The sequence below is a fragment of the Pituophis catenifer genome, unplaced genomic scaffold, assembly GCF_029215685.1.
Source record: "Pituophis catenifer annectens isolate HBS135680 unplaced genomic scaffold, rPitCat1.0.hap2 SCAF_3, whole genome shotgun sequence".
In the NCBI taxonomy this organism is placed as follows: domain Eukaryota; kingdom Metazoa; phylum Chordata; class Lepidosauria; order Squamata; family Colubridae; genus Pituophis; species Pituophis catenifer.
In genome coordinates this window covers 170,420,734-170,564,912 of record NW_027256883.1, presented here as the reverse complement: position 1 = coordinate 170,564,912, position 144,179 = coordinate 170,420,734, and the positions used below count along the sequence as shown (strand labels likewise).

Below are 144,179 nucleotides of genomic sequence, written 5' to 3'. Positions count from 1 at the left end.
TAAGGCTGTAAAGTCTTCAAGATAATTACAACATTCATAGTAGGCTAATGCCCTTATTGATCAATTCAAGGTCACCAAGGAGTGTAGGACCTTTCTAATTCCCTACCACCTTTAATATGGCAAAATGATAATCAAAGGGGAGGAAAGGAGAAGGGGTTAACAGAGTTTGAAGCCATGGGTTTGCTTTGATCTCCGCTATTCAAATTAGACAGCCTAGCTCTTATTTGGATCCATATTCACTTTAGAGCAATGCATACAGGTGGACAGGAGAAGGAGACTGTTTCTATTATTAAATAAAATAGAAGCTAATTTTAGATTATGAACAAGATACAAAAAGGTCAATAAAATCAATTTGACACAGTGACTGGAAATGATTTATTCTCAGAGAATGAATATGACTTCATGAGTTAAGATAGAGATCCATCAGACTAAGAATATTTCTGACAGCACTGCTCCCTCAATTTTATTTCCTTTTAAATAAATAGTAAAAGAAATAAACTTTTAAATAACTGAAATGCTGCTTTTTATTACTTGTTTTGAAAATATGGCTTCCGAAATTTAAGTTATTTCTTTCTGCTCTTCTCTGAAAGTAATGTTTTAAGATGACAGTAAAAAATAATCCGTAAATAAATAAAAGATCAGTAAATAAATAAACTTTAAGATTATTTGAGATATGGACTGCTGCTGCTACAGTAAACTGATGTGATGTTTTATGGGGAGCAAAAAGTAGAAAAGAGCATGAAACAATTCAGGAAAATTTGTTGGAATGACAATAGGAGGATAGATCAAATCTAAGAAGCAAGAGCAGTGAATAAAGACCAAAAGAGATTTGAAGTGAAAGAAATAAGGAAGAGACTGTTTGTTTAGAATGACAGGAGAATATAGAATGTGATGCAGCCACATGCAGCACAATAGAAAGAGTTTAATTGACTCAGGAGTGTCTGCACGGTATGGTCCAAAAAGTCAAGATGGCCAAGCACAAAAAAACTTGTTTTTCCCCCTTCCTTTTGCCTTCCTGTGTTTAGCCTGGACATGAAACTGAATGAGAGCCATGAGAAAAGAGAAAGAAATTTTTGAATATCAGTTCAGCTTGGGAGATTTAACTGAAATGCTTTCAAATCCAAGCTCTTTGTAAATTCCTAATGTAAATAATGAAGTATATAGCTAAGCTAACGATGAAGAATTAGCTATTTCAAATTCCAGAAAAAACTACCAAAAACCAAACAAACCCACAACTCATGGAGAAAAGAGGGAAAAAAGAAAGAATTATAAGATTAATCTCCTTTTCAAGACCTCTGTTGATCACCACACTTAAACAGATGGCTCTGTTGATATCGCTCTTTCTTTACAGTCATATTGATAGGGACACTATTGAGAACATTATCCACATATGTTATCTCCATAGTCTCAAATACATACCATTGAAAATTATTTGATAATATTTTCAATAATAAATATTTTTTAATAATTTGGGAGTTGCTACTAAGAATAATGCTTCCCTCCTGGATAATTCAACAATATAATGCAGTCCCCTGTGTTTCTACTATATGACCACTTTATGGCTTTCCCTGATATAATTTCCTGCCATACAGTGTCACATTTTGAGAAAAGGAAGACCAAAATGACATACACAAAGTCAATCCTTCTGGGAAAGGATTTGGGCTTGAAGAGCAAAATACTGTAAGTAATGGACAGTGCCATGCTTATTGTTGGTTCACAGTGAGGCAAAGATTCTCCTAGAATCCCTTTTCAAAGGAACTGTCCACTCTCGCTAACTAAACTTCAGCACATAAGTTAATAATGCTTTGACATTTGGTTTAGGCAGCTATTCCTGCCTTTTGGATCATCAGAAACTCTTTTATGGTAAGAGTTTTCCCCAAACCTGGTCTCCAAGTCTGAACACACAAGCAAGCAAGGCTTGAAATATACTTAAAATGCATGTGTTTATGAATTGCATGATCTTACTAGACAGAGGTTTTACCGAAGTGCAACCATGTTTTGACTTTGACATTCTGAAGGGAAAAAATAATTGCTATACCATGAAATACAGAATCCTTCTTGTTAAAGGACTCAATAGTATTTCTATCTCCCTTAAAATCTCTCTAACTTAGGCTATTTTCTGTTAAACAAATATAATGCTGCTTAAAAATAACCCGGGTGCATCCCTATCCAACCAGAAAAGAAAGCTGTGATTTTCACAACAAGCACAAAGCAGATGGGATCATTTGGTTCCATAAAAAGTATAGCTTCTGGCAATTTCAAGAAAAAAGAAGGGCAGTCAGATAGGGTTGCTACAGAAAATAACATGTTTTTATACTCCACAAACAATCACAGATACTGTTGATTGCTTAGACTAACTTTTCTAAACTGATACCTTTTTACATTTGCTGGATCATCTCTCACATACTCTCCAACTAACAAATCCCAAATCATTGTGTCAGCAAATTAAAAATTAGGATCACAAGAGATGCAGGACAAGTTAAAATAATAATTTTCAAGTTTGGTATAAACTATAGGATTAAGTAACATCAAGGAAAGGAATATTAAGATAAAAAATACTTTCAGATTTTCAATCCTGTTAAGTGCTATTTTTTTAAATAGAGCAAATTGACTATATATGGCAGGACCCCGCCTTCCTGACAGAATTACATTCAGGGCATGATTTTTTGTCATTAGGTCTTCATGCTGGGAAACGCTGCTCCTACTGAGTCACAAGCTTTTTAAAAAAGATATAGCAGTCATACTAATACATAATTTTCCAGTCCTAAATAGCCCTTGCATCATATGCATATCTCTGTAGTAGATGAGGAATGGGTAGAAATAAACAAAAAGGTGGACCACTTTAAAATTTCTCCTGTATTTTGAGTTGCCTGAAATCCCAACAAATCATCACTGGCTATACCAATAAAATGTAGATATCAATATCTAGGATTCAGGTCTCCGGTATAGTAGAACTTCCCTAACTAGCCCATCAGGTAATACATTTTTCATCAAGCAGTTGCATTCAGCTCACATTAATTCATGTTTCAGGCTGTTTACTGGATATTTCTAGTAATCTCAGTTCTTGCTACACATTCTTAGCAGGATTTTTAGTAGCTGCGTGTACATTAATAAAGGAAAAGAGCCGAGTGGTTTTACTTGTAGCAAGGCAAAAAAATTATACTTAGAGGAATGTGACATAGTGAAAACCCAAGACCACTTCATTCTGTCATCCAGATAACAACTGTAGATCAAACTTAATGTTTAAATAAGCAGAGCATGGCTTGGAAGATGAGGATGTCATAATAAAGCCTGCTCTTTCAGTGTGTGGTGGATGATATACAGTATGATGAGTTCTAAACGGTCTGGAGATTTTGGAATTTGCTTTTTTATAATGCTTTATAAGCAAGCAATATTTATCCAATTGCTGATATTTGCTAGATTAAAAGCTTATACATTGCCATTTTCAAATTAGAATATATAAAACTGAAATTGGACCTAAGGAAAATGTAAAGTATATCATGCATAGAACTAGTTTGGTCTAGTGGTTAAGGCACAAGGCTAGAAACCAGGAGACTGTGAGTTCTAGTCCTGTCTCAGGCATGAAAGCTGGCTGGGTGGATTTGGAGGAAGAGGAAGAAGAAATATAAGGTATGTTTGGCACCTTGAGTTATAAATCAATCAATCAATAAACCAGAATCCATTATTGTGAAGCATTAGAGCCCCAGGCTTTTGCTTAAGCAAATGTCTTTAGCTGGTTTATCCACAAAATGGATGAACCTTCATACCTCCAAGTTTTTCTTAGCCCGTTTAAAATAAGTAAGAGTTCTATGGCACCTTAAATGATGAGATAAATTTCTACATTTATTATTAGAAGGTAGGATTTTACAGAGGAAGAAATTTTGTCAATCCCCACTGATACAGAGAAGCTCAATCAGCAGGGAAATACCATTATAACACACGGTATATGAAGTTTATAATAGTGAAAAGCTACAGATGGGTTTCCTAGCATGATGCTTTTCTAGATCCAAACATGCTTCGCTTACGAGAAAGACCCAATCAAAGTCCTCTTTCCAGCTAAGGAAAATTCCCTCCTACTGTAATCAACAAGGAAAGGAAAAGATGGGATCCTATTATACCAAGGGGAAGGGAATCTCTTCCATTTAACCAGCTTTTAAGTTTTATAGACAAATCTCAGTTTTGGAAGCTTGTTGTCTTATCACCAGGCACTAGGATATATTACATATATGGCACATATGTACAGTAGATTTATCAAGAGATAAATTGAAAAAAATATTTTGTAAAAAACAGTGCTCCAAAGACATTAAATGTAAAGAGGTAAAAATATCTTATTCTTGAAATGAAGTGATAACAGATGTGTGAACATCATGGTAGATAAATTATTTTCAGAACACAAGAGCTTTCAGGGCAGCAGAACAAAATGAGTGGAGAGTGACTCTTTCTAATTTTAATCTGGACATTTTAATCTTCAAAACCGACAAATGATCTGTACAGTTTATGACCTACCATGCCAAAGTGACCAAAGATTGTTCCCTTTCTCTTTCTAGACTTAACCATCACCCCTTCCCTCTAATGCTTAGAAGTTCCGGACACCAAACCCAGAAGTTTTTCCTAGCTTTTGCTTGACTTCCTTCAAAACCTGATGGAGTCTTCAACTTGGCAGATCACAAGAAGTGCAAGTCTGGTTTCAGAAGGACCAAAATAAACACGCAATCGAAGGATGAAAGGCTATTTGGCACTAGAGCCCTTTCCTCCACTCTGCTACACAAAGGCCGCCTCATCACAAAAATGCCTCTTCCCGCAAACCCCCTTCCACAGCCTCTGCCTACATTTCCACTTGCCCTCTGCAGGAGGGCTTAACAAGGAACCCCCCCCCCCCAAAAAGGCAACATCCGCACATCTCAGAAACCTGCGCCCCCCTGGCTTTGCAACCTTAGTGAGGAGAGGAAAACAGACTCTGCCTGTCTCCTGAGGGCGTCCTTGGGTTCTCCCCAGGTGCAAAAGGGGTTCTCTTAGGTTCCCCCTCAACATGTGCAAGCACCCAAAGCAGAGTCCTCCTCACTTTGTCTCCCGTCCCACCACCGCTTCTCGCAGAAGAAATACTTTTTACGGGACCCTTCCCTTCCTCTCCGCCCTGGTCTCCTGGCTTCTCCCTCCTTTCGCCACCGCCCCTCTCTCGGGTTCCAGGACGCCCCGCCACAGGATTTCGGCACAGCAGGGGGCTCTTGAGCCCGCCCCGGCCAGCTCTTCCTGCGTGGGATGCTCCGCTGATGTCATGCTCTCGCTCGGCTGCCTGCACACCCGCCCGGCCTCCCTCCCTCTCTCTCTCTCTCTCTCTCTCTCCCTCCCTCCCCCCTCCCTCTCTCTCTCTCCCTCCCTCCCTCCCTCTCTCTCCCTCCCTCCATCCCTCTCTCTCTCTCCCTCTCTCTCTCCCTCCCTCTCTCTCTCTCTCTCTCTCTCCCTCCATCCCTCTCTCTCTCTCTCCCTCCCTCTCTCTCTCTCTCCCTCCCTCCTTCTCTCTCCCTCTCTCTCTCCCTCTCTCTCTCTCCCTCCATCCCTCTCTCTCTCTCTCTCTCTCTCTCTCTCTCTCTCTCTCTCTCCCTCTCTCTCTCTCGAATGGGCTCCGCCAAAAGGGGGCTTGAAAGTTAGCCATGGCTTCCGGGAAGCAAAAGTCTGGAGAATAAACAAGCCGCCCGCCCTCTTACCTCGGGCACAGAGTGGCTGGATCGACACGTGTTTGTGCGTGGCGCGCCGGGGCAAGGAACGCCTCAGAAGCTCCGGCGCAGCAGCAAACGCCTCACGCTCTGCTTGCCGGTCTCTCTTTTGCAGGTGAGCCTTTCCCTGTTTCTCCTCCTCTTCCTCCTCCTCCTCCTCCTGCTGTTGCAACTGTCGCCGCTGCTGCCCGCTTGCCCGTGTTGTGTGTGCGCGCCCTGAGCCACTGCAGCATCTCTGCATTAGGATGTGCTCCTCCCTTCCCCTCCCTCTTCCCTACGCGCGTCCGCCCTCCAGCAGCGTTCAAGGGGCTTAAAGAGGGGATCCCCCCCCTTCCTCCCTTTCCATTCTGCCTTTCCCTCGTTTGCCAGCACCAAGCAGCGCTGGAGGGAAGAGTGACTTGCAGCTCCATCTATAATTCACGGGCTTCAGCTGCGCGGCTGCCACCCGTCTCTTTTGGCGCCCTTCTCGCTTCAGGGAGACCGTCTCCCTTTAACACTTCTCTGAACGACGGGTGTTTGGGTCCCTCCTGGTCTCTAGGCCTTGGGGGAAAACCAAACGGTTTAGTAGTTAGCGTTATGAAGCCGCTTTCTGCCCCCAATCCTGTCTCAAGCAAAGAAATTCCGGCTTCGAACCTGTCCCTGGCCGGGCGAATGTTTGATTTCGAAATGCCGTCCACAAGCAAGGTCTTGCTGAAGGACTTTGACCAGCATCTTCCTTTTTTTTTTTCCCCCCAAATGTTGTTGCTCCTAATTGTCAGGATTCATGGCAAAATGGATAATCCCTCGTTACATGTTCTTGGCTGGAATATGTTAAAAGCTGCAACGAAAGCACTCTGTCTGAAAACATCTTAATTTGAGGTGTTAATGTTGCTCTTCCCCTTATAACTGTAGCTGCATGCTTCTTTTTTTTAATAACAGTTTTATTTAGGATTAAATTTATATTACACAGATAAAAGTAATACAGACTACGAAAGATAAAGTATGTAAAAATTAGAAAAATAAAAATGTGCAGAAGTGAAGAAGAAAAAAAATGATATAGTTGCTCATCTCCAGCAAATATAGTTAGCATTAACAGTTTATTAGCGTCTCTTAAAATACAACCAACCAGCATCTCTTCATCCCATAGCTTTCCTCATTCAAAGATTTAAGCAAAGCTTCAAAGCTGCTTTACTCCATCCTACATGTTCATTAAGGGTTAGAAGATGCAACAATTATATTTAATACACCCACTTTGAATCTTTCCTTTTACATTTCTATTTTATTTTTGTATTTAATCAAATCCCCTTAATCTGACCAACAAAACCTTTAAAACACTGTCATCTGGTCCTAATTAGTATACATCTATAAACATTAATAGAAGTAGCAACCAATTTATTTTAGCCTTGATCAAATATATCAACTTCATATTCCTTTCCCATTCTCACAATTTTAGTGTCCTCATATAATGTCCAAGCATCTGTTTCCTTTTCATGCTCTATTTGCGTCTTCTCACAAAATCATTGGCAACTTTAACAAGTTCCTTTTGTACATCAAATGTGAAGAGATTATCCACATCACTTTTCATATTTTCAGTCTCAAGAAATCATTCACAACTTTAACACTTTCTTTTTATAAATCCAATATAAAAAGGTCATCCACATCACTATTCTGCTTTAGTAGTTATATGTCATTTTGATCATTAAAAATCATCCAGTGTCATCTGTATACCCAGCAATTAATCTTTTTGTGTATCCTCTATTCAATTTTTTCCACCTCCGTATAAGCTATTGTTGTAAAATCCACATTTAAATCAATTTCAGCTTTATTTGGTGGAGATTATTCCTCTTCCATGATACCATCTAGTCTATCAATAATCCAGATACCTTTAAAATTATTTTTCTGAACCCAATATAGGTAGTCCTTAACTTACTACCACTATTGAGCCCCAAATTTCCTTTGCTAAGCAAGATAGTTGTTAAGTGAATTTTGCCCCATTTTATGACCTTTCTTGCCATAATTATTAAATGAATCACTGCAGTTGCTAAATTAGTAACACAGTTGTTAAGTGAATCTGGCTGCCCCATTGACTTTGCTTGTCAGAAGGTCACAAAAAAGTGATTAGATGACCCCAGGATACTGTAACCATCTTAAATACATGTCAATTGCTAAGCATCCAAATTTTGGTCACATGACGATGGGAATGCTGCAAATGGTCATAAGTGTGAAAAAAGGTCCTAAATCACTTTTTTCACTGCCATTGTAACTTAGAATGGTCACTAAATGAATGGTTGTAAAATGAGGACTACCTGTAGTCACAGGTTTCTCTCAATAGATACATTGATATATTCATTTCCCTCTGGTGCCCTCTAGTGATCAACCTTCAAAGTCATCTTAATTTTTCGAGATGTAAACATACAAACTTTCCCATGGGAAGGATTCTTATAATTAATTTCAAAATCTTAATACAAGTTCATTTAGAACTTTAATCTAGTTAAAAATGTAAATATTAGAGATGTATATGATCACCCTTTATTGTATAGTCACAATTTTTTCCAAAACCTTAAACTCATAATTAAAATTTATTAAACAATTGAAGAAAACCTCATACAATGAATGTGATAAGCTTGCTGTTCTGAAGAATTTTCAAAAAGCAATTTAAAAAAAGGAAAATCCAAAATTATTTAGAAGTGAGGTTTGGTTGAATCTTGAGTTCATAAAGGCTACATTGATAGCAGTGAGTTCCGTGTAATTCCAAGTCTCCCAGCAAGCTGCTGTGAAAACCTCAGTTCCTGCCATCTGTTCATAAAAAACAGTTATCCAGAGTACATATTGGCAATCTCGAGATCTTTCCTTTGTTTGGAGAGAGTTTGGCAGTCAAGATCCAATATCCAGATGCCATTTGCATTGTTTCCTGTGCCTCCAGGATGTCAGTTTGTCATTTCCCCACCAGAAGTCTCTTCTTGTATGTTTCTTTTCTAATGCCAGTATTCATATGCCTGTAGATGTACGCAGATCACTGTTCCTCACTGCTAAAATATCACAACCTAAGTCAGGATAGGTGATCCTAGGGAAGAGAATTATAATAGATTGTATTGACTGCTGAGGATAAGTGCAAAAGGAGCACATAATCTGCTTGATACACTACTCCATGGGTATTAAACTTGCGGCCCACGGGCCAGATGTGTTACATGCTTGCCACGCCCACACCTGGTTTAGCAAAGGGAAAAAAAGTCCCAATACGTCATGTGACGCTGCCGTAATGACGCGAGTTTGACACCCCTGCACTATGCTATAAAATCACAGGCTAAAAAGGGATACATGATCTGGTTCCACATGATACACTAAACTATAAACTCACAAGCTACATTTATTTTTTTTTAATAAAAAAGTTTTTATTTTCTGATCAAACAAGTATACAATATAAACAATCATTCATACTATCATCAGAAAAAAAGAAAAAAAAATCAATTTGGTAAACTCAATCTTCAACCCCTCCTCACCACCCCCCACCCCCGACTTCCCAGAACAAAAACAGGGCATAGATTTCACCAAACATTCGCTAAAATAAACTAGCTAACTGCAAGATTTAATAACTCCCAAGACCCCTTAACTCCCCTTTTACAATTTCATCAACCTCCCTTTATATAAACACAAAGTAACATGTAATCCAATAACTCTAAGAATTTTAAAACCATTAACAAATCTTAAACATTCAAACCTAAAAACATTTTTCCCCCTCCTACTTTTCTCAAAGTTCATATATTTTGAAATCTCATAACAAAAAATAAACCTTAGATATTCACTAATTAAATTTCTACATTTTTATAATTAACCATTAGTACATTAACTAGAAAACCAAAAAAGATTAATCAACCATTAATACATCATATTTAAAAATCAATATTCAACTTTATACTTTTTCCCCCTCAGTAGTTATAACACCTAAAACATAATCAATTTAAACCATGAATAGAACAACTGCAAAGCCAAAAAAAAAAAATTAATCTTCCATTCTTGGTTTCTTATTTTGAAATCTCATAACAAAAAATAAACCTTAGATATTCACTAATTAAATTTCTACATTTTTTAAGTTTCTAAATTTCCCCCCTTCATTATTCCTCCCTCCAATTTTTAAAATTTAAAAGATAATCAACAACATAATTAACCATTAATACATAAACTAAAAAACCAAAAAGGATTAATCAACCATTAGTACATCATATTTAAAAATCAATATTTAACTTTATACTTTTTCCCCCCTCAGTAGTTATAATACCTACAACATAATCATTTTTAACCATGAGTAGAACAACTACAAAGCCAAAAGAAAAGGTTAATCTTCCATTCTTGCTTTCTTTTTATATTTTTTCCAATCTTTCTGCATCCCTCCTACTTCTATTTTGAGGAGGTTTTTCATTTTAATTTGAGGTTGATATAACTGCAAAAATTGTCCCCTTTTTAAAAAAGTTTCCTCTGATTTAGAGCCCCCAAATCGCCTCTTCATGCTTATATAAATCAGTTCATTCCTTCGTCTGTAAAACCAAAGTTTGTCAAGAGTTTGTGAAGAAAAGTTCAATTGTTTCTTTTCTATTAAATGTATAGATGCCACTGACAAGTCTCCTTCATCTTCTGAAACTTCGAAAGTCTGGTCATTTACTACTTTTTTCCAAACCAAGTCATAATTTTGAAGGATTCTATCAATTTTTCCGAAAAGAGCAGAGAGTAAGCTCGAAAATTCTTGAGAAAATTCTTCCACCCTCTCTGCTGCAATATCTCCTGAGTTGTCATCATGCTCCGTAGTTGTTTTGATTTCCTCAGTCATTTCTGTTGTTATCCCTTTAAGAATTGCTATTTGGTTACTTATAACTGCAGTATGATTATTCATGGCTTCTTTTATAAATTCTGTAAGTTCTGCATCAAAATCCTTACAACTCTGTAAATCAGACAACTGTTTCGTTTCTGACACCTCCAAATAGCATCCAGCACTTTCAAGATCTCCTTTCTTAGAAGCCATTTTATTTTAAAGAAATTTTCTTTCTTCCCACAACCATAAAATCATAAAGTCAGAGCCATCCTTTTGAGCAGCATTCAGCAATTTCTTTATAAACAATCTTTTCCCAAACAGCTCTTCAAAATCTATTCCAGCAACTTAAAGCCAGTCTCTGAGCACGAGTCTATTAGCAAAAACTTTTTCTAACTTTCCCTTTTAAAATCGCAACAAAGAAACGCCATCTTAACTTCCAGCTCAGAAAATCCAATTAGAAACATTGTATCCCCGGAGTTAAGTGTTATACTTGCAAAAAGCTTGTCCTCCTGCTTCTGTTCCGCCTGCTTTTTTGAAATCATTTAATCTTCTGTTTGACAGCAGAAATTGGACGCAACACCTAGCTCTGTAAAAAAAAACAGAGTCCCCCCGGATCCGGTCAAGCTACATTTATTTTGATGTGTTGTGGGAATTTTGCCTGATTAGTTAATGACTTAGTTTATCATATGAAGCTAGGCAATTTGATTAACTAATTAAACCATGGTTTAGTTAAGTAGAAATTATCACGACAGCTATAATGTTCATTATATGAATGGAACACCTATGAACAAAACAAGAGATTTTGTATTAGTGCTTTGCTACAGAAGAGTAAACAGTCTTGGCACTCTTATCTTTTTGCAGTGATCTTCTTGGCTATTTCTTTTAAAGGATGATGCAGAAGCAATGATTTGGCTAAAAATGGGAAATGGTTTAGAAGAGAAGGCATCAGATAGCTGGAGGAGACAGGAGACATCCAAATGCAGAGATATACACTGAGAACAAGTTTAAATATTTAGATACACTGCTCCAGGAAAAAAAAAAGAATGCCAAAAATCAAGTTGATTTTTGATTGATTATGGTTCAGAGTGCTCTTAAAAAGCTATTCAAAATGTAATGAACTAAAAAAAATTCTGAACATCTGGATCTTTTCCTTAAAATATGGGCTAGTCTTGGATGGGTGTTCTGAATTTAATTGGGGCTTTATTTTGTCTTCCCAAACTTTAAACACTAACTTTTGCCATTCGGTAATCCAATGTATGCATATAATATATGCAATCAACTGTCAAGTTGTAAACTACAATCTAGTTAGAGGAGGAATTGCATACATCAAATCTTCATTTAGCAACTGCCTCCAACAGCGACTGCATTTTTGACAGTGGTGAAAAAGTGAGTTATTTCCAGAAAACTTTCTTGTCATTTGGACTCGCCCAGCTATGTGGGATCGTACCTTTCTGATGCTGTAAAGCAAAGGAAAACTGAAGACTTGCAGTTACATAATTTCTCTGCTTTGCTTAATGACCAAGTTTCTGGTCCCAATTGTGACTGCTAAAAAGGACAACCTGTACACCTCTGCCTTTCCAATGATGGAGGAAATCTTTTCAGTGATTTTCATTGTCCTGCCTTTCTACTTGGTCATTGACAGAGAATATTCTCTCTTAATTTATACCTTCCCCCAATGTGATGTCCTTCATATAACATCTCCTGTCATTCACATCCAGCCCTGTCATGATGAAAATTCTAGTACAGTATATGAGGAAGACAATAGATGGATTAAAGCAAAAGTTTTCATTTATATCAGGCTTTCTATAAAACTTTATTAAAGATGCATGGTGGTAGATTTGGAAGAGAATTTCTCCTTTCTTATTATTTTTTAAAAACTAACTTTAGGAAAGAATGGGGTGGGATACCTTCAGTTCAAAACACAAACCACAATTAGAGACTGATAAGACTAGTGCCAAAATGCCTGGCTTGACAGGACATGCTGTTTTATTGCCTAGAAAATTTAGTGTTCAAAAGATACTTGTCAACTCCCAATGGATAAATGATCCAAGGATGTCATTTGTGATTAGCTTTTTTGTGATTCATATTATTGTAATAACACATACTGTATTTTTCCGTGTATAAGATGATACTTTTTTAAAAAAATATTTACCTAAAAATGGAGGGGCTTCTTATAACACGGGGGTCAAGAGGAGAACTGCGGTTGCAAAACTGCTGATACCTTATCTCTGCAAACTAGCCTCACGAGTGAAACCTCCAACTGCTTAAAATATTGATTTCTGAATTTTGGGTAAGAAAAGTTGTGGGGGACGTCCTATAAATGGGGGTGTCTTATAGATGGAAAAATACGGTATATTAATAGGAGGTTTTCTTAATATTCTATTCACATGTTTCAGGGTGAAAGAAGTTTGTGAACTCTAAAACTTTCCATAATCCTGTGGGACCTTGCCACCTACATGTGGTATGAGATGTATCTAAGTCCTGTATACAAAATCAAGAGATATGGATTAAAGAAGCAACAAAATAATGTATGTGTTGTGGTATGTCCTTATTGAACACATTAAGCCAGCATTCATTTTCTCTGTTGGGAAAAAAATGCATGAAGTTTAAGACTTAGTAATCAATAGTGTCTTCTTAAGCAGTGGTGAATTCAACCAAAGATTTCCTGTACCTGCAGGTCAGTTCTATCCATTGGTTATGTGGTATTTTGGCTCATTCCAATTTACAAACTTGTTTCAACTCACTGATATTTTGGAGCCAAACTGATTTTTCTAGGTTGGGTTACAAGATTTCAGATGGATTGAAGTTTAGGATTTGATTTTTGACTCAGTCATTCCAAAATATGGCAATGTTTTCTGTTTTAGCATTCTATTGGAGATTTAGTTGCATGTTTAGAAGTGTTGGCACACTTCTAAACAGCTTTTGCTAACAGCTTTTGTTATATTCTGTGAAAAATTGTTCATTGACTGCTCCCATTTTGAGACTTGCATTTAAGTTTTATATTGTATAACTGATGTCAATTATGCCTTAGCTTAGCCCATGCAGGTTGAACATCAACAATTGTGTGGAGAATATTTTCCACATAAATTATCCAGAAAATTGTCTTAATTTAAAAAACAAAATATCATGTTCATTAGAAATGTAAAAACCAAAATGCAGAAGACACAATGGACATTTATTGCACACCATTTCCAAACAATTTAAAAGAGAAGCTATGCCATATCTCTTAAAAAAAAGAAAGAAAAGAAGAAAAGAAAAAGGATTGAATTTCTTCAGCGCAAGACTGTCCAAAGAGATGCTAAAGTGATAAATCAGTTCTGGAATCAGAGAAATAAAAATACTCAAGCAACTTTTATTTCTGAATGTTTTATTAAAATGTGAATTTATTCCATTTTTAAAAAAATTCTAGAAGTCATAAACCACAGATGTTTAAGAAAAATCCTATAAAATTTTTAATTTAGTACCTTATTACTAAACTATGAATATTTGTTTTAGGTAGCTATTAAAATACTTCTATGAACCTGTAATTATGTCAATTTTACATACAAAATTTCATTTTTGTGGAAATTCAGTGAAAGTATGATATGGTCTGTCTTGAATTTAGTAATCCCTAGGGTTTCTTTGGGAAATGGGCCGCTTCATAAATTTGTTAAGAAACAAATACTGTTTTCCTACAGCCCAGTTGTGGCAGAAAGTTCCCAGCAAGAAAGGAAAGCAGAGGATTAACATACATTCATCACCTGATGATGGAAATAATACATCAACACCAAGACTAGCAGCCTGTCTTATTCTTCATTAACTTGTCTGGACCCAAATTAAAGCCGCCAAACTTGGTGGCCATCGTCACGTATAGCTATGGCTTTCATAAACTGGTTGTGCACAGTGAGCTACATCCTTCTATCTGGCCTGAATATCTTCCAAACTATACATAGAGATGTTGCATTGATTCCTCAATCATTTTGGATGCTTTTGTTAAAAAAAAAAAAAACCTGCATGTTTCCAAGCTTTAGAATTTCCTCTTTGATGTCTGAGAGCCAGGATGATAAAATCCGTATGCCAAGTGGGATTGCCCCTGTAGACAGCGTTCTACCGCAAGGTCCCTGACCTTTGGGAGCCATTAGGCACTTTTAGAACTTGAGAGCCTGTTACAGTATCTCACAAAATGGATATAATGGTGTGTGGGCTGTCACAAAACACCCATATGCCAGAAGGCAAGCCAAATAGTGGGCAGCTGCCATCTGCCATTTTATTTTCTAAGATTGCTCCTGATAGGGTATTTTTGGAAATTCAGGTTATGCTTGAGGCTGGTGCTTTGCTTTGCAACATATTAATTGCCCATACATTTTTTTAAAAGCTAAAAATCTGAAAGAAAAAAAAAAGGGTTAGCACATAAGAGAATATATATCAGTGAGCAAATTGTTGCCCCTGTGGTGGGTCACATTGGGGATTCGGTTTGTACATTATAGTACAATCAGGATTTATTTTATTATTTTTTTATATAATTCTGAATATTTCCAGGTGGGTATCTCCTATGCTACCAAAGCCTTTCATCAGGCTGGCACAAAGCCTATTTTGGCCTCATTTTCCTCTCTGCCCCAATGAGGATGTACATTTCAAAGGTTGCGGATCACCCATAGATGGGAGAGAGAAAAAGGGAGATGCTGTCCCATAAAACTCATTGGGATTTATTTCTGAATAAACTTTATGGAGCTTTGTGCTGCTAAAGATATGTTGGTTTTTGCCTTTTAACAGGTAATCTATGGAAAAATATTTTTGTAACTTTGGATATATATATATATATATATATATATATATATATATATATATATATATGTATATATGTATGTATGTATGATATGTATGTATGTATGTATGTATGTATGTATGTAAGTATTTATTTGTATACATCAATGGAATTCTCTTATTGGATTTCTCTATTTTGATTTGAATATTCATCATCATATTAAAGTATAGATTTCTCTCAAGGCTATTTTACCCCTTTCATGAGTCGGAAGCTTTTATTTAAAGTCCATGTACACTTTAATTCTGTTTATTTCACTTTAGTACACATCTACTTTGTTAGCTCCTTTCAGTGCTTTGCATCTCATCTTATTCTACTACAAGAGTCTGGAGCATGCACCCCTCCAAATTGCATTTGAGTCTGCTTCTCAAAACCAATAATAAACCGGGACAATAAATGATCAAAACTAAATGCAACGACATCTGGAAGATGGTTATGTTACCCTCCATCTTTTGCAGAAGCAGCATTGTCCCTAAGGATGTTCACTTCATCTTTATTGTCATCTTGCCTATTTTCCCCCTCCTCGGCAATTATTGAAATTTAGACAGAAGTAATCAGTAGTGAAATGAGTGCTTTTGTTATTAAATTTTATTTTCATCGGTGAAGAGTTTCAGGTATAATGAAGGAGCTAAGGGAGTAGAAGCAAAAATCTGTAAACTACAATATTGAAAAGGCGATCAAGTAACTTAAAATGCCGACTGTTATCTACCTCCCATAATTTCACTGTACATAAAAGGAGAAAATTTGTCCATATGTTCATTGTGCCTATACAGGTTGTCTTTGGATCACAACCATTTGTTTAGTGACCATTCAAAGTTACAACGGTACTGAATGAGGGGAACTTATGACTGGTCAGGTTGTTGCAGCATCCCCATGGTTATGCAATTTCAATCTTGGTATTTGGCATCCAACTCATGATCAACATCAGAGTAAGTTGTAGTTATTTGATCATGATTTCCAATGTTCCCTGCTGGCTTCCCACAAGCAAAGTAAATGGGAAAGCTAGCAGGAAACTGGAAGTCACTTCTGCAAGTTGCTCCCACTCCCATCACTTTTTCAGCCACCCACCTGCAGGTCCCAGCATCCACTGGCAGTGCCCTCTGTCTGTTTGCCTGGAACTTCCCATGTTATGGTCATGTGAATTCTTGCTTAACAACTTATGTGAGATAGCTAGGATTGCCATTGCTAAGTGATGAGGCCATTTGATGTCAGCTCTTTACAACTGCATTGCTTAGCAGTGGAAATTTCAGTCTCAGTTGCTGTTATAACCCAAGGACTATATAGCCTTCATATCTTATTAAAGAATCCTATGAACTACATGCTAAATATAGGCATATGGGTATATAACTACAGCTAGAATGATACAGTGGTTATAACAATTTCCACAAATTCCACTAATGTGTTGGACTGCACCTGCTACCATTCACAATCATCAGAGGAACAATACTTGTTATGGAGAATGGATATTATTCGTATCTATTGGATAATGACAGAGGAGTCACAAATTCAAATCCATGGGAATCTCCTTGGGTGAGTCTGCCATTCTCTTTCTGCTAACTTTTTTATGAAGTTATGTAGTATGGATAAAAATGGTAGCAGAGAAAAAAAAAACTAGAGAATTGTAAAAGAAAAGTGAAATATAAATATAGTGAAATATGAAAACAGGCTCTGGAAAGCAGTGTCTAGTTTGTGAAATCTGTCCTCTTTTCCACATTCTTGATTTCATTTAATTGCTACAAGGATCCTTCAGAAATGTGGTACTCAGCTTTTCTGTCAGCACTGATGTGATACGGAGGGGAACATCTGTCACAAGTAGCTGGCAGGTCTGATTTGTATGGTATTTTTCCTGCTGCAGCTTCTTCCTAGAGTCAGTCACAAATTTCTGCTGCTCTGAGCCATGCCATCTAACCTAGCTTCCTTCATTTACTCCCTTCTCCTAATGATCCTGTCACAGCAAATGGTCCCCAAAGCAGTGAAACTTAATGCTGCTCCCAGATGGGGTTTTTCTCTTTCCATGAACACAACAGCCTTCAGGGTGAACTGCAAAAAGGTGGATGGTCCAATGTGTTCCCTGTCAGAGAGCTTCCACCAATATCCAGTCATACAAGCAGTAAATCTGAGATGTCTTCCCTTATTTGTGAGAATTAACTGGATTAGGCAATAGGAAGAAAGCTGTAAAAGACACCACTCATCATTTGCCATCCATTGCATCTGACCCAACCTCACAGCACCATTGACAGGCTATTAATAATGTAGAGGGATCAGTGGGGACATTTAGATACTCTAAGAGATTAGTCGGTATGGAAAGTAGTGTAATTAATATATTGGTTTCATATAATCCTATTAGCCCTGTATTGATTGTAAAGACAGGATTCTTTTACTACCAGAGGGTGATCTTAAGTATATGAAAGTCATTTTGCCAAAGGATAATTATTTGCTGTAGTTAATTTCCTATTTGCCTTCCTCTGCCTGTCATTATCATGGCATTGTTTACTGCCTTTGATGGATAGAAATTTGCTGCATTGTTTCACATACATCACTTTTTCTGCTCTCCTTTCCTAAGTATCTAATTATCTTTTCTTCAGTCTTTCCTTCTTCTTTTTTGCTCAATCTTCTTTTTTAAAAAAAATTATTCAATTTCCTATTAAGCTCTGCTTGGGTGGACACGATCTAATCAGGCAGGTTGGAATTATCCTGGATATATAAAATACCCACGTTGTTGTGTGTAAATGTAACACTCTCTATCAACCAAAATGGGCTGAACTAAATGTGTGCTACTGTTTTAAAATGGCTTCCTCAATCTAGTTTCCTCCAAATTTGTTGAAACTTAAGGATCTATAATTCTAAAACTTGAAATTATGGGAGTTTGACGTTCAACTCACCTGAAAAGTGCCAGTTGGAGAAATCTAGCTTGAAAGAATATACTGTCAATCTTGAATGTTCATTTGCCGAATGAATGCTGAGCTGATAGCACCTATGTCAAATCTAGTTTTAGATACTATATTGCTTTATACGAAGACAGCATGAACGAGAAAGAAGGTGACTTTTCAGATCACATTAATATCTTGATATTCTGATTAATAAATGAAATGTTGAATACAAAGAAGAGTTTGTAATGGCATTCAACTTATAGGATTTTTAAAAAACATGTAAACTTATTTAAATTCCATCCTGAATGTACAAATAGTTCTTTGTTAACGATTGCTCATTCAGTGACTGAAGTAGTGATGGGGCTGAATGAGTAGTGCTTACAGCCAGCTCTTGAATTTCTGGCCACTGCAACATTTCCATGGTTTTTGCAGTCATTGTTAAATGGACTGTATGATGCACTGAGAAGTATGAATCTTAAAAGAATTGTACTTGACAAAGAAAATGGACTGAATAATTGCATGCTATATATAAAAGATAAAAAACTACAGCAACTAAGTGACTTGGTGTATTTAAATAGAATTGGGTAAATAGATGGAAAAATATTAATCAGTGTAAATGTGTAGAAAAGTTGAGTGGTATCTACTTAGCTATATAGAAATGAGAGTAGATAGGTTAAGAGAAGCAAAGGTTGAATATGTTTGGCATGCATGTGATATAACAAGAAGATGCTGAATTTATGTAGATTAAACATCCTGTTCCCAGCTCGTACAAAAAAGATACACTGGAGTTGGTTGATTTATAGAAAATGAATGAAGATTGAATTGTGGAACAAATATATAAAGACATGCAAATAAAGTGAGAGGAAATAGATTAAGAGTGCGGTTAGAAGGAGTTGATCAGATCTTCAGAGAAAAAAAGATGTGAACTTTAAAAAGCAATCAATGAACGAAACTGAATATGGACATGGTGAAAGCAAGGAATGGTTTCCAATGATAAAGATAAAGAGAAGTGAATAGTGTTGGTATACTCTGGAATTAGTGATGTTTCTTTTGTTCTGTTATTTCTTACTTTCTGCATTTCCACATTGCTTACTTTGAAAAGGAATAGCACGTTGGGTATGTATGTATGAATGCCTATGGATATGAATTGCATTTATATTAAATTTTGATTAGATATTTTTGTCAACTCATTGCAAATTCATTTCTTTAATGATAAAAGCCTTTAACAAGAGAGCTAAAATGACTGAGTTGTAGATCACAACACTTAAGACAAAGGTGTGCTTTCCAAAGAAGAAATAAAATTGCAGGAAAAGTAGCATTTTTCCCAGGGCTTGGTCTGTTCCTTTTCTTGGATTGTGAAAAAAATTGACTTCATTGATTGGGTTTACAGCCAGAATCAATTCAAGGGCAAATGCATCTCTTCTGTTTACAAAGAAATCAGTACAGGTAGTCCTCGCCTTACGAGTACAATTGAGCCCAACATTTATATTGTTAAGTGAGACATTTGTTAAGTGAATTTTGCTCCATTTTACAACGTTTATTGCCACAGTTGTTAAATGAATCACTGCAGTTGTTAAATTCATAACCTGGTTGTTAAGTGAATCTGGCTTCCTCACTGACTTTGCTTGTCAGAAGGTTGCAAAAGGGGATTGCATGACCCTGGGACACTGCAACGAACGGTCATAAATAGGAATCAGTTGCCAAGCATCTGAATTTTGATCATGTGACCATGAGGATGCTGAAAAGGTCGTAACTGTGAAAAATGGTCATAAGTCACTTTTTTCAGTGCCGTTGTAACTTTGAATGGTCACTAAATGAACTGTTGTAAGTCGAGGACTATCTGTAGTTAAGGTGACCTGCCACAAGGGGAACATTGCAAAGCAATTAAAGGCAGTTCAGGATTGCCATGGACATAACTGCTGAATAGACTAATGGGTTATTTTTAAAAAGGGCAGGGTCATTTGCAGGAAAAAGAAGGATAGCTTCTGGATGAATCTTACTAATATGTATGACATATAGTAGAATTTTATTGGACAATACTGTGAATAGCTAAGAAAACAGACCAATGGATCACCAGACAAATCAACCCAGAGTTCTTATTCAAGGCAGAAATGATCAGCCTCAAATTATCCTACTTCGGACACCTTATGAGAAAACCTAGCTCTCTGAAAAAGTCTCTAATGCTGGGAAACATGGAAAGAAAGAGAAGAGGAAGGTAACCCACAGCAAGTTGGATGGACTCAGTTACAGCAGCAATTAGTGCATCATTGAGAGACCTGAAAGACCAGGTTAGGGACAGATTGTTCTGGGGAAAATCTATTTGTGTGGTTGCTAAGAGGCAACAAGAACTTGATGGCATATAATCAATCCATCATAGCAGTAGACGTTTACCTACAGCCTATTATGGCCAGTTGTTCATGGGGAACATTTAGTTCTGTATGGAACGGTCTTTTTATTTCTGATTTCAGCTGGTTGCAGAAAACATGTATCTCTGCTGTTTAAAGTCCCTACTGTGAATATCCGCCATCTTTCATCTAGCTGAAATTGGCAGTACTGCCGGTCGGAGAAAGCCACTTGTGGTGACATATGCAGTTGGCAGTGTTCGGCAGGCATTACTTTCCTGTACAGAAAAATGAAACAAACTATGATCACTGCATCAATCACCACAAAGACTCAGGCCATTAAGCAGCCATCATGAAGAATGAACAGAGCCTGGCCTTGCATTATTCCAGTGGTTTTCAACATGTGTTTGGCCATCCTGGCAATAGAAGCAAAAGCAAATGCACTTACTGACAAGTAAACTTCTTCACTGCCATCACTTTTTCCCCTCAGTGCAGGAAATACTACTGCAAACAGTTGGGTGCATTTTAGTATGCATTTTTTACACCTTTTTTTTTTTTTTTAATTTGATTTATATGCCGCCCTTCTCCGGAGACTCAGGGCGGCTTACAATGCGTTAAGCAATAGCCTTCATACTTTTGTATATTTTATACAAAATCAGCTTATTGCCCCCACAATCTGGGTCCTCATTTCACCTACCTTAGAAAGGATGGAAGGCTGAGTCAACCTTGAGCCTAGTAAGATTCGAACCTGCAGTAATTGCAGGCAGCTGTGTTAATAACTGGGTGCTTTAGACCACTGTACTACCTTTTACGGAGGTGGGAGAATGGGAGTGGAAACAAAAGACCCACAGCTGTTTCAAATCAAGAGATGGGGACATGAAGGAGGTCATTGACATCTGGCTTTATATCAAAACACATTCAGTGGTAAATTCTTTGTGTTGTGAAATTGTAATGCAGGTAATTATTTTAGGTTCTAGAATCAGAATGCTAGGGCGCCCCTTCCTTCAGACTATACTTCTTTAACCTAAAGACTAATAGAAAATTCTAGGGCTGTAAATCAGATTGAAATTTTTAAAAAGTATCCTGGGAAAAGCCAGTAGAAAACCATTTCCACATTGTTGCCAAAAACAACAAAAATATTAGACCTGATCCAGGGGTGGGTTCTAATTTTTTTTACTACTGGTTCTGTGGACTTGGCTTATTTTGTGGGAGTGGCTTGATGGTCATGTGACAATTCTTTAGGATTTAGCAGAGGTACTGGTCTACCAGGCTTTTAACTGCTTGCAGAGCTGTACTGATCTACCCATTTATTTTTGCAGGCATCGATCTACTCATGTATTTTTGCAGGCACCAGTCTACTCATGTATTTTTGCAGGCACTGGTCTATCCATTTATTTTTGCAGGCACTGGTCTACTCATTTGTTTTCTTTTAACTCTGATCAGCTGTAGGGCGGCCCTTTGAAGCCCCGCAGCAAGAGTTTAAAACAGTTTTTTTCCCTCTAGCCATCAGCTGGGACTCAGGAGGCAGCAATAGATTGGGGGTGGGGCCAAATAAAAGGTAAGAAATTTTTACTACCGGTTGTGTGGGCCTGACTTGGTGGGCATGGCATGACTTGGTGGGCGTGGCTTGGTGGGCATGGCAGGGGAAGGATACTGTAAAATCTCCATTCCCTCCCCACTCCAGGGAAAGGTTACTGCAAAATCCCCATTTCCTGCCGATCAGCTGGGACTCGGGAGGCAGAGAATAGATGGGAGTGGGGCCAGTCAGAGGTGGTATTTACCAGTTCTCCGAACTACTCAAAATTTCTGCTATCGGTTCTCCAGAACTGGTCAGAACCTGTTGAATACCACCTCTGTTTCAGAGCTCCTGGAGCATCGAGGAACTATTAGATGGGTTCCTTCAGTTGAACAATGCCATCCATCCAGACCTCCTCTGTTGCAGCACCTGCTCTCTGGAATGAGGTTCCCCGTGGAATCTACTGGTGTTTCATAGGGCCTTGAAGACCTGGCTCTTTGCCTGGGTCCTTGATTGAAGTGGTTGAAGCCACTTCAGAATAAGATCTGTCCTTGCCTGGATTGGGCTATCTTTTGTTTCTTCTATTTACTGTTGCATTGTTTTGTTTTATTGCTATATTTACTTTGTGAATTTCCTGGAGTTACTGCATGGTATATAAATTAATGAAACAAACAAAAATAATACGGTCTTGCTGTAGGTCAGAGTAAAATATGTGTTGCTTCATCTCCAGAATGAGCAAAGAGACCACAGTATCTAAGGTTTAATTCAAGGCTTTTCTTCCACAAAAACTTTTCTACCAGGATCAGATGGGCTAGGAATTTATTACAGAAAGTATACTTTAACCAAAATCTGAAATGATACGGTGGAGAAATTATGGACCTCAAGGGAGATAAACCCCATAGTTTAGGTACAAATCGAAGTTGGAGACAATTCAGAGGTAGCACTGGCTTTTTAAAAATGAGATTGTAATTCTTTTAAGGATCTTAAATCTTGTAGTAATAAATCCATGAGCTGTAAAGCAAGAGGCAAATTACCTTTATTATAAAGATGCTTACAACAGCAGAAACCATTGTTATTCTGTTGCTGGCAAAACAATGAATTGCATTGGTAGTACTACAACCGCATGTCCGATTGGTAGCAACTTTAACCTGTTCATTCTGGACTGTAGATTATTGACTCCTAAACATTTGCCTTGAAATGATCTGTATGGCTATCAGCAGTAATTACAATTTACATGCCTTTTAATTAATTTTGTGTTTGGCTTAACTGATGACTAGTTTTTCCACCTTACAATGTAAAACAAGGCTTAAAGTTTTCTTAAACCTATTACTATTGTAGAAAATAATACTACACCATCATCACGAAGAAGAACCAAAATAGATTCAATGAAGCCCCCTTTGGGGGAAGATTTATTTATTTATTGGTTCGATTTATATGCTGCCCTTCTCCGGAGACTCAGGGCGGCTTACAATGCGTTAAGCAATAGCCCTTATACTTTTGTATATACCTGCTTAGTAGGTTTTTGCCCCCCCCAAGCGGTGTTCTTTTTTATACAAAGTTAGCTTATTGCCTCCACAATCCTGGTCCTCATTTTACCTACCTCGAAAGGATGGAAGGCTGTCAACCTTGAGCCTGGTGAGATTTGAACTTGCAGTAATTGCAGGCAGCTGGTGCTAGTTAACAGCACTTTAGTCTGCTGTGCCACCAAGGATTAGAATTAAAAATGTAAAAATTCTGGAAAAGGGATTTCGACTCTAACTTACTTTACTTCAGCAAGCCTAGGTCTGTAAAAACATTGAAACTTTGTCTTCCTGAAATAAAAAACAAAAAATTGTGCCAGAAATTCAGCAATTTTTTCCACCCATGGTGCTAAATTTGTGGTTTCTATCACTACCTCCACTCACAAGAGCAGCCACATCTGAATGAAAAGTAGGCATCATTGATAACAATATGTATCTCTGATAACAGAAAGTAATCAGTGTGATATTTTCAGGAAAGAAGGCTGAAATGGTGTGCCCTCTTCCCATATTGTTTCACTTCTCTCTCTTTTTAAAAATATTTCTCACTCACTTCTTTTTACTGAAGTCCATGGTATCTTTTCGGTGAAGTCTGAATAACACTGATCTCAAATTCTCATTACTGGAATTTTTCTGCCATTCTCTATAGACTTTAAAATGTAATGGAATGTGTCTCTAAGCAGCAGAGCACTCATACAATGCAATGCATGAGTGACTTGCAAGTAATGAACTAGGAACATGAATTATATTGCCATGCAATTGTATTATTATTATTATTATTATTATTATTATTATTATTATTATTATTATTATTATTATTATTATTATTATTATTATTATTATTGTAGGTTGGTCTTTATCTTCATTTTAAGTCATAAAATCAAGAAATATAACAAATGGCCATCCTGCATCCAACGTGGGCTTAGTAGGTTCTTTATTGATTCCTTAGGCTCCACAGCTATTTATCAAAAAGTGTGCAGTCTTACCTGTATATTTTTGTTCAAAGGTAATGAAACTTTTTGGATTAAGCAAAATAAAAATTTCTGTATATAACCTTTACCGCTTGGCTAATGCCACTTAATAAAATCATAACGGATGTGGAATTTGTACTAGAAACGTCCTGGCTCATAACTCAGTCTAATAGCTTTTTAAAAAATAAATCAGTTGCCCAGTTAAATCTGGGAGCTTATTCCACTTAATTCAGTTTTTATCATCAATCACTCTAACTGGTTGGTACTTGCCTGTTGGGAAAGGAAGTTACTCAGTCAGCAAGGAGTTACCCATAAAATATATCATCAATCAGAAAGGAAAACTAACATCCAGGATTGCCATTATTTTGGCATCTATATCAAGGCGATTTTCACTATATTTCTCCTTACGTTCCTCAATGTCATGGAAAAATGAAAAAAGTGCTGAACTCCAAGCTAAGTGACACTGTTTATGGCACAAGATGGTTGAAATAGATGAAATCCTCCTTGTATAAAGTAGGGCTGTTATTTGCCAACGGAGTTTGAGTTTTCCTACAATGGTATCATCCTCTGAATGCTTGTATGGAAATAAGAGGACAGCCTTGTCCATGTTTACTCAGAGGTAACACTCACCGCATTCAGTGGGACATATTCCCAGAGTGAGCAGGAGCAAGAGAAGGCCGGGATGGGGTGGTGGTGGTGGGAGATCAGTGCCCAATTGTTTTGTATCTGCTTGTTTAGTTTATGCTATTTTTGAAGCAGAGGCCAGATGGAATATGCCTAGATTGCCTTGGGAAAGAACATGGTTTATCTAAAACTATTATGGCAATATGATTCATTTTGAGTGGGCTCCCATCAGTTGTGATGGGATGGGAATAAGTGTGGGAAAGGAGATCTCTCTGTCAGTCAGATACAGTATTAGACAATAAAAGTCTGGACTTGTGTATTACTATCCTTGCCTCTATACTTGCTAGAGCAGTCTGACTTTTAAAAATAAATTTAAAAATCTTTTGGCAATCCAAGACCTTGATGATAGCAATGACAAGGTCTTTATTGCTTCCCATCTAATCATGCCCTGAGAATGATCTTTTGTCTCAGTGATGACAAGAGAAGATGCTTGATGGAAAGAAGGCTGTAGCTGCAAAGAAACCTATCTTGGTAGAGATAAATAAGCAATAGCCCCACCAACTATTTACCACAGCATCCGTGTGTGGGATGCTCCATCTGTGAATACAGTTTTTCAGAAAGCAACATTTAAATCAGATTGTCTATGGCACTGACACATTTATTACCTGCTAAGCTTGCTCGTCTCTCACTGGAAATATACCTGGACGTTTGCATGTGGATTATGGATGATTTCCCTTTGCAGTCATTTGTCATATAGCATATGCCATTTTGAAATGGCAGAAGGGCAGAGAGCATATTCAAATTGCAGAGCTAAACCTCTGTAAGGCAGCACTTGGAAAATTACTTCACCGTTTCAGTAGGTCTCTAGTTTTTCACTAAGCTCGGTTTTGATTTCTACGTGTAACGTATTCCTATTATCAAGGAAAGAATTGACATGGCATTCCCTTTAGCTTGATTATATGTGATAAATTATATCTTTCTATATCGGTTTTTCTATACCCTGGTAAAAATACTATAGAAATGCAAGATACTTTTGTGAAAGTACACAAGACAACTCTGTGTTTTTGTCAATTGCCCTTAGCAAACCAGATGCACAAATAAATCATTACATTACAAATCATTAGAATCCAGAACATACTGCATTGATGATGCAAACATATATCATTACAAGAAAGTTAATAGTACAAGTTCATCATCCAGTTTGGGCTGCTTAGCCCTGTTTGTTTCAACATTTTCAAAAATGGAGTAATACTGTTTAGGAGAATGGGTGAAGTGTAGCCATTAAAAAAAGTGTCTAAGTGGCAATCTAATCTGGTTCAATCATTTCATTTCTCCACTCTTCATTTAATATCCTTAAAACCACCTTTGGCAGATTTTCCCTAGTCTTTTTTTTTTAAAGCCTCCTTGGCAACTGTCAGCAGTGAAAGCATTAGCCTGCTTCTCAATAGCATTATTAAAAGCATTAGTGACAGGAGAAAAGGGAAAAGGAATTAGTCTAATCCTTCTAAGTTCCACCTACCATCTTAACTATGGGGCCATTTTTCCTCTTTTGTGTAGGAGAAAAATCAATGTCATGCTTAGCCTATCTTTTGAATAATGCTTTATTATAATTAGTGCTTCCTATATAAAACAAAGAAAATATTCTTTTTACAGTGATTAAAAACATTTATTTATGCTTGGGTCTTTTTCATATTGTTCATGCCATCTGAACATTAAACATGTCTTCAGAATTTGGAAAATAATCACTGTAAACCATTTTTTGCAGCCATAGTTATGTATTCATCTGGAAAGGGGATAAACATTTTTTAAAAAACCAAACCAAACAAACAGTTAAGAATGATGAGAATCAGGATTCAGACTATTAAAGAAAGGGTATAAGCATGACTGTATTCTCATTAATAAGTGAAAACCTAATCCAAGCCAGGTCCAACAAATAAACTTTCAATGTGCAAAGGAAGTTCTCCGAGTCTCTAAGTTCAGTATGAAGGATCTAAAAGTAACTTTTGACATCACAAAGTATAATAAGAGATGGGCATATCTGTGTTAAATGAAGAGCCAAAAACATACTGGATTTTCTACCACCAGAAAAAAAATTACCTCTTCAAATGAGCTACAATGAATTAGAGTTAAAACACATTTCATGTTTTATTACTATGCTGATGATGATTATTGCTGAGCTAAAGATTTTTGACAGCAGTCAAGAATTAAATTTGGTGCAAACCTTGATTCCTTTGTAGGTCAAAGTCATGAATCTGGTTACTCCCATCCCTCCAATTCTCTGCATGCCAGGAAGTGAGCATAACCTGCAGCTACAGCAGGAACGGGAAGAAAGACCACAGTAGGTCGTGGGATTCAGGTACAAGATGCAAACAAGAGGCTGAGTCCTAATGGAAATCAATATTATATATTGTAGCATCTCCCTTGGATATTTCTGAGAGGTAATTGGGGCATGGATTCTGGTTACTGCAGATAGATTGATAAGGCTAAATCAGGCTCTACTATTCTAGTGGAGCTGTGGGACACTTCCATAGGACTGAACTTGAGTTGAAGGAAATAAATGTTAGGAAGACTCTAGGCCATTTTTTTTCTGTTGGTTTCATCTCAGCATCAGTTGTGCATGGGTTCTGTTGAATGCGATTATCCAGTCATCCGTATCTGTAAAGAAAATGTGTCAACCTTAACCTCAGGAGCACATTAAATAAATCTGGCTCCTGCCCTTATGAAGGGAAACAGGTTCGTTTCTTTTCTAGTTCAAAATGCACAAAGCACGATAACATTTTCATTCCATCTGGCTTAGTTATATATGCTTGCTTATACTGCTCAGATAATAATCTCTGAATCTCACTATAGTTGATGGGAACTGCAGTCCAGCAGTGAATGGCATTAGCTTGAGAAATGTTATTTTAAAATATCAGCAATGTCAGATCTGTCATGCTAAAAACTGAACTTACCCCAAACTGTAAAATGTGCAGAAGAGCAATAATATCGTTTTAGAATTTAAGTCATAAAGAGTAAATTAAGCAAATTTGAATATCATTGCCAAATGCCACACTTGATACAGATCTATGGCCAGGGAAGAGATGGGCATAGATCTACACCTCTTTCATGCTATATTGACTTGGTGGACTTTCAATGCTTCTGAAAGCAACAGAACACCAGGAGCTTTATAGATGGACAGCAAACAATGAATAAGAGACACAATGCATGATGTAACAGTTATTGCCTTCTTGTCTTGTTCAGTGCTTAGGCTGGCCAAACCCCTTAAATTTAAATGACTAGAACAATTTAGTAATAAATTTCATTTTGATAGTCCTATGGAGAAGAGAAAATCATCCATCCTCCACAATGTGGTATCTTAGGTATAAAATTTTACCCAGAATTTTATCTAGCATCATGACCCATAGGCCTAATGTATTTTCTGCTATATCTGTGATCACACTAAGTTTGGAAATGGTTGGGGTATATGTTCAGATAAAGGATTTTTCATAGAACAATTTTCTGCCACCAAAATTATTAGTATCTTGCAGACTAAATTATTATCAGTTGTAATAGTAGAGGCTCCTTAGAGTGTTACAGGACTCAGATTAGATTTAAAAAATGTCTAAACCCTATAATTGTTCTTTTTGATTTAGAAAACTTCCAAATTGATTGTACAATCACTGAAGAGTACTTACTTGCAATTGAACACTTGAACCCAAACCTATAAAAAGCTTTTCAACCCTTCTCAGATCTTTAATATTAACCAGGTATTAAGAAGGTCAGATCTCATTGATCTTTCCAAATTAGGACATACTAGTTCCATTCACATGACCTTTCAAAGCTTTCCTAATATTTGCATTTATGGTTTTTTTTTTTTCATAGTGGGTTTAGATGTATTTATTGTAAAATATTTCTATTGTTGGAAACTATTTAAAATGTTGCAAGTGCACCATCTCCTATAATAAAATCTTATCAAGAGTCCTTGGTTTTTGTTTTTAATGGACCACATAGAGCTTTAATTGTGGGACATAACCCCCGCTTTTAAAGATACCTCTGTTCTCAAGGTTATTCTATTGAGAATAAAACATTTTTCATTGAAAGTAATTTCCTTTCTGTCATTAGAAAATAACTAGTAGGCAGACAAAAGTTTTGATAATACTGTTATATGGACAAACTGAAAATGAGATTCTTAAGAATGTACTGTAGATCTTTCAATATTTATTTTTAAATAGGCCTTCCTCAACATCTATAGAGCAGAGGTCCTCAACTTCCGGCCCACGGCCCACTACTGGGCCGTGAAGTGTTCAAAAACAGGCTGCAAAAGCAGTAGGTGAGCGCATGTTTACACACACATTCCAACTTGGCGTGAGCAGTGAACAAGCATGCCCGTATGCCTCCCGTGCACGCAAATGGAGTGTGCATGGACATGTGCTTGCCCACCAGTCATGCGGAACCATCCCCCCCCCGCTGGTCCACAAAGCCGGAAAGGTTGGGGAACTTTGCTCTAGAATCATGGAAAGTTAACCACATACTTTATTGTTTTCTTCAAATATATGGGCTTGTAAAGCAGATGCGCGCACACACATATTCATTCATTCAGAATCTGAATTTCAGATATTATGGACAGACGTTCCACATAGAAGTGATTAAGTGTATCTGTAATATTCTTGTTATCTGGTGAGCCTCAAATAAGCTGATTCTGTAAAATAGAATATTCCTTTAAATCTGCAGTCTCTCTATACATAGGATTACTGACAATTGTGGACAGGCTTAAAAACAGTGTGTGCATAGTTTAACGTTTATCGCTTTCTACTGAAAGCGAACATTTAAATTTATCTAGGATATGTCGAACATTTTGACACTGTGAATGTTTCAGTGTCCTGTCAGCAGTAGAACACACACTTTTCATGCAAATGATTTTTTTAAAAAAATCCCTGATAGATTTAGGTAGAGCTGTGAAAAGCTCTTTTTTGAAACCCTGGGGAATTACTGCTACTCTACTAAGTCTGACTTTCTTCCTATGTTTCATAAGGCAACAAGTTCAACACTGAACCCATGAAGATTAGAAGTTTCCTTTAATCCTAGATAATAGTTAGGGAGAGCAGAAAGAGCATGGTTTATGGAATTTCCCCCCATCTCTTAATACTAGTTCTGTTCTTGATGAAGTAACTGGGAAGGAACAATGAAAGAGAGTTAGAAAGGGATCAGCAACACTCCAAGCCACTGGCCACCTGTCTCTGCCATGGAGGATTTCTTCACAGCAACCGAGCCAGATCTAGACAATTTTTGAATTGCAATTTCTTTTGATAACTTCAATCCCCCTCTCAATCCAGCATTAAATTTAGTCAAGTTCTGTTCAGTTTTTCAGGAAATTATCTATTTGGACAGGTAGATCTTGATGGACAGGCCGGCAGCATCCTAAACTTCCTTATACAATTTCTTTCCATCATTTTCTATTGAGTCGGAAAGAATAAAATCACATTTACTACGAAACTATAGATACAAAGACTGCCAGTTGGTGTAGTGGTTAAGGTACCATGCTAGAAACTGGGGTGGGTGGGTCTTGCCTTAGGCACAAAGTCAGCTGTGTGACTTTGGGCAGGTCACCCTCTCTCAGCCTTGGAAAAAGGACTTCTAAACCATTTCCAAAATCTTACCCAGAAGACTGCAGAGCCTTGTCTAGGTAGCCTCCAAGAGTCAACACTGACTCAAAGACAAGAAAAGCAAAAACACAAACCTTAACTGGGAACCAGTTCTATCTACCATTCACACAGTTACAGGTAGTCCTTGACTTACAACAGTTCATTTAGTGACCGTTGAAAGTTACAACAGTACTGAATAATGTGACTTATGACCATTTTTCACAGTTACGACTTTTGCAGCATCCCCATGATCATGTGATCAAAATTCAGATGCTTGGCAACTAGTTTATGTCCATTGCTGTGTCCCAAGATCATGTGATAACTTTTTGCGACCTTCTCACAAAGTCATTGGGGAAACTAGATTCATTTAACAACCGGCTTACTAACTTATCAACTGCAGTGATTCACTTAACAATTGTGGCAAGAAAGGTCATAAAATGGGGCAGAACTCACTTAACAAATGTCTTGCTTAACAACAGAAATTTTGGGCTCAATTGCAGTCATAAGTCGAGGACCTGTATATCATATAGCCTGTCTATTCAAGGAGGTATAGTCAATTCAATGTTTGGAATTAATACTATTCTACGCCATTTTTGAAAGGTAGGAGCCTAACTTCACTCTCCAAAAAGAGTGGTTGCCTTTTCATTACACGATAGATTGGCTGCATTAAAATTTTCATTTAGTTGATTTTTTTAAATTTTAAAATATGGCAGTATTTTATGAAGTATGCTAAACTGCTTGGTTCTTGAGATTTATGCATGTTAGCAAAACTCCTTTTACAGTAAATCAACTGAAACATTTACCCATATTCGTGTTTCCATTTGAGGACAACTACTAGGCAGATCTTCAAAATTCTCCTAAATGCTATTTTCCAGCTATGCAACTGTTGTAGGAGCCGAATTGCTTCTTTTAAATACCTTTGGTTTGAAAAATGTAGGGCATAAAGAGAAGACACACTACACTACATTTTTGCTAAACACAGTATATTGTAAATCTCTAACTTCTACAGCTATCCATGCTACTTTCTTATTCTGCCAAGCTGTTAATAGTCTTGTTTAAAATGCATGGACAGATCACAGACCATCACACAAAGGGCTTAATCTATAGATAAATATTCATAGTTTATTAAGCTTCAGGGAACGCATGAAGCTGTTTAAGGCATATATGGAAGAATAATGTCACAATAGAATCTGCATCTGGGGAAAACAGGGTTATTGCAGGTTAGGAAATTAGCTTGACTTGGGTGTCTTTGATGTGCAACTAATAGAATGTGAGTTCCATGCTGCTGCTTGTTTAGCAATGGAAAGACTGCCTTTAGGCTGACAGAAGGGGCATGAGCAAGAAGATGTCCCAGTATGTATTGGAGACTGCTTTACCTTGAAAATGCAAAGTAGAGACAGATGGATTCATTTGGGATTTATTCTATGTGCATATGTACTTTTGCATCAAACATATACATCCAGGAAATCCCAGAATTTTTCATAGACTGTCTTGCAGGTTACTTTTTTTTTTTTTTAGTAGGGAACTGCTTTCCTTTTTTACTTAGCAGTAGGAAAGCCCAGACAGGCTAGTCTTCTCTGGTTACCTTTGCTCCCTTTTCCTGTTACATGCAGGATTTGGGGATGGCAATTAATACCATGTGCACGCATTGTGAGGAATGGCTGTTTTTAATAAAAATTAACAACAAATTTCCTCCAATAATTCTCTTCTGAAAAACAGCAATCCAATCCTGTTTTCCTATTCTTGCTTTTTTTTTTTTTTGACAGAGATACAACTTTTCCATTAAACTCTTTGATAGCATGGGTAGAGTACAACTTCATATTGTTGTTTCTATGGGAAGCAGAAATTGAAATACAGAGCTAAAAGTGAGATCTTCAGTCAATGCAACAATCCTGCCCTTTCCCATTTGATAGCTTCCACACTGAATGAAGCTTATTATGGAACCATTTTATCTCACAGGAAGAAGCAGCATATACCTTGCTTAGTGAAAAGCATAGGCTAGGGCCTGTCTACAATGATCTCCAATAGAAGTAAATGTTCAGAAAAGTTCCTGTTTATAAAACAGTTCATCATTTAAATCAATAACTGATTCTGCAATGTGGTTTCATGCTGTTTTAGCAAGGGGCGTGCCATAATGTGCTCAGCTTTTTTTTTAATCACCACTCCCTACTCCAGTTTCCCCCATATTCATATATTTCTTTTTCTGAGGACAACATCAAATCCTTAAAAAAAAGGATCCCCCTCCCCAAGTCAGTTGTATACATTATTAATGAAGGAAATTGCATTATCTCACAAATCAGACAAAGGGGGTATAGAGGGATGTTTATTTCAGTCCAAGTTCTGAAGCCTGGGGCACAGAATCTCTGCATTCTGCTCTTCAGCTGGTCTCTGGTGGGTTAGCTCAGATTTCAGCTGCAGTATGATCACTTCAGCAGTCAGTGCATCTATGCCGTTTGCTAAAGAGATGATGGCACTGGTTGGGTTTGTGTGTTTGGCCTTCGTTGCCCTACCCTGATTGCTTTCTCTTGTTGATGGTGACTCTGCTGACCCATACCAACTTATTTCTTTATTTAGCTGCTGTTGCTTCAATATATAGTGTTATGCCAGGGAATAGATAGCATTTACTGGTGATGTGGCTTCTGAGCTCTCATTGCCTTCTGTCTCTTCTTTGTCCTTCTTAACTGTGTACTGGCCAATAAAGGAGCCATCTTCATTGAACTGTCCTTCACCTCCTTCTCCATAGTCCACCAAACTGTCATCACTTTCTTGTTGCTTTATTGTGCCATCTAAGGAGGTCTGACTGCCTTGCAGTGGCTTGTTGTCTTCATCACTGCATTAAAAGGAAAAGGAGAGGCATCAGACATAAGAAAATATGGTTTAAAAGGAAAGCATCATATTAGAATTTGAAAGCAGTGTCCGAGTGATGATACACAAAAAGGCAACAACTGTGCATAAAGATCCAGGAAAATATGGTGACATCTTTGTAAATATGCCTGGAAAAAATTAGGGGCAAAAAGTAACATTTTTCAAATAAATTAGGAGAAGGAAGTCCCTCAGTGTTATGATAAGAAAAGTCATCCTGAAGAACCAAAAGCAAAAATTAGCAAGCCAAATAGGAGAATATCACAGTACTGAGCCTTCTAGTTTATATAAATCCCATTTCATCAAAGATACACTTTGTCCAAAGTGCACTCACTGACAATTTAAGTGAAAGTCTTTCAGCAGATCTAAAGAGGACAAAAATCTTTTTTAAGGTTCATTTTGGCTGTTTCATATGAAAGCAATTTTTTAAAAAAATGATGCAGGCCTGATTTAAAAAATAAAGAAAGAAGGAAAAAAAAGCAATGTCTTAAATCAAACCTTGTTAATTGTACACCAGGACACCACCAGAAAAGCTCAGGTCTGTAGGGGCTAAGTTGGAAACTTGGGGAAAAAATGGCAAAGAGAAATGATGACCATATTGGCACCAAGAAAATTGCATTAATATATAGCAAGCAAGCTCAACTTAAGGGAACATTTACCTTTAACTGACATATAATAACATTTCTCTTTGCCACCTTGAGAAAGCTTCTGCAAAATTTGTAAGATGAGTTAACTATTTTGAGTCTTTTTTGAAAAGACGAAAGAGACTCACAGGACTAAGTCTTGTTGATAGTTACGAGTCCTGAGGATAGTGAAGTTTGGATTTGATTGCCAAAATGCACTTTAAAGTACACAGAAGTGTGAACACAGCACTTCTCTGCAACACTTTAAAGCAGCTACATTTTCTTCAGGGTAGTATAGCTGTCCTCTGCAGGCACCACACAATCTCAGGAAAAGATATGGTTACTTTCGGAGCTGCAGACTGATGCCATATCCATGCAATTTCTCTTTTCCAGAGGCATGACCAACACCCCTGAACTCTAACACTTTTTATCTTTAAGTCTGAAGTGTTGAAAGGCTTTACTGGATACTCATGTCAGATGTATTCCTTTAATTGTTTGCAAGTTGTGCAAAAATTAATAGATATACTAATATCACAAATGACTTTTGGTTTCCAGTATTGCCATTTCATTTGCTTTTTCTCATCATATTATGTCCAATAGATAAGTTCTATAATATTGAAAGTTGCATCTTGCAAGCTCTGATGTGGTCTGAATTGCCAGCAGATAATCATTCTAGGTTACTTGCAGTCCCAGGTACAACGTTCTTTATTTGCAATGAGAAGAGGAATTTCTTTTCCTTCTGGAAGGAGCCAATGTTGAAAAGTGCATACATGCTACTTTTGAATATCTTAGACAACTGTAAATCTCATGTTTTGCAACCGGGAATTAACATGCTTGTAATGGCACAAGTTAATTTCATTATCAGGGTTTGGGCAAGTAATTGAACTTGAGGCAAGAGAAGCTTTGAGGCAGAATGGATTAGCATTATAAGAAGGCATAAAGACAAGAACAGCAAAAGCCACAGATGCTAGAGATATTTGTTTTCAAGTTAAAATAAGTATTTTAATAAAATGTAATTGCAATGAAAATTTGCCCCTTCCATATTTAATGGCAGTAAAATTTTCAAGGGATTTCCTATTTTGATCCCCCAAAGGCTGGATTCCAGAGAACCACACAGCAATGTATGCTGTATGAAGTGTTTTTTGTTTTTGTCTTCTTCCATAAAGTCATCCTGTTGTTGTTCTAGAGGACTGCTTTGAAAAGCAGATGTAAGAAATGCTGTTTGACATGCCGCAAATACTCTGATATTCTGCACACGGCTCTCTGGATTGCAAGCCAAACAAGTAACCGTACTGCCTTGTTAATATATTAGGAAAATAAATGAATTGAGCCTTTAACACACAAATACAATGTGCTTATTAGATAAATCTTGCAGCTTATTTAATATATTAAATACAGTCAACCACGCCACAAGTGAAATTGGTTTAGGAGCATCATGTTCAAGAGTTGCATTATGTTGGAAGGAATAATTTGTGAATGAAAGATCTTCAATCTGAACTTCTGAAACTATTGGAATCTTCTTGACCATGCTTCTTTCGTTTTAGGGCCCAGTAAGTGAAGTCAGTTATAATTGCTTTTAAAATATGATGGCCATATCATACCAGTAGCTTACCAGATAATATAGAGCTACTCAAAAGCCTGTAATCCAGTAGACCCTTTTTCATGACAGTAATCACTATTCAAGTGTGCAGATTTTCACTGCACATATAAATATTAGTCAAGAAAAAGGAATGAAGCTAGGGCCACTGCAATGTCATTGGATATGGTATTGGGTCTGAATCTACAGTCAGAATGCAACTCTATGGACACAGGACACCTGAATCTCCAGAATAAGAAAGAAATTTCTGTTTAACTTTGTTAGATGAAAAGTGCTGGAACAGAAACATGGAAGGGAGTTAGAAATTAGATATGCTTAGAAGTGCTGAAAGAAAGTGTGTGCAAGGGTTTGGGTCATTCCTACCTTTCAAGAGACCTTCATGGTCCATGTAGAAGGATAAGGTGAAAAGGACAAGAACAGATGAAAATAAAACAAGGAGAGAAGCAAAAAGAACCTGATCAGAGAGCAAAATAATATAGTCTTGAAGTTTAGGGATCAACGCTAAATAAATACTAGTAATCGTAATAGTTCTTCCTTTCTGGAAGGGCTAAGCATCTTAAAGTACCAAATGAAAGCCAATTTAAAACACAAACTTCTAATTGTGTGCAGTAACATAAAAAAGCAACTACTTGTTGATAAATGTTAATGATACTCCCCTCTCCCTTCCCAGGTGGGCACCCTCAAAGCTGAGCCATGGTGGCAAACTCTCATTGCCACTCCAGACATGCTCTCATTTTAGCGATTTTAGTCCAACTAAACAAGCCGGTATACGTCTGAAGGCTTTAATCAGTCACACTCTCTCAGAGATGTAAAACAAAGCATGGTCTTGCCAAAAAAAAAGGGTCTCCAAGAAAGCTCTCAGCCTTAGATGAAAATGCTCCAAAGAGGAAGGAGGAGGAAAAAGAATTATGTGCTGGAGTTTCCTACACAGAGAGAGTTTTAGATGAGGTGGGAAGTAGATATCATAGATCTAGAGGGAAAAGTCCACCTCTTTTGTATATTTATATAGAAATTTGTTCATATAGAAATAAAGTGGGAAACAGGAAAAAAGCACATTAGTTGTTTCTTAGAACATTTTCATTGAGTTCTAGACAGACTCTATCCTTGAAAGCAGGGGTCTCCAACCTTGGCAATTTTAAGACTTGTGGACTTCAACTCCCAGAATTCCTGGGAGTAGAAGCTTTGTTGGCTGAGGAATTCTGGGAGTTGAAGTCCACAAGTCTTAAAGTTGCCATGGTTGGAGACCCCTGCTTTAAAGAAAACAGTGTTGATTAGCATTATGAGGAAGGAGAGTCCTGAAAACTAAGCAGCAGATTTTATCAGAATATTTCCATCTTCAGAAAATCTGTAGGTGCCAGAAAGTAGTCACAAAAATCACTCGAGTGCAGAAATATACTATCTGAGTTCATATGAAATCACTAGCCAGCATTCAAGGAACCAAAGAGATTGGGTGAAAATAAGTCTTCTGGCTTTAAATAAGCATTGCTAATGTTCTGATTTCACTATCACCAGGCCTGCAACTGAAAATACCAGGATTAAGCTGATTTGGAGCCTGGCAGAGATAGACTGTATTAAAACATGAAGAGTGAAGGGAGAAGGAAGATTGAACAAATACAATTGGTATAAGGTTTTAGTTGTTCTCTTTCCTTTCTCTCTCTCTCTCTCTCTTTCTTAAGTCAGATGTTTAGTAGAATGAGCGCTATTAATGGCTAAAGACTTTATAGCTTATTCCTCTTGTAAGGAGACTATAAGTCTGGCAGCAGAGTAGAAAGAAATGACAGTATATCTCTTAATTATAGCCTGTGGCCATTGGCATGCTCTATGCATATGCTTTTACAGCTCTGAAGGACATGATCAGAGTGTGTCAGACATATTTCAGTGAATTAGGAAGAGAACAAATAAAGAAAACATGCCAGTTTATATCCTGTTCACTTTCAAAAGCTATCTGTCACATCTCAATGACTATGAATCTTAATTAGTCACATTTCTCTGTCAGCTAATCATTTTCTCTTCTATTCTGACTTCTTATGTGATTTGCCACTTCTTTAACATCCTGCATTAAGTTGTGCAGCCATGTTTTGGGGGAGAAAGCAACAAAAAGCCCTGTTTCTAGGGCTCCAGTGGAAGAAAGTATAATATTTTATATCATAGCTTTTTTCTCTTGCACAAATAAGAAACTGATATTTGTAAAATAAAATGATTCAGCCAGTTTACTGCTTCAGATGAATATTCAACTCAGCCCAGATTTTACTGTTAAAGATAGTTTCCTAATAATCAGGACAAACAAAAACAATCATAAGAATACTTTAGTAATCAATTAACACAGGCAGTTCTAAATGTTTGGAATTGGTTCTATGCCAGGGTCAACATTTTTGATGGCTGGTATCTTTACCCACTCTTCATCCATTTTGTGCTAATGTGTTCTTTGCGATAATGTAACATTATCTTTGCAACTTTAATTGCAAATGATAGTGTCAAGATAGTGTTTTTCAAGTTAACTAAAAATACTAGAGTACACGTCTGTCTTGATAAGTCATGAATGATATATGGTATTTCCCAAGAAACTCATTTATTCAATCTACTAAACGAACCCAAATTACTTTTTATTTTGCTTTGAGTAGCTTGAAGAATTCTTAATCATAATTAATATATTTTGGAATTGTGACCACATTGTTCAAAAACAACTCTGGAAGGGAACAAGCAGTTTAATTAATATGATTTGGCACTACAAGATTTACACATTGCTTTTTTTCAAAGTCCTGTAGTCAATTCTCCAAACAGCTTCATATAGCAATAGCACTTAGACTTATATATCGCTTCACAGTGCTTTACAGCCTCCTCTAAGTGGTTTACAGGGTCAGCATATTGCCCTCCAGCAATCTGGGTCCTCATTTTGCTGACCTCGGAAGGATGGAAGGCTGAGTCAACCTTGAGCCGGTCAGAATTAAACTCCTGGAGTGAGCAGTGAGTTAGCTTGCAGTACTACATTCGAACCATTCTGCAACCATGGCTCTTATATACATAATGCCAGACCTTGCACTACAATTTTAATAAAGCTTTTTTATCACTTTTATTCTTGTTAGCTTTAAAATAAAAGTATTGAATTTGGGAGGAGAGCAATTGTATTTTGAATAAATCATCCTACAGTTTTAGAATAGCTGGACATTTCTTTTTGTTTGCTTGTTTGTTTGTTTTAATAGCAAGCAAGGGACTGAAGCGCCAAGTTACACAGGCTCACAAAATATGGTTAATTTAGCAAGTGGTAGCAGTGTTTACCTGTTTCAGTTCCTTGGAAGTAAAGGTGAAACAAATGTAAACCTTGAATTCAGGACCCATCTGTGAACAGCCAAAGAACACACTTTTGCTTTGAAAAATCAAGAGAAAAAGTGGCTGTGGTCCTTAAAAAGATGTCTCTGATTTACATGAAGTAGTGATGGTATTGGAAGTTATAACACTGTAATTGTCAGAAAAATTTAGTAGACTCATAGAGGCTATCAAATATCCTTCAGTAAATCAGAAATATGAAGCTTCTCACTGGTTTTTAGAAATGTAGGCTTATTCTTCCTAAGAAATAACCTACTCGCTGTTTATTCTTCCAATTTCTGGGGTTGAACTAGCAGAAGGAGGCATATGTTTTTACTCATGTCTGTTTTTGCACTACAGACCAAAGAAGATTTTGGAAATTGCTAACTCTCCCACAGTGCCTACCTTTCTTATCTGATGTAATGATCCCCACTCAAGAGAGCTCATCATTCAACATTCAAAAGTGATTAAATTCTCACTAAGAATACTGTGTTATCCTTTCAGATTTCAAAAGGAATTAGAACCGATCTACTTGTATAGATAAATCAGACGATACAAAATTATTGGAACTGCACTATTGAGTCAGACAATGAAAGATTATATTTCATGTACGTTTGGATGACTCAGCCTAGAGGAATTCCATCCTTCATGAGGATGGTTCTGATGTGCAGAGATATGTCTCTATGTGTATGCATGTGTTTATATGTATGCCTACATATCTTTCACTCATAGACTTCAGTGGATGAATTTTAAAAATGCTGATTTCATTTTTATATATTTTAAATACATAGATTGGTGCTTCTTTTGGTAGATAGTTTAAGCAACACTGGAAGGATAAAGAGGAGTAAAATGTAAATTCATGAAAATGAAATTAGAAAGGAGTTACTTGTAATGGCAAGCAGATAGCAAATGCCTGATATATATATGTTGAGTGAGAAACATACCTGTAATCAAATGATCCATTATCTACCTTCTGATCATCAGGATCGAGGGGCACATCTTTATTTGCTCGCACTGGGAAGATATATGTAAACAATTAAAAACTCAAAAGCATTGATCCAATTTGCATATTTTCTATGCAAATCAATCCTGCGCACACCAAAAGGAAAGCTAAATCATCTGCCTTAGCCAGTTACAGTGGTACTTATATAGCTTTAAGTCATTTTCCTCAATAAATCAATGAGCAAGTATAATGTTTTTAATTTATTTGTTTAACTGGCTTCTCTTTATCTAGTGTTATGACTAAAGTCAAGAACAGATCATATTTTAGACTTATTTCTAGGGTATGTATATATATATATATATATATATATATATATATATATATATGTATATGTATATGTATATGTATATGTATATGTATATATATATATATGTTTTCTGAGGTTTTTGCGGGTGTTTGTATGTAGGTCTTTGGTTATTCGGGTCTTCTCCCGCCAAGACACTTCCAATTTTACACGGGAGAAGACCCGAATAACCAAAGACCTACATACACACACACACACACACACACACACACACACACACATACCGTGACTATATATATATACTGTATCATTACTATACTGTCTAGGGGCTGCTTTTGTTCCAGAATGATGCAACTCAAGCAGTTATGGGTGTATTTCAGTTCTTCCATGTAATAAATCTGTTGTGTAAGTTGCAATGATTTCAGGATACAAATCAAGATGCTGGTTGTGACCTATGAAGCCCTTCATGGTAAAGGAGTGGGCTATCTGACAGACCACCTATCTCTCATTGTTTTTGTCCAACGGTGGGACAAGTTCCAGGTTCCATCATTAAATCATCTGATGTAACCCCCCTCCGTTGCAGAGCCTATCCTGTCCAATAGTATCACCCTGGAAGTTTGCTAGTCCCAGCCCTTTTTAAAATGGGTACTGAAGATCTGTTTCTTTCCCTAGGTAATAGGTTAGGAGGATATGAATATATTGGCTACGTTCATTCCTATGTTTGTCTTGGTTATTGTATTGGATGTATTTTTAATTTATATGCCATCCAGAATTATTACGACTTGGTAAGCCTTAAAAATTGATTTCTAAATAAAACAAGAAATAAAACACAAGAAAGCTACCTACTTAAGGTGCTAAAGGTTGATACCAAATATAAAAGAATGAAAAGAGTAGTTAAAATGATTTAATTCAGCTCAAAGACAAAGATGAAAAGAAAGGATTCCTTTCCCAAAGGGAGAACATGATAATAATCCTTTTCCAGAAAATAAGCTAACAGTTTTATAACCATCATAAATTCAATCAAATCTTAATGTAAATAATGAAACAAAACATCCCTATCTAGCAAGAAATCCCTTTTACCCTGTTTTGATAACATTAATTCTTTTTTAGCGTCCCAGTTGTTCAATGGTTCTGGGAATAAATCTTTCTAGTGCTTTCAGATTAGAAAAATTAATTAGATTCTGAATTATATATTTCGAAATAAATCAAACGAAGAGCATTATATCAACGATAGCTATTTCTCTTACCTGGATATTTTCCTCCTCTGCTCCTCTTAATAAAGCAAACTATCAGCAAAATCAGGACCAGGAGAGCGATGGCACACATCAGTCCAATAAACCAGCCTTGAGTTGCAATGTCCCCTTGATTCTTAGTATAGGCTATTTTAAGGAGTTGAAAAAAGAAAAATTAATAGAATAGAACAATCCACACTATAGTGATGAATTACCAAGCCACAGTAATTTGATCCAGTCCCATTGATTCCCAATGTTCATATTTTGGGAGTGATGTCTTTGATAACCATGCTCCTCCAGTGTGCGTGATTGGCATGTGTATGTCTCTGTGCACAAAGTTTTATTTTGTATATAACTGTACCACAAGCTAATGTCTAGCAACCGTAGTCTAGATTCATTCCAACAGTGATGAAAAATTGGGGAAGAGAAATATGTGCAAACTTGGCCAACCAAGGAAGGATATATAAAGAGGAAGCAGGAAAAAAAAAAATAAACCTAAAACAGCCGGATAACAGAATTGATCTCTCTTTATAGTAAAGGAAAATGTCTTTGATACCTCAAAAGAGGGTATGAAGTTCCCCACAAGAAGGCTTAGCTTTATCCAGTACACAGATAAAATAAACAGATTTTCTTAATGAAAAAAAATCATTCCAACACATCATTCAGTTTCCTGAATATTGTAAGTGGGATCAGAATCAGAAGAAATTCCTTGTAGCACTTGAATAATCAGGTTGTGCTCTTTCATCTTGTAATTTTGATCAGTTTAATACCGAATCATTAAGATTCAATTGCCACCACAATGTTATAGAAATTAAAAAATATTGGTGAAACTCTAGAAAGATTTAACCCTGCAGAATAAGTCCTGACAGCAGTGGAAGATTCTACCTCTTTTTCTACTACTGTTCCATTTGCTCTGCCCACCCCATTCCAATATAGCGACTGCTATATTATTGGAAGAGAAAAATTAATGTTTTAAAAGAGGGCATTGAAACCATAGGGAATAGAAGCCTAAGATAAATCAATGTTCCCCTGTGAAGCAATTGCATGTGATTCATTTTTCTCTGAAGCTCTTATTGACTTCCCAGTCCCAATGTATCAATGTAATGGCTGGGGGTAAGCAATCTGTACATGACTGCCAATTCCCACTAGTACAGAAATGAGTGGCACCACTCCATTGGTATGAGAAAGCCGCCATGATAACAGGACTTGCCAGATGCACTACAGGATGCTGATCATCCACTGCTGAATTATTTCACTAATACTATTTTATATTACTATTCCATTTATATTAAAAGAGAATAAGCATAATACTGCATTATGGTTTGTCACCTTGAGAAATTACACAATTCTACAATCTTTACAATCAGTGGTAACAAATGAGGATGTTATTATAATGGGAATGCAGCATTTACATACTTGTGTCACACATACTCTGACATGAGCATGGAAATTGTGGTAGTTGCGTGACAATGTCATTGTGCACTTATTCTAATCTTCCCCCACCTGCAGTCACTTATTTTTACATTCATCTGAGCTTTTTGAGCTCAAAGTTAATATAACTTCCAAAGTATATTCATGCCTTTAATATAGCCATATGCTTTTAACATAGTCAGTATGTTGATGTACACCAGAATTAGTTACCATTTGTCTCATTATTCTTAAAGGAGCTACATTACAAGTTGCTCTGTATCCAACTCAAAATATTTTCCAAAATGCTACAAAGAGGAAAATCCTTTAATCAGAACTGAAATGGTAGAATTTAGTTAGATTATGATATGAATGAAGCAAAGATTCAGGAGAGGAATTTGGAGCAAAGTAGAGGTGCCTCTAGATAATAGCTTTGCATCATTTCAGAAACAACTATGGACTATGAAGACTGTGGTAAGTCTTCAAATTAGGACAATTAGTTCAGTAACCATTTAAAGTTGGACCAGTCCCCAAAATTGTGGCTGTGGCAGCACCCCCAGCAACCTGAAAACTAACTGAACAGGGCATGTGCTGAAAAAATGAGGGGGGCTATTTTTGTTTCTCTGAGTGGAGTATATATGTGAGGATTTTTATCCTTGCAGATTAGCTAAGGGGTCAAGGATTTGATCAGATGAATTGTTTGTACTTCCCTATAATCAGCTATTCTGTAGAATAGCTATTTTACTAGTCTATGATATTCCTTATAGATTTTCCCATATTTTCAGTGTAGTGCAAAGAAAGTTGATAGCAAGTAATTTGAGTTTATTTGTGAATTGTTTCACGTGAAAAATGAAGATATAAATTCACTTAATGAAATACTATCCACTTAATGAATTTTCTAAGTACTCTGTTAAATAGTAAATAACAGGAATGATTAAATGGACTCTTATATACTGTATGAACAGGATCTATCAATTCCTACTTTCTGTAGCACTTGATTTTCTTGGGCAAAGACAATGTGAAATTTCTAAAATAAAGAGCACTTTAAACAAAATAGTGCATTTTCAAGTTTCATGAAAAAAAACAACTCATCAAGATTGTATGAAAGCATTACCGCAGGGATGACTCACTTGGAACAAATTGTGAAAAGCCTTAATGGTTGAATTCATGACATGAAAATCAATGAGAATTTTTCTTCCTCATGAATTAAACTAGAATTGTGCTATTAGTCCAGAACCTAATGGCTTCATCAGAACACCAGTAGGAAGTAACACGTATAAGCAGCTTTCAAGATATCTACAATAAATTAGAAATATCACAAATAGCACTAATGGAAGATTATTGCAGCCATACAGAACTGAAGTCCTGCCAATATTATAATGAAGTCTACATAGATAGCTAGCAGGCCTTTTTACACGCTCTCTGGGCTTACTTACTTTAAGTGCTAACTTCTGTAATACTTGCTAGCAATAAGAATTTGATTACAGGAAGAATGCAAATATCCCAGAGGCCACTTGCTTTTAACTCAATCCACATATGCTGTGTACATGTTAGATGTGAATAAAACTTATTTGATTTCCTATCTTCACATAAAATCATCTTCAATGCTGGAAAACCACCACAATTATCATAACATTACTACATACTACTACTGGTACATAATAAATATATGTCCAGTCTCTGAAGTTTCAAACTAGAAAAATAGTGATTTTAATAACCTTTTAAACTAAACATGATATAATAGGTATTGTAGGGTTAACAGGTGACATCGTTCTCAAAAACATGATGGGTTTTCTTTGGTTTATATAGCAATAGAGACAGCGGAAGAAGGTAATGTTGCTTTTCGGTGAACCTGGTTGGACAGTTACGATTCTAGCAGCTGCTAAAGGATATTGCGAGTCAATCTTAACAGTCCTAGATCTCTCCAATTAGATGGCAATGAGACTTCTGGTTGGGCTAGGAATAAAAAGAATATGTGCACTTCTGGAAATCTAAAAAAACGCTCAAAATTATTGGAAAGATATACATAGTTCCATATAGAGACTTTTAGAAAGTAAATCTGAAATTAAATCAGTGTTTTAAGTAGGTATAATTTCAGAATATATTAGCAAGAAACATAATTTATTGAACTATATATTCACAGCCGCAAGAATAAACTTTACCCAATATTGGAAGACACAACACTAAATTATATTTAATTGGCATCTTCAACAGTATGAGCCAACGACAAAACAAACAGCATATATTTGCAACAGAAGTTTAACCAAATTCAGTCAAAAATGGTTTCCATATACACAATGAAGCAAGCAGCAAAGCAAATACAAACACTACCACTATGGATTCTAAGAGGGTCTAAATGTGTATAAATACTGCAAATCAGCTGGTGTATAAAGAAGGGGGAATCAAACCTCAAACACTTATCTACTGTCCAAGCGGCTTCTTTTTCCCTTTTCCCTTTTTAAACATTTATAAATAATAATAATTAACAGTACAGTGAAGACCTTAGTATTAAGCATTAGAAAATGGAAACCTTTTTTATATAATAAAATAATTTAATGCATTTTGCATTTGTCTGTGAATGCCATGCTTAGCTTCAATTGTACAATTCAAGCAACCTTAAGTTTCTTAATGTTCTAAAAATGTTTAACATTGATATTTTCCCCGCTATTTTTAAAGATTTAACTTACCTAAGCTATCATAATGTTAACAATGTCCAGTAGCATAATTACTACTGTACCCAGTGTGTGTGTGTGTGTGTGTGTGTGTGTGTGTGTGTGTGTGTGTGAGAGAGAGAGAGAGAGAGAGAGAGAGAATGTATTATTCTCATCTTATAATGAAATAAACATTACTTGAAAAAAAAAGACTACTGTATGTGTACTCCTGACCGGTCAGCAAAGTGGCTTCTCCTTGTTTCAGCTCATTATCTCCAGGTTTATCTGTTCAAGATATTCATCTTACAGACCTAGAAGGGCAGAATAAGTATCTAGTTCTAAGCTCTAGATCTGTCCATGGTTCCTTTATGGTTCCTGCCTTTATGATTGATCTCAGTCATTATCAAGCTCTCAATTACACAAAGGACCATTTTTACTATTTCACACTTCAAATGGGTAATGGGATATACCAGTATACATTTTGTACGGTTCCTATACTTTCTCCTGCCTCCTATTCCATAAGTTGGCTATGGATCTGTATACCATGTGCTTTGTTTTCAAAAGCCCTAAATTCCATTTCTGGCCACTGTGATTAAGAGACTGCTCAGTTGTGATAAGAGAGCTGCTGTGTGGATACAACATCTGAGTAGGTAGGATAAATTATTGCCTCATTTGATATAAAAGAAGAAACTTATATTCTGTTGTCAATGAAACAGGAATGAAAAAAAAATCTGCATCTACATTACTACAGGATGCTTTTCCAAAAATTTAATCAAATCAACCCCACAGAATGTCAGGGGCATCTCCTGGCCTTTAATTTTTTTCATTTTCAGTGGTTCTACTGGCAGTGAATATACTGTACAGAACCATTTCCTGTTAAAAGCTGTAACAATATGGGACAAAGGGAACTTTGAACTGATGCAATTCATCTAATGGAAGGAGTATGTTATTAATCGCCTGGATCTGAGACTTGCATTAGGCTAACTGAATCTACAGAATGGGGAGAAAGGGAATACAAAATCATTCTAAAGGTTTGGGAATCAAAGTTGATTTTGTTAATGATGCAAGTATAGAAAAGCTTTCAAGTGAAATAATTAATCTTAAGTGACTCAAGGTTAATAGTTCAGATAAGCTAAAGTGCCAGATAAAGCAAAAAAAAAAAAAAAAGTGCTGTTACAACAATGAAATATTTCCCTCAGCATATTCACAAAACCCTGCACTCAGGCAATGCTGAAATAGAAACAGCAATCATACAGTGCAGCTGTTCTATTTCACTAGGATTTATTGATTGACCAGCCTTGTAATTCTCACCAATCCTATCTTCAGAACAGCTTGCTTTAGCTGTTTTTGGGATGGAGATGAAGGAAAAAAAAATCTTCATTTTTAGAGTAATATTGTGATACAAATCAAAACAAAGCCACACACAGTGCAACATGGCCTGTATTTGTGGTACAATGGGAAGAAAGGATCAGTTAGATAGGACCAGTTAAAGAGAACAAATTCTTTATAATCAAATTATAGTAATTTATTCCTATCTGGAATGAATGAATATTATTTAAACAGTCCTAAAATCAGAGCAACCATTAATTCTTCTCTGAGATCTTAAGTAGTCCCAATGTAAGAGAGACATCCTACAAGTTAAGAAAAACACTGCTTGGTCGTCCTGTATAGTGAAGTAAGATTGACAACACTCCTATGGAGTAAACTTTAGAATGAGCTCTACCTAACTTCTCTTCAAAGCTAATTGACTGAAGGTCATGGCATGCATCCAGGTTATCTGAGGAACTGTGTCACCTCAGTGGGATTGACCCGTCCCACCAATGCCAATAATAAAAGGACCTGCAATGGACCACTTTGGTCAAGTGATTCTGGTTGGCAAGGTCCAGGAGAAGTGTGCCATGACTCCTACCTTCTGGAACATGATGAGGATCTCACCCTGAGGTGAGATCCTCACCCACCCTTTTGGCTTTCCGAAAAGTTTTGAAGACCTGGTCTGGGGCCCTAATGGGGGTGTGCTATTTTTCCTTGTGGGCATTTTGCCCCCTTGGTCCCCATTTTTGACTATTTTGAGTCAAATTTAATGTTACTATTTATTATTTTGAAGTTTTAATACCATGCTTCCCTGAAAATAAGATCCTGTCTTATATTTTTTTGAACCCTGAAATAAGTGCTTGGTCTTATTGCCATGTGCTCAAAAGCCTGATTGGGCTTATTATCAGGGGATCTTATTTTGGGGAAAACAGGGTATATTATATTAGTGTTTCAATGTTTGTAAGCTGCCTAGAGTCACTTTTAGGTGAGATGGCATATAAAATGAATGAATGAATGAATGAATGTTCTATACTACTATCAGAAAATTGTGCACAATATTAATACTGTTGACTTAATATCTATGTATTGCCATGATTGTATGTATTTTCAAAAACTGTTAACAAATAATAGCATGAACAAATAACAAATAGATGTTTAGGGGCCATGACCAGAATTATATTCTATCAGAGTAAAAATTAAGACTGACGGAAAAATTCCAAGCTCACTTTGCCTTCATCTGAGCAAACAAAACATTTTCATTTTTTTTTCTTTTCAAAAATATGATCAAAGCAATATCCTGGGCTCCAAATATACTGACAGGAAATTGCGCATTGGAAAACTATAAGTTTAAACAATTTTATTGTTTAATAACATTCAAGTCATTTTGGGCCACTGGAATTTACAATCCACTTTCCAATCCCTCCTGCATTTTTGAAAGCCTGAATCCAAAGCTAAATGTATAACAAATAATAGTCTGAGGTTAGATAGCAATAGATCAATGTATTGTATAAAACAGCAATGTATGATATAAGTCTGAAAATAGTATCATGCTAGTTCTGTAGGAATATAAATTGAAATATATTCTTCCTATTGCAACATAGATTTTAAAAGAAAAAAACATATGAAGCCAATACAGCAACACAATCAATCTGTACCATATATAATATAGGTTATTAAGACATTGTCAAAACCCTATGTCTTTTTATATCTTTATCATTATATTTATAAATCAGGGAAGGCTGTGTTATTTCCATATACAGCTATACTTCTGTAACACTGAGTTGTTCTACTCTAATTTATTTCTGATTCCAGTGCGTTGGTACTGCTAACAGAGAAAAGAGTGTACATTATGGATGAGATTTTAAAAAAGAAAAGAAAAATGAGCAGTGCTTTCTTGTCACAGGTGTGACTGTGAAAGATACATGACAAGGACGGGCTGTTCTCATATAAGATGCATTTTACCAGAAAGTGGGGAAAAAGACAGGAGGGCACTAAAACCAAATGATTCAGGGGTCATTTGCGAAACATCAGAGGATTAAATCCTGGACATTCATCACTGCATAATGAAGAATTCCAAGTCTTTTATTTTGTTTGGCAAGCTCAGATTTTTTTTTTAATGCAGATAGTATCCAAGTGGCACTATAAAAAAAGAATGGGCTAAATTCCAAAGTTTAAACTACCTCTTTATGACACTTAAAATGAATATTTGCCCTTTCCCCCTAAAAAGGAAGGGCAAGCAGGCGGGTAGGCAGAGATTTATCTGCAAGTGAGAGGTAGGTTTGTCTTTCCAAAATCTGGTTCTTGAAAGCAACACTGCAGCAGCTAGTATTTTGGCTTTTCACATTTATGCTAACAATTTATGTAAGCTATAATCCTTAGGAATTATGGAGTCTCCTTTCAAAGAAGTATTAGGTGATTACGTCAAATGTTAAGGGCACAAATTATCTACTCAATGTAGGACTTGTATGTTTGATTCTGTTCATATACCAGTTAAATATTTTGAGCAAGTTTCTTTCTATTATAGTTCTATATCATGATGAGATCTACAGTTCAAAATTCTACTAAGGAATTAATAAAAGTACAAAAACAATTCTTCACACTGTATTGGAGCTAATCAGGTAGAAGTCTTGTTTAAGCTTGTTTTAAACCCTATAATCAGCATGAGGTTGGATTCAACAGCAGAATGGATTCTTCCAACTGTATAATTCTACAATTTCTAATCCTTCTATATTTCAATTGCTTCTTGTATTTTTTTCTAAACAGAACAAATCTGTATAGGAAAGAAAGACTGGAAAACTGAAGCATAACTGTTGGTTGATAATGCTAGAGTCACTTCCAGAGAAGAAATGGTGAATGGATGTCCTTGAACAGAGGAAACAACATTATGGCTGAATTAGCATCTGGATGCTGGATCCAAGTTACTGAGATGTCTCTGGAGAAGGAGAGATTATAAAATTGCCCATATGTATTCTCAACAGCTGCAACTCATAAGTAGATGGCAGGATCCAATGTTTCTGGGGTTGCTTAGGTGTCATGCAACTGAAAGTCAAGGGATTTCAGGAGGCTCATAGGCATAATGTAGTGTCTAAGAACTTTACATCTGACCAATGCTCATCTCTTAATTCCTTTAGGAATTACTCCCCCTCCCCAGTTTTTAATATATTGAGAACCCTTGAAATTATGAGATTCACTGGGTGAGTCTCCCTCAATCTGTACTGAAAAGATTTATAAATACCAAGTTAAAGATTCAGAAAAAAAAAACCTTTTTGGATTAAACAGCAAAAGATTAGAGTGTTGGTTTTGGGAACATTTAAATGAACTAAGGGTCCAGACAGATGTAAAATAAGACTTTAAAATTAATTCTATGAATCCTTTCTGTGGAAAACTAATGTTGTAAAACTCTAAAAATAGAAGCATAACAAGATAAGACTTGAATGCTTAGACACTACAGGGATTCAGAAGGAACTAAAGATTGCATTTAAAGGAGAAACAAATTACTTGACAATAGTGGAGCAAAATATTTCAACACTAAATGCATTTAATGACATTTCGGAACAATGGACTCAGAAATTAATTTTTTAAATATCTGCTATCATTGATAAAAGTAATATAAATGATGTTGTGATATAATAGGACCTCTATTAGATACGCCTGAGACTGATTTAAATGTAGATTTGGATATACTGGATGTACAAAAGAGCCCTAATAAAACTTTGAAGGATTTGGTGACAAAAGACAAAGCAAAAAATGAAAAAAAAAAATCAAGCTTTAAGAAAGAGATCAGTTAAACATCTCAATTTTTTTTAAAGAAGAGACAAAGAAAATAAACAACAAATCAAGTTCTAGAACATTATTTGAAGTGACTAAAAACTAAAATTATAGAGTATATATACAAATATATATAAATATATAAATAAATATATATAATATATATAAATTTATATTTATAAATATGTATAAAATAAGGATAAGGAATACAAAGTTGGTTTATTTAATCAAGATAGAATATATGTCTTCTTATCTATGACTACTATTATTGAATTTTTACTGATTAGGACTGAATGACAATGTTTTAAGGTCTTGTTTCTAGAAGAGATGACATGGGAAAAAGAATATTTTAATTCTATTTGATTAATGTGTTTTTTGTTGGCCATCTTTAATGAATTTTGATTGATTATGATTTAATTATGAGGTTTGGGGAATTTTTTTTAATAGATAAAGGATGAGATGGAGAAAAAATATCATAAATTAGGTTCTGGGATTAAATTTAAAATAGTTGTGTTGTTATTTCTGGTATCCCTTAATGAACTTTTGTTGATTATGATACAATGACAAGGTTTTAAGAGTTGTTTATAAACAAAGAGATGAGATACGGGATGAAGGGATGTCTTATTTTTCAAGAGAAGATGAGTTGTCAAAACAAGCTTTTATACTTGGTGTGACAAGGGGAAAGTTATTTATATATTTTTTCTTTTCCCCCTGAACTTTATACCTTTTGTTCTTAACTTTTTGAAGTTTCTATTAGTTTTCATTGATACATTTGTACTCTTTAATAAAATTATTACTTAAAAAGATAGTGCTAGGAACCATCTACAGAAGAACTAAGTTTTGTTGATTGTAGCTGTATTATTCAAAAGCACAGTTTAAGTTTACCTCTTAATCAGCAAGCTTCTATTTCCCAAATACAGTTATAATTATTAATTTTCCTGCATTTTTGGTATAGTGAAATGCAAAGTAAAAACTTCGACTAACAGCAAAACAGATCAGAGAACCCACAAAACAATTCTGTCATCTCATACTGCATAGATAGCATTGCATTGTTAATCCCTTCCCGCCTTATACAATTCAGACAAGAACTGAAGAATATAAGGAAATAACACAAAATATGTTGTAATATGTCTATATACTCTCTATCAATGAGGAAACACATGACAATTTTAGAAGAAGGGAACAATGTGAAAGCAATCCTACAAAGAGTTTAGTGACATGAACAGGTGATACAAAGCAATATTCTGCAAATGTAAATTGCTACAGTTCTCAGATGACAATATATGACCATGTGTAAGTATGAACATGCAACAGCAATCTCCAATCCATCATTTTGTAATAGCCAACACAATCCTTTTTTAAAATAAATATTCTGGAACATAACTGCCAATAGTTGTATAAGCACATGCAAGATGACAATGAACAGTGCACGCTCATTCAAACATAAACATAAACAGGCCAGTAGCAATAGATACCTTGCTCTTTAGCAACAAAATTTATTCTTTAGGTCTAAATATTACAGGTCTCTGTCCTTGTTATAAGATTTCTTGGAAAATGAATTTGTTTCATTAAAAAAAAACCTATAAATAGTTTAAAAGCAAGCAGAAGATAATCTTAAGATTCTGGTTAAAAGTGATATATTCCGATAGTTGTATAATAAGGTCAGAGTGCTTGACATTGATGAAAGAATGGATATGTTTCTTCATGCATGCCTTCATCCTTCCATCTGAAGAAGCAGCACAGAAAAGCAGAAAGCTCGGAATGGGATGCATCCTCAAATGCAGGACATGGAGACTGAGATTCATCTCACCTGGACTTGTATGAAAGGTTTCACTTGAGAAGACAGACTCATTGCCTTTGAGAAAAACCCGCACTATATACTTCTCACCAGGAATCAGATCACTCAGCTCCAGAAAACCTTTAGCAGGGGAAGATTTCACTGTTTTGTTACCTGGGAAACAGAAATCTCATATCAAAGGTAGCTAAAAAGAAAAGAAGAGATTATTGTGTGGTCAAGCATCAAGTTGGGCTATGATGATAATTGCTTGCTGGCTAACATGTTTCAGCAAGATGAACATCTAGAGTTTGAGACCCCACCCAATTCAAAGTTCAAGAGTTTGTTTATAAGAGTTTTATAAACCAGCTTACACCACTGGCAGAATCGATTTTCTAGACACCATTTCACTAATCTAAGCACCAGCTTCAGCATCAATCAGATACCATCAGATGAAAGATTCTTACACAAATGATTCTGTGATTGCAACCAAATACAGAAAAATCATTTTGCTTCAAACCAAAATGAAACAAAAACAAAACCTCTATCTGGAAAAAGGAGCCTATTTTCACACAGATTCTGAGAAATTTCTAATTTGGATAGGAAGGAATTGTCATAATTGTCTGCCACTTCCAAGAATTAAATAATATTCACAAACCTTCCTCTGAGAATACTTTCATAGTGGCTTGATGTGTTGTTTTTAAATTTATCTACAGTTTTGGAAGGGGAAACGTAATGTACCTACTCTTATTAAAACCATACAGGGGAATTAGAATATGAAATCCATGTCCAAATAGTCAGACATGGGTCTGTAAGTACTTAAACCCATGGAAACCATGGGCTCATAAAGATTGGATTAGATGTGTATAAATGTAAATCATCATTATGACTGCAGTTCTTAAAGTGTTTCTGAGCAGCAAATTTCCATAAATATATTTATAATTGCAGTACAAATTAAAAAGTATTCCAGAGAAAGGAAGACAGCCTTTCCTTTGGCCCTGTAGAATGGTATGCACAGCGATATTTCAAACTGTGCACAAGACATTACACAAATCTCTTCAACATTACATCAAATATTTTATAGTCAGTCATATTAGGTGCAGTTATTAGGGTTATATATTCAATAAATTCTATGGATAACATTTTTTTTTGAACCACCACAATGTGGTTTGTTCCATGAGCCTAAAGTCATCAACAAATACAGAATCGTAAAAATTAATTGAAATAAAACTCTAAGAGAAAACAAGACCTACAGCGCATTAAGTACTCTGCAACATTCCCATGAGCCCAATGCTTACTGTTGCTATACTCAACCACAAATTCAGTGTCAGCATCAAATGTGTGGTTCCAGGTGATGTTTGCCCAGTTATTGTTAGATGAAATTTTTACATTCCAGATGGGCGGCAGCTTTCCAACACCAGCTGGTGAACAGGTTAGAACAGAAGTTAGTCAACTAGATAATGTAGAAACAATGTGTTCCAACTTAAGTGAAAGTTCTGGATTCATTAACAATTTCTCACATAGGTAACATGTGGGGAAAAAAAATTGTCTATCACTTCTTTGACCCTTAGTCTATTGGCTACAGACTAGTAGTTTGGAAATGGTGTTTCATTAAAGTAACATAGTCACTCTTTGCTTTGCTCTTTATGCATCATTACTAGTACAGAACACCAATAATAGGTCCTCTCGTCCTTACAGTGTAATGCAGACAATAATATTATTCACCCCTGCTTACCAGGGATCTTTCTAACTTTCATAGGAGGTTTGTGTTGTGCAATTCCATTTTCAATTTCATTTATATATCTGCTTCAGGTTTGCCTCTTTTTTTTTTTGTCTGCCCTGAGAATGCAATAAAACCAAATACTGTGCATGTCCCAATGACCCATATTTTAGGAATCCACTGTTTTTTTATTTACAGTAAGCTAAATTTGTGAGCTATTTTTGCTACCTTCTGCTGGCTCCTACAGCTACTCCAAAGTAGGACAGATGTGCTTATGTAATTAAGATCCCAAGATGAGGGTATTTATGGGGCATCTTTTTTCAGAAACAAAAGTCCTAGGGCTGGTTTTTTTTTGGGGGGGGGGGGGAGAGAGGGAAATATTCCCCTTTTTGAGAAGCACAGAACAGAAGTATGTGAGAAGCTACTATGCGAATGAGTCTTAATTTACTTAACTACTTAGGAAGGATATCAAACGATTTAGCAATTTAAGACTCATCACAAGAGACTGAGACTCTTAGTGCAGTTTTATTATTTTAAAAGCATTGTTTGCACTTGGGAACCTAAATGAAACTTTTGACAGTGAAGCACTAACTTCTAATGAAAGCTAACTTGTACACTGCATGCTAGAATTCTTTTCAAATAAATGGACTGCTGATGCTGAACACTTTAATGGCTTGGCAGTAGCAGTTCCTGATAGTGTGTTTAAGTAATATATTCTGCTTCAACACTGCATCAAACCAAAGAAAAGTTCAGTGTATTTTAAAATATATCAGCTCTCTGATTTAATGTCTATCAAATCTAGAGAGAAAACTTTTTTTGTTAGTATTCTGCACAGGACGCATTGATCATCCTTTGTCCTTTGTTGATTTTATGATAAGTTTAGCTGGCTTGGCAATTTTAGCTCAGAAACATAAGCTGTTGCTTTAGGCTGCTCTTCTATCAGTATTTACCTGGATTATGTTAATATAAATATGAATTCAGTTTGAATTACTTCTGGATAGATATGCATATGATTATAAGCTTTTTGTATAAAGTGAATTATTACAATCCCTCTTTTTAATAGCAGCACATTTTTAAACAGTAAATGCAGCCACTATGTAATGTGACTTAGAGCATTTTCCTGTCAACTATATTTTTTAATCTTCATGATAATATATTTCTGTTCCCAATAGAAGTTTTATTTTGAAATGTCTATATACTACTACCTTGTTCTAGTCATTATACTATAGAGTCCAGAGGTCTTCAAACTTGGCAGCTTTAAGACTTGTGTATTTCAACTCCCAGAATTCTCCAGCTACCTATGCTGGGAGTTGAAGTCCACAAGTCTTAAAGCTGCAAGTTTGAAGACCTCTGACAAAGTCATTCATATAATATATAGTTTTAAGCACCAACTAAGAACTCTTTATACTGATGAAAGCCAGGCATTATGTTGAGTAAACATGGCTTAGAATACACGTGAGTATTCCCATTTTTTTGTGATGGGACTCCAATCATTACAGCATTTAATCAGAATTATTAGGGTTTGCTTTAACTTTCATCAGGATTGTAAAATCACTGCTGGTCATGTCATGGCCAATTCTGCGTCAAATAATACCACCGGACTGAGACTGAGAACATTTTAATCAAGAATCTCAGGTATTTTTTTTTTTTTAGCAAAGATTGTCTGGATATGCTTAATTGTCCATGTCAGGAATGTGAACAGAGGCAGCATTCTTTGTTTAGAGCAATTCAATTAAATAGTTCTTTGCTTTGAAACTAATTGTGCACTGAATAATATTTTCCCTCCTTAAGAGCATGTCTGAATGGGAAAAATCTATCTACAAGAATATTCTTGCATAAAGTGGGAATGTCTTGTGATTAAACTTAGAGATTGCAGACTTTTTTCAGCTAAAATATTTTAATCTTTATTCCCAAACCAAGGGAATGTCAAGAAAAAATATGTAAAAAGTCCTGAGCCTGTCTTTGCCTGTCCAGCTATCAATAAGAATGGGAAAGCAAAACAAAACTGGTCCAAGTTTGCTATGGCAGAATAAATTGACAATAGACAAAGTTGTATTAAAATGGGCCAGGTTTAGCCAGGGGCTGTGGTGAAAAAAATCTTTCAATAAATTCTTATGAGAAAGGCAATTGGGCAACAGCTTGGAGTGCTACTGACTGCTTTACACTTAAGCCCACCTCTTCCATAGGGAGATCCAAAGCAAAGCTGCTGTTAATGAGTTTGAAAAACTTTAGAATGGAAGACTTTCTGTTACTTTGCTCAGTAGAGATAATGTGTTTTAAATTGGCATTAGAGCCGATTCTGGTTCTATTTCAATTTGTTATTGATTCTGGTGATAAGTGTTTTGATTCTCCAGATGGTAACAGATCAGAGCTAGAATCTTCAAGCTGTATATCTAAGCTTAGAAGATTTTGGAGTCCATCTTTTTTATAGAGGATCTCTATGCTTTCTAGTATGGACACTCTTTTGGAAGGTCCTGAAGATGTAATTCCGCCCATGGGCCTGGGGAAGCCAGAGTGGGATGGAGCCATTAAATGGCTGGTATGAGTATGTATTATTGGCCAGGGTGGCGGGATGGGGGTTATTATTTTATTATTTTTATCTCCTGTAAGATGCCTTGAGTTGCCTGAGTAGGTGGCATTATATTTTTTAAAAAATAAATAAATAGATGCCACTTCATAAATGAGGAACAGTAAAACAGTAATATAGTTGCACGGAGATCCACTCCAAACCATCCTGACTGAAGTTGCTTAATTATCAACTATTCCTTGAAGAGATGTCAATAATTGGGATATTTCAGTCCTAGATGATCCTTGGTATGCTATATTGTGAATAAAAAAATAATGCCACTTTAGTATTCTACCCATTGTAACTATGCATAATCTATTAGAATGCAAATGAACAGAGGCTGGCTTTGTGTGATGTCTATAAAGGACATCTTTGAAAAGGAGAATCCAGATTGTCTATGGCAGACTAAGAAGTAATGCTGGAGACACAAAGTTTTATAGAAATAGCTCCAAGACTGTTCTGGATAATCTTTTTAGCATTTGGAATCATTGTGAATCTTTAAAAATAATCCAATGATTAATATGCTGCCAAAAAAAAAAATGACTATGCTTAGAGGAAAATCCTGGTTCTGCTTGATTTAGAAATCATCTACGCTTTGATGTTAAGCTGGTATATTAGGCTCAAAGTATATGAAAGACCCTGAAAGGGCTTAGACAGGTAACATAAACAGAAGAGGAAAACACAGAAGCTGAGCTCGGTACTTGATACCTATTGTACTAGCAACAAGTGTGGTGATGATTGCTGGCTCTGTAGTGGTTGCAGCTTCTGTGGTGGTGGTTACAGCTTCTGTGGTGGCAGTGGTTATAACTTCTGTGGTGGTGGTTACAACTTCGGTAATGGTGGTTGGGACAGTAGTTTCTGAAATGGTGGTTGCGGCCACAGTTGGAACATCTGTAGTTTGGTGAATGGTTGGAGAGATTAAAACTAGGAGAGGGAAGTGCAAAAAACTGATTTTAAAAGATACTATGATTTCAATTTTCTGGCTTTGCCAATTATTTGTTGAAGGTAAACATGCAGGCATGTGAAGACAAAATGGATCAAGACACTCGTTCACACATACGTACTGCCAAATGTAAACAGCAAATAATTCTTCTAACTAAAGAATTCTTTTTTTCAAAAGAGGAACAAAGCTTGAATTTCATTCTTTCCTTGGCAGTCTTATAGTAAGATTTCTCTATCTCAGAAAGACAGGATGGTCAGTTATAGGAGATGCTTGGAGTGTCTCAGATGAAGGGGCATGCAGAAAATGCTGAGGACAAGCACAGGGCAAACATGCAAACCCCAAACAGATAGTTCTCATAAACAAGCTATTCGTTTTAAGTTTTCTAGTCATTGATTCAACAGATTGCTCTCTTCGTGGCCTTGAGAGTTTAACAGTACTCCAGACTCTGAAGGCAATTAATATAGGCGAATCTGGAATGGAAAGAAAGGAATCACAAGGACCGTTGAAGGATAAAGAAAATGAATTTGTCTTGAATTAATAAAGCAATATGAGTAAAGCCAATAACACTTTGATTAGCAAACTGAAATGGCAAGAAGCTCTAAGGAAACGAAACAATGCAGAACAAGACATTTTCAGTGATGAGAAATTCTAACTTTGTCTTATCATTTTAAGGAAATGAAGATATATGTTCAAATAAGAAAAGTAATATTGAATCTTTAACCCGTTCTGCTAAAATAATAATAAAAATATTCCATTTTGCAATAAAACAGCCAGTTACCACAAATTCTGAAGTAGTACTTTTCGAAACATTTATATTTTTATATTCTTTATTAATTAGGATGATTCTTTTAAAAATATGCTAGGGATGTTATTTGGATTGTTTTAAGCCTAACAGAAATATTTTGATATTAGTAATGAAACACAAAAGAATCCATACTATGATAATGGCAAAACATTTTTTTAAAAAAATATCATCTTATGTGTGGAAAGAGAAGTCATCTCTCTGTGTGTGATTAATGCATTACCCCATGAGACAAAATGCATTAACAGAAATGATGTAAAATAGATTTGCATAAAAATTGCATATGGCAATGCATATGTATAAATGTAAAATTTAAATAATTACCCTATTTATACAGAAATAGACTACTAGGCATAATGGATGAGAGAGCACAGTCTGCTTTAGGAATTGCTTACCTAAAGTTGATAAGCAATTCTAGATCCTTAATTTCCCTTCTTATATTTATTTTCTCTTCTTCTATTTCCCTCTGAAATTTAGATAGCTCTGTAATTAAGGGGTATAATTAAAGAACAACCTCTGATTGCCAATCAAAGAAAGGATTACATAAATAAACCCATGCTTAACTTGTTCTGGACTCTTGAGAAACTTATTCTTTATAATCTGTTTATAAACAAAGAATTTAGTTAGATCTTGTTGCCAACTGCTAAAAGCTGATTGCATAGCCACCTTAGAGGTTTCTGGAGAAGATATTTTTTAAAACTCTGCTGTAGAAATATCTGAAAAGCATATTCTTCAAGTGGACACTATGATGTAGAAAATTAAATGCGCGAGTTCATTTACTTCCTGTCTGGTGTTATTAAGAATGAGGTTGTCAAAGAGGCAGATCATAAAGGAAAGAGGAAAGATAATTCTGTCTATCAGTGCCAAGGATTTCCAGCAAGATTCAACATAGTCTATTATTCAGCCAAGTTTTATTATGGGTAGTAAAGCAAAATAACAATCAAATGTAGTTCCCTTAAAATATGACAATATGTCATTCTTTTCTATTGATGGAACAAAGAAAGAACAGCTCATAAAAAAACGGGAGCTTCAATATAAAGAGTTCCCCCAAACCACATACCTAAGCTTTGTAATACTATTTTTTTTTTAAATTTGATTTATATGCCGTCCTTCTCCGGAGACTCAGGGCGGTTTACAATGCATTAAGCAATAGCCTTCATACTTTTGTATATTTATACAAAGTCAGCTTATTGCCCCCACAAACTGGGTCCTCATTTAACCTACCTTAGAAAGGATGGAAGGCTGAGTCAACCTTGAGTCTGGTAAGATTCGAACCTGCAGAAATTGCAGGCAGCTGTGTTAATAACAGGGTGCATTAAACCACTGTACTACCAAGGCTCTAATACTATTAATAGAGGCATCAGTTAAGAATTTGTTTTTGTACTCATCCCCAATATACTTTTGGAGGCTAATGTGTATTGTTGCGGTCAAAGAAGACATACAATAGGACAGGTGAAAATAGTAAGGGAATTTGGAGAAATTGCCTTCTGTTTTATAGATGTGTTTATGAAGTTTTAGTAGAACTGGGTTTCAATTAGTAGCTATGCTTTATTCTTATACATGTGGAACATTAGTTTATGCTTCAAGGACTAAGAAGTTGTGAAGAAATGAAAAAAACATCACAATTCTGCTACAACTTTTTCAAAACCTCTGGGTGTTGCCATTTATTTTGCAGGAAGCATTTTGTGCTAAATGGCCCATTGGTAGGATAAATCTTAGTCTGTTAAAGTGGTAGAAATTGGCCCTCAGCAGCCAAGTCTCAATTAAATAGGCAATTGGATTTAGCAACTCTTAAGAAAACAGTGTTTGATCCAATTTGTTATGGACCAAGCACAGCAAAATTAAATTAACCCAAGGTACCTTGAACTGTGGAACTATAGAATTTTATAGTAGATAAGCTTAGTCCCAGCAGTGGGTTTGGAAAGGTAGGAAAAGGTGTTGTGAATCTTTTTCCTAAGTACTAGAGTAACAGGAAACTCGTAATACAGAAATTTTTCAGACTTAGCAAATTATCTCATGCTTCTAAATTATTTAGTTCATGAGAAATTTCCATGTCTTTTGCTTAAAAATAATTGATTTGAATTATTCCATTCCTGTATATAGTAATATGAAAAGTATCATACTTTTTACTATTATAAACACAAGAAAAGGCACAGCTTGCTTTAGATACAATTAAAATGTCAATATGAGAATTCCACACCATTATGTTAATGCTCTTTCCTTATGCATATTTAAGACTATGGCAACATGAACAAAGAATAGCATTTAAGGCTGGAGTTTTGCTCCTGGTCTACTCAAATGAGAAGCTCAATCCTGAAGGGTATGAATGAAGAGCAAAACTATGCTTTTGGCTAATAAGATTGTAAATAAGTCATTTTTAGTCAGCTACTGGTGAAAATAAATCAGCCTGAGCTAAATAAAATGCTAAGAGTACAATATAAAAACATGTACCCCTGGGTATGACTATTCTTGATAATTTGGCTCTACTGCTTTTTGAATACTGATAGAAGAGAATATTTGTAGCTGAGGGTTGAAATGTGGGGTCTTGGTGCTCTCTGAGCTTGGCTGTTTTCTTGCAGGCATTTCATTACCAAACTAGGGAACAACATCAGTGCTAGGATGGCCTTCTGAATAGAATGCCCATGGATATCTATGATTATTTGAAAACAATTGGGCTTCTTCCTCCCAATCTTCTTGGTTTTTTTTTTTTAAATGACATTTTAATACTTTAAGAAGCTTTCCTAACCTGATGCCTTTAGAAATTTTGGAGTTCAACAAAATCTCCAACTAATATGAGCATCTCTCACACTCCTGGAGAACACTGGAGTGAGGAAAGTTGACGTATTTAATTAATCCTCCTGGTGATCTATAGTAATGCGATATCATGGGATTCTGTTAGCTTATCCCAAAATCATACAATGGCAATTTTTTTTTTAAAAAAAAATGTGATTTATATGCCGCCCTTCTCCGGAGACTCAGGGCGGCTTACAATGTGTTAAGCAATACCCTTCATACTTTTGTATATTTATACAAAGTCAGCTTATTGCCCCCACAAACTGGGTCCTCATTTCACCTACCTTAAAAAGGATGGAAGGCTGAGTCAACCTTGAGCCTTGGAGAGATTCGAACCAGCAGTAAATTGCAGGCAGCTGTGTTAATAACAGGGTGCGTAGACCATTGTACTATCAAGGCTATTAAAATGTCAAACTTCAAAATAAAAACAAGAAACTCTGAAAAGTCTCAATGATTATTTGCCAACTTAAAACTTTACTCAATGTTGAAGAAATCCTGGTCTGATCAAGCAGACTCTGTCCTTGAACTAAATCTAATCGACTTTTTTCCTACCATTTTGTATCCAAAGATATACCCAAAGAATACTAAGGCAGTTACTTTCACTATATGAAAGGGAATAAATGCTAACATGCAAACTATTGGAAAGGTTCAGCTGAAATCAGTAACAGTGCACCTTTTGGACTTTTACAGACTGCTGTATAGCCTTGAGCTATTTTCCTTCCAGATTGTTGGTATTACAGGAACAATTTCATAAATTCAATTCCCACATTCAATTTAACAAAGAGAGAAATCCTCTCATTTTCAATCCTTTGGTATAATTTTAATTGTCAACTGAAGAACTTTTATGTAAGACAAGATATTCCATTCCTTCAGAGTTCAATACAGGTTTTATCTCAAATGTGAGTTGCAGATAATATAAACAATCAAATTTTAAGAAGATGTTCTTTTACAACAATTGTGATGTAATTAGTTAAGTTGTCCTCACAAGCTATATAAAGCTTATGTGTTTGTATTTAGCTTTTCCCCCCTGTATCTTATGTCAGCTAGCTTTTGATCTCTTCTGAGTCCACAAAAATCATTCTCACACAGAGAATGGGTGAGGAGAGCAGGAAGAGACACATAAAAAAAAAAATGGTTGCAGAATTAAATACACATTTTGTTCAGTTATTATAACAAATGAGGCTTTGGGTGACTTAATTAAAGGCATTTGACGTAATCCTAAAAGCCAATTGAACTGCAAATGGTTCCCTACCACTGAAGAACCAAAAAGTAGCCTATCCCCTCTGAAGTGAGCAAAAACAGGTTCACAAAAGTGAAGTTAGATGAAAGACCATAACAAAGATGAACATTTCATTATAGGTGAAAAAAAGGGGTAAAAACTGATGTGGATCTTAATTTAAAATTACAACAGGATGAAAATTTTCTCAGAACCTCCACCGATATATATTGGATTACTGTTCCAATAATCTCTAGCCTAGTGCAGGGGTGGGTTCTACTTACCTTTATTACAGGTTCACAATGGGGCCGCGTGCGCGCACTCGTTTTGCTTGCGTGGTGTGCGCTCTTCTGTGCATGCGCAGAAGCATTTTGGTGACATTGGGGTCGGGGGGTGGAGCCTCCCGCCGGTTTTACTACCGGTTCTATAGAACCGGTGCAAACTGGGGGCAACCCACCACTGGCCTAGCAGCCCCCAACCTTTTGAACACCAGGGACTAGTTCCATGGAGAGAGGTTTTTCCGTGGAGCGGAGGGGGCATGGTTTCATGTGCTGCCTGCATTCCGCAGATGGAGCTTTGCTTGTTTGTGCAGCCCAGTTTCTGGCATGCCACAGACCGGTGCTGGTCCATGGACGGGGTTGGGGACCTTTGCTCTAGCCAGTATATGATTTCAAATGGGAGTAGTAATCCAACACATCTAGAACGCGTATTAGAATGAGAAAGGGTGAGTTTTGTTTCTCTAATAAAATAAAATTTCAAGGGTGCAAATGCAACTATCAATTATGATATAATTTTGTGTCATTTATTGGACATAAAAGTGGCCACCAAAATGTGCATTTATTTGATGCACAAGAAGGGAGGTCTTAAGATTTTGGGAAGGCTCTTCACAGTTTCCATTACTCATGGATTACTTTGAGCCTTGCATTGGCATATGGTAACAATTAACCTTTTCAATGAAATGTTAATTCTTCAACAATTCTTTCAATGAACACTAACCTTTTCCTACATTTGTTTCATCTATTTTTGTTTCATTTATTACAGGGATGCTATTCATAATGTAGATAAACAATGTCACACAACTTTTAATTAAAATATATAAATATAACTATAAATAAAACAATGTATATAAGATCAGGTTTAATATATAAAACTTTTAGCAATAATTGAACAAAATAATCCTCATCTATTTTTAATAGTTCCTATTAAATAAATCCATGTTACCGGGATCAGATGGATAGAAAATGTAAGAACCTCAAGCAACATTAGGTAAATCCAGAGAAAATGCATTATGTGTCCTAAGAGTGCAATCTGAAGAACCCAAGTGCACATGCTTTATACAGCATGAGTGAAATTCAAGTAGAAGCATTTCAGATTCCTTTTTGACAGATGTGTAAGTGGTAAGAACTGGACTGCTTTAAAGCTAATTGGTTTCTGCCAAAATTTCACAAGGCAATAACCTATATTGTTAGATGTATTTTGGTTTTTGTACTGAAAGAGTCACCTACAATTCTCATTAGAAAATAATATGGTTCTATCCATCCATATGAGTAAGCATTCTGACCAGTGTTCAGAAGTAATTTAAAACATACTTGGAGCAAACAAGTCCAACTCTTATTCCATAAGATATATAAGATATAGCTAATTAAAGCATGCCTTCACAACATAGATTACTCAACAAAATAAGATTGCTATCATGGAATTATGTCTTCAAATAATAAATTGATATTAATCATTATGATTTAACTTAAACGTTAACTTAAATTAAACCAGAAACACTTTCCCCCAAAGCATTGATATAGGGATTGCCAAATTTCAATATTTGTTGGACACATTTAGAATGTTGATGAAGCTTCATGGACAGCATCACCAAACAACATTACAAAACATGACAACTTTTATATGTTACTTGAAGAAAATTATATAAAACCACATTGCAGATTTGACAGAAGGGAGAATTTTAGGCCTTGTGACAAAAGATTAGATTAGCAGAAGTGGCACATCCCCTACTGTGGAAAAAGCAAAGTAAAGAATAAGCTAAAGGTCCAGATGGAGATCTATGAAAATAAGAGAAGGGGATCATCACCCTGTGAGTTTGGGATTAATTTTTCCTCTACAGCTAAAGCTGAATTAAAAATATCCTATTGTTTGCATCTGCATAAATGTATGATAGAAGGAACTCAGCTGTTAAACACAAAAGAAAGAAGGGCCATATTTTCTGATTTGAAATATTTCCCCTTAATGAGGATGCACTCCAGGCTTAAAGATAAAGGGATTTTTTGATTAGATACAGAAAACTGTTGAATATGAGAGACAGACATACTGCAAAGAGTAATGGACACCCAGTAGCTTTTGAGTAGTGCTGACTCGCAGTGGCTGGTTCTAAAAGCAAAATCATATGACTCATAAGCCTCGTTAGGTCATAATAAACCTTTAAAAATAACATATGGCAGCAAAGTTTTAAAGAAAGGGAGAGAGCAGAGTTGTGAGACCCCATGGGCTACATCCACTCCAGTAGTCTTTTGTTCCCCTATTCTATTCTCTCTATAATTTTAGGCAATGTACCTTTCATCAAAGTCTAATAGTAGGAAGAAGTTCAAATTTATAGTTGAGAACCAAACAGTCTTAGCAACATGCAGACCCAAAAGAGCTGGATTTATTGCTTTCAGACACACTACAGGAGTATGTTTAATGGCTGTGGTATAAGAGTTCAGCTCAAATAGGCTGCCACACACAACAGATGTGCTGTTTCTAGTTCATTAGCTAAGAGTAAATGAAATCAAGGGACTCACGACTTTTCCCCAGAGTAAAGGGTTCCATTTAAGTTCTGTTATTTGAACCTCTATGTGCAAACACCATTTGCTTTTTCTAGCTGCAAAGAGCACAGAATATTGGTGCTTGCCTTATCTTAAAAGAACACAGCACAATGGGCCTATTTCACGAATATATAAAGAACAGGGAAGGTATTGATAAGTAGAAAGAAAACTAATACGAACTATAGATAGATCAATTTTGTTCATTTGTTATAAGTGCAAGAGAAAAAAACCGTATCTCCTCTACATAATTTTTAGGTGTTTGCGTTTGACTATGGCTTTTGGATGAGGTGCAAGGAGGTAGATAAGTGGAAGGGAAAATTAAGGAAGCTCGAGAGGACTTTAGGATAGAAAAAATTCAATGGTGTAGAAGCAAAAATACCACAAAACTGGCACTGATAATTGGAAGAACAAGGCATGTTATTTCTGAGATACTAAAGAGAAAAATTATGAATGTGAAAATAGGATAACAGATACTGAAATGAGATAGAGATATAATCATTTACCTATAATCTTTATTAATTTACAGAATTTGTTTAGCCATGTGGGAGATGGCCAATTCTTTTTTCTTCTTCTATAGTTTCTATATTAGTTACACTGTTTTTAAAAGATATTTCAAAGTATTCTACCGATTACATTGGAAATAGCCTTATGACCATTTTGGAGGATGAAAAATAATATAATAAACATTGTTATTAAAGCAAGTATATAATTTTAAGCCAACTTGTGTTTATAATGAAGTAAGAAATAATATGGTTTGCTTTTGCTTTGACTGAACTTCAGAAAACCTCATTAGTTCAGAAAAACAAAAGTAGCTAATATATACTTTTCATTTGTTTATATGGATACTTTTGTTTAACCAATATAATAGCTAGAAAGGCATAAAAGTTCATTCAACTCTTCATCATTTTCAAATCTTCTAAAATGTAATCATATACTTCTAAAAGTCCAGCAGTGCCATGAGCTAAATGAAACCTTACATACTCATACAATTATTTAATTATTCAAAGAAAATTCTAATGGACTGTTAGATCACAATAATGACTTTCCCAGAGCATGTATACAGAACATACTTTTGAATAGCTCATTTAATATTTTATGAACTCTGATGGGGAGCTAAACCTATTTCCAAGACAGTTTTTTTCCCATTTGGCAATGAGAGGAAATTGAAAAGGAAATAGACCACTAATTTGCTCTAAATCAAACAACTACAAAAAGATGTATACATGAAAAAATTCAGTAAGTGAGATAATAGTGCCAAACTGAATGAACCATAAATGTGAGGACTGAAATATAGTTCTGGCAAAGAACTAGCAACTTAATTTTCTCTCTCTCAATTTCTACTCTTTAATACATTTGATTTACCTCCCATTTCTCCATACAAAGTGAATAACTCTCTTTCTCTCTTTCAATGTGCATTATATCAGCCTTTTAAAAAGACTGATATAATGCAGACTGGAATTTATTTAGCAATATATAATATGTATTTTGCAATTCTACTTCACAGAATCAGCGGATACTACATTTTGGAGAAGGTTGCAGTCTTTTATGATAGCTAGAAGTTGACTTTTCCTCAGTATATAGAGTGACATCTCATGGCACTATCTAACAAACATTTCTACTTTCCTTTTCTTTTCTGGTGAAAGAGGCAGCAATGACAAGAATTGTGGAGTGGCTCTACTACTGTATGTATAAGAGCATTAGCAATTGAGTTCTATATATCTGGCAGGTAATCTCTTCCTTTGTAAGAACAGAATATGTGCCGAACAATAAACATGCACTTGTTGCTATAAGCCTTAATTCTGGCTTTCACAAGGGCACAGTATGGAAGAAGCATTTTTTTTTATTAGTGACAAAAGTATATATGGTCTGCTCAGCCTTGAGCCTGTCGAAAAAAATATACAGCCTGGGCTCCTGGGCTTCATGCAGTCCTCAGCCCCATTTCAAAACTCTGCAAGTTAACACTTTTTAGCTGTGATCATACCTACTGTTTGTTTCAATGTCCATTAAATGGGCTCCAGTAGATCACCCAAAAGGGAAATCAATTCTTGACAGGAGGAAAAAGCTTATTGAGGCCTAAACTGGGAGCTGCCATATATTTACCCATAAAAACAAAAAATCTGAATATAGTATTTCAGAGCTACAATTTTCTCTCCAAGCCACAAATGCTGAAATTAGGCAAAACTATTTTGACTATTCTTTCCAGTCTGGTATCCTAGATATGAAATAACTGACAATTCTGCGTCATAATCCCCCACACCTAGAAGAGATTGAATGGGATAACACTGCTTTAGATCACATCAATATTTACAAAGTGGTTCGTATATCACTGTAATTTTAATAATTTAAATATACAACCTTATTCTATGTAAAATATGTTGGCCTGAAGGACATATTTTACAGCTTTTTTAAAAACAGCATTTTAAAAGAACATTTATCTTGTTCTATCAATTCTGTGTCCCAGAACTGTCTGGAATTCTTAATACTTTCCAGTTTTTACTTAACATTATTAAATCTGACCCTCCTATTCTCTACCCTTTTATACAATCTAAATCAAAGTGTTATTTTCTGCAGAGTGTAAAGTCTCCCTTGAATGCAAAAATAAGCATATTTAAACTAATTTGCCTGCAAAGTATTTTTTAAATTTATATATATATGTGTGTGTGTGTGTGTGTGTGTGTGTGTGTTCCTCTAGCCAGATTTTTCCTATGTAACCAAGGTTTTTCTGCAGCCCTAGCTCAGTAGAATCACATCCACTCGATTCTGGGCTTTTTTCTTTTCTGGCAGCCAGCAAGTTCTAGCTAGAGGAAAAACACACATAAATCCTACGAAGAAGTAAGAAAATATATATATATATTATATGTGTTCTCGGCTTCCATTTGCTCCTGGAAGCACGAAGCCGAGAACACCAGCCTGAAGATGACGAATGAGACTTCGTCGAAACGTCGCCAAGACACTTCCAATTTTACGTGGGAGAAGACCCGAATAACCAAAGACCTACATATATATATATATATATATATATATATATATATATATATATATATATGTGTGTGTGTGTGTGTGTGTGTGTGTGTGTGTGTGTGTGTGTGTATTTGAGTTTATTCCTTTTTTCTGAAAAAAAGAATAAAGAAATAATGGTTCTCTTTCTACCAAGAGGCGGGAGAAGGGGACAATGCATTTCATGAAAGCAATAAAAATCATGAAGAAAGAAAGAGTCTGAAATAAAGGATAAGTAAACATTTTTTTACAGTTCAAGATTTTAAATGTTACTCAAGAGTTGCAGAGAAACTGTAGAAATGAATAAAGCTGGTATAAAATGGTGCTCACCATAGGAAGCAAAAAAACCCAATAATTTGAATACTAGAAATCTGGGTGCCCAGAGTTTGAAATTAGTACCAAGAGGAGTGTGAAGGTAAATGGGAAGAAAAGGAGAGAAGATGATGAGATAAAAGAGAGGGACATTAGGGGGCATTTTCTGAAGGAGGCTACCCGAAGAAGTGAGAAGAAAAACCAAAATTTAGAATAGGAAGAGATGTGAAAAGTGCAGAGTTGTGAAGACCTGGAGGTAAGAAAAACAGAAGTGTAGTTAGTATGTGTTCTAAATTTAAAAAAAGAGTGACAAAGAGATTACTTGTGAGGAAAAGGTAAAGGGAGAATGCACAAAGCTGTATTTCACTTCTATGTGTTCTTCTGATGTAGGTCGACTAGGTAGACTAGCTTAGCCTGTAAAGGGAATTATCCAATATGTCAGCTAGAGAGTGTACTGAACCTAAGAAAGCAAGGATAACCCAGTTAGGAAGGAGGCAGACTGGGACTGGTAATGCCAAGGAACTGACTGGATTTGGAGGAATTAGCAGTGCAATCCAAGAGAGCTCAAGTTGCCAGAAGTGAGATTTCTTGTAATCTGAAGAAATGTGAAGGAGATACTGAAGAAGCTTCAGGGCACCGAGATTACAATCCATTGAATTCAATAGTTACAATAAATCTGGTTGTTTTTTACATAGTTATTTTTAATGCAAGTAATAAAGTGGAATTGCTTGTTTTTAATTTTGGCTCCATGAAAATACCAAAGTGTATTTTTTGGTTCATAGCTACAAGTTGACCTTGAGTTTGATTCAGTCTTAGGGAAAGGAGGAGAGAAGTTGCTTAAAGCATACTTTAAGAGAGTTTAGGACAGTAGCAAGCTTGGATAAAGGGTTTGGGATATGTATGAGATAAAACACTGACAGGAACTTGACTCCTGGGAGTTTTCCTTGGGGACAAAACAAGGCTACCCAAAAAGAGCCAAAGTAACTTAGTTGCATACATAAAACTCTAACTGGGATAAAGCAAATCTAGTTAAGGGAAACATTAAATTAGTCAGAAACAGCAAAAGGTTGAATTCAAGAAATAGTGGGATTGTTCAATCATAAGATAGTTATCCAGCATAAGTGATATGAATTAGAAGCTCTGCTATTAAACATAACATTCTCCCAAGAAAAACACCTGCCAGGCAACACAGACTCAAAATTAGAACATCTACCTCCCTGTAGAAAGGTAAGAAGAAAGCAGGCCATGAGATAATAAGTTCCAAAACTCTATGATTGATTCAGCAGATGCAAACTAACTCTTTTCCAGTTGCAAACCTGAACTAAGTCTTAGGATAGACTTCCATAACATGTTGTCTGTATGAAGGTTTGGGTTACAGAAATAAAATTTCCATCCAGATCCAAGTTGGCTGTGCTGGCATAGAATTTGGGAGATTGTAGTCCAGCACATTTGTATATCAGGTTGGAAAAAGGTTCCTTAGATGGCAAGATGTTGCCTGAATTTATATACAAGGTAAGAGTATGGAGGCATTTCAGCAATTTTGTGGCCATAAAATCTTGGCTCCCCAGGATTTTATGGATGTTCTGAACTTCATCAGGTCTGCAAGATATATCCTAGAGTAAATAGGATGAAATTAACAGAAAAAATAAAAAAAAAGTTTAAATAAATACCAAAGTCAATAAAATGATTGAATGTTGTATTGCTTATTGGCATACAATAAAATAATATATATCTTTGGTGGTTATTTTTAATAGATTTAGTACCAATCTTGCCAAGTCCAACTAATAAAAGCAGACTCATGATAAACTTTCAATAGAAATAATACATTTTTCAATATTTTATGCCCAAGACAGATCAATCTGTTACCCTTGTATTTGAGACAGGAAAAAAAATCAATAAAGGGGAGAGGAGACTCTGAATTTAACAAAGTTAGATAGGCAAACTAATAGCAATTAAATCAATTGTTCCAAAAAAAAAAAAAATAGCCAAAAAAGCTTATATAAGAAGCTGGACAATTTCTGCAAATACAATTGAAACTATAGAAAAATGTAATTAATTATTTTCTGTTTGAATGAAGCAATATTGAAAGTTCAAAGGGAAATTAACTTTTATACTTTTATTTTTGCCCAAGTTATATTTAAATTGAAGGGCAGTTTAGTAGTTAAACCATCAGCCTTGATAGGAGATCAATGAGTTCTAGTCCTGCCTTTGTACTAGTTCTAGTACAAAGTCAGCTGGTGTCACCACCCAGTCACTGTATCTCAGCCTTAGGAAGAAAGGCAAACCACTTCTGAAAAACCTTGCCAAGAAAAGTTCAGGGGCTTGTCTAAGCAACCCTCAAGAATTGCACTTTCAATTGAATGGAAGAAAAAACAAGAACTTCAAAACCCATTTTCATTTTTTCCAATATTCTGCAGTGTAATTGACCCAGAAGAGAGTCCTCAGCCAAAACAAACTAATTATTTCTTTTTCTGAGAAAATTTCTATGTCAGAAATTATGGAATGAAAGCAGCAGATTTCAAAACATATGAAAAGGAAGCTGAGGAAGGGTGTATCAGTAAATATTTTATGTGGGCAATACTTATTTTCCTCTCTTAACTTTAAATGTAAGGAATGATTAACCCTAACCCTAACTTTAATCTTGCTCTATGAACAGATCTCTATGGAATTCCTAGTTTAAAATAAGGACAGAACAGACAAAAATCTCTCATTCCCTGATAGGAAATCAAGTATATGAATGCCCTACCAAGAAAAGCATCAATTTCTCTCTGACAATCTTTGAAAATTGATGCTAGTCTACAAAGGTGGGATTAGAAAAGCACAGCAGTTTGACTATATTTTATAATCAGAAGAACCAATGTTCATGAAAGAGAACCTTTCATAATATTGCTTGCAGAGCACAATGAATTTTTTTAAAAAAATACGCTAGGAGGGTACCTTTCCTTTTTAGAAAATTGTTTTCAAGTTTGTAACATGTCTAGAATAGAGATATACAAGTACATGTCCTGAACTCCATGCAGCTTCACAAAGTCCTTGACATGTTTAAAGTTGCATTTTTATGTTAAAAAAAAAAGGAAAACTATTAAACATATGGGCAGCAGTCACAAATCATTTAAAGTATGCTATATTTTAATTAAACATCAATTTATATTAAATTAAATACTATTTTTGTCCTTTCTGAAGTGTTCCTCAAAGCTGTGGATCAACTCTCCTATAGAAAACTCCTTGTTTTCTGAAGACTGGAACAAAGTGGCCTAGAGGCCTTATGTGATATATTCCTCCTTTATAGTGCTCTGAAGACTGAGAGCACACTGAGGACTCAGGATTTTTCATTTACCAGTCATCCATCCATTCTTCTTCCATTCTTCCCACCGTGCTGAACCAGATGTGACTTCTCTGCATTACTATGTTAAGCAGCAATAGCAGCAAAAATCAAATAGATCAGTAAAATGCATCAGCCAAAGCCTATCATGCATACATGCTCAGCAGCAACTGAAATTTAATGGTCAACCCTTTCAATGGTCTTCTAAGCCCAGAAAGAGGAGCTATTGGCTAACTCATCCGACGGTGCTTTTCTGATCTTATCCCTCATACCATTGAAAAGGTTAACATAGTGCATGCGTAGTGGTTCCAAGAGCCAAGCCTGAGTCACACGCCCCCATGCCTTTTTATGCTGCCAGTAGATACAATACCTGAGGTTGGAAGAACTTCAGAAGTGTAGCATCAAATACAAGGAAGGGAAACATGAGGAGAGAAAGGAAAGAGAGAACACAGAAATATATAAAACAGCTACATAAATACAATCTACAAACATGGCAGCCTGAGGCTGTAAGAAAAAGAAAATATTTTAGCCCATCATTTCCAATCAATAATACTGTAATGACCATTCAAGCCAGTACAAGAAGTTGTGGTAGATTCAATTCCTTTATTTTTTTTAATCTGGGGATTTGTTTATGGATTTAATTCAACAAGACTACATACTGTTGGCTTTGATTTATTTTTCTTGAGGGTTAGGAGAAATTCTACTCAAGTGCAATTTATTACAAGCTCATTACCATTTCTATGTTTATGATGGATGAGACACTATAGCTTGCAAATAACCACAAGTCAGTGTTTTTTCATTGTAATACCCTGGCTCAAATAACATATATGCAAAATGGAAGCCGTGGTTCTTTTATCATCCATCCACCCATCCATCCATCCACCCACCCATCCATTATCCCAACGTCTCTTAAATTTGTAGTAGAAAAAAAATGACAAGGTTTGTTTCATTTCAGACAACTCCAAATGCTTAGGGGGGGCTTTTTGTCAGGTTCGCCTGATACGCCAGTTGCGCCCCTTTCTGGACTGGGTCTCCCTACGCACGGTCACTCAAGCACTCGTCACTTCTCGTCTGGACTATTGTAACGCTCTCTACATGGGGCTCCCCTTGGGGTACACCCGGAGGCTCCAACTGGTGCAGAATGCGGCTATGCGGGGGATTATGGGAGTGACGGGGCGCTCCCATGTGACTCCTCTCCTGCGCGAGCTGCATTGGCTTCCGGTGGACTTCCGGGTGCGCTTCAAGGTGTTGGTGATCACCTTTAAAGCGCTCCATGGTTTAGGGCCAGGGTACTTACGGGACCGCCTTCTGCCACCAATAGCCTCCCACCGGCCGGTTCGCTCCCACAGAGAGGGCCTCCTCAGGGTGCCGTCGGCCAGACAATGCCGGCTGACGACCCCCACGAGGAGAGCCTTCTCTGTGGTGGCACCTACCCTATGGAACAATCTACCCCCAGAGATACGAGTGATCTCCGACCTTCGGATTTTTCGTCGGGCCCTAAAAACTCATTTTTTCCAGTTAGCCGGTCTGTCTTGATTTTAGGGTTAGTTTTAAAATTTTAATATTGATTTTAATTGACAAGTTTTAAATTATGGGCCAAATTTATAAATTATTTTAACTTTATTTTTTAACTGTGATGTTTTGTATAGATGTTTTTATCTTGGCTGTTCACCGCCCTGAGTCCGAAAGGAGAAGGGCGGTATAGAAATTTGAATAAATAAATATATTGGCCATGGTCTATAGAGATCATTCATTAATAATCTGAGGAATCTGCTTTTATTTAGACAGCCTGAAAAAAACCTCACTTGTGAGATTCCTTTGAAAGCCTATTAAGGCTCTCAATCCATAAAGTAATTGCAACAGTTATTGAATCCTTATTGAATTCCAATTGTAACACTCCACAGTTCTATATATACTCACAATGCATTCAACTGATAATGTAGTATGGCTTTTTGTTAGGTGTCTGCAGTACTCAGAAAGCAATATGAACAAATGCACAATGTTTTTTCTTTAGCATCAGCATGTACACTGTAACTATAGCACATAGTAGCTACATCATCACTGCAGATGAGTTTCAGGACAACATGTTGTTTATTTACACTACATTAGAAATTGCTGGAATGAAGAAAGCTACAAATCCAAGGCGAATGGCATACATCTGCCCATGCTTCTGATTTTTGGCAAACCATTTCTGTTTTTGACCACATGTAGCAAACAAGATATATTAAAGTCAAAATGTTGTATCAAAATAGGATCCTCAACTAGAATCACAATGGGTTTGAATCCAGATTCAGTTTTAAAATATAGTCAACGTAAATCATAACTGGTACACAATGTTTTCTTGGAAAATTTCCCTTTTATATACATGAAGACAAAGGAAGGTACAGTGTACATGAGACAGAGAAAATTGCTTCAGTTCCTTTTTGTACTGATAGACTGTGGTTTGTTATATTTAACTGCAGCTGCTATACTTATAATCTCAAACTATTTCAGACTCCAGAAATAATTACAAACACACTTGCAATGGTTGTATGTTATGGCTGACAGACATATTCAGATTACTGATGAAGTTCTCAATACAATAGCTATCAATGTCTAACAGATTCAAGATTAAAGCTTTTTTTTAAAAAAAAACAGATTAGTATTTTAATACTAATTCTAATACAGTAATGAAATTCTTGGATTTTTATCATCTCTCGATCTTTAATTTTTAAGAAAAATCCAAGTTTAGTGTATCAAATGACAGCATCAAATGTCTATTCAAAAGAACGATTTTTCCCACATTTTACAAGTGGGAAAATAAAAAGCAACAATTAATTATATAAAGCACAGGCCTGAACAGAAATTGAGATCTTCCTGGAAAAATGAAGAATGTTAAGAGCAAGCTTTGTTTTGTTTTCACTTTCCTGAGGGCTGTTGAACTTTCACTTAGTTTGACAATTTTTTCACAAAGAGTGTTTTATTCTGCCATGAATCTAGAAGTTGTGACTTTTTCCTCCTGAGGGTCATCTGTTGACTACAAGGGTGCTGAGAAAGGGCAATAATGCATTCTTAGTTTGTCTGTTATGGAGGGGTCTGTTATATATATATATGTATGTGTGTGTGTGTGTGTGTGTGTGTGAGAGAGAGAGAGAGAGAGAGAGAGAGAGAGAGAGAGAGAGAGGGAGGGAGGGAGGGAGGGAGAGAGAGATGCTTTTCCATTTTCCTGCATGATCATGTGCACCGGCCGGTTGAATGTTGCGTGAGCATGCACGCCAGAAACCCAGAAGGCTAGCTGGCCAGCCTGCATGTGGGTGCGCACATGCGCCCTGGGTAGCTCCTCTTCCAGGTTGCGGCCCAGATAAGCACACACATGCGCATTCCCTTTTTGGTGCCGAAAAGGTTTGTCATCACTGGGCTAGATGGTAATCCATTGGGAATATAATAGTAGTAGATTCTTGCACTGGGCAAGGATCACACTAGGTGATCTCCAAGATTCCTTTCAAATCAAATCTTAAAATATGATTCTAAGGGGGGGAAAGAATTTTATTATCAGATTTGTTGCATAAACTGTTTAGGTTGGATTGTCTTTCTCATAGCAACATATACAATCCAGATGCTTGCTTGTTATTACCGTCACAATATTATAAGGTTCAAAAACTCTGGATCTATTTCAGATGGAAGCAGAGCTTCTGGTGCCTTGCTTCTCTAACCAAGGATTTCATAAAGTAGAGTGGAGCAACTGTTGCCTGAATGAGTCTCCCTTGTTTTGTAGCTTCTAGTTCTCCCAAAGCCCTTCAGTCAGAAAATTCTGGCTAGACATTTTTTGCAGATATTCCTTCACTACCATGCACCATCATCTCAGATACTCTCCTCACCCTCCCCAACCCATTAGGTGTGAAGAGTAACTTACACTTTTAGCTTACAAAATGGATTTGCCACACAACACTGTAAACGTTACCAATCAAAGATGAAGACCACAGCTAATCACATCCAAAGCAAAGTATAAGAGGCAGAATACTAGGGACTGGTTAGATAACAATTATAAAATGAATCTCCATTTGAAAAATAGCAACATAGAATATTACCTAAAATATAAATGATGATGGTTATGACAAAAGAAAAATGATAAGTCTATCAAGCAATCCTCAAGGAAGAATACTTTCATCATATTGAAGGGATAACAAATTGCCATAAATGAAGACGTCTAGTAAAATGATATATATAATACCAAAAATATATATAGTGAAATGTTGGTATGTTTTAAAATGTATTAATATTTGATAGCATCATGTCATAAATGAATATTGAAAAAAATGAAGTCAGAAAATGAGTGATATTGTCTAAAATAAGGAGTACAACTCAAAACAACCTTTTAAGCGAATATTGTAGGATCACAATTGTCCATTTTTAAGAACCTCAAAGGATTATTTTATTATTTGAACTGCTTTCTTTTGCAACTCACTTATTTTGAGTATTAAAACAATACACCCTCCTTATGTATAAATGCAAAATTTAATATCAGTAAAACATAATAGACATGTCAATATGTTGGTCTATGTTTCTATATAAAAATTAGCTACGAACTATATTAACTTTGTTTAAACACAAGTGATGAAAAACAAAGGCTATTCAAATGTTACTCTCCTGGCCTTGCACTGGGAAAGAGTTAAAAGCTGAACATAGTATAAAACTGAAAGGATTTAGATAGAGACCCTTTAGGATTTATTGAGCTATTCTTTGGAAACTCAAGGTCACTTAAACCTATTTTACAAAAGCCTATTTTATTGCAGCAGGAAAGATGACTTCTGCCAATCATTTCACCAAGGAACAGTAGTAGGCAATCACTTGAAATCTTCAACTGTACATTGAGTCTTTTAAACTCAGAGAATAACAACAATACAGCGGCAAACAGAGTCTATGGAATATTATTAACTCTATTGTGAATTCCGTAACCAACATGTACTTTATTTCATAAAAGATTCAAATGCAAAAGAAACATCAAGCACTTGCATTTCCTGCCTCTTAACATCTCAGTCATGGCCATAACTATTGTAGACAGTAGTCAAAGTTCTATTTAGTCATTGTAAATCATATCAGTGAACAATGTATGGAGTTAGACCTGTTCTCTGCATTGTTGCATTTACTCCTTGTGTTAAGTGGGGGGAACTAATCAGCACAATCCTGGTCTCCTATTCCTTATCTTATTGGTTACATTATTTAAAATGCTCATTTAAGTCTCTTGAAAACTTCATAATTTGTTCTCTCAAGCATTTATTCAGTAACTTGCATTTATTTCAGAAACTAAGGAAATGGTTGGGCAAGATTTATGCCCACAACATACCAGGACCAAACTTCACATATCAATGTATCTATCAACTGCCACCTATATATTACAAAAAGCTTTCAACACCACTCACACCTCCAGCTCCACATCTCTCACACTGAAGAGCTGCATCTGCATTCATATTACTTACCTTCATTCAGTGGAATTGGAGATTCCCCTGTGGCAGGCTCACCTTCTCCAATCTGTGTCCTGCCACGCAGATTGAACCTGTAGCGTGAGATAGGATCCGTCCTCTGAAGTAAAAACTTTGTCTGATTAGGAGAGAAGACCTCTACCATTGTTCTGCCAGTTTTGGATCCGTTAACTGAAGAGAGAGGTAGGCTGTGTATGCTTCAGTCTTGTTTTCAGAAACATGCTCACCTACACATTTGACCAACTCATATCCTAAGATAGCTACCCAACAGAGGCCCTGACTTTTGTTAAGATAATGCAGATGAAAGTAATTTAAAATAATAATAATAAAAAACTACTGGAAAATGTGAAAAAAACTAAATAACTATTATGCCAGAAGCTTATATTAGATATATAAGAATCTTCAAGGGATTTGTTAATGTATAAAGAATTCTTTGGACAAATATGAAATTTGCTCCTAACAGGAGCAAGATGTTTTAGGAAGTCACATGTTTTGAAAGACAAATGAAACACATTTTTGAAGATATCTTTTAAGTAAGCAACTTTTAACAAGAATTGAAAATTGCAAGTTAAAAAACATTCCACAGAGAAATGTTTCCTCACAATGACTCCTACAGAATACTATTGCATTAGGATTCAACCCCGAAAGACTGATTAATAAAATGATAAAAGCAAAACAACAACCAGAAAAATGAGCATGGGACATACAGGCTTGGTATCTAAGAGTGTATCCAATAAGAATGCCATTGGGATGTTCAGGATGTTCCCATTCCAAGGTGACGGTTTCCAAGTTTGGCTGACGAATTCGGAAATATCTTGGGGCACTGGGTACTTTAGTGAAGTATAGTTTTGGAGAGAGAAGGGAGGAAAAAAATATATCAGGTAACAAAATCTAAAATGCAGGCGGTGCACATAGGAATATTTGATATAGATGGCATAAACGGAACTTATTAAAACCACATCAGAGTCTCCATGTGGTTTTAATGAATACAGTCTGGATATTCTGCAAAGGACAAGGCTATTGTTTTATTTTTGCATTCATGTATAACCATGCAGTGGATGTAATATCAGTGTATGATGTGCTAATGGCCTAAATAGTAATGAGGATGAAATTGTCAGCTATAAATTATGTTGAGCTCAAAAGCCAAAATTCTTATCTCCCATTAGTTGGGTATAAGCAGCTTTTATCACATCCGTCTATTTAAGCTGAAGATTTATCCTTTCTATAATGAGGCCAACTCTGTTTCTTAAGATGAACATAAAAACCTACCAAAATAGGAATTATGATGCTCAATACTGAGCAATAAAGGTCACTTTTTATTCATGACATGCCTGATGAACTCAAGCTAACCACTTTGAAAAGCCATTCATGATGATGCCAAAATGAAGCAACGGGACACGTTAGAAAGAGACTGCTGTCACTGAGCACAGCTGAAAAGACTTGGCAAGATTGATGTTAGCCCTCTGGGTAGGCCAAAGTAGGAAACAGATTCCACAGGAAGACTAGAACTATACACTGAGATAGATTATAATAACAGAATGTTGTAGGCTAATTGTGCTTTACTGTTCCCTTCCTATACTCCAAGGAATCAGAGAAGAACCTTCCTAAGTCTCTTCCATTATCATCTTATTTCCTAGGACTCTGCTTATATAATGATTTTTGTCTAATTCTCACAAGGTAATCTCTTTGATTCTCTACCAGGTCTCCCTTCAGTGAGATTGATCCTCGCTCTTAGTGTCGATCTTTTAAGTGATACAGGAGACATTCTGGGATAGATTGTCCATTAGTTTGTTTCATAACATAGCTCTCTATATAAGCATCATTCTCTTGTCCTGATTAGTTGTGTGATGGTCTTTTCTGAGCTTGCACAGCCTAGTAACTGATTTATTTAATGAGAAAGTCTATAGGTAAATTCCATATAAATCTGTCTCTGTTCACAGAGTAAGCTTCACCATATTCAGGAAGAAGCATTATTATTCAACAACCCTTTCATTTCTACAACCCATTTGCCTAAAGTTAGGCACAAATATTCAGCATAAAAATTGCTAAAGTTGCTGTACATTTTCCAAACTACTAATTTCTATTAAAATTGTACATTTAATTAGAAATCTGTGGTTGTCCTACAAATCCTACCCCTTTCAACTGAAAACTAATTAGAGCTGTTTATGTTTTTCTTTATGGGGGAAGTGTCCTTTTCCAATTTTCACTCCATATTGATCTGTGAGTCAGAATGGGCAGCTTCTGGAAAAATCCAACATGGGCTGAGCCACTTCTCGAATTTTGCAACAGTCCCCTGAACCAGATGGAGAATCTCTGCTGATCCCTAATGAAGAGTGTCACATCGTATCATAAGAATATACGACCATACAATAGCAGCTTAGTCTTCTAGCTGATGCATTAAATTGTTTATTACTGAACATAAACCAGGCTTCAGAGTAATGGATTACTTGTCTAGTAATCAAATTCAAAGAGCTCTGGAGAGGAACTGCTGTCCAAAGTCGCCTTATTGATAAAAGGGGTAACATATAAATTTAATAATAATTCTATCTGACATCAACTTCTTCTATTTTTCTTTGTTTCCAAGCTTACATTTTGTAGGCCTGAGAGGACAGTAAAGATGAGGCAGGATCTGTTCTGCAATAATGCTTATTCCACTGAAAAAAACAGATGTTATTTTATCCTAAGATTTCACTTTTCAAGAGATATAACCAGATGGATTTCTTGACTAAAAGTACCTATTACTTATTCCACTAACAAAATATTGGACTAGCAGAAATTCCTCCTTATCTTCATGTTTCACACACGAAAATGATAGATTCTTCAAAGCTGTGTAAATATTAGGGAGGAACCTACCTCCTTCAGGTGATGTGAATTCCAGAATTTCACTCCGAGGCCCATCTCCTCTCCCGTTGACTACAACCATTTCCAATTTGTAGTTGCTGTAAGGAAACAGCCGGGACACTATGCCCCGTGTCCGGTCTCCAATAAAACCCATAGACTGCTTTTTCTTAGAGACCCATAGATTCTTCAGCAAACTACTTTCTCTCCAGTAATAAGCCTTCAAGAAACAGGTAAGGCAAATAAAGCTTCTCTTGTTTTGGCGTTATTAAAAGTATACCTGTGCATTTTCAGCTTTCACACAAGAATTAGCTCAAGCGCAAAAGTCATTCCACAAGGAAGGAGACTGACAACATAAAGTCACGCTACAAGGTTAACAACAACCTCTTTCCCCTGCCCCTAAAACTAGACCAGGATTTCAGCCTTCACAATGTTCATTCTTCCTTCCTCTCACTGATGACTTCATAATTTGTTGTCTGTCCAAGTTCACTTGTGGCCAGTAAGAGTCCATTAATTTTGAGATATAAATGGTATTGGAAGAAAAAGATGCAAAAAGAATATCCTGTGAAAGAAAGTGTTCAGATTGGAAAATGTACGAGAATGGATTTCTCTCACCTGGTGTTTTAAGAAACTGGCTTTGATGTCTGGGAATTCTGGAAGCTAAACTCCCAAACCATCTGAGGAACCAGGGTAAGAGAAAGCTAGGTAAGACTATGCCGTTGCCACAGTTCCAACAGGGCTTTTAACATTGGTTTTTTATTTGTCATTGTTTTTTGTTAATTTGACAAAAGCTGATTTTTAAAAGGTTTTAAACAGAATCATCAGGATAAAATCCATTTGCTATTGTTTTGGGAGATCATTATTCAATTAGCACATTTATTAAATTCTGATTAGGCCAAAATAGAATGTTCACTTGTTGATTAATAAAACATGCCAAATGCACATGAGGGATGACACAAAAGTTGGGAAACCATCCGGGAAGCTGCTTTTCTTATTCACAACAACAAATTCAGGAAGTTCAGAATGAAGAAAGAAGCCAGTTCTATATTACCAGCTGAAGAAGTGTACAGCATAGCAGCTACTCTGAACTGCCCCTTTTTTCCAAACCAATCAATGATCAGATGGTTTAAACTACTGTTACATAGATGATACAGCATGGAGTATGGATATGTTTGGCTAAATTATGACGTTTTATACCATGTTTCATTAATTCTTTACTTTTTGAATGTATAATTTTGCCTTCAGATGGCAGAAAAAACATTTTGAAATACTACAGTAGTATTTGCATGAAAATAAGATTTAAAAAATGTAACATTTTATAAAGAAAAATTATACTAAACTTTGGAAAAAATGAGAGTATGAAGCTTTGAAGCAAAAAAACACCCAATCCTATAAGTCCAAAGCTGAATTAAAATGTATCATGCTGAATGAGGTAAGACTGCAAAAATTCACCAAAATATTAAAATGAGCACTGCTAAATCACCCCCGTCCTCTTCCTGACAAAGACTAAAATTAATTTGACTGTCAAGTCTTGAAACCTGTCTCTCCCTAACATTCAGCTCTGAGCCCAAGAAGAATATTGTTCTAATATACCATATTTGCAGTCAAAACTTACATCTGCCTTAAGTATAATTAGTGCATATGTACAGTACTCTTCTCCAACGTTTGGGGCTACAATTTCTGGATTTCTCAGCCAAAATAATTGTGAATTCTGAGAGGATTTTAAGAAGAGACTGGACAGTCACTCATCTGAAATAGTATAGGGTCTCCTCCTTGAGCAGGGGGTTGGGCTAGAAGACCTCCAAGGTCCCTTCCATCTCTGTTCTGATTGATTGATTGAATTACACTCCTGGACTATCTAGAAAACACTTGGTGGAAGGTAGTTGTAACTAAAAGATCCACTATTATTGGGTAATGATATTTCTCTGGAACTAAAAGAAGAAGAAAAATCTTTTGGATCTGAATTTGATATATGTTTTCTTTGCTGTAAATACTATCTTCTTACAAATGGTCTCCATGTCTTTCAGCAGTTTTTAGTTCATTTGTGTCATCTCCATTTTACTATGTGCAACAGATAATCTCATCAGTTATCATTAGTGACAAGGGTTAGCCATATTAATAGTACCAAAATTATTGGGATTTGGTTTTGCTCACTCTATATTCCTTGAGCTGTCCCTGGATGGTTTCTGGGTACACTTTACTCCATTGAAGGCTGATTGCTGTACTGTTTACAACTTTGAGCCTAATATCAGTAGGGGCAGCCTTAGGATCTAAGTGTAAGGAATAAAGTAAAGCAGAAATTAGCAACCCAACAATACTTGAAAGAATATTAAATATGAAAGAAAACTATTTTTTTTAAAGCTGCAGAAAGTTGTTCCTTATCACTGTCTTAGTATTTGTATTATCTTGTCAAACATACGATGCTGCCATCTCGTGGACATAGAAAGTAATTTCACATTCACAGTTGTATGGTGGCAGGACTAATCCTACCATCATTTTTTAAAATTCACTATTGACATCACATTATTATAGTACTTATAACAGGTTCACAAAATTAATGTTACTAGCAGAAACCCCAACCTTTAAAACCCCTTTATGGCATCACATGAACACACTCGGCCATCTAAAATTGTTATAAAGATGAACAGAACACCACCAATTTGTAAGGGAAGAAAGACATGGGGATGGGAACTTTTAAAAAGAGCATGGTTCACGCACACACACACACACACACACACACACACTCAATATGATAGCCTAAATGTGCATGTGTAGAATTACACTTATAAGGTAGAATTATCACCATATTTTAAATTTTGTCAGTTTTCAGTACTTCATTTTGCAATCTGCTATGAGATATTCATTACGTACTCAAGCTTACAAGAGCAACCTGAACACCATATTATATTATTTCCTATGCCATGCTCTACACATGTTACTTAGTAGGTAAAACAAGAAATAACACTGCTATTTATTCTACCGAACTGATCAGTTGCTGAATGCTTTTAACGAAAAGTGTGTGATGTCTTGCATCCAAGGGAAAGAATCTTCAGGAATAGTTTTCTCACTGGCTATTTTTTCCCTTGTTTTCTCTTATTTCTTATTTCTCTTATTTTTTCTTATTTCTTATTTGTAATTTTACCAACAGACTAACTCATAATCCCAAATTTTTCATAAATAAACATTAAATTGATTTGTTCATATTCCTGGATTTTACATCACAATTATAGATCATTATATTAATTGTAAAGATGCAACATATATATTTGAAACTGGAAAGGAAGGAAGGAAGGAAGGAAGGAAGGAAGGAAGGAAGGAAGGAAGGAAGGAAGGAAGGATGGATGGATGGATGGATCGATCTATTATGGAAAAAGAAACTTCATTGTAATCATGCAAACTGATAAAACTTTAAAAAATACTTTGCTTCTATGACTGTGCTGTCTATGGTCCTGAAACAACAGTGCTTATTCATATTGTCCCACATTTGATAATGGATGGTGATAATGGGTTCTATGAAACATGGAAGTGGAGCTTTACAGCAACAATTATTCCACCAACCTCCTCTTCTTCCTTGTATTTTTTTCTTTCCAAATGTGTACTAGAAAGAGCCATGGAGCACTCTCGGGACCCACTGAGAGACTCTGCCACTTGCAATAGTCACGATGGGCTAGAGTCAAGACAGTTGGCCCCCACAAGCTTCTTGTTCACAGGCTACAGTAACTAAAACTGATCTCATAAACTCAGACTGGTTGGTCTACCATAAGCTCAGCAAGCATCTTTGTATGTCAAAGTATTTAAGTATCTTATTGCAATAGGTCAGGGGTGAAATCTACTTACCTTCCCAACCGGTTTGGAAGTGCATGCGCTGCGCACGCGGGGACCCTCTGAGCATGCGCAAACCCTTCTGCGCATGTGCAGAGGGTAAAAAACAGATTACTTCCTGGTTAAAACTAGGAAGTAATGATGACTGGGCCTCGCACCGCCATCGCTACTGGTTCTCCAAATCACCGGCCGCCATCGCTACCGATTTGGAGCATTTCACCCCTGCAATAGGTACTCAATGACCAACTGATTTTATTCCAGAATTAGTCCTCTTTAATCCACATCTAGTTATGACACAGAGTATAAGGTTTTGGACAATGAACCTTCAGTTTCAAACAGTCCTTCCTTAGATAAGTGCTGATGGTAGAGAACCTTTAACTATCTAGATCTACCCAAGGTCAAGAAGCTGAGGTTTAGATTTAAAAAAAGAGAGAGAGATTATGGACAGGTGATTTTAGGCCTAAAATAAGAAGGAGCCTGACCTTGATGAACCATGCTCCCTCCAAAAATGCAGTATAGTGAATAAGATTTGGGTGGCCTTTGTGGGCAAGAGGGATTTCCCCCAGCTTTAGTTGGTGTGGAATTACATCTGTATCTAAAGAGAGATGTTGTAGCTTCAATAGTAATTCCTTGATAATTTCATAACTGGATTACTAGATCATACTCTAAGTAGGGCTAACTTTGAATGCAGCTGCCCAATTATTGTTTAGTTAACTGTTCTGATCATTTTTAGAAGGAAGAGAGTTAAGAGAAATTAGAAACAGGTATCACACCCACCTGCCCAACCCATTATCCATAATGTACGTAAACCGATACTTGCTTTTGCATGCCAGAAAGTTTATGACCATTTTAAAATATTATAGAGCCACTGTTTAGGACCTATTAAAGTGAATACATTCCTCCAAAACATTTAGGTGAAAATATAAATTATCCAAGACAAGAGACATAGTTGAATTAGTACTAAGTCCAAATCCTTACTATATGAATCCAACACTTTAGATACTACAGCATCTTATCTCTATTTACAAAATCATTCATTTATTATCACCTCTTTTATCTGTACCTATTATACTATTATTTTCCTGCCAATTTACCTTAGTTGTCCAAATTACATGTTATATGCCATGTTATGCAAATAGACTTCTGCTTGCATATTGAGATTTTCTTTTTTCCTTCTTTGTCCGAAAATCCTGTGATTTCTCTGAAGGATTCACTGAATTGCCAAAACAATTTTGGAAAATAGAAAATGAAGTACTTCTTTTATTGGCAGATGCCAAAGTTGGATACAAACCCAAAAGTACTTCAATTAATATTTGAGTTTCAGTTTCATTTCCATAGCCTGAATACTATTTAACCACACAATGTTGGGATAGCTTATTTTCTGAATTATTTATTGTAAGCATATTTCAGTCAGTTTATTATTATTATTTATTATTTAAATTTTTATACTGCCCTTCTCCCGAGGGACTCAGTTGCACTGAGTATATTTAAATGCAAAGAAAAGTTCTTAATGTTTGTAAAAATCAGATGTGTCAGAAAAAAGAATTTCCAAGAGCAGTGAATGCATGGGTATTGATGCCAGTGGTTTGTGAAAAGACAAGGCATTCAAGATATTTTGAACATTTTCATTTCATTCTGAGCAAAATAATGTCTATTGCTGCACTTGAATACCCATTTTGGCAAAATGTTGGTCATGACAGATCTAGTATTAAAAGGTTGCCAGTTATCACCAACAAGTAAGAAGTAAATGCAATCTGCCTTCTCTATTTCCAACTTTCTCGGACTATGAGAATACTCACAATCTTCCCCTGAGTAACCAATTACGGTCTCTGGCTCCATGGCAATCCCATAATCATTTAAAGCTTGTACTTTGATCTCATACGGTGTATAGATGGGTGTTGGTGCGACGGTATACTGACTGACATCACCCTTTACAGTTCGGTTGTTCCAACTCTCCCGTGTGTCCCTTCTTCTCCACTTCACGATGTATTTAAGATTGGGGCCATACACTTGAGTTGCATTTAATGGCTAGAGAACGAAAGAAAGAAGACAGTTATGACTTAGAATATCAGGAGTTAACCCTATATACTGTATCTCTTCTAAGGTGTTATCTACAAGAGATCTAAAAACAAACAGGTTCAATTGGAATGCAAAAGAAATTTGGCTGATTTGCCAAATTGGAATTCAGTGGACTACAGGCAGGAACACAACTGACATAACCTGCAAATCAGGAGTGAAATGCTCCCGATTTGGACCGGATCACCCGATCTGGTAGCAATGGAGGCGGGTGGTTCGGAGAACCGGTAGCAAAAATCCCTGCCCCCCCTCATTGCCCAGCTGAGCTGCGCAATCATCAGAGGCTTTTTTTTAATTTTTAGAAGCATTTTTTCTACAACCTCTTCGGCCGAAGAGGTTATAGAAAAAATGCTTTTAAAAGTAAAAACAAAGCCTCTGCCAATCAGACAAGTCAGCTGCAATTATCAGAGGCTTAAAAAAAAGAAAAGAAAAAGCCTTTGCCAATCAGACAAGTCAGCTGCGATCGTTAGAGGCTTTAAAAGCATTTTTTTAACAACTTCTTCAGCCGAAAAGGTTGTAGAAAAATGGTTTTAAAAGTAAAAAAAAAAAAAAGTTGGCCACGCCCACTCAGTCATATTACCCCTCCCACCAAGCCACGCCCTCAGAACCGGTAGTAACAAAATTTACATTACACCACTGCTGCAAATGTTTGTCTCAAAATATATGTTGGCTCAAATATTGGGTTAAAAGGGCTTCACATATAAAATGTTAGAAAGTTACATATAAAATAAAGTATTAAAAAGAGCATATTCAAAGAAGAATTGTTTCTTTATTAATTTAGATACAGATTAAGGCTTGTCTTTTATTTTTCCTTTCATGTTTTAGTAGTGATATGAATCTTTTATAATGCTTTAATATTCAATACCACACTGTTAGTTTTAAGATTATAAATCTGTTGGACATTATTTAGAGTCATTGTGGAAAGACAACAAATAGCAGCAGCAAATGAAGAATTCAATAGCCACATTAATGATCAATAGTCAGAATTTACAACAGGGCTATGGTGCTAGAAGAAGAAAAAAAATATCCAGCTGTTTCAGAATCTTTTCCAGCTGTGACTATTTTCACCTCCAGGAGTTAAGTCTATGTTGTAAAGCATATAAAGCCTAGAACAATATATTTTGATGCTCCTTTGTGCCATTATTTTTTGTAATATGTTCTAATGCCACACTTTGTAGAAAAAACCATGGACTGAGGATAACATACAGTACAAATGTATATGTTATAAACAAATAACTTCTCTCAGGATAACTCACCATCCATGATATAACCATATTATTTTTTGCTGTTCCTGATCCTTTAACTCCTGAAGGGTTAAATTCAGGGCCTGAAATAAAGGTAAATACTGAGCAATAATATTTGCCTCTATCTTTTTAAGCAATATCCCATTGTTTATAGTCAGAAAATCTGGAATACAATGCTGATAAATTTACGAGACCCACATATTTTTAATTACACATAAAATCCAGAAGCCAGTCAATTAGACATTATAAGTTGATTTCAATAAAAGAACGTTAGGCAACCATATCTGCTACTACAGTACTGATAGCCATTATCTCCAGGTATTTAATAATTTGAAAATGGAGTACAGTACAAAATAGGGTCAGTTTGACAAGGAAAATCTATCTCTATTATTTGAGAATTGGAATATTTTATTGTTTCAAATACTAAATCTCAAATTCCAAGTGTGCACTTGATGATATTATAATCTGAAAACTGATCAGCATGAAGATACTTGGTAGACTGCTGAATCTATCAGAACAATTTCATACATTAGTTTTCAGTTATACAACCAAAAGGTCTTCCATGTACATGTAAAAATGGAATAGGAGTATTTGCCACTTGCGGCATCTGTCCATGTTTGTGTCTGCATTGTCATTGCAGACTTTTTTCAAGCTTTCTTTTCATTTTAAAGGTATACATGAATTCAAGCCAGTTAGCACTTACGTGCTCCATTTGTATGGTATCGTTCAGAAGGCAGACTGGGATAACTGCTTCCCACATCATTCACAGCTATTACTCGGAACTGATAGTTGACATATGGTGCAAGGCGCAAGATGGCGGAGTTCACATTTCCTGGGTAACGGGAATGGTTATGCCAAGTTCCAGGTTGGAATTTATCTTCCTCAAATTCCACAATATAATCTAGAAGACAGAAATGTGGGATCCCTTAATTTGTGATGTAGTTACTGGTAAGTAGGCTTATCTTGAAATACAAACAATGAACAAAGCGTGAATGGTATCATTTCACACACCTGTGATTGGACTGTTATTGTCATCACCAGGAATCCAAGTTAACCGCACACTCCTTTCAGCCAGGTCTGTTAGTTCAAGGTCACGGGGACGTTCCGGACGTGCTACCAGCAAAACAATATACAAAATATAGGTTTTTCTAATGAGTAGTGAAGGTCCCAATCCTTTTAGGCTTTCCATTAAGGTTCACGTCTCTATGTTGTACATGGTAATAAGGTGAAGTCTAACTTGTCACAAAAAAGGATGGGAACTGGATATTAAAACAATGGTACTACTGATACTGAATTATTAAAGTATAGAATTCTCTCTCACACACAAAGTAGTCTGAGTAGACAATTCTCCAGGATATGCTACTTTCTTTTCTTTGCAGGGAGAATTTTATAGGGGAGTAGTGCAAAACGGCATCCACCTGGCAACCTTGAAATACTATAATCCATTCTTCGTTTCAAAATTTATATCATTCTGTGGCATGGATAAACGAGGCTGAAGGCTGTCTACCATCAGAGTAAGGATTTTAGAAACAATTGTTTAGAGAGAATTTTAGATTTTGGAAAAATAATAGGTAAGAATACTTAGGGATTGTTACTCTGATTCATGGAAGTACAGAAGAAAATTGTAAAAAACACTATACTATTCCAGCATCATTTGTGGTCTGCCCATATGGATGTGTTGCATTTCGCTTTATCAACTGTATAGGGATGTAGAAAACATTTTGAATTAAAACTGTTTCAAATTTAAAACATCCCCCTTTTTTTTCATCCCAAATGGGATGTTTTAAGCTCGTTGGAATTGTTTTTGAATTTGAAATACTTGGTGTTTTGAATCTGAGTAAGTGTGGCTCAAAATTTGAAACACTTTCAAAATGTGACATGTTCCAACTACAAAATAGTCTGAATTTGAAAATGTTTTGCAGTTTCTAAAAATGCCACTAATAGCCCTTTCTGAATCCAGCTCTAGCATGGAAAGCAGGCAAATTCTTCATGCTGGAACAATTGTGAGAAACATCCCCCCACACCTGCATTTGGCATTACAGTTCCACATTTGGGAAAGAAAGCTTTGGAGATCCAGCAAAATCTATGGATTGAAAAGGATGATAAATATTTGTCATCTCCATGCTACCAACAAGGAAACTTAAAGTAAATGCAAACATTCATGCAGGGAAGACAGGAAAATCATTGTCAATATCAGAATTGTGCATTCATCCTAGTAGCCTAAACTAAGCTGTAGTTTAATGACTCCTAGTAGTAGATTCATTTACTTTTACACTCTATGCAACAAGCTGTACAACAGAATTCAAGACCTCTTTCCATTTACGGCAGGTATGACTACTGCTGAGGGATGAATAGCCCAACCCAAGTTATACTTTCAGTTATTAAATTAAAGTTATTGCAATGACTAAGCAGCAACAAAAGAAAAATAATGCAAAGAGATTTATGGATTAGTACTGATTACCTGGGGGTGGGGTCATACGGTTAACAGAAGAAGGAGCTGCAAAGTAAGATATTAGCTGTTTAGAGAGTTAAGGTCAATAGTTAAACATACATAATTGAAGGGTTATAGTATAGGTTTTAAACTGTGGGTGAACAAGCTGCAATCAAAGTTCATTCATTTGGTTGACAGAAAACAGATGGCGGGTTTCCTGTGGCACAAAACCAAGCCACCTGGCCTCTAACCAGTAACAGATCATCTGGTCATCTGGCTGGTGGGAATAATATAGTTTACATCCTTCTGATAATGAGAGTGAGAACTTAGCAATATGCGCTGAATTGTTGAAAGGGATAAGGATGAGAGAGATGAAGTTTATGTATTCCTTTGGTATCAGTCAGTTTAGATAAAAGGGTACATGTCAAATAAATGTGCATGCACACCTCCAAACCCTTGTACAAAGACAAAGAGTTGTACAAAAAAAAACTGATACAAAGGGGAAAGGATGACTAACCCATATTTTAAATCAAGTTTTAAATCACAAACTAGTACTTTGAAGAGACTCCTAAACATACCGGTATTTAAATTATTTTTTGCATCTCTTCACTGTGACCTTACAGAGAAGACTGAAATATAAAGGAACTTCTGTGTTTGATCAGCTTTGAGAGACACATCTTTGTTTTTCACCATTAGGACTCATAATTATTGTGTACAAGCAGGATTATTTTAAAGCAGTAAATATTGAAAATAAGTCAGCCAGTTGAACATGGTTAATAGAATATTATATTTTTAAAGAATTAAGATTGTTTCTATTCCATCTTCTATAATCCAGAGAAAAAAGTCATAACTTTTGCCTAAATAAGTTCTCTATGATACTTAGAATGCACCAAGAAATTTGAAAGGAAGATTTACCAAGTACAGTGAGATGGGCTCTGGCAGTATCCTTGTCTAGTTCAGTGCTAGCCACACAGGTATAATATCCTTGATCTTTTTCTGATACTCCATGTATAGTCAAACCATCTTCTTCTTTCTTCATCCTTTCAGTGCAGAAGCATTACAAGTAAAAACACTATGGGAACACACCTCTCTTAGAAAAGCATGAATGAACAGCTACTGATGTGCCTATTACGGTATACTTTTGTAAAAGCGAAGTAGAAATTAAATCATATCCTATAACATATTACAAACTGGTTTCTTGAACCAAGAAAAGTATCAGAAAATTAGAAAAACAAAATAATTAACTTTAAATTATTTTATTTTCTTATCAGTCAAGGATGTGCATCTCAAGTTGATTTATATAAAAATATGGTTTGAACAAAATCCTTGAGGATCTCTAGTTTTGATTTCACTGGATGCCTATTAACTATTTGTTGAGAAGGTTTTAACAGTTGGCTGTAACTGTACTCCTATTTGAACTGATTGCAGAGAGCTAAACAATGGCACATACAAGGTGAAACACTGTATCTCCAAGTGAGAATTAGATTGTCTATTTTTCCCCCATTTGGGGATGTGAGCAAATAGATTTTTCTTTATTTTTATAACTATTTTAAAGCCAATGGGTTTTGTGCATTTTTAGCGCAAATGATGGAAAACCACACTTTATTTTGGAAACCTCATCTCTGAAATTTTACAGTGTAATTGGAGGTCTATGCATTGAAAGACATCAGTGATTTTGAAGTTGCAGGATGCAACTCCAGAGTCACTAATGGAATAACATTGTAAAAATCATCTTTGGGAGACATTTTGGCAGTCTCTGAGAAAAGGTTTAAAATTATGATTTATATGTATATATTCTTTTTTTAAAGTTTATAATTTAAAAGTTAGCATGTTTAACTCACAGGCACATATATGAGTGAATGTGCATGCACACACCCATACAATGGCTTTAATTCAATGATGCCCTTGCTGTGATGTCCCGTTGCCTGGAGGCCGTGCGGATCTGGATGGGGAGAAACAAGCTCAGACTCAACCCCTCCAAGACCGAGTGGCTGTGGCTTCCAGCGTCCCGGTATAGTCAGCTGGTACCATCACTGACAATAGGGGATGAGATCTTGCTCCCCACAGAGAGGGCCCGCAACTTGGGTGTCCTCCTGGATTCACGGCTATCTTTAGAAGATCATTTGACGGCCGTGGCCAGGGGTGCCTTTTATCAGGTTCGCCTGATCCGCCAATTGTGTCCCTTTCTGGATCGGGACGCCTTGCGCACGGTCACTCATGCCCTAGTTACCTCCCGTATGGACTACTGTAATGCTCTCTACATGGGGCTCCCCTTGAAAAGCACCTGGAGACTCCAACTGGTCCAGAATGTAGCCGTGCGGGTGATTATGGGCGCAGCTCGTTACGCCCATGTAACACCTCTCCTGCGCGAGCTGCACTGGCTCCCGGTGATCTTCTGGGTGCGATTCAAAGTGTTAGTTATCACCTTTAAAGTGCTCCATGGCTTAGGACCTGGGTACCTACGAGACCGTCTTTTGCCACCAATAGCCTCCCACCGACCAATTCGTTCTCACAGGGAGGGACTACTCAGGGTACCATCAGTCAAATTATGCCGACTGGCGACTCCCAGGAGGAGGGCCTTCTCTGTGAGGGCTCCAACCCTTTGGAATGAACTGCCCCCTGAGATACGAAATATCCCTGATCTCCGTGCTTTCTGCCGTGCCCTCAAGACCCTGATGTTCCAACAGGCGGGGCTAAACATATGAACATGTGAATGATTTTTTTAAAATGTTATCTAATTCTGGGTTTTATTTAATTGACCAAACTAAGTAATAATTTTAATTAGCAATTTTATGATGTTTGTGTATCTATATTTTTCTTGACTGTACACCGCCTTGAGTCCTACGGGAGAAAGGCAGTATAGAAATATAATAAATAAATAAATAAATTTAGTTTATTTTGGTGTTTTTGTAGACATTAATTTATAAACTGCTTTTTTGATCAATTTCCAAATGCTGCTATGCCTGGAATACTAAACAGAGACATACCTAATAGATCATTCTTCAAGGGAATCTGGCACACTTAATTAATTATGTTGGTATGTTTTCTGAGATTTTTTTTTTATTTGAAAACAGTATTAGCCTGATAAATAAAAGCTCATTAACTTTAATCAAGGAGACTGAACTTCTAAGAATTTAAAAAGGAAAGTGTTACTTAATTTTTTACCAAGTAGATAACTTTTTTTTATAAAAAAATGATTTAGTTTTAAAGTTACAAACCAACAAGCTCAGTCTAGAAAACATATTGTACTGTTTTGGAGGGAAATATATACTGGTAAATTCTCTATTTTAAATGACTAAGATAAAACTGAAGGCATCAAAAATGTAGTATTAAAAAAGAATTACATATATACATAAACATTGTTTTTTCAGAAGTGGTGTTTTTAAATGAGCAAGTAAAAAATCAGTAACTTCTGGTGAAAAAAACATCATTAATTTTAGAACATATTTTTTTAGAGATTATCAAACATTTTTTTCAGTTATTTATTGCTCCTTCTATTTCTGATTACAAAACCTGGCTTTTGCTATTACAATTTTTTCCCCATCATCAATTTACTCTTCTTCCAAATAGCAATAGAAGTAATTCTCACAATCAAAATGGGAAAATTCTATAATAATTACTTGTATCCTAGAGAAGCTGAATAGGCTAAAATTTTGAGAAATATATCATTTAATAAAAGAAAGATGAAACTGACCTGTTTCCAAAGTAGACAGGAATATCGTCTTTAAGCCAGGTAACTGTAAGCCGTAATGTGGCGTCATGTCTTGTCTGGCACACTAAGTGAATTGTGGAACCTTTCTTTGGTATAGCATCTTTGGGCCCCTCTATGATCCTTGTGGGATCTGCAAAGAGTTAGGTAGTAGCCTAGGATTATTAGTGAACTATTTAATTTATCTGAAGCCCTCAAACTAGTCTCTTCAAGATGTTTGAAGGGAATGGAGTTAGGGGAGGCTAATTTAAGCAGTAGGAAATAGAATCTAATAAAAGAATGTCACACTGACAGATTGTCTACTATTGCTTTATTCATCAAGGAATAAGTGATGATAAATCTGGAAACACCTCCATTTCTAGCATTAATTTTTACTGATATTTATCCATTCTTAGGCCCTGCAATCCTTCTTGTATTCACCAGACACATTTTAATGCACACCCTAGTACCTTGGAGGTGTAATTCAGCTCAAGAGATTCAGCCCCACAGATGGCAATAGGTTTCACCCCAAATTGGTATGACAAGGACACAACCAATATATAACCAATCTTTCAGATAAATCAGCAAGAATTCTTTGTTATTGCTGTTGCATAATCCTTCTCTGCAGTTCACAGCATCTGCTCGGAAAAATGCTTTAACAGTAACAGAGTTGGAAGGGACCTTGAAGGTCATCTAGTCCAACCCCATGCTCAGTGTTTGAACCACTCTCTCATCTTTCTTTATATTTTCCTGCTGCTTCTCCTTCCTTTTCTGAATTCCTTTTATTCTCTCATGGGCATCCATGAACTGGATAATGAAACAAGATTGAATGACAGGTTCCTCTTTGAGTTGAAGCTTCTGGCATTTCTATCTCTGTTGTCAAGCTCAAGAAACCCTTCATAATGTTTAGATAAATAGAATGGAAATTGTATTAGCTTTCAGGGTATTAGGTCATCTTTTATAAATTTGAGGGTCTTTGGTCTAATGTTGAACACGTAGCAAAGGTTTAAGAACTTACGATTGAAGAAGTCAATTTAACTGTAATTTAATGTGCATTATTCCTATTCTTTCCAATTGCCAAATTATGGTAAGATTCACTAAAACATCACACCTTCTTTATGAATAGGATATATGCTATTGATGGAAACCACATCTCTCCCCACTATTTGGAAAAAAACCTGTAGTTTACTGAAGCAGAAGCCACCTTACCTTTTATTTCCAAACGAACCTGGTTCTGTGCTTTGCCCAAAAGATTGGTAGCCACACAGGTGTAAGTTCCCTGGTCTTCTTTCCGAGCCCTGATGATTTCTAAAGTTCCATTCTCATGTGCTTTATAGTTGCCACCATGCAGTGTACTTCCCTGGCCATTCTTAAACCTCATGAAACAAGAATAAATTATTTTAAATATTCAATATACAAACCACCAAAGCAGGTGTGTGTGTGTGTGGGGGGGGGGGTGTGTTCCAACCCATGGCCCACAGTCTGCATGAAGCCCTGGATGTGGCCTCACAAGATCATAAACTTTTAACATTATTATATGATTTATGTACATTAACTATATTATATATTTTACATATGGCCCAAGACAATTCTTCATTTGATGTGGCCCAGACAAGCCAAAACTTTGGACACCCATGCACTGAAGGAATTACTACCTAACCTTGTCCAGCTGGTCTATTGATTTATTTGAAGTATACATAAATCTAGATAAAGACAAGTATATCTATTTTTAATAATGGCTACCTTGTCTTTCCAATGCCATATTTGTAACCTGGATATCTGCTAATTTAAAAAAATGTTGCTGTCTTATTTATTAAAAGTAATATATATATAATTAATGTAAAAAACAGATACATACTAAAAAGATGCTGTGGCTTAATAATAAAATTCTTACCATCGTAATGTGGGAATCGGGGATCCAAAGAACGGACAGTCAAGAAGCGTCCGATTGTTCTGAATAACTTTAATCAGTTGGTTACGAGGGAGAAGGATCCGAGGAACAACATCTTAAAACGACAAAAGGGCATTGTCTGTAGAACCAGTCAGCACTGTTATTTTGCTTTACTGCAAACATTCCATACTAATGTTTGAATTTTCAGATTTAAGTTTTTGATTGCTTAGATTTTGCCTGAACTTTTCAAGAATTTTAAAGGCAAAAACTGTAATGAAATATTTCATAAATAATATTTATGAACATTTTATTTTTAAAAATTATACTTTGTTGATTGTGATTTATTGAATTATAGTGTTTTCCCACTATAGTTGGGGAACCTACATGGCTATTCTTATTTGATATATTTGTACACCGAATATTACAACTTTTCTAGGTAAAGAGCAAAAAACAAAAACAAAAAACCATAAAACAACAACCTGGATTTAAGCTTTCCCTTCAATTCTTTCTTCTTATTAATTTATTATTATTTATTAATTCAATTTGTATGCCGCCCCTCTCCAAAGACTCAGGGCGGCTCACAATGCATTTAAAATCATTATAAAAAACATTTAAAAATTAAAAACATTAAAACATTAAAACTCATTCACACCATTCATGGCCGGATCTTGTCGGATCGCAAGAGCGAGATCAACGGCCCCAGGCCTGCCGGAAAAGCCAGGTCTTTACTGCTTTTCGGAAGGCCAATAGGGTGGGGATGGTCCGGACCTCAGGAGGTAACTGGTTCCAGAGAGCTGGGGCAGAAGGCCCTCCCCTGCAGGCCCGTCAGCCGGTACTGTTTAGCTGATGGGACCCGGAAGAGATCAACTCTGTGGGATCTTACCGGTTGTTTGGGAGTTATGCGGTAGAAGGTGGTCTCGAAGATACCTTGGCCCTGAGCCATGTAGGGCTTTAAAAGTAATAACCAACACCTTGAATTGTGACCGGAGACCAATAGGGAGCCAGTGCAGCTCGCGGAGAATTGGTGTAATGTGGGTGTATCTAGGTGCACCCACGACAGCTCGCGCGACTGTGTTCTGGACCAACTGTAGTCTCTGAACACTTTTCAAGGGTAGCCCCATGTAGAACGTGTTACAATAATCTAACCGTGAGGTGACGAGGGCATGAGTGACCGTGAGGAGAGCCTCCCCTCTTCTCACAATAATTATCTTTTACCTATTTCATCTAAACTTTTACGCATTTCTACAGTCAGAAAAATTCCAACTTTTAAGTTCTCATTTTGATACGCTCATAATTAAATCCCTTCCAAACTTTTTTTTAGATTGGATGGTAATGAAACAGTCTTGCATAAGAATGCATAAACCTGTGTAATTGGCAAGTCAGATCAAGAGGGAAAGCACTCTTTAAATGAATAGACACATGGACATATATAAAAAAAGAACAGGAGAATTTAGGCTTAATTTATAACAGAATAAAAAGACACTTAGGTTTAACAGCTCCCTAGGGAGATGACTCATTAATCCAAAACAAATATAGGACCAATTGTCTACCAAAGACAATTCTAAAAGGAAGAATCTATTTTAAAATAAAATAAAACCTCTAACTATAGTTGGAATCTCTACTGCTATCTAATTAAGTGTGAGTTCATATGCTAGATATAGTATAAAAGGGTCTTTGATGTATTTTCTATATAGAAAAATTTCAAGGACATAGTAAAAAAAAAAAATCCTCGCCGTATCCCAGGTGGGACAAGGAAGACTGGATTGGGGAGATATAGTTTATTAATATTATTCTGCAATTTTGACTTTTTATGATATCTCCATTCATAATTCAAAAGAAAATGATAAAAGTCTTTCTGCATCTATGGCATTTTACAGTCTGATATAATACCTCTGTGGGTGTATGTGTAGGTGTGTGTATGTATACATGTACATATACATGTACATGTACATATACATATACATATACATATACATATACATATACATATACATATACATATACATATTGTTGTGGCCCTCCAGCGGCCTGCGCGGATTGTGGCTGATCCCGATGAGGAGGAGGCTAGTGTGATGTTGCACCAGCAGCCTGAGCAGCCGGTGCTCGCGTCGGACAGCGAGGAGGCTGAAGAGGATGTGGTGCCAGAGGCAGAGACTCAGCCGGGGCCTTCAGAACCTCCAGAGGCTCCTTCAAATGGAGAGAGTGAAGTGGAGGAGCCTCTCCTCAATGCTCGAGCACGCAGGGCTGCCAAAAGGCAGGAGTGGCTACTCAGGAAGAGGAGGTCTCCTCAAGAGTCTAGCTTGAGGATAATTGGCCACTCCCTTAGCCTATTTAAGTCACACGCCGTTAGCAAGTTTCTTACTGGAAACAACTTGTAATTATCATCAGAGCATTTTTGGAAAAGTCTTATCGTATCTTGTTTTCTGGGCTGGTTGCCAACCTTTGCCAGACTGGTTTATTCTTGCTACTTAATAAATTTGATAAGGACCGTTGGTGTGTGTCAATATCCTCGGGAATCCGGAGCTGGGGCAGAACACATATACATATACATACATACATACATACATACATACATACATACATATATGAGTGTATATAAGCATACACATATAATATGTGTACATATGCATACACACACACATATACATACACATTCTATATGCTACTTAAATCATATAGGCAAAATGGGGCATCAAAAGGCAACAATTTTTTAACCAAGGTACTTCAAATGGGCTAACTTAAAGAATGTGTCAAAACTCCAAGACCCAGATTCCTGGAGTTGAAATTTGGAAAATTTTATTAAAAATTTTCATTCATTCATAAAAGTTATTATAAATCAGTTTATGGCATGATACAAAACATCACAAAACATTTCGTGTGTTGATGTTTGACTGTGTTACAAAATTCAACATGGGCTATTCCCAAGCAGATATATCTCTGTGTATATTTCCTCCGAAGGAAATATCAATGAAATGATGTATTTTTTGTTACTATAAATTAATATGTACATGTATTATATTAGGCTATGAAATGCCATAAATCAAAATGCACAAAGATGGATCATTTTGACCTGAATTATGAATGGAGACATTCTGATGTAGATATTGAATTCTGCTCTAATGCTTTTAAACAATTCAATTTCCAGTTCTACTAATTCATAACAAGAACAATTTGATATATGTATATTTTCTTTTCATGTTTGAAAAGCTTTCCTTTTATTTTAAATATTAAATCAACTTGTTGTCCTAAACAACTGTATAGCTAAACAAATTTTCTCATAATTTAATCAGTGGTTGGGATTATTATTTCAGTAAACCATGACATTTTAGTATGGTTTAGCTTTCTTTGCATTCTGAGTTGAGCCATTGTGATATGTAGAGTAGAATACAATAGCTCTCTCAACAAACCATCTTACCCATTGCTTAATAACAGCCATAATGGATATTAGTTCCTGGGAAAAAACAAATGATTTAATAAGAAAACAATTGTATAAAAAAAGGAAATTATTTTAAAGGTTCTTAAAACTAGACTGTATTAACATAATTAAAAAACTGAGAACTTTGCCTGTTCAGTGCTTACCCAACACACTAACAAATGCATTGGCTAACAGGTACCCATGTTCATTAGAAGCGTTGCATTGATATACAGCACTGCTGCCACTCTGGATGTCCCGAAACATAACGGTGTCTCCATTAACTTCACGGCTGGGATTGGGAGCAGAACCTTGGAATCAGACGGACATAAATTAAGAGATATCTTCTATTTCTTTTTGTTATAATTTATATCAAATAAACACCATAAAAGCATCTAAAATTAAGCAATCAATCTTATCTGAGGTGAAGAAATAATGGATGGAACTTCTCTCTTGATCTGGGCATTCCTATTATTAAATACCATGTTTCCCTGAAAATAAAAGCCTGTCTTATATTTTTTTGAACCCTGAAATAAGCACTTCGCCTTACTGCCATGCACTCAAAAGCCCGATTGGGCCTATTATCAGGGGATGTCTTATTTTGGGGAAAACATGGTATTGAGAATGAGAAACATTTTAAAGTAACAGTTCCAGTCATGTTAGTCCATAGAAGACTTTATTTTTTTGATATAAATCTATATGTTACATTTCTGTTCAATGTTTATTTCAATACGTGTTTGTTTCTATGGTCTATCATTGAGGTTGTATATTTAAGAAGGAAATATCTATTATATTGACAGTAAAACAAATTATCCTGAATTATGTTAGTACCGATAATATACTGGCAAACTTAAGTACAAGCAGGAAAACTCTTATTGTTTCTTTTTTACTAACTGCAATGGGCTCAGTATGAATCAATTTAACTAAAAAAATGTCTTTTCTTTCATTTTAATTACTTACAGGTAGCATTAGCAATAGCGTTTATACTTATATTCCACTTCATAATGCTTTATAGCCCTCTCTAAGTGGTTTTACAGAGCCAGCACATTGCCCCCAACAACCTGGGTCCTTGTTTTACCAACCTTGGAAAGATGGAAGGCCAACTCAACCTTGAGCCGGTCAGGATCGAACTCCAGGCAGTGAGCAGAGTTAGCCTGCAATACTGCATTCTAACCACTGCACCATAAGGGGTCTTTTAGGCAAGTAACCTTCCAATTTATGACCATAATGGAGCTGGGAATTTCTGCCATAAATCAGGACAGTCGTAAATCGGGGTGCCCACATAATTAACCTGATTTGATGACCTTTTTTACAGCACTCATTAAGTGAATGTGGCAGTTGCAAAATGAATGCTCCAACTTGTTAAGTGAATCCCATGGTTGTTACAGGTGTCCATTTATTCCAAAAAAGCTATAAAGTAGCAACAAAAACCTTTGTGCATCATAGTAGTCATGTGACTGTGGAATGTGCAAGATGAGCTTATTGCCAGAATCGAGTTGTAAGTTGTTTTTTGGAGGACTTTGTTGTAATTTTGAATGATCACTAAGTGATCAGTTGTTAAAGAAGGACTACCTGTACCTAGTTTTTGTTTGGTTTGGCTAAACATCCCATGACTATTCCTTTTGATCTCATCCTTAAAGCATCACACAATTATGCTTATATCACATAATCAATTCAGAGACTCATGATTACTGCTGTTACATGAATCAACTGTCCCTCAATTTTTTGAAAAATGGGATAATAATAATAATAATAATAATAATAATAATAATAATAATAATAATAATACTTTCGAATACAGACAGATCGTCATTTGGAACACAAGACGCCAGATATCACGGTTGTAGAGGGCCTAAGTGTACAATTTATTGGTATCACTGTACCAGGAGACACTATAGTTGAAGAAAAAGAACTGGAAAAAATCATGAAATATTGCAACCTGGCCATTGAAACTACATGGCTATGGATGAAATATGTAACAGTGATATCTATCGATAACAGTGTCATTGGGGCACTTGGTACCATGTCCAAGAATTTTACAAAACACATCAAGAAATTGCAGCTTCCTGCAATAACACCAGTGGAACTGCAAAAAACTGTGCTACTCGGAACATCATACATCTTAAGAAGGTACTTGGTTGATACCTAGGATGCTGGCAGCAACCCATATCAACCATTAGCACCAGTCAATGGTATTTGTGATACATTTTTAAATGTTCAGTTAACTGAGTTTCATGTTTAATGAATAAAATAATAATAATAATAATAATAATAATAATAATAATAATAATAATAATAATAATAATAATAATAATAATAATATAACCACATGATAGCATGATAGCAAAAATTGTTAGGCAGTATAGCTAGCTATTTCAGAGAGCGGCCCTACTATAAGTTCTTATGTAGCTATATAGAACCGCAACATTTTAGAATGGAGGAGGAAGCTTCCATTGTTTATGTAGGCAGGAAGATTTATGTTATTACAGAATTTGGAATGCAGAAATATTGTAAATTTATAAGGGAAAGCAAAGAAAAGCCAGCAAAGGGCAGAGATAATTGAGAGAAAAAAAACAAATCTCAGAACCTCCTAAGAAGACTGAGAATCTATATAGAAATATATGATAACATCAAGACTACAGTAAGTCATGTTTGTATATGAATGCATGTTATGTATGAGGTCTAGCTAAAAAAGCAAAAGATCTGATGTAAAACATCAATCACTTTAACGTCATAATTTAACCTCCAATGAAATTCAGACAAAGTATAGAACCACAGAAATACTGTAGCATATTAACATGCCAACAATCAATTATTTTTAATAGCATAAAACAAATAATTTCAGAAATGAAAAATGCAAATAAGCATTGACTAAAGTATAAAATGAGTTGAATCCACTGGAGCTTATATTTCACACTTTGTTGGTATCAGCAATCAATTGTTTAAAAATTTGACCTGTACTTCAAGCAATTATAACTTGAAGCAGTAAAAATAGAATTAATCCAGATGGTCATCAGAAGTCAAGAGTGACAGCAAGGGAGGGAGAGAGGGAGGAAGGAAGGAAGGATTACAAGCAGTTATTTGAAAATAACTTTACCTCCCTTATAATAATAATGAGGTCAAGAAACATATAAGATATAAATTTTTCATGTAATTAGATTCTGTTCTTGCTTACTTTCTAGAAGTTCTCCATTCACAAGCCACTGGATTGAAGGTTTGGGGTTACCATTGGCACGGCACAGCAGTCTTCCATCTTCACCAGGAGCCAAAATAAGGTTCTCTGGTTCATCCAACCAATATGGGGAAGCTTTAGAACAAAAGTGATAAATATAAAAAGATGCTATGGCTATCATTATAGTGATCCACTGGAGAAAATATGGATATGAAAGAAAAGGAAAGAAATAAAGAAAACTACAGGAAAGCTAAAATGACTACAGGAAGACAAATTATGAGTTCTGTGTGAAGAAGTACTAGAAGATAGATCAACCTTTCCTTTCAACGAAAGGAAAGAAGGCACAGAAGTCGCTTGGAATATAGTGAATACAATTATGTTACAGATTAATTAGTTACATTTTTTATAGCAAATCTGAGTTTAGAGAACACACTTTTCTAATGACTGGAAGCTGAAATGAATCAAGGGCTTCCTTCCAATTAATAATGAGGGTTAATATACTTAATTGGGATGTTCCTAAAATAAATAATAATCTGTATATATTGACAGCAAGTAAATCAGAACAGGAATAAAAGGCAGCTGGAGCTCCTCTTTCTTTGCTGTTTATTAATTTACTTGCAGTGAATATATAGAAAAGGATGAAGAATTTTGGGAAACCTGTTTTTAGTTTTTTGGGAGGGGCAGAAAAAGAACATTCAATGATGTAATATTTGACCTTTAGGGCAAATTGGAATAAACATGCGGCATATAAATGGGAATGTACTTGAAAAGGTCTCATAATCTGAATACATTTTGCCTATCTGTCATTCTTTGAACTCTTAGAAGGCCAATTTATTACATTTATGTATGTATCAAATCTATATAGCTACCCATCTTGCAAGATGTGACTTTTGGCAGTGTGACAACAAAGATATACAATAATAAACATGTAACACAATGGTCATTAAAAAAAAGTTTTAAAAGCATAAGGCACTCAAGTGATTAGATTAGCAAGGGAGCCACCTCCCCTGGTCCCCAGGCCTGATGACATAGCAAAGTCTTGCGAGACTTCTGAAAAGGGATAGAGCTGACCTCGCTTTGGGGAGGATGGTGGTGAATGCTCCATAAGGTGGCCACCATGGCAGAGAAGGTATCAGCCTTACCAGGTAGATCAAAGGGGAAACATGGCCAAATAAGCTAATTCTACTTTATTACAAAACTGCATTAACAGAATTTAGCAAGTCTGCCATCACCTTTACATCCTGATAACTTAGGGAGGCTCCTTTCTAAGACACTTACTCTACCCACTATGTAGTTGTGGCTTCTGTTCTCTCTTGTCTGGCTGTTCCCCAATTCACTGCACCTAAGGAACAATGACAGTTTCATGCTTTCCTCCACTTGGCTGAATAAAGTTATGTAGGTTTGTGTTCAAAACAGTAATTTGTTATTCAGGAAGCATTCTGATACCATGTTCTGATCATATGGTCAGACTGACCCCAGAAAGATTTCCTATATTTCACTGGTCTTTTGGATTACTAGCTGCTGGAGAATAAGAAGGCACAATAAACATGACATACCTTTCACTTTCACAGAGATACTATGGCGGCTAATGCCCACTTTGTTGGAAGCTAAGCAGAAATATTCCCCAGAATCTTCCTCAGAAATATTTGCAATATGAAGAGCCTTGTTAAAGTTTTCCAACTTGATCCTGCCAGATGGGAGATCACCACCCTTTTTGTGCCACATGATATCTGGTGATGGACTGAAGGAACCGAAAAAAAATAAATAAATCCAAAAGATTTAAGTATTTGATGCCGAGACTTTTCCAACATGAATTATGTATTATAAAGAAATTTTCTGGAAACTTGCTGTCTATTTTAAGGGTAGAATTTTCAGTGTCCTCTCAAAATAACCGTTCTCTCAAAATGCCTGCCAAACAACTTGAGAGGCAAGAGAGTAGAAATTAATTATTCATGTATAAAATTAAGTTGTTAGTTTTTGACTCCTGAGACTAAAGATTTCAGATACATATTTAATTGTGGTAGTACAAACTTTGGTGGTATAAAATGCTCTTCTAGCCATCAAAGTTGGCATTAATTTCTAATGATAAGCGTTACAAAATGTTGAAGCATATATTGTGATGTCACAATGCATGCTTTCATATTTGAACTGTGGTATATACAAGTGTGTAAGCTTTGGAACTTGCATAATATCACCACGACAACTTTTCATCACTTGTTCCCCTTGTCCATAAACATCAATGAACTAAAATTATGTTTTCAAATTTTTACATTTGAATTATTTCCTGCTTGTACTTATGAAGTTAACTTTTATTTACCAAACCTAAAATCAGTAAGAATAAGCAACTGTGATTTTATGTCCCAGAACATAGACCAGAATGTATTTGACAAACCATGGTTTCCCTGATCCCAACTGGTACGTACACTCCTGAGGCAATGCATTCCAGCAAGAGGTCTTCTCCTCTTAGCACCATCTGACTGCTTGAGGTCCCAGTAGGGTACATGAAGCTGGGTTGCCTTTCTGCAATACCTCGGGCTGAAATCAGGACATAAGGGAGGAAAAATACAGAATTGTAAATCCTTCTCCAAAGGGCAGTTTGAAAATGAAAGAGAATAGGAAACAAAATTAGAGAATCTGCAACATCCAAGACCTGCAGTGGAAATCTATAAAGAGACTGGGAAAATACTAAAACGGAACAAGATTTGAGTGGAAAAATCAGACAATGGCACAGAAATATATGAATGAATGAAGCAGTTAGAATAATTGTAATAATAACAGTCACCTTACTCACAGCAAAACAGATATTTACCAGGTTTCAAGTTTAACCATGTGCAAGTTTGATGTTTAGAAAAAGGGAATTCTAAGTTTCATTTTTTTCAAAATAAAAATACTGCAGAAATGTCCTCATGTTATTGTATACCTGTTTGTGGACATCACAATCACCTATCAATAAAATTCCAATGCTACTTTAAAAACATTTGTGAAATTTACAGTGGGAAAATATGAATTACAAGAAACACCTATCAATAAAACAGTTAAATCAAATGTTATTTGAAAACATTCGGTAATAAGATATTCAATATTATGTGCTGGGTCTCATGGAAACACTGAAGTTCACTTAAGATCATGAAACCTGATTGTGATTCATCCTTGCTCAAGAAAAACATTTCATATTTTGATACTGAACTATTGAGCAAGCCATTCCACTGAGCCATGAACACAAACTGTTATACTAGTCATTGCACAAGATATTTCACAAAAACATTATAAAGGGTATAAGACCTGTGTATTTGTAAGACTGCCTCTCCACAATTCTCTCTGACCATCCTGTAAGATCTGAGAGACTTGGCATATTCTGGGTCCCGTCCATTAAACAATCACATTATAAAACCCAATAGGTATCCCTCATTTGTAACTGTGTCTATCCTCTGAAACATTACCTCCAAGGTCTGTATAGCTTCAACTCAATTGATCTTTAAGACAGAATTAAAGACCTAGCTCTTCCCACGGGCACTGAATTAAGGGTGGAATGTGATCCCACCAATTGTATTGTAATTGTTGTATATGGAGGGGGGGGTGTCATTCCCTCCCAGTGTGTTATTGGCATTTTTTTATTTTACTTGTATTGTTTTTAATCCTCTATCTATAAGGTGGTTAGAGTTGTCAGCTAGTGGGCAGTCTTAGAATTCAATGACATAAATAAATTCTACTTCAGATGTGTTACACCAGGGGTCCACAACCCTATCCCCCCATGTCTGTGGCCTGGTTCTGGGCTACAGCCCATTGGGAACCAGGTCATGCAAGTGTGGGCGAGCACATGAAACCTTCCCCTCCCCCTCGCCATTGCCGGTCTGCATAGCCAGAAAAGTTAGGGACCCCTGTGCTGCACTATCAGAACAACGCATCTCTTCTTTTCCATTCTCACAATAGCCTTGTTTGTACAGCAACAAATTTAAAAATCCACTTAACCAAGCACTTAACCATACGTTTAGTTTCCAGAGAAACTAAACGTATGCCAGCTTTGAGTTTTACTGATCTATATTTGATCTATCAGACTCAATTAGTTCATAGTTATTTCATTCTAGTGATATATTTATATTCTCTTTGTATAACAAATCCATTTTTTAGGATCCATTCCAGAGGGAAAAAAATATCACACACAGAAGGAGCTACCCCACCATTAAAGCCAGTAATTAAGGGTTGTTGTTTTTAAACAAGAAAATTGTTCCTTATCTATACAGAGAGCATAAAAAGCTTTGACTTAAAGCAGTTATCTATATTGTTGGCTGCATTCCTCATTAAAATACATAGGATGAAAAAGTTTCACAAATCTGATTAGCATTATAACATGATGAAACAGCAATGAAAATCAAGGGTTGATTACTGATTTAATAGGGAAGATTACAAGTACAATATTGCAAAAGCATTCTGAGATTGGCAAAATCTTTTGGTCTCAAAGTTAGTTTTATTAAATGTTTAATTGAACTTAGATCTAACATTAACTGGATATCAATTTAATGAGATGCAAAGGACAATATAATTAATTCAATAGTTCTAAATGACTCTGAAGAATGGAAGCTTCTGTGTTAGCTTACAATACTTGAAACCGATATGATTTCAAATATCAGTTCTAAAGACTCTGTCATTGTGGATACCTTAATAAATCATTGGATGGAGCTCTTGCTTTTGATTTGTGCACAAATAACAAAATGAGCTTATGGTATGTCTAAATATTCTACTGTAGCAAGCACAACTATATTTCTAAATAATACTCATGATTTCCCCCTCATGGAAATATGAACTCCAGGGAGAAGGAAAATAAATGAATGAAAGAAATACAAGATTTCTGTCCATGATAAGAAGTTAATTCACAGTTAATTTGAGGAGCAAAAATAAAATGCCACACCATTAGTACTTATTTCATAAAAATGAATTCAAATTCATCAAAAGAGGTTTCAAAACAAGAAGACAGCTGACATACGATCTTTTAAAAGAGCCGTTATGTAGAAAGAACCTTGAATAAATAGTGTCATAAACAAGCAATTATTCCATGCTGTTCAATATGGACTCATTTCGTTAATTAAATGAAAATTACCACAGAGAGTGACATTTCCCTAAGCTCTGTGCATGTGAATGTGCACCTCACACACAAAGAAATATTTAAAGCAAGACAAAGGGGCAAATACAAGAATTGTAGACAGGTTAAGACAAGCATTTGAGCAGAACAGTTACGAAAAAAATTCACAGATGCACAGAAAAAATTGTAAACTGAATAAGTTAAAAACTTGTATAAAACTTATAGATAAACAATTAGGATACAAAAAAGTAGCAGGTATGTTATTTTTAAAATATTATTTATTTACTAGATTTCTATTTTTCTTTTTCTCTAGAAGCTCAAGATAGCAATACGTGAGACTTCTTTCTCTTTGGAACTTGACAAGATTGTGTTAATAAGTGTTAATAGAAAGAAATATTTGCAATTAATCATTAATTAACAGCTCCCAACAGAGGGTCTTTATGTGTTAGAATGCTGGACTAAATCTTCCTATGTGATAGGGCACAGATACATACATTTGAGTTTTCAGTTTAGAGCAGATTTCTACTGATTCACATATAATGGAATTCTGTATAAATATCTATCCTATTTATGGATGCTGATGTTCTCTTTCTCTCTTACATACATTTGCATGCAAGAAAAGAAATTGAGTTGAAAAAAAAATCACACAGAGCCAGAAATTATTTTGTAGCGCTGACATAAACACAAACTGTGATCAATGGTTTTATTAAGAATGCCAAGAGAAACTTTCAGGCTTGTTCAAATAGGTAGCATTACTAAATATGCTAGTGTGTAATTAGTTAATTATTGTTAATAGATTACTGATGTAAATTAACTATTGTGTATCTTTGAAGCATATGTTTAAATTGCTTAATCGACCTATGACAGTTGCTATGTCTCTTTTTGCACACAATAGGTTCTAGTTCCAGACAGTTTGAGTTAAATTTAGAAAACATTCCTGCTGGAACACCTAAAGATTTGCTGCTACTTAATAAAGACAAATTTGAGCCAGATGAATCAATGAGTTGACTTGGTACAAGACATATATTCCTAGGAGATTGCTCATGAATGCCTTCCAGATTTGATTGAACTTACTAATCAATGACTGCTTGCAGCAAATTTTCAGAGCAACTGACTTTGTAACCAACAGGGATTGTATGAAATAGCTAAATTGTTCTTGTAGTTCCTCTACTGAACTTCAAGTTTTTGCAGATATTTAGATCAAAGTACAGATGAAGATACTGAAACAGAATAGTTCTAGAAAGAATATCTCTAAACAGCACTTTGGTGAATACATTCCTGCCCATAAAACAGGGCAGTAATGACTTCCCAAGATATTTAAAGATAAATTGCTTATTCAATTTCCACTGAAAACTTTGGTGAAATAATACACTGAGATGCAAATAATTTTTAAGGTGGTGTTGCTTTTGAAGCTTAATTAAAGTGGAGTACTTTTTCAAAGCTTTGTCAACCTAAATGGATGCCATTTAACAAAGCATCCAACTTTGCATAGGGTATGTACTTTGAAAAATCCTAACATTGTTCCTTTTATTGCTTATACTCTATGCACACAGATTTGTCTCCCTAAGCTTCCTGCACATCTACCTATTGCTGAAGCAAGCATTGAACAATGAAACAATGAAGTCTAGCCAGCTTTGCATCTATCACAAGAGGCAAGAGGTATAAAGCTGTGAAAATGGCATAGATCCTTTTAATGGGATTTATAAAATGGAATGGAAAGAGATTATATGTTACTAAACTCCATGATTCTGACCAATGAGATATTATTCATATATTCCTATGAGTAAACCTGTTTTGTGAAAGAGCCAGAAGAGTGAAGAACAGAACATTAATTTTAGGATTAGGGGCTTAATCTTAATTAATTTTTGTCAAAATAGAATTTCTACAGTAATGTTGCTCTAGTTTTGACACAGGGGTAGTGAACGTTTTCACAGATTAAAATTAAACATGCTTTCCTTTGGCATGCAAAAAGCTAAAATACACACTAATCCCAACCATTCTATTTTTTCATAGCATAAGCAGATATGAGGGTCAAGGATAAGTATATTTGCTGTGTCCCCTGACACTGTCATCCTCCATAAATTGGAGAGAAATAACTATAGGAGAGCTTTCTCTACTTATTTAGAGTAACCATTTCATAAAGAGCCTTTATTTTCCAAATTATAACTTGCTAGAAGAGCTTATTAATATCAATATAGTTCTTTGTTGCAGAACTTGTGGAAAATGATGGAACATCAATGGGGCAAGAGATAAATATATACCTTTCCCATCTTTATTTATTTATTTAATTAAATTTATATACCGCCCTACTCCCGAAGGACTCAGCGGTGAACAGCCAAAAAATAAAACACATAGATTACAAAATTTAAAAGACAGTATAAAACTAATAATAATTTAGGCATCACTTGAAAGTATAAAAATGTGCAGGAATCTTGTGTGTTGTATATGTGTTAAATGTGATTATTACTGCCCATCTGAACCTTTCTTTCCCTTCTCCAGTCAAACTCAAGAATGGAAATGAATTTTCTGGTAATTTGTAACTAAATTCTGCTACATCATATGCCAAATGTGCAAAAGATTGATTGATAAACTCAGCTAATTTTGTGATTTGTTCTTTTTTATATCTAATCTGTTTTTATTCTTGAGTTTTGTTTTGTAATAAACTTTGCAAAAAAGATACTAAGAAAACGAGTACATGTACAGGTAGTCCTTGACTTATGACCACAATTAAGCCCAAAATGTTTGTTGTTAAGTGAGACATTTGTTAAGTGAGTTTTGACCCTTTTTGTGAAGTTTCTTGCCTTAGTTGTTAAGTAAATCGCTGAAGTTGTTAATTTAGTAACATGGTTGTTAAGTGAATCTGCCTTCCCTATTGACTTTGCTTGTCAGAAGGTCGCAAAAGGTGATCACAAGACTTTGGGACAAAGCAACCATCATAAATATGAACCAGACTTCCGGTGGCTTCACGAAACGCCAACGGAGCTCCTTTTAGGAGCTCCAGCCCCGTGACTCCGTATAGCCACTAGAACAGCGAAAATCAGCTGTCTAGCGGCTTAAAAACTCTCCCCTAGGGAAAAAGGGGGAGAGAAGAGCAGAAGGGTCTGGGTAGAGCTCCCCTAGACCCCCAGGCTTTTTTTTTTAAGCCTGGGGTTTGCAGGGTGAGAGCTGCCTGAAAGTCCTTCAGAGCTCCGGAGCCAAAACAAGTCTGCTTAAAAATAAGCAGATCGAAGCATCGCGACCACACCAGCAAAGCAACTAGAAAGATTATAAAGAATTTGGATTTTGGACTTTGGATGCTGGCAGAATTAATCCAGGAGACTAAAAATGTAAGTATTGTATGTTAACTCCGTTTAAAAAGGCAAAGATGATGCCTTAGGGCGTGAAAATGAAATTTATAAGTGAAAGTCCTTGTTAACATCAGTAACATTGTTAAAGCTATCGGGTTATTCAAGAAAAAGATTTAAAGTGGAAGTGGAATGGAAAAGACTGTGGTATTGTTTTTAATTAACTTACATCCTTAATTTGCGTGGAAAATAATTGGATTTAATGACCTGATAGCCGAATTAATACAAACATAAAGAGACAATTGAAAAATGGCTGAAATTAAAGATGGATTATATGAGTCAGCAAATGTACAAGTGGAGACTGCGAAGGACTTAAAAGAATTTTTAAAATCTTTTACTGTTGAGATAACACAGATAATTAAAAGAACTATTCAAGATTTTAAATTGGGGAATAATAATGACTTGCTGGCTGGAAAAGAGGAAGAAATCAATCGGGATATTGTGACTTTGGACGATAAAAGAGACCCTGTTGGGGCTAAAATGGAGGTTATTATACCGAAAACAGAGGTTTTGGAAGAGGCTTCCATTCAATTAATTGAGAAACAGCAAGAAGACTCTTTACTGCAGGTTGATAAATATTTTGACAAATTTTGGCCCTACAGACAGAATCAATATTTAAGGAACGAACTGATGGACTACAAATGCAGGAAGAGTCGAAATGGGGGCTTCAAATTAAAGGAAACAACCCCAAGAAGAGAACGAATTCCAAAGACACACCAACTACAATTTCAAACCCAAAAATTTTTGAAAATAAAAGCAGGGGGAGGAGCAATGCTGAAGAAGAAAGTATTATTGAAGAAGGACTGGAAAAAATATAGAAAGAAAGAAAGACTGGTTATATTTTGGAGATTGTCTCATGATGTTAAAAGATTTAATTAAAGTTGGATAATTTTTTGAATTTTATTGTAGTTTTAAAGTATTAAAGTTTAAAGGTGGATAACTTAAAATTTAATGGATAACTTTTTGAAAGTTTTGAAATTTATATTTTGGAGAATGTTCTGCTAATGTATTAAGAGATTTTAAAATGTTTAAAATAAGATTATGGATTATAAGATTTTTTTTTTCAAATGTGAAATGTGATAAGAGAATTTATAAAAGGAAGGTTGAAGTATAATTTTTAAAAGGGAAGTTAACAAGTATGAAAGAGTTTTGAATTCTGTAATAGCATATTTTAGCTTATGTTTGTTAAATGCTATATCCTGTTTTTGCTCTGGGAAGTCGGGGGGGGGGGGAATTGGGGAGGGGTGTGTGTGTGTGGGGATAAAATGATGTATGATAATTGATTTTGTAGTGTTTGGTTGTTTGAATATAAAAAAATAAAAAAACTTTTGTTTTTTTTAAAAAAATAAATAAATATGAACCAGTGGCCAAGCATCTGAATTTTGATCACATGATCATGGGAGTCTTGCAAAGGTCATAACTGTGAAAAATGGTCATAAGTCACTTTTGTCACATTGTAACTTTGAATAGTCATTAAATGAACTCTTGTAAGTAAAGGACTACCTGCATTTAAAAACATTCAGATTGAGTTTGCTATTGTCTATTTATTTACAATATGGGCATGCTAATCCTCATTTCTGTAATAATGTTTCTCAATGTACCATTACCTCAATAACAAAAAAGAAGTCTAATTTAAATGCAGACAATACAACTCAAAATAAAATTCAAGACTTTTTAAAGGGAAGCAAAGTTGATTAAGAAAGTAGAAAAATCTTTCTTAAAACTATAATTAGAAAAGAAATGGGTGGAATCCAGCAGGCTACTTCACTTGCTATACCTTCTTCCAGCAATACACTGTAAGGGATGAAGTAATGTTGCACGATGCCGTTCTTAATGCTACCTCCAAATCTGCTTTGGAGAGATGAAAAGCCCAAGAGAGTTTCTTGAGGCTGTGTAGGAGAGTTGTGCATAAAGTATAGAAAACATGTGGTTTTCTAAGGGAAAGCATTGAAGAATTGGACCGTCTGGTTTGGGATGAACTAAAATCCAGACAAAGTGAGTAGTAGGGCATGTCTGCTGCACATCACCCATCTTTTCTCTTCTGCAACACCCAGCACAACATACTCAGTGGTGGGATTCAGCCAGTTCGCACCTATCGGTTGTTAACTTTCTAAGCAGTTTGGTGAACTGGTTGTTGGAAAAAAAATCTTATTTTGTTTTTCCCCACTTTACAGGGCTAATCCTGTAAGGAAGGCAGGAAGGAAACACTCTGGTGTTGTTTCTAGCCTAATCTTTATTGCCCAGTTTACAGAAACTGCCTCTCTGGTTAACCCTTATTACATTGTGACAGCTAAGGCAAAGTGCCCATCGACGTGAGTGACGTTGAGTTGGCCATGCCCTCACAGTCACATGACCACTGAGCCATGCCCACCCAGCTGGTCATTAGGGCAGAGAACCGGTTGTTAAATTATTTGAATCCCACTAATGAATATACTCTATTAGCAACTGAAACGAAATGATGGAAATCAACAGACTCCTGTGATATTTCATTCTTAAGTCTGATTTCATAACATCAAATCAAGCAAGCAAGCAAACAACAATAAAAAAAAAAGCCCTGGGTTCACTGGAGTCCTTCATCTTTGGAGTCTGCATCTCTCTCTTATGAGAATTATACTTTTGTATGAAAAATGAAAAGCAAAGATGTATTTTTGCATCAATGGTTTATCAGTCTTGGAGGAAAAAGGGATTGATCGGCATATATCAATTTTACCCTTAGAAAAATAAAGATAATTTAAGCATCGTTCCCATAGCAAGTCTTTTTAAAAAGAAATGTTTCTAACCTCTAGTCCTACAGGAACATTTTCCAAATCAAAAATAATGTGGATTGAATTCATGAAAAGAAGATATCTCTGCAAGCTAAAGCAAGAGATGCTACATGTTCTTTGGGTACACAATAAACAAAGATACATTCATTTCTCATCTATTGTGCAAGGCTATAATGAACAATGTTCCCAGTTTGCTGCACTTCTCTTTAAACAAATAAATTCGTATTATCAGGGGGCTACTCTGCGTATACATCCAAACAAGTATTCACAAAAGTAAATTGCTTTCTCGCAATTTTCTTTCCCTAATTCCAGAGAAATTAATCCCTTCTTAAATATCTACATTATCACATAATTTGCATGCCACAGAAGAGCCTGGTGATTATATATTTGAAAAACTATGTATAATTCATGATTCTTACAGTGTACAAAAGGAGTGAACAGAGTTCCTTTGAAGCATTCAAACAGTTATGTAACTCTTCTGCAAAGAATATCCATCATAGTTTTTCCATTTATTTGTAGTTATTATAGACACACATTTTAAATATAAACATTATATATATATAATGTTTATATTTATATTTATATATAATATTTATATTTATATATATATGTATATATATATATATAATATAATATAATATATATATATATATATATATATATATATATATATATATATATATATATATATATATATATATATATATATACAGTGTGTGTATGTGTGTATAAAAATCTTTTCTTTATAGTAGAAGATCTCCATGTTTATGGAGTTTCTTCAACATGGCAGCTGAGTGTTGCTCAAATCCTTGTAATCCAAAAGTGAAATTCAAATGAAAAGCTTTGACAATATTATATGATTGGGGAATTATACATTTAAGTTTTGTTTTGTTACATATACCCATAAGAAAAAATACCGTCAACTGACAATAAAGAAAGTTGAATTTCACAAAGATGATGTTATTTAAAAATATGAATTGTCCATCTAACAGTGATGGAGACAAAGTGTTTGTTTGGAAGATTGTGCAGCCTGAAAAGATGGTGTGACAGAGATACCTGACTATTGTGTCTATCAGTGTCTCACAATTTCCACTGACTGACCAACAAGTGATGTTAATACAATAGTAAGTCAGGTTAGGAACAGAGAAGTTAAAACATGAGGATCTGCAGAAGTCAGTATTGACTCACCACTGTACATGTCAGTGTGATTTCGAAAGGACGCTTCATTATAGGGATACTCTGTAATAAATAAAATAACATGAACGTTCCAAAGCAACAAAACATGCACTGAATAACCAAAAGGTAATGGAAGGGAAGAGCACAGAAGAAAATTAATTTAATAAATACAAAGTGCATGCCAGAAAGAAAAGCATATGAAACATCATATACATAACATTCAAAAAGGCCTGAAGGCTGTTTAGAAATAAACAAGATAATACAGCAATGTAACACAGCAGCTTTAAAAGACTGCTTAGTTCTATGAAATATTAAATTATAGGTGTGCTTGTTTTGAAAAAAAAACATCACAAACATGCAAAATCAAAACAGTTGCAAAAGTTTTTAAAGAAACATTGATTACATTTTTGCATTTGAGTTTCTAAATATCAGGAAATTTGAGGTGCAAACGTCTCACAAAATGGGAACTGTTGAGCCACAAGCTTTTTCAAGCACATACAATAAACAAAATATTCTTGCTAATTTGCACCAAGTGCTAAGTAAGGATTAGAAGCAACAAAACAACTTTAAAACAAAGAAAGAAAACGATGAACATTTCAGACTTTGCTCATGCAAACATTGTTAGAATAGTTGCGTTTCATTAAAAAATAAATTGCCAAGAGATATCCATGAATAAGACAATGTTATGAAAAAACCATATAAAATTACTTCCCAATAGTAATAACAGGAGCAACTACTTTTTACTATCCTTGAAGACTACTTTTTCAAAATTTTCTTGAGGTTGGTGGTAGGATTTCAAACTCAGAGAAAAAAATCGAACACTTAGTATCCCCAGCCCCAGAAGTTTTCTAATTGAACTTTTCTGACATCAGAAAGGACCAAAGATAATATGAGAAGGTGGGTTATGGGGTGTCCCAGAAAGATCCTGATTCCATGCAATGAACGCATTATCAATATGCTACCAAATCAATGTACTACGTTCCCAGCTCTGGAAATGTTGTTCCCTACACTTTATGTCCCTTTCTCCTCTCTATCCTGGTCAATCACTGGAAGAGCTTTGAATCACCAGAGAGCTAAAATCAAGCAGGCTATTATAAGGGTTAAGGAACAGAGCCATTGGTTTCTTTGTCATCTTTCTCCACTGGCTCCATGAAATCCTAGGGCAATTAGATATGTTGCTAAATACAAGGCTGCAGAATGATAATTATTACATATTACAATCAAATAAACTGCCATGGAAAAGCATGCAAGCTAACAAGTATTTCTGAATTTGAATGAAACAAAGCAAGAATAAGGATGAAAATAAAAGAGAAAGGAAATAAAAGGCTAGGTACAATAGAGTTTCAGAATCTGTAGACTCAAAAAATCTTAGTGCAGGAGGGCTACCATTAGTTCTGTGCCTCAATAAAATGTTGTGAAATTGTTTACATCTGGTTTATACAATCTCTTGTGTCCTATTAAAAAAATAAGATGCAGATGTAGGGTTTTAAGAGCAAAAGCAACTTCCTCTCTCTGGTTTTTGTTATACTTAATATGAAGACTGAACAAAGTGTCAGGAAAAATTGTGGCAAAAAGAGGCAGATGCACAATCAATAGTACTAAAATTGCTTTTCATCTCTCTCTCTCTCTCCCTCTCCCTCTCCTCTCTCTCTTCCCCACTTTCCATTACTTTTTCCTCAGAATCTTATATCTCAGCCTATTTATATCAGAAAAATAATCTGAACGTATGTTATCCAGTTTAAAATCTATAGTGTAGATTTGAAATTAATACCAAGCTTTAAAATCTGATAAGCTAAAATATTCCAAACAGCATACAGAGAAATAAGCAACCAGGAAATCCGAAAGAGCAAGTAAAGTTGAAACAAGCATAAAAGTATACATGTTGAAACAAGCACTTTAATATGAAAATATACAAACAATAACATCTGTTTGAGTCTCCACACATTATCATTTTAATTATGAATCTCCCTCTGTTGTGATATTCAAGAACATGTGGAAAATGTTCTTCTGTTCTGCCAAGAAAGGATGAAATACACCATTTCATACATTATTCATTTGAAAGTAAACACATTCATTTCAACTTAGTATAGGTGTACAGTGGCAATCTGTGCATTTATTACTCATTTTAATAAAGCAATATTTTAAACAAATATGTTGTACTAGACAACCTTTGGGTCATCCTTTCAGAGATATTTCCTTACCAGAGTCCTCAAAGCTTTCGACAATGACAGAGCTTCTAATGTACTTTTATCACTGGAAAAGTTCTTAAAAATTCAGAGAGATATTCAGCAATATATTTGCCTTAAAACTGGCCTAAGTTGAATGCGTAGTCAGTCAAATATCAACTGTTAACCACAGGAAATGTTTTATGACATTTTGTATTATGTCATTATTTTTTATGATCATTTTTATGTCATAAAATGTTTTATAAAATTTGCCAGTTTCAATTTCATGGCAGTCGTGGGTTTCATTCTTTAAGTTAGTCTATTTGAGGTACCTTGTTTCAAAAACTGTTGTCCTACGATGCACTATTCAACCAGTTAAAGGTTATAGACCAAAAGTTTTAGTAGTATATAGATAAACATTGCACAACTATCAAGTTTTAAGAAACAGATTCAATTATATTTAATGGAAACTATAGCACTCCATTTCTGAGGATCATTGAGAATATGGAGGAAATGAAGAGCGAAGATAACATATACATTAAGAACGGTTATGTATGCAGGCATTTCAATGTTCAGGTATAGAACAGAAATCAGAGTGGGAAGGGACCGTGGAGGTCTTCAAGTCCAACCCCTTGCTTAGGCAGGAAAACCTATACCATTTCAGACAAATGGTTGTCCAATCACTTCTTAAAAACTTTCAATGTTCGAGCATTCACAGCTTCTGGAGGCAAGTTGTTCCACTAATTAATTGTTCTAACTGTCAGGAAATTTCTTCTTAGTTCTAGGTTGCTTCTCTCCTTGATTAGTTTCCACTCATTGCTTCTTGTCCTACCCTCAGGTGCTTTGGAGAATAGCTTACTCCCCCTCCTTTGTGGCAGCCCCTGAGATACCAGAACAGTGCTAGCATGTCACCCCTAGTCCTTCTTTTCATCAAACTAGACGGACCCAATTCCAGCAACAGTTCTTTATATGTTTTAGCCTCCAGTCCCCTAATCATCTTTGTTGATCTTCTCTGCACTCTTTCCAGAGTCTCAACATCTTTTTTACATTGTGGTGACCAAAACTGGGTGTAGTATTCCAAATATGACCTTATCAAGGCATTATAATGTGGTATTAACATTTCACGTGATCTTAATTCTATCCCTCTGTTTATGCAGCCTAGAACTGTGTTGTCTTTTTTGGCAGCTGCAGCACTCAATGATAGCGCTCAATGTTCAAATCTGTCAAGATCTTTCTGTATCTTAAGCCTATCTTCTGGAGTGTTGGCTATTTCTGCCAGCTTGGTGTTGTCTGCAAATTTGATGAGTTCCCCATCTATCCCCTTGTTCAAATCATTGATGAAGATGTTGAAGAGTATTGGGCCTAAAACAGAGTCTTGGGGTATCCCACTACATACTTCTCTCCATGTAGATGCAGCTCCATTGTAGTGGTGCTGTCTAACCCACATTTTTTCTATCTTATCAAATAGTAATTGGTTATTTTATTTTACAACCTTTGACCAAAACAAGCACCTCAAAAGATGTGAGAGAGCTTATCTGTAGTACTATTAATAATGTGTGCCCTACAAACATAAAGCCAAATCCTGGAATAATTTGGCAGATTGTCTCCCATTCCCAAGTGAAGATTTTGACTGTATTTTCCAAAATGCTAAAAAGATACCCAGGATAACTGACGGAAGATAGCACTAACATAAATGGGCCATTTCTTGCCAATTCTTCTTTTTATATCATGGGTAGTGCAACATGCCAAAAATTGCATTTATTTTTAAGAGAGGTGACAAAGGCCACAGTCCAAAATGGGCAAGGCCAGGAAAAAGGACACATTAAAAAATGATATTTTTTAAAAAATAAATGAATGAAAAATATTTTAAAGTATTTTAAAATTATTAGATGGAGGACATGAAAAGTTTGGTAAAATCTCATGTAAATTTGTGAACATTATTCAATTTCTTATAACTTGAAAATTCAAACACTAAGAAATGAAAATAGAGCAATTTAAATGCTTAAAACAGAATAGTGCTTAAATATTTCTGGAAAAAATGTCATTATGTATATTTTTCATTTATCACCTTTTCTTCCAACTAATCATATTTATTATAGACTGATTGTTTCCAAGTGGCCTCCTACATTGCCAGTAATTTTCATTAGCAGATGAAGAAAAGTGTAAAAACTGCAGCAAAGTGTCTGCCAAATTTTTGTGTATGTTATTTATCTTTACACAAAGAACCACTTCTCAATTAGATAATAGATAAAATTTTATGTAACTAAATTTTTCTAAACACAGATGCACTGCATCTCAGCATTGCTTGATAGCCTTAGATTAGATAGATTAGATACTTATTAGATATTAGATTAGATATTAGATTAGATACCCTGAGAATTCTGTGGTGCAGGATGATATCAACAATAAAGCTGTATACTATAAAATAAAACACAACGTAAGACCAGATTTTCACATTTTATGCTATTCTAATTTCCAAAAACATATTCAAATAAACTATATTCCTTAAAATATTTAAATGTTCGGGTCTGTAGATAAATCAGCTGGACGGTGACATCTCTTTTTTCTCTTTCACTAGTAGTTAAGAGTAATAGTAGGGCTGTTTAAAAATCCTTTCATCCTCCCTTCCCATCTCCTTGGACACTAATGCAAAACAATCATGTAAGAAGATAAATAATTTTCAACTTTTTCTAAACATGTAGAATGGAAACAACATAAATTAAGAAATGTCTGAACAGTAAAAATATACTTTCATTAATGCTGCCACATTTGCAAAGAATATGGTTTTTCTGAACATTGTCAGCATAGTTGGTATAGAAAGGACCTTGCTGATATTACTTCAAATAAGTTATTCATAATAAATACTTACTGGTCAGGATCCTGAGGGTGTAAGGATTTTTCTGCTGGATGGTATGTGTGAAAGCAAAGCGAGCATTGCAGCTATAGTCAGTCTGAGCATCCTGCTTCATGACATTAGAGAAATACAAGTCACCATTCTGCCCTTGAGAAACACGCTTGTCTTGATGGATTGGTTCCATGGCTGGAAGAAGGAACAGCAATTCTTTTTAGATTTCATAGCTGTGTTACATAGCTATAGTCTACATTTCATAGATGCATTGGAACCTATGATAATTACCTACTAGGTCTAACAATCTCCAAACGCTACATATCAATTCCTGCTAGCATTAAGAAGCTAGAATAATTTGAGCCACCATAATTATTGTAATGAATGCAGATAGGAAAAACCTTTTGAGATGCTTTCCTTTAATATGAATCTTTTCAATATGATCATATCAAGTGTACAGTGAAATTTAGGAAAACAATTTACAGTGTTTTTCATATACATATGAGTTGCTTTTGTAGTCAATCAACAAAGTTTGTCCCCTTGCTATCTAGCCAATGTGAAAAAGAAGATATTTTCAAATCTAGAAAGTAAGGCACATATTTTTATGTAAATTAACTTTTGCTAATAACTGTGGTCAACCAGCCGATTTATTTATTGGACAGCTTTCAGGGGGCAGGGGGATGAGAACACACCAAAGAAGTACATTTCAAAAAGTGAAATCCTGCATATATATTTTGGAAAAGTATAATACAGCAGTTTAGGACAGAGATGTGGCAAAATGTCTTGGACCAGCTCTGTCTGCGTCTCCAGCTTTTATTTGATTAACAAGCAACAGCTACTAACTGACAACATGTCTTCCATATTGCTTTTGAGAACATGGAAGGAGGAAAAAGTAGGTAGATTATTCCCTTGCAGTTATATCATAGTTAACAAACTTGTCCCTTCTATATATGTTATACTTTAACTTCCATTAACCTCCTTCAACCTGACAAAGATGAAAGACTGTTATAGTTATAGTTATAATTATAGTTTATTATATTTATATACCGCCCCCTCTCCCAAGGGACTCGGGGCGGTGAACCGCCAGCAAATAAAATACACAGATACAAAATTTAAAACAATATTAAAATCCAATTAAATCAATTTGGCCCATGGTTGAAAATCCTATATTAAAGCCCCTAATTTTTTAAAAACAATTCTTTTTATCCATGACATCTGGAAGCATAGTTTTTGCCATGGTCTAAATACCCTATATATGGCGAGTATCCACAAGGAACAATTTTATGTATTCAGCCTAAGATGCCATCACTTCTTATTTTAAATACAATACACCTAAGTCACGGACAGACTTACAGCTACTCATCCAAAAGATAGCAGGGGGTGGTAGTCCAGGTGGAGGATTGCATGCCAAGATAAGTGAAGCACCTTCATGAACCTCTTGAATGTCCAAATTTTCCTTTGGCCACAAAGGAGATTCTGAAATTATAAGCCTTGTAAGAGAAATTGCATCTACTCATGTATTATAGTTAAAGAGAATGATTCAAGAAGATTCTTTATGAAATGACCCTGGGATAATGAATAATGGCCAGAAAAATAGTGCGAGTGAGAAATTAGACAACATTCCAATGAATACAGAAAATCTCTGATGAGATTTAAAAAAAAACCATTGAAAAAAAATAGAATAAAGGAGCACAGGGATATAAACTTTGAATAAACAGATCCTATTTATGAGCAGATTGGAAACAATAAGCTGTTGGTGAAGGTAGCGATGTCTGCAGGGGAGGAATCCAACATCTAAGAAAATGGCTCCAGTTGATCAAAGCTATCAACTCGAGTTTTTTATTGCCCCATCCCAAAATATGCTTAGGAAAGGGTTCTTAGAGTCATAAATTATACATTTACAGAAATACAAAAATGTTCTAAGTTGCTGCAATGGAAGATGGTTGCTATTGTTTTATACCAGTGTTGAAACAATATATAATGCTAAAAAGTCTCTTTCGCCTATTGGTAAGCAACAACACTGTATTTATTAAACCGTACATGAGCTTATTGCATGCTAGAAATTTTATGACCATTTCAAATACAAAACAAAGCCCTAGCAAACTAAACCATATAACTGATAAGGTTATCGTAATGCACAATGAAGTCAACAATTCGTGTTATTGTATACTCACTTGAAACATGGAGGAATATTTTGTTGGAAATAGCTGTTCCGTAGTCATTCCGAGAAAAACACTGATATTCTCCCTCATAATCCTCTGGCCTCCCACCACTGCGGAAGTCAACTACCAGTGTACCTGACCAATGCCTCATGGTTACTCGAGGGTCCTTTGCAACATTAAAAAACTTCCCATTTCGTGTCCAGGAAAACCTGTCAACAGCATTGTACCAAAGGTTAGTAACTTGAGTCTACTCAAGAACAGCGGCCTCTGTTGCTATATGATGTACAGGTTCTCGGAGATCTATTAACTTCCTCTGCAGTAATGGATCCTGAGTCCTACAACTTGGATGAAATATAATGCAGAGGTATTCACCCATTTAGGATTTTAATGGTATTAAAGACAATTAGAGATGAAATCTACATTTACACCGTATCTACATTTGATGCTTATCAAAATAATCATGATATGGCAATTTTAAATTCCAAAATGCACTTAGAAGGCCTAGAGAGCTATAGGGATGGTAATAGAACCTTTATGATGCAAAGCTACCACAAACCACTCCAGAAACACTTTGATTATGTATAACTATTTGATACACTTAGCATGATAAATGACACACACCCTTTTAACAAAACAATTATTTTATACTGGAGTGAAAACAGTTGTTTGTGTCTGCTCTAAGCCACATGATCATAAGTCATAGTGATAAGCATGGATCTAGTATTAGAGAAGAATTTTTTTCCATCTTTGCTGATTATTAAGTGACTGCCAAAATAACTTAACCATGAATTCTACAAAAGTCTAGGCACAGCCATTCTTGTAATGATACAGTAATCATTCAGATATTAGTTTGTATACTATTCTTGAGAAAATAAACTACAATTACACTCACGTGGGTGTGGGGTTGCCTTTCGCTTCACACTCAATGAATATATTATCTCTTGGATCTACAATATAATCTTTTGCAGACTGCTTTGTAATTGTAGGAGGCTGAGGCACTGCAAAAGCATATATAAGAGAGGGAAAGAGAAAAAATGAAGGTAAGAGGGGAAAAATACCTTTCCATATGTAATACCATTTGAAATGCAGTTGCTTTTTATTTCACTCAAACTTTTCAAGTCTTGTGAGGTGAGAAAGATGGAGTATACATTTAAAAAAATTATAAAATAAAGCAAAGCTAATCTGAAAAAAAAAAAAGTACTGTCAAACCTGGTCAGTATTTGGAGAGAATCTCATTAGGAAAGCTGTATTGCTCTGTATTGCGGCCAACAAACCTATATGGATCTATTTGTTTAAAGGAGGTTTTACTTATAAACCCTTTTCTTCTATAAGGGGAAGTCAAGAGTGCAGCATACAAATTCATCACCCCAAATGCTCATTTTCCTAATTCTAGAACAGGGCAGCTGATCCTCTGATTTTTTCTCCAGAAGAACAAGGTAGTTCTCAACTTACAATTGTAATTGAGCCCATAATTTCAATTGTAAGTTGGGATGGACAGTAAGTGGTCACCACAAGACTGTGCCTGATTTTCCAACTTTTTTACAGCAGTCATTAAGTGAATGTAGTAGTCATTAAGCAAATTCTTCATTTGATATGGGTTGGGCTTTTTTTTGCTGAAAACCAGAAAACCAGAAGTAAAAATGCCGTAAGTCATGGTTATGTGACCTCGGTGTGCTGCAAATGGTCATAAATGTTGGCCAGTTGTCAAGTGCCCAAAATGTAAGTAGCTTTTTTGAGTCCACCACCTAAGCAACTGGTTGCAAGTTGACAATCACCTGTAAATTAAAAACCACACAACTACACAACTTTTGAATACTTTTCTCCATCCAGTAGATCAGGTCACAAATCGCTCCCATTTTTGTTTAAACTACTTACCTGTATAGTGAAAGAAGTAATTTTAAACACAAGCTGATCTTTCTTGACTTTTCTTGGTGACTTATAAGAATGTGACCACAACTCATTCAAGCATTTCCTGTTGTCTTTCCATTACTTTAACAAACTTTATCTGTAGTCTGGTTGGTTCTTCCCTCTATTCCCCTCTCCCTCCATGGTTGTGGCTCAGAAAATCAGTGTGAACTAACCAGCTACTTATTAAGCACATCTCTCCTGTCTTTTGGACAGAAAGTTTAAAGAAGAAAAGAGTAGTAATTATATTTACATAACTATGTTTTATATTTCAGACCAAGAAAAGTGTCACTTCTCTGAAGAACAAAAATGTGGTTAAAATATTTTCCCCTTTAATTATGATCCACTTTGAAATTCTGAAATTCAGATACCATAATTGCGAGGTTTTATATTTGAGGGCTTTAGTTGAATATAAAGACCAATGTTTTATTCCAACAAGTTAATACAGAATCTACTTCAAACTTGTTAAACACCATACAGGTTGCTGCTATACCCAGGTTTCTTAAAATACAGAGAATGTTATTTTGGGGAGAAAAAAAATGGTCAGGAAACAAGACTTACATGTATCTTGAATACTTGCTGTTAATTCGAAGGTGTAAGCACAGCAATAAAAAGAGAGAAGAGAGAAACAGGAAGTGTTAATCTAAATGTTTAGATCTAATATTAAAAACCAAAAGGAGTAAACAAAACGTGCCATTTTAATGAATATTAATATTATTAGCTTAAATATATTCCCCTGGGTTCCTGTGAAGAAGAGTTAGAGAAAACTTAAAAAAAGGTGGGAAATGACACAATTAGCAAAATAAATACATACAAATATGAATATGTTCTGACAACAAGAAGTCTACTGAAGACTATTAATGGATAGATTTAATTCATAGTCTAGTTCATAGGCGTTTCTGTAGCCTTCTCCTGTTTAGTGCCCTCTAAATATGTAGGATTACAATTTCCTTAATCTTCTACCATCATAAATTTTAATATCTAGGGCAAGCCCTCACAAATGCTTAAAGTATAGTATTTTAAAGATTTACCTATGCTGTAAAAATCCTTTATGTGGCTTAGAGGTGCGGAAAAATAGGACCTTAAAAACTATTCTGCTTTGTTTAGTTGGTCATATTTTTTGGTAGTTTTAAAAATGCAATTATAAACTGCATTCAAGTGATTTATAACTTATATGTGATGCATCCTATGCCACTGAGAATTATCTAGGCATCCTTCTTCATGTGGTGAATTTACCTATGACACAGAAGTCTGCACTCCCAGAAGACTGCACCATATTGCTGGCTGTATTTAGTCACATCTACCCAATAACCACGAGAAAAAGTTTTAAATATATACTATTGAATACACATGTTCCAACTCATTTTATCTTAGGAAGATATTACATGATACCCTCCACACATCACTTGATGCTCTCTGAATTTTAAAAAAATGATATAACAAATACACCTGTAGTTCTAAAGTTCTAAAGTCAATGAGATAAGATTTCCTTTTATTTAGCGGTGGACAAATTTATAAATAGATTTGTCCATTTTTTTCTTTTTTCCACTCTTAACATTATTTCTTCCTATATTCATCCCAGTCTACAATTGTTCCTTAAAGTCTGCATTAAAATTTGCATGTATGTTAATGCTAATTTCTCCTTAAATACTTGTTCTCATGCATACTGCTTTTAGAACCATTTCCTAAAACTGTTTTGGTTAATTTTTCATCATTATATGCTTTTATGAATAAATTTCTTCAGTATAAAAATGTTTATGTACGTTTTAAAAAAGATTATATCACAATATTTGAAAAAAGTGAAATTTCAGAACAATTTCAATTTATGTTTTGGTTCAGAAAATGCATGCCAGATGATTTTATCTTAATGCCTATGTTAATTTGATTCCACAAATTTCCAGCCCCATTCTTAATTTTGCAGAAATCAGGCTTATTAAGTTATTTACACCATACTTCATCAACCCATTTTCCCATTTTTAAAATTTCCATGGTAACATATATCTTGTCCTTTTGTTTGTTTATTCAAATATGGTTTGCTATATAACAAATGCCTTCTAAAATCAACAAGTTTTCTGATTCAACAGTTTAATATGCAGATCTGATATCTTACTTTCAATGGTAGAAATATTCTTTAAATCATATCCCTACACTACACCTGTATGCAACACTAATCTCCATGAAGGAGGGAAGCTTCTGGGGTCAGAGAAAAAGTGATCATTTGCCTGGAGAGTTAGCAATTTGCACACTTATCATAAACCCACAGCAGCTGTGACTATTTATACACCACCTGCTCAATTTATAAAACCTGGAGCCTTTCAAGCTTACAAAAAGGAGATGAATTAATTAGCTAAGTCTCTGCCATGAACAATGGGCGGACATGAGAGGACTAAGAGAGACCAAGCACTTTCTCTGTTAAATAAAAGGAAGATTAAAAATCCAATTCTCTGGCAGCTTGCATGAAGGGAAGGCACACAGCAGAGCCTGATGTCCCTAAAGTGAGAAAAGAAAGTAAATCTTTGAAATGGGTCCAGCTAGGTAAAACAGATGTTTGCCATGCCTTCCACTGATTTGGAATGACCAGTTTCTGATTCACTCTATCCTAAGGTTCTGTGATTATAAACACTGCTTCCAAGTAGTTGCTATGTTATAATTTTTGTCCAGTCACTTTAATGAAAGATCATACAGTCCATATTAATATCTATTTTCTAGCAAACTTGCCAAAATGTCACTAAATCAACGCAAACTGATTGTTCAATCTTAAATCATATTTTTTCCTGTTTTATCTTGTTCGGGGAAGGTTACTTCAACCTGAACCAAGAGGATTGATAAAAAGGGGGATTATAAATTAATCTGTCCTAAAGCAACCATCACTGAGAAATGGTGAAAAAATATGGGAAGAGGGTTCTCCCCCGCCTCTACAGCGAAGTCACTAAAAGTATATTTTGAAATTGAATCAAAGCAATTTTATGTCACTATTTAGGATTCAGGTCTTCACAATTAATGGTTAAATTCAGAATTTATTGGCTACTTTTTTTTCTTAATATATGTGATGCATCAATTTATTTATTTATATTTTTATTTATCAGGTTTAAATACCATCCATCTCACTTTCAGAATGGCCCTGGGCAGTTTACAGCTAAAAGTATAAAAACCATAGTAAAAATACAATACATCAGTAAAATGGGAGCCAAGTAAGAAACAAAGATAGAATAAGTTAAAGGGTGGGGGGGGGTTTGCCTTCAAGGTCTTAACAATCCCCAGGACTGCACATCACTCGGGGAGCCCATATCAGTTGGTAAAGTCAGGTCTTCACACTGAAAGATCAGAAGAGTGGGGGCCCACCTCACTTCTGGGAGGAGAATATTCCAGAATGCAACAGCAATAGTACAGAGGGCTCTCTTCCTGAACCATGTCAGTTGAAATTCTTTAACTGACAGGGCCCATAACATACCTTCCCTGCTTGACCAGGTGGACAGGTTGATATAGGGGTAAGATGGTTCCTCAGGTAACTTGAACCCATGTGATGTAGCGCTTTAAAGGTAATATCAACTGAAAGAAAACTGGCATCCAATGCAGGCCACACAGCAAAGGTATTACATGTGCCACTCTTGAGACACCCAAAATTGTTCATACAGCTATATTCTGTACCAGCTGTACTCTTCAGAGATATCCCTGTGTACAGTGCATTGTAATAGTTCATAAAGCAGGTGACCAGGGCAGAAATGACTGAGAGAAGGCCTCCTGAGCCAGGAAGGGGCCTAACTCATGCACGACACCAAGTTGAGCAAAGCCCTCCTAGTTATGGTTGCTACCTACTCCTTAAACAAGAATCTAGGACAGTGATGGTTAACCTTTTTGTCGATTCCTTGATTCCTGTGCATGTCTTTTCACTTTTCACTAAGTTTAAACGTGTGTATCTCTGTGTGTGGTGGGGAGCAGAGCTCTTTCCGAGAAGAGATACGGCGGTCACTGTGTATTTTCAGGGCAATGAGAAGACTCAGGAAGAGCTCCGCTACACACACACACACACACACACACACACACACACACACACACACACATTTAAACTTAGTGAAAAGTGAAAAGACATGCACAGGAAATCGAGAGGCTTTCTCTCTCTCTTCTTCCACACCAAGTACTCTTAAACTGGTTGCCATGAAAAGGAAACTGGCCCGTGTTCCTCCACCCTCCGTAAGCTCTCACTACCAGTAATAAGCTCTCTGTGCAGAAGACGAGGATGCTCCTCAGAATCCTTCCATGTCCCAAAAATCCCGCTTCTGAGGAACTGAAACGTGCTGCTTCTGCTGGCTCTGGGAGTTGGAGGGTCAGCTTGCCTGGTGCTCAAGCCTGGCTGGGGGAGGCGCTGCCTGCTACACCCCTCAAGTGCAGCTGTGCTTGGAGAGCACCGTGCGCTGAAAGTGAAGCACAACCTCCTTTCTGGCTGCAGCGGAGCCAATGAGTCAAAAGAAGGCCAGGTGGGGGTAGTGAGGGCTCTGTGAGCAGGGAGGAGCAAGGGGGAGTGAGAGTGAAGGCAAAGAGCTATGTGTTAACCCAGCAGGAGTGGGAAAGGTTTTGTGGGCATTGCGCGCGGCTCCGTCCTCTTCCTTCCTAGCTGGGCAATGGAGCAAACCGTGCGCAGCTGGCAGCATGACTTACATTTGTCTTTTTCTGGGTGCGGGGCTTCTGCTTGTAGGCACTGGCAGCAGGTCAAGGCAGAAACAAGGGGGAGGCAGGCACTCCTGATGCCCTCTGCGGGTGCTTGTTTGGCATGGCCACAGGCAAGCTGAGATATAGTGGGATGGAGCGCTATGGTCGCCCTTGGCTCTCCCCTTTGGCATGGAGGGGAGGACTGCTCCCCTGCGTTCCTCCCTGCCCCTCACGCATGTGCGTGCATCTCCCGCATGCACCCCGCCCCCCGCTGCAGAGTCCAGAAAATCAGTTGGCCAGCTGGAGATGCGTGTGCATGTGCAGTGGAACTGAGCTGGGCAACGGCTCACATGCCCACAGAGAGGGCTCCACGTACCACTTGTGGCACGCATGCCATAGGTTCGCCATCACAGATCTAAGAGGACTTCCAGATTGTACTGTATTTGTCTAGGGCAGTGCAACTGATCGAAGACCAAAGATGACAAAGCTCTGTATACAGATGAGTTGAATATAGCCATCTTTTTGTCTCATTGGGCTAGTCAGATATGTGAAAATCCCATATATGTCAAGTATGAGGAATAAAGGGAGAAAAGTAATGCAATAACTAAATAAAAATGCTCAGTGCAACATTCATCAAAAGCTTCAATTCTCAAACTGCAAATACTACTTCTAAAATGAACTTATGATATGTGCTAAAAGTTTTAACCATAAATCTGATTTTTCTTTAAATGTAACAATTTTCAGAAATGTTTAATATTATTTAGTCTTATAGTATTTTTAACTGCTGGAAATGCTTACATAATTTATAATATAGAAAACACAGTGAATATTGTATACTTTAAATCTTGGCCACTTTAAACTAATTCAAGTATTTTTCTGCTATGCTATTATTCAACCACATAATTAGTTGGCTATCATGTTATGCGCCAGGATGATAAAATAACTTTCAATGTTTAGACACTCTGTCCAACATGCAGTGCAGATTTAGGATTGTTTGGAGAACTACTTATCAAGAGTTGCCAGGAACCTCCAGAAACATCCTGCAGACTTTTATACATGTAGGGGATAAAGGGACTAGCATGAACTTCCCCTCCTCACCCAGGAGGCTAATTCAGTCTATCGTCACAGCTGGCATAATAAATGAGTTGATGGTAAAATATTTAATTATTTGCCAGATCATATTTAATTATAAAATCCATCACTAAACATTTTTTCAGCATTATCATAACTTTGAACAGTCATTAAATGAAGGATTGCGAGTTGAAGACTACCTCTAAACCTAGTCTTGAGAAATGATTGCTGATGACACTATCCATCACAAACATAAAACATGCTGCTCTAAACAAAACATCACTGCCTCATGAAGACTCTGGATAAATAAAAGTGGTACTTTTAATGGAATCACATGTTGCCTGACAGCTAAGCTCATGAACAAAATCCTGAACAAATTCAATGAGCAGTGAAAATCTGAAAAAAAGAGAAATATGCATGCAAGCAGTAGCTTATTAAAAACTTGATTTATATCACTTTATGAGGTTTTTTTTTTAAAAAAATGTTAGATACATTTATATTAATAAAATCAGCACATCAATATGAAATAAAATTGATGAATAAATGTCCTTATGATGAAGGGGATGTCCCATGGCATATTTGCAACTTATATGAACATAATGCAAACAATAATGCCTTTTATGTTACTTAGTTTTTCTCAATCTGGGATCAGATTCTAAGGAGTCTTACTTATTCCATTAGAAGATACTATTTTTTTTAATATAGCAATAGCATGTAGACTTATATACCGCTTCATAGTGCTTTTACAGCCCTCTCTAAGTGGTTTACAAAGTCAGCATATTGCCCCAACAATCTGGGTCCTCATTTTACCCACCTCGGAAGGATGGAAGGCTGAGTCAACCTTGACCGGTGAAACTAATACTGCTGAAGTATAGCGTTTGCTAAAATAAAAAGCTAGAGAGGGACAGAGGAAGAAGTCCCAGTTATTGACTCTGCAGTTATTATTCAGTAGTAATTTTTCCATATTACAGTGCATTTCAACAGTTAATTCTTTCCAATACTCTGTGCCATTTCAGTGCTACAACTGTGGCACTTCTATGCACAAATGTTACCTATTTCTTATCATTATAATAAATAATGTGCAATTAATGTGCAATTATACATGTACAATTAAAACATTGTAGCATCTGTTTGTATTTCATTGAAATAGCCTTGTCTGCTTGCCAGTTCCTGCAGCACTGAAGTGGAAGCATTGCACAGCCCTCAAAATAAGCGTTTTTGGAATGAGTTAATTTGGGGTAAAAGGTTTATTTGGGACTTCCAGGTAAGAAATGGTCAACTAAATAAAAAGTGAAGCCAACAATTGTGGTCGAAGGAAAAGCCACTCTTCATAATTCCTTACTGGATAAGGAGAAGAAATTGCCCACAAGTGCTCCATACAGTAGCTTCTCATGAGGAGACCAGAAGATAGTACTCTCTAGTGGGTTTAGAGCTCTGGGAAATGAGTGCATAGCGATGTTTGCTCAAACCACGTTTCCTATCTTTTAAAGGGCATTGGGTCACATACTTCCTTTTCTAATCACTTTCAGAAATTGCTTGTTAGTTGCTTTTCAGCTATCAGGAACCTTTGGGATTGACAGGTTTTATAGTACTTGGTGAGTTTCTTTCAATCCTTAGAAAAATAATACAAGTTTTACCTAACAAGATTGCCACTGTTTTGAAAGTGGATTTAAAAATAACAGGTTACAAGAATGATATGGAAAAAGATGCTACTCGAGTTATACAAAAGAAACTGGCTGATGTCTTAATAATACAAACAACAAACCAAGACAGTGTCCAGGATAATTTTCCTGTACTGAATTTACAAAAGAGGCTTCTTAAAAGTTTGAAAACTTTTGCGAGACAAAGAAAAAATTAAATCAAATTCTAAGACATTATTTGGAGGGATTAAAGATCAAGGTTGTTAAAAGTAAAAGGAAGAAATTTAAAATTGGTTTACTTGCTCAGGGTTAAACATAACTTTGTTGTTATCGGTGATAATCCTTAATTAACATGCTGATTGGAACCGAAATATCAAGATAACACATAGAATATGGGAAGAAGAGCTCATTTATTGTATCTGAAGAAAAAGTGATAGGTTACTAAAATTGTTTATACTTGAGAAGGGGAATCATTTATTTATAAATTAGTTTCTTTTTCTTTTACAACTTCATTTTTTTTCTTTTCTGCACTTTTTAATTTTACTTTTCTTTTTTTTTAGATTGTATTAGTTTTTATCTTTGTAAGATAAAGGAAAAGGGGTTAATCTAACTACTAGAGAAAGGTTGTTCCATCACACAGGAGCTGTCACTGAGAAATAACGTCTCTTGTCCTTAGTCTTCTTCACAAGAACACCCCAAGAAGACATCCTGATTCTAGGTAGAGAAATGGTTTCTGGTAAGAATTTCTATCAATCAAGCTCAGACACTACAAAAACCAACTGCAACTAACACTATTATTCTAGTGTTATTCTATTACCACACACAAAAGACAGAAGTCAGATAGAAAAGGAGTGGCACATTCCACAACTATCATTCTCAACCCAACATAGTGTAATTTATTACACATAGTTTATCATGTTCACATCTTGTTTATAAATAACCTAGGGGCAATTAAGAAAAGAAAGGCAAAATTAAAATCTGCCAGAAGTCAATACAGAACTAATGAAGTCATACAATTTTTAATACAAGTCTCACCCTCAGCATGTATGGATGGTGTCACTTTAACATACCTCAGAAAGTATATTTACAGTTGAAGTTTCTTATGAACTTCAGCATTTGTACTTTTTAGAATGCAGCAGATAATTCTGATGCTGACCCTAATTTCCAGGACCCCCTAGCTAAAGGATAAGTCTCATCCTCCAGCTCGAAGGAGAAATATGTACTAGGCTTTCTGATAATATTCTAGACTGCGTTGGTTTCTGAGGGGTGAAATCTTTAAAATATTGTATTTTCTTCCTCAAAAGAAGCTATATCTCAAAGCCCTGTTTGGTATCATTCTAAAGATGGAACTGAATTCTTTTGAATACTCATAACTGCTGGTCACCTTCATCTTGACAAGTAAAAAACAAAGCAAGAGTATGCTTCATTATATGTGCTGAGTTAGATCAGAACTAAGACAAGTCAAGTGATGTATGGATTCCATGAAACTCTGAATGCTTTTAATCAGAATGGCTTGATGCGATTTCTAAATCTCCCAAATTATTTTATTTGAGGTAATTAACACTATACCTTGAACTACACTATTCCTCGAGGAAGAAAGACATCTAGGCAATGGTGCAGTGGTATACTAAGAGTATCCCTAAGTTATCTTTATAAATTGGGTTCATTTATATTGAAATCCTATTGACTGCCTATTTAATGGTAAATGATTATGATTTCAACTCTTCTCAAGGTCACTGCTCTTCCTTGCTAGGTTATTCAAGATAGCATGCCTGAGAAGCTTGATGAAGATGAATTGATAAAATATAAATCAGTGAACTTACGATCCCGTGGGACTTCAATGGCTCTGATGAGGTTATGAAGATATGAAGCGAGCACCACGACCATATAGGTTAGGAGATACCTTTGAATTACCATGTTGAATATTTGGCTAAGATTCTATGTCCTCAGTTTCCTCCAAGAAGGCAAAGTGGTGCCTTTACTGCTGAAGTATACCAAGGTGTTTTGAATTACTATAAAAAAGAAAGAAAGAAGAATTAGTAAGCTACTACTGTATTAAAATTCATATATGCCTCATTTTTTTCTAAATCTTTGCTGGAATAAGACAAACGAGAACAAAATACACAATCAGTTACTTTCTTGGTCTAAGTTCAGATGACAACATCCAGTTATCTTGAATGTTTATTTTTTTTTAAAAAAACTAAGCAGGGGCAGGTATATTTAGTATTTAAATTCATTGTAATATGTAGAGTTCTTAAACAATTCCTTTGGCCCAAGACACATTACTTGTGTATAGAGGTACTGCACTGTACAATTGGTCGTTTTTTGAATAAATGAAAATTATATCACTAATGTTAATAGGAAAGAGAAAGGAAGAATTATTTTTGTGGAAGGCTGTGCACAAGCCACTCGAGAGAACATTCACACTAATTTCACTAGAGCCTTCTTTCAAAAATTCCATGAACTTATCCCATCTACCATCTCTCCTAATATTCCACTCTTAAAGTATTGGTATTTCTTTGATAAAAAGAAGTATTATTACAAATAGCAAGAATAAGCAAGAACAAATGATCTGAAATAACATTTCCTGCAGTTCTTGCAACTATCCAGCTCAACTTTTTATTTGCCTTCTCAAAGAACAGACAGATTGTGCAAGCAAGTTATCTTTTCCTGCACTGATTTTTCTTCAGAGTTTAGTTTGTCCCTAAAATGCCAATGCAAGTTAACAAGTTCACTTCCCTGCTTTAATTGATTAGAACCTTCTGGTCAGCTGGCAACTGCTACCTGAAACTGACCAAACCTTAATCAGTTTCAAACTGAAGGCTTTTATTGTCCTAAACACTCTATTGGTTGGAAAATAATATTATTACCATTATATTTGTGAATGAAGACTACTTGTACATGGGAATGGGAACGGATTTCAATGTCCAAACAGAAACTGGCAGAAGATTATTCCCCATGTTTTTCTCCATTCTTTTCCAATTTCCAGAACTGCTTTGTTATTTAAGAACAAGAATGCTACCTCTGCAAATATTTCACTTGTTGATTGCTTGGGATGCAGCATACAGGATAGGCAACAATAATTAGTATGCTGCTTGAGGTCTGAGAAGTACTGAAAGATTTTGCTGGATGAAACAAATGTTGCCAACTTATTTGTGAAAACATTAACATTAAACTAGGTCCAAATGCAGGCTCTCTAAAACAGAGAAACCTAAGTGCTGCCAGCTGCACTGACATCTTCTTATAAGCAGGCAATTCACCATTTTCCTAAGAGTAATTTGCTGCCATGCTTGTGTGAGTGGGTAGTTTGTAGTCAGGAGACACACACAGTGCTATTTGCCCACAGTTGACATCAAATCAGGACACAGCCCACATTGTACCGACCTTTACTGTTCCTGAGTCTGAAATTCTACCCACAACCTTAGTAATGCAAAAATGATAGTGTTCTACAAAGATGCTGATAGTGCAATCGATCTAAAAACACACACATCATAACCAGTACCAAGAACCTTTTCATAATCATTAAGATGCTGCTCAGGAGTGGCATGACCTGGCACGTAGACAAGTTTCAAGGAAAAAGCATCCTCCTGATGGGAGCAGGTTCTGGATGCAACCTTCAGATGGAAAACTGGAAACCTTTTAAATGTGTGCTAAATATAAAATGCACAGTCAATTTCTTCTGTGGGTAAATAACAGGCCTATTTAAACTATCTCTGGACAAAAGTATCTTCCATGCAGGCAAATCCCTGCCAGAAAACCTTGGAAAAGCCTTGACGTACCAGTTCCACTACTTTGAAGGATAGATCCAATGTATATTGTTTCTTGGAATATCTTGCATAGATTTCTTTGGCCCGATCAGATAGGCCAAAGTAAGAAATCAATGGCATATTCGCCAGTGTTACTGTAATAGAATCTTGCAATCTGAATGTATTCCTCCCCCCATCTAACATTATCTTAGTTTGAACTACAGAAGGGGGCATTTGTTCATTAAACCCCCAAACTCTGGGGTTTTTATGCTACATCTGTGAACTTGATGGAAATCCATCCCCCCTCCCCCCCAGGTCAATTTCTGGCAAAACAAGCTGTAATTTCTTCTCCATTGAAAGGTGATTAAACCACCATTTCCCCCATCTGAAATAATCTCTCAATATATTATCAGAATAATCATGAAGATTTTCCGCAAAGACTGAGCTATAACATGCAAAGTTTTCTTTTAATATAACCAAATGTATATATCCTGAACTGTGGTGGAATGTAGCCTGGATTCCCAGGAGAGAGGGGCTGATTCCAGAGGACCAAAAGACAGTGAAGTTTAGATAATTTGGTTGGGAGAAAGTGATTTATGATTATTCCTTCCTAGCAATTCTCAGAGTATATCTTTGATAGTGCAAGTAGTTGCTTTAGTTTGGCAAGATTTCTGTCTATAGATGAGGAATGATAAAGGAAATTGCTTGGAAATAAATGTGTCTTTCTTGGTTCTTGGGGCCTGACAGTAATCTTGGCTTTTGCAGGTTTTTATAATCACCATAGTTCTATGTACCAATAAAGATACTTCACTGCATCTGTCCAGTCATTCTTGTCCCTAATTTAAGGTATTTTTCTAGCACATTTTTCAAAACAAACATTTCTTATATGATTAAAACCTACTGTGGATTAAATTGCTTCCAAGTTATGATCCTTCAAGAGATGCAGCATTATTCTACCATTTCTGAATGCAAAAGGATGGCTTTGTGACACAGAAAAAAGATGGAAGAAATAAACCACATCACTGCACTCCAGATGTTCTTATGACTGTAAGCCAATGTAGCAATGCAAGACAAAACGGAAAGGTGAATGCTACATTTTAATTAAAATGATCTTGTGTACTGCAGGACAATTAAAAAGCAAGCTTTCTACTGTATTGTTCATCTATCTTGCTTTTAAGTAATCAAGGATCATTTTTAATTACAATATGTTGAATTTGTTCCCAGGTAGAAACCATTTAAATAATAGATTCAAGTTTCCACAGGCTGAGAAATTCTCTATTGTCCAACATTTGACATGATCTAGGAAACAGGATAGAGTGGAGAAACACCTAATGCCATATAGTTCATGACAAATTATATTTAGCTTTGAATTAATTCATTTCCAGTATCTGTGTGAATAATTAACATTCTATTAAAAAGGAATCTAAAAGTAATTTCATCTCATTTGGGTACTAATTATAGTCACAAAGAAAAAGCTCACACACCACAAAAAAAGATACTAAAATAATAACCAGCTGAATGAATGTATGGGGTTTTTTTTCAGATGCAGATGGTGAAGTTGGAAACTAACTGGATTCTTTATTCTTATAATCAAAGCTTTCCTTGTAAAAAATGAAGCAAGTTAATATAAAATTATTATGGCCATCATTAGAGAAGAAGATATATAAAAAGTCTAAAAATATCAAGCCACAATTACATAAAGATACATATGTAAGGCAGAAGCAAACTATATTTCAAACTACTTTCCCTCCTCAATTCTTAAGATGAAATACAATCAGGTGAAACAAACCCTGAAGCAAAAGATAAAAGATACAGAGCAGCAAGCAGATCTGTCACCAGTATACAACTGAAACACCCAGCCATCGGAAAGCTTTCTCTCTTAAACTTTAATTTGTTTATTATCTATTAAGATTGTGTCTGTGCGTATGTGTTGATTCACAGAGCATTCTACTTGCACTGTTCTAGGACCATAATAAACTGAATTTATATTGAAATAAACAAAAATAAATAAATAAGCAAATAAACAAATAAACAAACAAAAACAAATAAATAAACAAGAACTAAAAAACTAGGAAAGGAAAAATCTGGTTGATACTTTGTCCTTAACAAAAATCATTAGTTTATTAATAAATATACAATACTACTATAATATTATGAGTAAAATATTATTGAAAACAATCACAAAATCTTTGAATATATTGATACACTAATCCTTTGATTAGTGGAAAATACTGCTTTTTCAAAAAAATCACACATTTTTGACAATCATTCTTTAACAACTGAAATTAGAATTAGAATAGAATTAGAATTAGAATTTTTTTATTGGCCAAGTGTGATTGGAATTTGTCTTGGTGCATATGCTCTCAGTGTACATAAAAGAAAAGATACATTCATCAAGAATCATAAGGTACAACACTTAATGATAGTCATAGGGTAAATAATAAGCAATCCGGAAACAATATCAATATAAATCGTAAATATACAAGCAAGAAAATTACAGTCATACAGTCATAAGTGGAAGGAGATGGATGGTGGGAACGATGAGAAGATTAATAGTAGTGTAGACTGAATGGGTGACACATATTGCTTCAGAGAGACAACGTTGTAGTCGTAGCTTACATCAACAATCACAACAGAACGAGTCTGAAAAGTCTATAAAAGAAAATCTATTGATAAGGTGAGCAGTATGTATGAACAGCCCACATACAGGTAGTCTTTGATTTACAACCATAATTCAGCTCAAAATTTCTGTTGCTAAGTGAGAGAGTGGTTAACTGAATTTTGCCCCATTTTACAACCTATCTTGCCAGAGTTGCTAAGCGAATCACTGCAGTTTTAAGTTAGAAACACGGTTTTCAAGTGAATCTGGCTTCCCCATTTACTTTGCTTATCAGAAGGTCACAAAAGTTGATCACATGACCTGTGACATGGCAACCATCATAAATATGAGTCAATTGCCAAGCATCCAAATTTTGATCACATGATCATGGAGATGCTGCAATGGATGTAAATGTGAAAAATGGTCATAAGAAATTTTTTTCAGTGCCATTGTAACTTCAAACAGTCATTAAACACTCTTTTAAGTTGAGAACTACCTGTATAAAGAGTGACTAAAAAGTCTCTGATACAGTGCTGGGTTCCTCTCGGTTTGGCCCGATTTGGCCGAGCCGGTATTGGTGACGATATGATGTCACGGAACTGGTTCTCTTTGTTCGGGAGCTGCCTCCCCCCGTGTTATTCTTACCTTTTATTTGGCCCCACCCCCAATCTATTCGCTGCCTCCCGAGTCCCAACTGATCAGCTAGAAGGAAAAAAACTGTTTAAACTCTTGCCGTGGGGCTTCAAAGGGCCGCCCTACAGCTGATCAGTGTTAAAAGGCAGTGTGGTGGTAGACCAGTGCGCTCAAAAAACAAATGAGTAGACCGGTGCCTCCAAAAACAAATGGGTAGACCGGTGCCTCCAAAAACAAATGAATAGACCGGTGCCTCCAAAAACAAATGAATAGACCAGTGCCTCCAAAAACAAATGGGTAGACTGGTACAGCTCTGCAAGCAGTTAAAAGCCTGGTAGACCAGTACCTCTGCTAAATCCTAAAGAATTGTCACATGACCATCAAACCACGCCCACAAAATAAGCCACGCCCACAGAACCAGTAGTAAAAAAATTTAGAACCCACCCCTGCTCTGATATCTTTGCAAATATGGGGGGGGGAGCAAGAGCAAAAGCAAAAGGAAGATGGGTATGAATAGGAAAGCACCAGAATATCTTCTTGACACATTTAGAGAAATTAAGTATCTTGCAGCAGAGAACAGTTTTAATCAGCTATTGAAAGCCATCAGGACATTTTAGGTAGCAATTAAGCATTTAATTTTTATTTACATTTGCAGGAGGAACAGTAAAGTACCAGATGCTAATGTTCCCACAAAGACACTTTGTAAAGCTGCTTCATAAGTTTTATTCATATAATTACAGGTGATTGAACAACAAACATATTCCTGAAGGAGGTTCTTCACCACATTGTAAGTAATGAGGTACACTGTTAATTGTTTATATTACAAAGAAAACGAAAGATTTAAAAGCGTACTTAAAGTGTCACTGACAAGAAGCATCATCTTCCAAGGTCTACTAAATTTTGCCTATGTCATTCAGCTTCCTTTCCTCTCCACATTTTCCCATGATTCAAAGATTTCTGTGCAACAATAATTTTTGGAAGGTTCTTTCTTTTGCTTTAAAGTCATCACAGACATTTGAGTTTGACTATCTGATAATTCTCTCAATTTGCCCTATATTGTGATAGCTTTTTTAAAATGCAACAAGCACAAAACATTTTAAAAATAAAAATTGTAAGGGAAATGTGTGTATGTGTGTGAATAATACAGGAATTTTCTTTATTATATATTCCTTTTTATTTATTTATTTATTTTTATTTTACTTCAAATTTATATACCGCCCTTCTCCCTAGGGACTCAGGGCGGTGTACAGCCAAGTAAAAACACATAAATACATAATACATAATAATACATAATAATACATAATAATACATAAATTAAGAAGAGATTAAAAGGAAATATCTCAATTTGGCCCAAAATTTAAAAAGACAAACGAATTTAAAATCATTTAAAAGGATTTGTTAGGCCAGCCCGGCTTGTTGGAAAAGGAAAGTTTTAAGGGCACGGCGGAAGGCACGGAGGTCTTGGATTCTCCTTATCTCTGGGGGCAGTTGATTCCAGAGGGTGGGAACTCCCACAGAGAAGGCCCTCCCCCTGGGGGTCACCAGCCTGCATTGCTTGGCTGATGGCACCCCGAGGAGGCCCTCTCTGTGGGAGTGCACGGGTCGATGGGAGGCCGTCGGTGGCAGAAGGCGGTTTCGAAGATAACTAGGTCCTATGCCATGGAGCGCTTTAAAGGTGGTAACCAACACCTTGAAGCGCACCCAGAAGACCACTGGGAGCCAGTGCAGCTCGCGCAGGAGCGGTGTTATGCGGGAGCGCCATGCAGCTCCCATAATTACCCGCGCGGCCGCATTCTGGACCAGTTGGAGCCTCCGGGTGCTCCTCAAGGGGAGCCCCATGTAGAGAGCGTTGCAGTAGTCCAGGCGAGAGGTGATGAGGGCATGAGTGACTGTGCACACAGAATCCCGATCAAGAAAGGGGCGCAACTGGCAAATCAGGCGAACCTGACAAAAGGTCCCCCTGGCAACAGCCGTCAGATTTTCCTCCAAGGACAGCTGCGTATCCAGGAGGACATCCAGATTGCGCGCCCTCTCCACAGGGGCCAAAGACTCGCCCCCGATAGTCAGCGATGGAGTCAGATGACTATATCGGGATGCCGGGAACCACAGCCACTCGGTCTTGGAAGGGTTGAGCCTGAGCCTGTTCCTCCCCATCCAGATCCGTACAGCCTCCAGGCACTGGGCCATCACTTCAAGGGCATTGCTGGGGTGGCCTGGGGTGGAGATGTACAGCTGGGTGTCATCAGCGTACTGGTGGTATCTCACCCCAAAGCCACGGATGATCTCGCCCAGTGGCTTCACATAAATGTTGAATAGAAGGGGCGAGAGGACCGACCCTTGTGGCACTCCACAGATGAGAGGCCTCAAGGTTGACCTCTGCCCCCCTGTCAACACAAACTGCGACCGGTTGGAGAGAAAGGAGGAGAACCACCGTAACACGGTGCCTCCCATCCCCAACTCTTCCAACCGGTGCAGCATGATACCATGGTCGATGGTATCAAAAGCCGCTGAGAGATCTAATAGGACCAGAACAGAGGAGCAACCCCTGTCCCGAGCCCTCCAGAGATCATCAACCAACGTGACCAATGCCGTTTCCGTGCTGTGCCCAGGCCTGAAACCCGAATGGAACGGATCTAGATAGGACGTTTCCTCCAGGAATTGTGGGAACTGTCGTGTGACCACACTCTCAACAACCTTCGCCACAAAGCGAAGGTTGGAGACAGGACGGTAGTTAGCCAATACTGCCGGGTCCAGGGAGGGCTTCTTGAGGAGAGGCCTCACCACCGCCTCTTTCAAGGCAGCGGGGAAGTGACCCTCACTCAACGAAGCGTTGATAATTCCCTGGAGCCAGCCTCGTGTGACCTCCCGGGAAGCCAGTACTAACCAGGAGGGACACGGGTCCAGTAAATATGTGGTCGCATTAAGTCTCCCCAAAATCCTGTCCACGTCATCTGGAGTCACAGAGTCAAACTCTTCCCAGATAACATTCTCAAGACTATTCCTCATCATCCTGCCCGGATCTACCCAGTCAGAGTCCAAATCCCGCCGGATCTGAGCGATTTTGTCATACAGATATCATCCTAAATCCTCAGCCCTGCCCTCCAAGGGGTCCTCCTGCACTCCCAGTTGAAGCAGGGAGCGGGTCACTCTGAACAGGGCCGCCGGACGATTCTCTGATGACGCAATAAGAGCGGAAAAGTAATTATCAAGCATGATTAATGGATGCACTGCTGAATGCAATTAAACATTTCATCACTAACGTGGAAACTATTTAAGAAAGGCATATCATGTCCCAAGGAACTAAAACTATATTTCATCCTATCAGGAGATGGATGGTATTTCCCTTTTATCCGTTAGCGTGTCAAATTATTTAGATGAAGTATTTGCTTGGACTGATTATCCTAAGGCAGAGTTTCAGCTCATTTGCAAAAAAAAGTGTCAAGATTCCTAACAGTGTTTTCTGAATCTTTGCATATATGGTAGGAATAATTACAAGTCCCTTAAGTGTCAGGTTACATGGCCTGGGCACCTCCTTGTGATGACTGCTGAAGAAGATAGAAGAGGAGTCTTTGTAAATGATTGAAGCCTGGGAAACGGGCCCCTTGTCAATCAACAGGAGTGCTGATTTACCACCAGGTTACCAAATACTTAGGAGCCAAGGGCACAGCAGCACAGGGAAACAACAATCAACAATTTAATAGCTGGCCATCAATATTCCAAACAACAACTAAAAGCTACACACAACCAGGCACCACATAAATACTATGCATAGAACAGTCCAGGGGCACAAATTTTGGAGATTGAGAAGTTTCCTGAGGATGAGCTCCAACATAAGTCTGAAAGCGTGGAAGAATAAACCTCTAGACCCAGTGAACAACTCAGATGGGATCCTGTAACATTATCCTGGAACACATACAGTCTCTGTATCCCTTGTGCCCGAGCCAAGATCAAGGCCATCCCCCGTGCTCGGTCAACCACCTTGTGTAAACTGCTGGTTACAGAAGAAAAAGTATCTTGGTCCTTCTGGATCCCAAGACCTCAGCAATAAAGATAGGGATGCAATTGGAGTTTTTCACAAAACCTTTTCCTATGGAACCCCCAATCTCCTACTGGAAGCTTTTGATCCTCAAGTGCAAGCCTCTCCATCCGCTACAATTATTGACCCCTAAAGTAATCCCTGTGTTGTACCTATCCATCAAACCCTCTGTCCTGATTAAAAGGTCAGAAGAAGATAAAGTTCAGGAAATTACAGGTCAAAGTAAACAAGTATAATTCAGGTGCCTTTTAAAAATAAAATGTCAGATAAAAGAAATTTGAGTCCAAGGCAGAAATGTAATTTGAGAAAGTGTTTCGGGCTTAACCCTCCCTAGTTTTCTTGAAGAAAAAAGAATGGGAAGGGAAGGCACATTGAGACTTGCAAGATTCTGTAATCTTATGGTAAAAATGGTATTAACATGAATAACTATGGCTTCACAGTCTGGTCACCTTTGAAGAACTGACACCCGTTGATATGACTGACTCGAATGGTAGACTAGACAGATGTTATTTTGGCTTTGCCTGCTCTCTCTATATGCTGTGATGGTCTTAAACAAGAAAGCCATAATGGATGTCCTAAATTACCTAGTGGGTCAAGAATCTGATGTTAGCAGAAATACTTTGCTTAGGAATTAGTCTTCTGATTTATATGGAAAGTATTTGATAAAAGAGTCATGATACTTATTTATGGTTGTGATATATTTACAATTACTTTATATTTTCAGCATATAAGGTTTTATATAAAATAAATAATTGTATTTATTTCATGTAAGATTTTACATCCTGAATTTTAGTGCTCATTCATCGCTGAAGACTGTTAGAATGAAACCCAATAATTAAAATGTAGTTTTCAAAGTTAATTTGCATTTATGTGCATGATTATGTGAGTGAGAAACAAAGAGAAATAATAAAGACAGAAGAAACAGACATTGGATAAAGGCTATTATTTGCTGAAATATATGCCTCCTAAATACATTTTCTTTTCTTAAGAATGATATAAGAAAAGGTGCACTTTTAAGTCTCATTATTGAGGTGGTATCATAGAAGAGACCTGTTTTTGTATTATCAAGTGATCTTCATTATATTGACATACACAGAAGAATCCTATGTATCAGATCCTATGAACTGTTGTGTTATGTTTAAAGATGTCCTGGACCTAAACAGTTTATGGAAGTTAAAAAATATATTTTTTGAGCATTAATATAAAGTCTGCCATCTTTGGCTTGGGGCCTTGCTGGCATCCTGCATGGGGGGAAGAATAAATGGGCAATAAACCTGTATTAGCATGTGCTGGAAAATAGAAGGGGGAGGGGAGTGACAGCTTGACAAAGAACAGAGAAACTTCAAACCAGTTTGTGCCAGCACTCAAGGCCATGCACCCTGAGAAGCAATGTAGATTACCCCAAACATCTCAGCATTCTCAAAATACCTAGGCAAATCTTCATTGGCTGAGGATGGACTGGTCATGAGAGGAGGGCTGGGAGGAGGGGAAATATTTTGTATCCTTTTAACACGGGAAATTTAGTTCTAGCCTGACTTTACTGCAGCCAGCATCACTTCAACCAAATAGAGTTGAGGGTCTTTCTTTCCTAAGAGATCAGATTGAGGCAGGTCTGACAGAGTATATTATATAGTCGATTTAAGTGACAACATTCATGCAAGAAAAAAAAACAATAGATATAGTTAGACTTTTCTTAACCTTATATATACATGTAAAGATTTCTGGTTGCTTTTATTAAAGTTTCATTAACTCATTTTAAACACTGAAACGTTATAAAAATATATCAGAATCAGTGACACTTAACTAAACATATAAACTAATGCCATATGTAAAAAAGTCCAAATGTTCAAGGATTTTATTCAGGAAGCAATCTTAGTTAAATCTGAACTACCAGAATCAGGACAATTGCCAGATGTTTATATTTTTCTGTATTTTTGGTGTCATTTAGTGGTCATCTAGATTTTTGTAGATCACATTTAGCAACCCTGAACAATAAATTACAAGCCTTTTCATTTAGTAATGTATTTCCTAAAAAAGTACCATACCTGGTCCAATGTTGACTATCATGATCCTACAAGATTCTTAAAAGGAACATTCCAAGAGCAAGAAGGAAGATTCAACAGCTTTAGCAACAATACAACACAATTCCTATCCAAAACTCAGCACACTCTACCCTAATCATTGTATCTTTCATCACGTTCTCAAGAATGCTGTCATCTAAGGATCAAAATCAGAAGATAGAAAAGGATAAGAACGCTTGCCTATGCTGAGGAATAGCTGAATCAGGGAGCACATCTCAGGAGTAAATTGCTGAAGG

At 36.1% G+C, this 144,179-nt stretch overlaps 1 protein-coding gene across 1 annotated transcript; it reads right to left on the bottom strand.

Moving 5' to 3' along the window:
• Positions 1–33,066: 33,066 nt before the first annotated feature.
• Positions 33,067–132,765, bottom strand: NFASC (neurofascin). Its single transcript, XM_070939768.1, has 31 exons — positions 132,672–132,765; positions 124,052–124,069; positions 122,478–122,583; positions 121,598–121,794; positions 120,777–120,899; positions 119,448–119,618; positions 114,426–114,476; positions 104,475–104,586; positions 103,608–103,792; positions 102,055–102,186; positions 99,047–99,190; positions 95,471–95,582; positions 94,786–94,952; positions 93,583–93,730; positions 90,804–90,928; positions 89,919–89,954; positions 88,469–88,570; positions 88,161–88,358; positions 87,470–87,540; positions 85,937–86,165; positions 82,470–82,585; positions 80,331–80,535; positions 78,185–78,307; positions 77,475–77,648; positions 72,389–72,403; positions 57,529–57,711; positions 53,833–53,955; positions 52,571–52,711; positions 41,639–41,770; positions 40,089–40,158; positions 33,067–33,589 (listed from the first exon to the last, which is right to left on the bottom strand). Exons 1-31 carry the CDS (start codon positions 132,763–132,765, stop codon positions 33,358–33,360), a joined length of 4,035 nt encoding a protein of 1,344 aa, XP_070795869.1. The 3' UTR covers positions 33,067–33,357.
• Positions 132,766–144,179: the final 11,414 nt, after the last annotated feature.

Excerpts from the sequence above, each read along its gene's own strand:
- NFASC (XM_070939768.1), bottom strand. The coding sequence starts at position 132,765 with ATGGTAATTCAAAGGTATCTCCTAACCTATATGGTCGTGGTGCTCGCT. Across the intron at positions 95,583-99,046 it reads TGCATTTGTTAGTGTGTTGG|ATGTTGTTCCTCGGATCCTT; the intron begins GTAAGCACTGAA and ends TGTCGTTTTAAG. Across the intron at positions 77,649-78,184 it reads CACTCTTAGATACCAAGCCT|TTAACGGATCCAAAACTGGC; the intron begins GTATGTCCCATG and ends CTCTCTCTTCAG.